The sequence below is a fragment of the Vitis riparia genome, chromosome 7 (genome assembly GCF_004353265.1).
Source record: "Vitis riparia cultivar Riparia Gloire de Montpellier isolate 1030 chromosome 7, EGFV_Vit.rip_1.0, whole genome shotgun sequence".
Lineage (NCBI taxonomy): Eukaryota > Viridiplantae > Streptophyta > Magnoliopsida > Vitales > Vitaceae > Vitis > Vitis riparia.
In genome coordinates this window covers 10,217,491-10,348,784 of record NC_048437.1, presented here as the reverse complement: position 1 = coordinate 10,348,784, position 131,294 = coordinate 10,217,491, and the positions used below count along the sequence as shown (strand labels likewise).

Here is a 131,294-nt window from a genome sequence, read left to right as displayed (position 1 = left end):
ATATCTTTACAACTTCTTCCCAACTGCAGGCCAAGCTCTTCATCAACTTTCTCCTAATGCTCTCCAGATCAGATGCATCCGCATCACTTGTAGAAGCCATTGTCCCCTCTGTTAGAAGTATAGGATGCAACGCTCTATATATGATCAGAAACTAGTTCCAATATATTCCAACTCATGACAAATTGAAGTTATAAGTCAACAGGAAGACATAATTGAATAACAACACTCACCTACAACGCTAAAGCAGCCCCCGTCGTTTATCTGCACTTGCGCTCAGTACCCCCACCACCGGTGGCCGGAAACTCCAAATCCTCAAGAGTCGATCCATTCCTCTTCATTCGCTTCCACCATTTCCTATATTTAAGGTAGCATTTGTGACACCCCGAACCTTAAGGCCAGGGGTACGTCCTTCATTTCACATTTCACATTTCAAATCCCAAAGTCCTACATACAATGACCTTTAAGTAACAAATCCAAAACTAAAAAAAAAAAATCTCAAACGCTTCGATGCATATTCTAGAAATCATAATTGAAATTTAGTCTTAAGTAAATAATTAAATTTAAAACAGTTTTTAATAAAAGCACACTTACTTGATCTCTCATCACACATTCACTTGTACCATAAAAGGGGAATAATAGAGAAGAGTGAGTTACACAGCTTAATAAGGAAAAATGATTCAATAAAAAGGATTGAGCATGGTACAAAATTGAAATTTTTATTATTTCAAATTTTAAAATTTTTTAAAGTGACTTTTAAAAATATAAAGTAAATATACTTTTTGTACAAAATATTTTATTTTTATATATAAAATTTTTATTTTAAAAATAAAAAATTAGTAAGTGTATCCAAATTGAAACTATTTATTTCTTCTTTTGTTCTATATTTAAAATAAAAAAGGAAAAGAAAAAGTATCGAGCAAACACTAATTATGGGAGGGTTTGGTGAGCACAGGTGTGGTCCCCATTTTTCATCCTAATTAAAATGAGCTTAATGTATGCTATTCTCACGTTGACAAGCATCTACACCTAACTACAAAATTAAGTATAAAATTGACACCTTCAAACTAGTTTCCAGAAATTTGAAAACAAGTTTTTGGCTGGAATGAGGATAAAAGTCAATCCATAATTACCATAAGTCAATGATCATTATTATTATTATTTTTTTTTTCTCCTGGTCCCTTCAAATAAATATTTATATCCTGCCCTTTGTCAACTTATTTTCTAACCATCGGTTGCCAATACCCAACTTTGTAATATAAGGAACATGCATGGGAGATCCCATTCCCACCTTTGGGAATGATTTTTCTTTTAGCATATTTAATTCTAGCCAACATCTTCTAGATCATCAAAGTAATAAATAAAAGACAAAAAAAAAAAAAGGGAGAATTATGTAAATATGTTCCCTTATGAAAAAAAAAAAAAAGAAGAAAACAAAACCCACAAATAGCCAATTTAGGGAAAGTATGGTTTGACAAAAAAAAATCCCCCTTTCATGCGTCATAACAGTGCCCCTCTCATTGTGCTCGAAAATGCCCTTAAGTCAATTAAAGGTGGGCTGCTAAGACAAGCTCATAAGTACACTTAATTGGATCCACATACGTAGTGTCATATCACTCACCACCACTTCACCATTACATTAAACATGCATGTCATTGAAGATAATAACATATTTTTTTTATCTAAAAATAATAATATCGGTAATTAAAAAGTATCACTATAAATAGAAGAATGTACTAGTCTATTTATCATTCATCACTGCTTTAATCTATATCACATATGTCACTAAAGATAGTAACATTGTTTTTACCTAAAAGTAACAACATCAGTAACTAAAAGTATTATTATAGATAGCAAGATGTACTAACTTATTAAGTTTTCTATTGCATGTCATTGTTATGACTTTGACAAAGATTATTAAATAATATGCAAAAAAAAATAATAATAATAATGTACTTTTTAAAGACATTATTTGTTAAAATAAAAACAATTTTAATGGTTTAAATTTTTAATTAAAAAATGTATTTTTTTACATATTTAATAAATAAAATTAGTTTTTCTTTTTCTTTTCCTTTTTTTAAATGTAATATGACGTGAATTGTGAATTTATATTAAAAAAAAATTAATACAAACACTTTTAAAATTTTAATTTTATCTACCTTAAAATATTGCTTTTAAAATTAAATGTTCTTAAAAATGATCAATTACTATTTTTTTTTAATGAAATTAAAGATGAGTTAATATTTTTTAATATTATATTTCTGTTTTTATTTTGAAGAAAACAAAAAAATTAGTTTCAACACATGGGAATGGTGTTTTTTTTTTTTTTTTTTTTTAATTTAGGTTTAATATTTTATAAAAATTTTAAAATAAAAATATAAAAAATGAAATCCATGATATAAAAATTATAAATATAATAAATATAAAAATATTATGAATGCCAAATAAAATAAAATATTATTGTAGACCCCTTTTGAAGTGAGGGGGGCCGGGGAGTTTTTTTTTTTTTTTGTTTTTTTCCCTTTACTTCTCCTTTTCACCGACATTTGTGGAAGAGGAGGGGGGGACCTCCATGCACGAGACAAGCCGCACATGCAACTGGCCGAAGGCAAGGCTGCCCATGAAGGTGGTTAGGGTCTCCCATACTTACTGATGAGGGAATAGGAGAGTAGGTTGGAAGGAGATATTTTTTTTTGGCCCGGGGGGGGGAGGGGGGATTCTTTTTTCTGAGGGAGTTTTGGCTGGAGAGAGTTTTGAGGGAGGTTACTAGAGAGGAAGATAGATTTGCAGGCAAAGGAAACGCTCTCAGGTATGATTTCCTGGACTTTTTTATTTTCTTTTATGTTATTGCATTTTTTATTATTATTATTATTTCTGGTTATTGTTTGTTTGGCTTGGATATGAGATTTTTGCTGGAAGCTTTGCATTTGTTAGTGTTGTCCTCGGGTCTATTTTGACGCCACCACTTGGTTTTCAAGCTCAACGGTGCTTGTTTTGGATTGTTCACTTTTTTTTATGCATCATTCTCTGTCCCGATTCCCTTTCTCTCACTCCTTGGAGCTTGTCGCAACTAATGTATCTCTGGAGTTTTTCGTTTTGGGCTGCCCTGCTTGAGAAACTTCAAGATGCTCCCATATTTGAAGACCATATATGTATGCCGCCTTTCATCTTGAAGGTCTCTCTCTCTCTCTCTCTCTCTCTCTACACCACATGCCTTTCAAACCCACCAATCACACCCATTTTCCATACCCACTAAGCCCATTTGCCATGCATGACCATGCATGGCCATGTTACGCCCGCCATGCCCATTTCCTACTCGTGCCCATCGTCCATACCGCACCATCTCATCACCTCTCCACATGCCATGCATGGCCATACTAATCCTCACATCTCATTTCTCTCTCTATATCTTCATACTCCCGCATGTTCATCTCTCCATTTCATGATTCATGTCCCCATTCTCATGTAAACCTGGCCATCATTCCTATACCCATAACACTCATCTTCATTCCCATGCAAATGTTCACCACACCACATCCATCTCCAACCCTCCACCCTTCATACCCATTTTCTCACCACCCCACCCATCCTAACCATCCATGCATATGGTTTCTTTAAATATCTACATACCCATCACCACCATTTCTCTCTCTAAACCTTCACATGCCCCCCACCACCTTTTCTCTCTCTACCTCCTACCACTCATCCCACTACCCATAGCCCTCATCTTCATTCCCATGCAAATGTTCACCACACCACATCCATCTCCAACCCTCCACCCTCCATACCCGTTTTCTCATCACCCCACCCATCCTAACCATCCATGCATATGGTCTCTTTAAATATCCACATACCCATCACCACTATTTCTCTCTCTAAACCTTCACGTACCCATTACTACCTTTTCTCTCTCTACACTACGCCATGCATCCATTCCACTCTCCATGCTCTCTCATGCATGCCCATTACTCACATACCCGAAAAAACCGTGTCTCTCCCTATACGTGAGGCATCTTTAGTGCACTCTCCATCAACATAAGAGGGCCTCCAGGGAGTGGGGTTGAAGGAAGGATCCGGTTAGAGTGGTGGGATGTGAGGGAGTTTGGAGCCTTTTAGGCTTGGCCATAGGTGAAGGTTTAAGCCCAAGCCCAGGTTTGTGATAGAAATGTGTTTTGGGCTTGCCCATATTGGCCTTGAACTTGGGCTTAAGTTGGAGCCTAGGCACAAGCTTTGATGGTGATGGTGCCTTGGGCTTAAGTTGGAGCCCAGGCCTAAGCTCTTGGTGACGGGTTTGGGCTTGAGTTGGAGCCCAACCCAAGCATGTTGATGAAGGGCCCCATGCCCCCTATGCTAGCCACCCTCATTGGCCCATGCCCACATCAATTTAGCCCATTAGGTTGCCCAAATCCTAAATAATTCTCTTAAAAATCTCTAATATCCATAATTAATTAATTCAATCATTCCCTTTTATTTGTTATCTTATTCTATTTCTACCAATTTATTTAACTCAACTTGGAGACGATTAAAGGACAAATTATTAAGGTTGGATATCCTTTCAAAACACAAGATAATTTATATTTCACCTTCCCATCTTTAAATTATGTCTAAATCACCATATATGAAAAACTTTTGTATAAATTAATTTATATCGGACTCAAAGAATTTTCTACATTCTAAACTTTAAATCCCATTTTCAAAACTTAGGTCTTTAAGTAATTTTTCAAAAGTCTCATGTCTTAATTTAATTCTTCAAATATTCATTTAAATCTTATTTTCATCAATTAGAATCTTAATCCCGTATTTATCTAGTTATTTAAAGTCTAATCCTTCAAAAATTCCATATTTTAATTTAATTTTTCAATCCTAAAAAAATTCTACAATTCGTTTAAATTTCATTTTCATCCATTAGAATCATCATCCCATATTTATTTAAAGTCCAATCTTTCAAAAATCTCAATTTAACTTTCAACCTTAGAAATTCTATTATTCGCCTAAATGTTATTTTCGTTAACTAGAATTCTTATCCCCTATCTTTTTATTCATTTAAGGTCCAACTCTTCAAAAATTCAACGTCCTAACTTAATTTTCAATCTTAAAATTCCATTGCTCCTTTTCTATTCGTTTAAAATATTGTTTCCGTTAAGTAGCATTATTATTCCATATTATCTGTTTATTCTAATCGTTAAAGTTTAATTCATCAGAATCCGACTTTCAAATCTAATTTCCAATATCAAAAACTCCACCGTCCATATATCGTCGTTTAATGATTATTCTCGTTATTCATGTCATCCCATCCACTTACTTATTCAGTTATTCATATACCAAAAATCTCATCTCTAAATAAATTCTTAAGTTTTCAATCTCTAAATTCACATCTTCAAATCTCTAAAATTCCATCTTTCACAATTATTTACCTACACTTTATTTTTTCACCATCGTTATTTCATTCCTTTACTTATTCACTCATCCACTTATCCCCTCATTTAAAATCCCGAACTCTCAAATCATTTTCAAGTTCCCAACCTCATTCAAATTTAATTTCTAAAAATTATCATTCTCACATTTAATTCCTGAAAGTCCGATCTTCAAATAAACTCTAAAATCCCAATTTTCTTTAAATAACCTTCGAGACTCCAATTTTTCAAATGAATTTCAAAAATCCGATTTTCTCTCGAATAGCTTTAATTCCATTCTGGTCTTCAAACAATCTTCTGCTCCTCTTGATTTTAATAAGCATGAACAAATTTTCCGTAATTCCGAATAATGGAATTTATGGGATTAATTCATGTAAAATAAACGGGTTTTGGTGGGGACCCAACATAAGTGAATTTATAATTGATTGATTGTTTAATTGAGTTAATTAACATGCATGATTGATGTTATTATGCTCTATGACATGCTCGAAATTATTTCTTAATTGTGCATTAACCTCACTTTTTGATAAGCTTATTGTGGCTTGTCGCCCAAGTACGTATCTATTCCCATTCTAGTCTTTCTATATACATGTTTTGATTCTCATATGTGCATGATAGTTCCGGGTATTCATTGTTTTCCTCATCAATTGCCACATCAGCTCCATTTTATTAGTAGGGGCCTGTTTCTAGGGACTTAGAGGGGTGCTATGGTCTTTACCGTACCTTCCCAACAAGTAACCTAACCCCCGATCCCGATCCGGTTTTTCACAGACCACCTTTTTCAAAAATAAGGAGTCACACTTAGGGGTTTTCTTTCTTATTTTGTTTACCCTTTAAAAATAAAACAAAAATAAGTGGCAACTCCAAGTCATTTTCTTAACCAATAAAAATCATTTTTCGAAATAAAAATCGAGCTCGCCATCGAGTGGAAGCGCATGAGCTAAAATGCGGGTCCACAATTATATATATATTTGAAATCAAAATTATTTAAAACATTAATATTTGTTTGTTTGTTTATTAGATTATTAATTATAATAGGTGAGTATTTTTTTATTAAAAACCAATTTATTTTAATGTATTAATTACACATGATGTTAAAATAAAAATTTAATAAAGAAAATGAAATAAATAATGAATAAATGAATTGAATTTTTAAAAAATATAGTTAGGTTTTTTTTTTTAAATTAAGCAAATTCTTAAAAATAGGGAAAAAAAAGATGAGAATTATTTTATAAATTTAATTAAAATCAAAGTATTAAAAAAGAGCAAAATTTAATTTATTTAATTATAATATAAAAATTAATTTGGTGAGAATGTGAGAATGGAACGATTGTGAGTGGGGAGGGGAAAAAGAAAATGAAAAAAAAAAAAAAAAAGGTGGTGGAAGCCCAAAAATTTGGGCTAATCAAGTAGGGAAAAAAAGGTCAAAAAGAAAGGAGAAAAAAAATAGCTTTAATTGGTTGAAGGGCATTTTCGGGCACAATGGAAAGGGCATTATTACACTGCATGAAAGGGGGATTTGTTTGGATCAGATTGTACTTTCCCTGAAATGGCTAATTTTGGGTTCTCTTTTCTTCTTTTATTTCATGATGTAACACAATTACATAATTCTCTCAAAAAAAAAAAAAAAAAAAAAAAACTTTGTTATGAATTCAATGTTAGGTATTTTGGTAATTGTAAGCCTACGTATTAACATTGTACATTAAGTTATGATCAATTAAGTTAATTATGGGCCTTTAAAGTATCTTTGCATATATAGATTGTATGGGTTTTGCAATATGTGGAGACAAATTTTATTTTATTTATCAATGATAGGTCAATAAATAAAATAAAATAATAAAGAGTATAAATAGGGTTATGGTCTCAATCTAAATGAGGAAATAAAAAAATTGTTTATTATTTACATTCCATCAGTGAGTGATTTGAGGCTACAATACTCATTCAGACATGGAAGACAAGACTCGAGTATATAATCTCAATGGATTCAGGTAGATATTATTATCATATTGATTTAGTATGAGATTCTAGCGTATTTATTATTTAGATGATGATTAGTTTCTATAATCATTTTGTATGATTTATGATTCTCCAACACTAATTTCCAATGGAGGATAAAGAAGTTGAAGTCAAGTTTGTTATCTAGCTCTTACAAAGAAGACATAATTAATTTTATGTTGGACTAGATTTATCATCTAACAAGTGAAATCCCTCTTACCTTAGGAAGGTTAGGTCAAATTCGTGCATTGACTTTGTCTTACAACTGCTTAATTGGGCTTGATCCAACTAGAAAGCCTAGAACTCTCTTACAATAATTTAAGTGGAGAAATTCCTTCAGCACGGGTTGATATGCACTTTTTGGCAGTATTCACTATGGCTTACAATAACTTGTCAAGTTGAGTTGCAGAGAAAGCACAATTCTCTACATCTGATAAGAAGAGCTATGGTGGGAATCCTTTTCTTTGTGGGTTATTGTTAAAGAGAATATGTAACCTTGTTGTAGTGTTGCCACATTCGCCATTAACGCCATCAGATGAAAGTGAAATAAAATGGTATGATGTGGATCCTGTCATTTTTTATGCTAGTTTTATTGCATTCTACATAATAATCCTATTAGGATTTGGTATTGTTATATACATTAACCCCTATTGTCGTCAAAAGATGGTTCAATTCATGCTACCATTTTGCAGTGTTGTCAAAGGTATCAACTTGTTTGAGTAGCAAATGTGTTGTTTGGCCAATGAGTTCTATCTTTATGACGACTAGATATTGAATTGAAATTTGAGTCATGGAGCTTCCTTCTGATCACCTGTTTTATTTTTATTGTTATTATTATTATTAGTTCTCTTTATGTTTCATGGCATTCTAACCTTTTTTTTGTCACTAATCTAATAGAAATGAAGGTTACTTTGTATTATGACATTCAAAATTAGATAAAAACATTAATGGTCATTATTGATTTAGAAGTGATTGTGCCCCAAAACTTTGACGTACTTTGTTCTTATTTGATGCTTAAGAAAAAAAAGTATTATATCTATCTCTAATTTTCATTTTAGTTTGAACCTTAGGGCATGTTTACTAGCTTTATCAAATCGAAATCATAGGAAAGGGAACCAGAGAAGGGAAGGGAAGGAAAGAGAAATTAATCAAAATCGTGAATCCTATTGAAATGTTTACTTACGGTATGGGAAGCAAAATCAAAATGAAATTGGTTATCTTTGAAGTGTTTACCAATCATGGAGGAAATGAAATGAAATATGCACTTTTACCATTTTGCCCTCTCTATTTATTTAGACAATATTCAATAAATGGAGCAAGAAAACTCACTATTTGTATAGTTTACATTTACAAGGTAGTAATAACCTAACAAAGAAATTTAATTGCATTATTTTAGAATATAAATAAATACTTCATAATACAATATATGGGTTTATCGATATCTAGTACATTCATCTTAATGTATACCTCATCTAATGCTCCTAAACAATGTTATAATAGAAGAAAAAAAAGTGAATAATTATTATTTTTTATATACAAATTAAAACCTAAATAAATAAATAAAACAAAAAACAAAGCAAAAGTATACCTTGAGCCACTTCCATCTTTCATTAATGCGATATTTTAATATTAACTTGGATTTTCATTTATTTAAATGATATCCTATAAATGGAGTAAGGAACTCCTCTCTATTTTTATAGTTTGCATTTATAAGATAGTAATAACCTCAAAAAGAAATTTAAATGCATTATTTTATAATATATATAAATAATTCATAGTATGATATATGAGTTTATCGGTATTTGGTACATGCATTCTAACGTATCCAAAAAAAAAATAATCTTTGTGTTGCACATATTCAAACACATCAACCAAGCCCTTGCAATCTATACTCAACTCAAAAGAAATGGTCATTCTCAAGATCCCTTCATAGTCTATAAGCTCCTTCACTCTTATTACTATTATATTTAAATTTAAATTTATAATTTTCAGATTTATGTTATTTTAATTATATATGATTCTATATTAATTTTTATTATTATTTAATTTTTTAGGTATAAGAAATCACGTTCTCCACTTCTATTCTATTATCATGTATTAAATAAATTGAGTAGTTTTACATAGAAAAGAACTCTTGAGTTAAACGAGAAGGAGAATTCTATTGTAATCTTCATTTTTTATTTTAGAGAATAATGATTGATACTTGGGTCCTAAAATTAAATATTTTTTAATAATTTGACTATAGACTATGTTTGGTTTTCAAAAAATTTAAGGGAAAATATTGGGAAAAGAAAATATAAAAGAAAAATAAAAGAAAATAAAAAATGAAAAAATATAAAAAATAAATTAAAAATCAATAAATTATTTTTATTTGCTATTTCAAACTTATTTTACTTATTTTAATTTATTGATATAAAGATTAAATAATTTAAAAAGATATAAGTTTTTAACTAGTTTTAATTATATTTAATTTTTTTAATATTTTTTATAGGAGAATCAAAGATAAGAAAATCATTTTTTTTATATATATATTTTTTTTCTTTCTATAGTATTTTTCGAGAACCAAACACAACCTAAATGAAAAAAACGCAAATCAACTTTACGGAGAAGAAGGCTTAATTTCTCTTTAGAGAGTGTATCCTTGTGACTTGAAGAAGCTTTTTCTCATCCTTATCTTTTTCTCGTCAATATAACCTTTTGATTTATTATTAATCTGTCAGATTTTTATTAAAATAGGAAAACGGGTATATGTTAACTTTTCCTTTACGAATCCTAATTTGACATTGTATCTACCAGTTCAACTGCCACGCCATTCTCTAGGCTTCTAGGATTTTTCAATACAGTCACAACCAGTGTCTATCTCTACACTGCTCTAATTGATGGCTTTGCTTCATCAGGAAGCCATCTTTGTGGCATTCGGCTCTATTCCAGAATGTTCCATGAGTCAATTCTGCCTGATAATTACTCAATGGCCTCCATTTTGAAAGCATGTGGATCCCAATCGGCTTTAAGGGAGGGGAAAGAGATCCACAGCCGGCTCAGGCTATGAAGCTGGGCTCCAGCTCAAACCGTTTGGTAAAGTTGAGGATGATGGAGTTTTACGGAAAATGAGGGGAATCGGGGGATGCACGTTGGATGTTTGATGAAATGCCTGAAGATGTTATCGCGTCCACCGTGCTGATCTCCTCTTTATAGTGATCAGGGACTGGTTGAGGGAGGTGGTACTGTTTTTGGTCTGGTAGGGAGGAAGGATACGGCTTGTTGGACAGCAATGATTGATGGGTGTTTATGAGAAACGGAGAGATGAATAGAGCTTTGGAGGCCTTTACAGGAATGCAAGGGGAGAATGGGAGGCTTAACGAAGTCACCATTGTTTGCGTGTTATCAATCAATTTGATAAGAATCTGTACTCCAGGAGGAAGATTACAGTCATATATAAATTTGAAAGACACAAAACAACTGAAAAATTACATCATCATCAGATCTGGCCATCACCATGGCATAAGGTCCTCCTTGCGCCCAGAGGCAAAGCAATCTACAGATACTCCTTGTATATACGCTCAGGCACCTTACGAAATGTAGCCTTCATAAGATCAATAAATAATGGAAAGTGCTTGAGAACAAAGTATGCCATTACCAAGCCGGTGAGTGCATATACCGGAATTGCAGCATATTTTAATTGATGCTTAAGCATCAAGAAGTTCCCAGAGCAGAAACAGGTCAACATGGCCGCTATGGATATGAAGAGAGAGGTTAAACCAAGCAAAAATTTCGTCGGCAAGTTTCTAGTAAAATCTTGGTTTTGGTCCTTGGAGACGAAAATGGCGAGGAATATTAGCAAGGAGATCATTGAACAGCTAAGAGCAAGTAGGGATGACATTGTAAAAATACTGAAAGCCAGATGGTGTAGAAGTATTGGTACCCCAGTTTCTTGGTTTACTCCACCAGGCACAGAGGCTGATGAGGCAAAGGCAACAGTTGCTATGAGTGCTGCAATGAAAGAACAGGAATTGGATGTGCTATTTAGCCATCGTTTGCTTTCATCTTCAAGATTTTCATGTTCTCCTTGGAAGATCTCATCTGGAGTACATTCATCCCGATTTTTTTTAATATCAAATCGCACGGAATTCTGCACGTACTGCATTGAACCAAGTGCATAATTTAAGTTATTATTCATCAATTGACAGTCATTTCTTGAAAGCTAATTTAAAGCTTGGCTTGAGTTTTGCATACCTGGTACCACTTGACTTCCCACTGCATTTGCAACATGCTGGTGGGGATATGCTGGCGGTGGTGGTAACCTGCTAGCTTTCCAGCTAGGTGTAATGCAGTATTTCTGTGGTTATCAACAGCACGAAATGCAATTTCTCTATCAAGAAGATGCTTTCTGTTGAGTAAGAAGTCATATATATGTGATTGCCTATTCTCTACTGCCATCAGCACTATGTTCTTCCAATTTTCTCTGTGGGTGTCATAAATGGCCATAGGAAACAGTTCCAGGATTTTCGTTACCATTTCCATGATACCATTCTTTGATGCAACTAGTATTGGCGTCTCCAAAGCTGCAAAGAAAACAAAATTCATTCTTCTACTACAAGAGAAAGCCCAATTGACCGATAGACTGATAGCAATAGTCAAAATCTGAAGAATTTGATTTGTGATTACTCTGCACCAGATCTGCCTCTCCTCAATATCAGCTAAAGATATTGGAGATGGTGATCAGTTACCTTGTCTCCACATCTTTCTATATATATATATATATATATATATATATATATCCCAGGAAGTTTATTTGTAATGAACAGGGTTGACATAGAGGCTACCTCCTCCCATTCGGAAGTATCCATACTCTGAAATACAACAATCATGATGACGTCGGCTTGGCTCATCATATTTGGGATTCATTTTATATGTATGCCTCTCAGCATGTTCAAGTAGTTTGTTCATGATCTGAAGAGACCACACATGCATCTCCTTTTTCTCTTTTAGCTTCTTTATCTGACTTGAACCTAAACATGTATCCACAAAGAAACAAGAACATACTTTGAACCTATATTGTTTTGGAAATTAATACAAGAGAAATTTGGGATGGTGATTAATATGGTGTTATACCTGGCAGCACGGAGATGATAACCAGCAGTACTTGGGATACAAGAAGCTTGATGAACCTCAGGCATCTGCCATATTTTGAGGGGAATGGTATGTGTCCTTGAGCTCCAATATTGCTTGAATTATGACCTATACAAAGTTGTAGGAATCAGTGTTTCCTTGAAGTTGCTTTTAAGATTGCTTTAGCCTAAATCAAGTAGATCCAACACTCACCAAGAAGTTCAATTCCTTGCCCTTCTTCAGGATTCTCTTGATCCAAGTGCTTTTTAGATTTTCCTGCATTTTTTTCCACTAGTTACTTGGGGTACAGATTGGTCACAGCACACATGAGCAAGAAAGCACTGAAAGAGGGATCGATTGACATCTCTTATGCTGAATTATGACCCTATTTGTTACTGTCTCATAGTATTAACTACCTTGACAATGAATTATGACCATATTTGTTACTGTCTCATACTAATTAACTACCTTGACAATGAATTATGGTTGCAGCATTAAGAAAGTGATCAGGAAGCCACAAAAAGAAAAAAATTCTTCTAAATGATTCAGTCCCACCTGGTAATTTAATCATCTTCTGTAGTTCTTGAAAGATGTTCTTCTTTGCTTTGGGAGCCCCTGGGACGAGCTCTTCAACAAAAATACCTTCCAATTTGATTAACAAGGGCAACTGTCAGAAATTTATGGCCTTGATGGAGATATAAGATACAAGATAACAAATGATGCACGCGCTGGATTCAATTCAGCCCCAAGTTTTTCGATTGGTAGGGAGAATCTTACAATGATACATGATTTTGTTGAGCAAGCTGAAATGAATTCCGCTTCTGAATGCAGTAGGCTTCTCAGCTAGGACATGCAGAGGGGAGATTCCTTCACGGTCAAAAGAGTCCATGAGATCTTCCTCCTTTTGAATAATTTGAAACGCCAAATCTGTCCGTCCACCACAGACCATGATTTAGCCTAATATTATAATTAAGAAATAAAACATGTAGACTGAAGAACAGCACCCTAATATTGCTTACCCATGTGTCCTCCTTCAATGGCAAGATGGAGAACGCTTTTACCATCGTCGTTCTTACAGTAGCCAGTGGCTGTGTTGCCTTCACACATACCGTACAACAAGAGGAAAGCCTCTTTCTTGCCATAGCGAACTGCCCTTAAAAGGGGCGTATCACCCTCTCGGTTGCGGCGACCCAACAGTTCTTTACACTCATCAGTGATGCATGTGCACATGGAAATGCTTCCCAGTGAGGCTGCCAAATGGAGAGGATTGTTCCCATCTCCATTCTCTATAGATAGAACATCCCGTAGATGCCCATTCTTAGCAATCGATTTCACTAGTTGTTCTACTGTGTCTTCTTGGTCACATGAAACTGCTATATGCAATGCTGTGTTCCCCGATTGGCTGATCTTGATCTTGTGAGCTCTTTGTTCTCGCTCGTATATCTTTACAACTTCTTCCCAACTGCTGGCCAGGCTCTTCGCTAACTCAATCTTAAGACTAGCCTCCAGATCAGAAACCATTGTTTCTTAATTAAATATAGATATTAAACCTGCAGGATCCAACTACATCTCTATGATTATAAACTAGTTCCAATTTATTTCACCTCTTGACAAATTGAAATTACAGGTCAACAGGAAGGCATAATTGAATAACAACACTCACCTACAAGGCTAAAGCAGCCCCGTCCCTTATCTGCAGTTGCCGCTCAGCACGACCCACCACCGTGGCCGTAAAACTCCAAATCTTCAAGAGTCAACCCCTTCTGCTTCCTGGTCTTCCACCGTCTCCTATCTTTGAGTCATCACTAATAATGACTGCACCGACTATCAACGCGCTTAGGAGGAAAAGTCACGAACAAAAGGCCAAGATAAAAGATGAAAAGTAGGATAAACGGAAAAGTTAGGAACAATAAAATATATTTATTTTTTTTATTAGTAGATTATTTGTAGAAAAATTGAGTGAAAAAAAAAAATTAATAATGATGTAGTTCTTGTTTTTTATGGTTAGAATTAGAAAATATTTATAACTTATATATAGTATATATAAATTTTTATTGGCATAAATTAGAAAAAATAAAGTTTATCCCTTTAATTTTTTCCTCATAATACATGTATTTTTATTATTATTTTTCCTCTCACTTTATACCTATTTGGCTCATTATTGATTTTTGAATTACAATTTGGAGATCATTACAAGATTATTTCGGTCCCAATACAATTATTAAAGGTCTTTTAAGATTAGATTTTTAGAGTTCATTTTCAAGGATTTTAGGGTTTTTGACAGTGTGACTTAGGATGAGGACATGTGACCTCATCCTATTCTTCCTTTTTATATTTTAAAGCTATTTTCGGACCCTTTGTGAGCAGCTTCCTTTTGCCACCTGGAGAGGGCACTTTTCTACATACTAGTAGTAGGCTACAGGGGGATAACCAGCTTTAGTGAGTAGTTTTTTGGTTGTTATAATGGAAATAGAGAGTGGATAAGCAGTTGTAGAGAACTAGTCTTAGAGGGACCGGAGAAGAAGAAGAAAAAAAAAAAAAAAAGACACGCGAAGAGAGTTGTGGGTTGTAGAGGTTGGTTAGAGTGTAGTGAGGTAGGAAGTATGGGGATCCTTCTGGGTTAAGAAGGCTTTAGAACAGTGAGGCAGAGGGTGGGAGGATTCGAGGTTTTAGGGAGAGGCTTACATAGGAAGAAAAGTTCACGGAGAAAGGATTTTTAAAATAAGGTTTTGTTTTAGGGAAAAGGGATTCTCTGGCTGGGCAAGAACTGTGAAGTTGCTTTAAGGGGATTTTCATTTTTTTGCTGGTTTTCCCTGAAAAAAGGAGCATTGAGAAGCTGAGCAATCTTTGCTTTAAAGGAACTCGCAGGTAAGTTTACTGTGTATCTCTTGTTCATCTTCACTACCACTATTCATTCATCTTCTCCTCTTGCTGTTTGGGGTTTTGTTTGCTTGTTTGGTTATGGATAACAGAAGCTACACATGAGTTTTGTTGATTTCTAGCTTGTTCATATACTCATTGTTATTGTTTCATTCACTATTCTTTTTAGTATTATTTAACTCAGTGAAGCTCTGTTTCATTTTGACTTATTTAAATATATTGATTGTCTTTTTCTTATTTGAATCTGCTAGTACTCTTCCCACCAGTCCAAACCCATTGAAAGAGCATCAGACGTGGCTTTTCTTGGTTCATATATTGTTTGTTTGCTTTTTTCTAGTTCTCCTCTGTTTTGGTCTTTGTTATTTATCTTTAGTTTTTTTATGCACTTGATTTAGGGAAGTGGATTGATGAATTAATCAGTGAGAGGTGTTGACACGAGGTCAACTGAGGTCAGATCCTCCTTGTGTTGTGCCTCTCAAAGCTTCTACCCAACAACGGGGAACTAGGTAAGCTTCTTCTCTACATAAAGGATGCTCGGACAGGTGGTCTGGGCACGCCCCTTCGAAGGTTAAGTTAGACACAGGTATGTCAGACCCTTTCAAGGAGAGAATAAATAGGCCAACTTAAGCTTGCGTACCTGGGTTATGCTTCATGAGGGTTTTTTATAGTGCTCAAGAGAAAGCCACTGTAGTGATGAATAGGTACTTTGACCTTCTCTATAATGATGGTTGCTCTGCAGGGGACAAGACAATCATTACAGTTTTAGGCGGCTAGCAAGTGCCGTCAAAAATTGTATCATGATGTAGTTGCCCATCATTTCAACTTGTTGGAGGTATGAGGCAATGTGTGATAATCCATTTATATGGTGATTCATGCCTACTTGGTGTCTCAGCTGATTTGTGTCCAACTGGTGCTCCTTGATGGCGGGAGTAATCAACAAAATTTTTAACCTATAACACCATGAACTAGGGTAGCAAATAAAAAGCTACTATAGTATAGTGGCTCTAGGATCGTTCCACTGGGAAGGGTACTCAAGTTGAAAATGATACCAATTCAAAGTGAATTAGTGTTGTTTCATTTCAAGATTAGCTTAAGAAATAAAACACAAACTTTGGTTGGAAAAGGGTTAAGCTTAAGTTAACAACACGGCAAGTGATGAAAATTACTAAAGAAGAAAACATTCCTTGGAGATTCAAGTTTACAGGGGAGGTTCCTCATGCAATAGCATAGCTCCGGTCAGTTGGTTCATTTCCTCACATTAGAGAATTAACATAAAGTCAATTCTCTAACAGGTGCTGCACAAATGCATCCCTCAATTGGATTTCAGCTTTAATTCTCTCACTGATGCAACTTGCAATGGTTCAAGCCTCTCACTTAGCCTTTACCATTCAAGGTGATCTTTAACCTTGGATCACCCGTCAAAAGCTCGCAAGAGGTAACTAATGGATGTCTCTTAAGAGTCCAAAAGCTTACCAAGTGTTGGCTATTCTAGAAAATCCTACCTTCAAGTCACCTACCAGAGGCTCGCAAGGGGTAAACTAGTGCATCTCCATGGTTAGAGATCACTTGCCTTACCAAGTGTTGGCCCAGGTGACTCCAAGGCGTTTTAAGTTAACTAAAAACATTAGAAACCATTCACGGGACACACTCTCTCTTCATTCATAGCTGAAACCACAAAGCTTCTGATTCTTGCACTTGGAACCTTTCCCGGCAACCTTAACTCCAAGGAACTAAAAGGTTTAGCTACTCATTCTCTGGGGAAAACTCCTCAGAGAGTGCATAACTTAGTAAATAAAAAACACAATCAAAGTGAGAAGGTAAAGTAGAGCTCAAGCTCTGTGTATTTTTCCTTTGAAACTTTTACAAAAGGTTCATCACCCTCAGAACAGGCTCCTCGGGCTCTATTTAAACTAAAATTACAATTACAGCTATTACATGGATATTTTAGCCAAATTCCTAACTTAAAAGCTAAGGAATCCTATAATTGGAGGGATACAAGGAGAATTTGGGCTTTTAGGCAACAAAAATCTAATGAAAAATATCTCCAAGTGTCGGTTACAAATATCGGGAAGCACTAAGGACCATTTCGTAGGTAAAAGATGAGGTCTGCGAAATTTCGCAGGTGCATAAGAAGGGCTGCGAAATTTCTTTGCAGCAAAAGGCTGATTCAACACCTCTGCGAAGTTGACTTCCATCTTGTGGTGTTTGGCTTCCATCGCGGCGTGAAGTTTTAGGGGAAATCCATAGCACTGTACAAAAGTGTTGCGAAATATCTCGCAACAAAAGGCTGATTCCGCAGCACTTTTCTGAATCCTTCCTTCAGCTCGGAGCAGTCATCTTCCAAAGGCTGTAACTTCCTCATTTCAACTCCAAATTGCACACGGTTTGAAGCATTGGATTGTTGACTTCCTTAGCTTTCAAATGACATATAGCATACATAATTTGGACTTCAGGAAGTGCTCCAAAAGTGGCTGCAGTGACTGTCATCAAGAATGCTTCATGGCTGGATTCTCTTTGCTTCCCCTTGCATTCCAGACTTACTTATGGCAAAAGTGCTTCAAAGCTTTGATTCTTCATGCCTCTAAGCTTCCCATTGTTTGCCAAGGATTCCATATAACTCTCCTCAATCTCATAATGCTTTGGTGATCAAAATACTAACAAAAACACCAAAACTTACACAATTTGATTAGAATTGATTGCAAGGAGCCTTAACATGCTAATTGGGTTAAAAGACACTAACTACTACTCAAAAGTGTTTAAAAGGATTAATTAAAAACTATCAAATAGCACTTTTTGAGTAGTAATCATATGGAAGTAAGGATTGGGGAAGATCCCATCAACCACTTCCATGTCAAATGGAAATGATTACACGTAGCAAGAAGGACTTGAAGGCTGGCTGGAAGATGTTGCTCGGTTAGGGAGTCTGGTGTCATTTGCCACGTGCCTATGTGGTCCAGCTGGAAGGTTCTGAATACTGTGGCAATTATCTGGGCAGTATTGAAGGGAATGACACATGGACTGACATGTGGACTAACACGTGGAGGGGGGGATCCCCACAATGCCTCCTTTAACCCGTGTACCTATGTCCGAATAGAGGTGGACGAGTTATATGTCTCTTCAAATCACCCCACCGTTTATGGGACACATGTCGTTTGGGGGATTCAATGAGGGTCTCTTTCATTGAGGTCACTGTCAGGCAACGTGTCACTTTGGGGTGTGCTTCCAGGCGGTTTGCCTTTTAGGATCCTTAGGGTTTTGGTCTCCTATAAATAGGAGACTCCAAGCCTTCTGGGTTACCTTTTTTGGATATTTCTTGCTTTGGAGCTCTTTCTCTCCTTGCAATCATCTGCATTTCCGCTGCCGCAACTCCGATCTCCACTCACCCCTTCTTGCGGTCTTATTGTTCCCAATCCCGCTTCAGGCGAGCCTCGTTGCTACTAGCTGACGCCTTTTCTAGATAGTGGTAAGCCCACTTTTCTTTTGTATTGGTTTCTTTTTTCTCACTGTTCATTTGTTTGTTGTTTGGGGTTGTTTTCGGAGTTTGTGATTTGTTTAAGTGCGAAATGGACGTTGTGAGGTCCAGAGTGTAGGGTTTTAGTGTTTTTCTTAGAGAATGTCGTTGTCATTGGGGAGAAAGATTGATGACACTTGCTAGAGTTAGGGTTTTTTTGTGTCTTTCTCTTTCTGTTTTTTTTTTTTAGTGGTCCCTCAAATGGTACACATAAGCATTTTCTTATGCAATTGTTGTTGTGGTATGACCGGGGGGAATCTTTGGTTAAGGCTTGCTTTGCAGGCTGGGCTAGGTAACTTGGTTAAATGTGGGCTTTAGACCTGCGTAGGCTAATTGCTGTATATCTTAGGCACTGCCTATTAGCAGAGGGGTCGGGTGACTGTTTCTAATGATCAGCGTTGTGCCATGCAGGTCTCACGCAATCCCGTGCTTTAGTATGTCAGTAAGAGGGGACATTGCTTCTACTAGCACGATTGGTAGAGGCTAGAAAGGTGGTCGAAAATGTGCTGGTGTCGAACGTACCAGGACGGAGCGCCCAACCGAACTTTTGTTTGAACAAGAGTTCTAGGAAAACTTTCGCATTCCAAACGACATTTTCATACTTTTGGTAGACAATGATCCTACACTTATTGAGAAGCAGTCTCACAATGCCATCTACTTCACCAAAGAACAGTTTAATGTCGGGCTTTGCTTCTCCCTGCCTTAATCTTCAAGTAGTTTCTTCACTATACCAAGATTCCTCCAACCTTCATTCATCCGAACGTTGTTAGGGTGCTGATGGGGTGCAACATCTTAGACATGTTTTTTCATCTGGATCTCTCCCTATTAGAGGTTCTTTTTGTTTACACAATCAAGAGAGCCGAAAATGAATATTCATCATGTCCGCTCACATCCCATCTCTCCAGTTGGTGACGAGGCTTCCAGATTCCAACAAAGGCGGGCCAGGGGGCACATCCTCGTTTTGGGTCCTTGGGCTGGCTTACTCGAGAGTCCGGACCGAGAATTTCACCCGCACCGCTCATTGCAAATTCCTGGTAGAATAGGTTGTAGTTTCCTCTGCTTGTTGCTTATAACTCACTGACTGCAGACTTGTCATTGACATTTTTGTTTTGCATGGTGTAGACAAGAAGAGAAGAGGTTGGCTTGTAAAATGGGTAGAGAAAGCCTCCTATGATCGTCTCAATAAGTTGTTTGTGATATCTGCAAACAAGCGAAACTATCAGACCCTTTTGACAGATCGGAATCTGCTGTCAGTGGTCCGGTAGCCTTGATTGTACATCCTCTGTATCCTTCCTCTTCCACTCCCGAAGGTCCTAGTGCCTGGCGAGCACCACGTGCTGAAGGACCTCCCTTTCTATGAGGTCGCACATGTTGTAGACCCAAAGGCACGCCAAGTCCGGCTAGACCAAAGAGAGAAAAAACGTGAGAAGAAGATGCTAAGGCAAGCTCCATACGGAAATCGTCCGACCACCCGTTCCACTGTCTGTCCCACGACCAAGAAGAAGAAACCGGCCACTCAACCCACTAAGCAGGTGTCGGCTCCGCCACTAGCATCTCTGTTTGCCTCAGCTCCTTCTTCATCTTCTTCTATGGCCATCACTGAGCAGGATTCAGCGGTTGACACGCCTTCCATGGGAATGAAGCTAGAGATGGAGATTGAACCTATAATGCTCCGCATCATCTATGAGGTAGAGGAAGAGGAAGACATGGTGGCAAACTTAAGAGCAAGCTTTAAGGAGAGGCAACACAAGCGCCTCTCCGAGTCTATCGCAGTCGCTCCTCCTTACGCCAAGAAATCTTGTATGGAGGTACCCCGCTCGGAGCCCATTCTGAACATTCCACCGATGCTAAAGCCTTAGGCTGATGCTACAAGGACCAATCGTGTGCTGGCCGCGAGGCCTCCCGTTGGAAAAAATGTCAGTTCAGAGCGAGGCATGGCCTCTATTGGTCCAGCTCCACTCAAGTGACGACCCTATTGAGTGCGAGACCTCTATTCCTCCACGTGCTCAGGCACCTCACACTTTCAACGGGGAGGAGATGACTGAACTACTGAAGCAGGTCCCTTACTTTACTGAGACTAAGGCTCTTGTGACCCACATGGGAGACTTTTTTTCGGCCACCAAACGGGTCACGGTGGATCTAAACGGTGATCCCCTCATTTCCTTTGTAGCCCGACTTTCATTCAGCACCCCAGAATCCGTCGTCTCCGTATCCAGCCTATGCAAGATTATACAACTCCTGAAATGGTGGAAGTGGTAAGTCTTACCCCTCTTTAGTTTATGGTTTCTTAGCCCTTGATCACTTGACACCTTTCTTACTGTTGTTTCAAGTAGTAGTCGACTCCCGCAATTTGGTGTAGCAACTTGCTCTACTCTTCAAGCAATTGAAGGTTGCTGAGGCTATGAGAGCGATCATTACGAACGATAGTGAAGAACTCCGCTCCAATCTAAAACTAGCAGAAAGCGAGCTTGTTGCTACTCGAAAGGCTGTTGACGAGGTAGTCGAGTCATTGAGTATGACAGAAGGGGAGAGAGAGGCGACCAATGTTGAGGCATGTCAATTGAGAAAGGGAAGACGGTTGAGGCCAAGTGCAAGGAAACCAAACAGGAGGATGAGCGACTAAGAAATGAGGTGGAATAACTCCAGGTGGGGTTTGCTACTCAAAAGGAGAAACTGGAGGGCGAGTACCAGAAGCAAGTAGATAACATGTTTTTCTTCGGCTACCGATGCTGCATGAAGAAACATGGCATCACTTAGGATACCCTCAACTATCCTTCAGATGACGAGGAGACAACAACCAGCGATCCTACTTGGGAAGGCGGAGACACAGCTACAATCAGCCCTTCTGGTGGGCAGACATGATATATTTGTACTCTTCCTTTAATTTTCCTGGCCAAAGATGGCCTTGTACTAAACAGTTTAATTTTTAATACATACTTGTTTTTTTCTATTTTTCCCGTATATTTCACTTTTCACAAGCCGAACTTACTGATCGTATTGTTTCAAGTTGGATATATTCCAGAGGTGAAGCAAGGACACTACATTTAGTGTTTGCAGATGGTATGCCCTAGAGTCCCTAACCTTAGTCACTACATAGGGTCCTTCCCAGTTTGCCTGGAGTTTCTCAACCCCTCTTTCAGCCGTGTTCTCAAAGACTCTTCTAAGGACTAAGGTTTTGGTTCTGAAAACGCATGGTCGGGCCTCTTTATTGTAATGGGTAATAGCTCTCTGTTGATAAGATGTCATCTGGATGGTCACGTTCCCTTTCACCTCGTCTGCCCAGTCTAAGTGTTTTTCAAGTTCTTGATTTTCATTCATTTGGCCTTGGATGACTATTTTGGTTATGGGCATGCCTATCTCAGTTGGAATGATTGCTTCCATCCCATAGGCAAGGGCAAAATGAGTGGTTCTAGTAGGCCAGCTGGGGGTTGTTCGGTATGCCCATAGAACCCCGAGTAGCTCGTCTACCCACTTTCCTTTGGCCTCTTCCAACCTTTTCTTTAGTGTAGTGAGTAGGGTTTTGTTTGTTGCTTATGCTTGTCCATTACTCTAGGGATAACGGGATGTGGAATATAGATTCTTGATCTTTACCTTCGAACAGAAGGTGCTCAAGGCAATGCTATCAAATTGTGGCCCATTATCTACTACAATTGATAGTGGGATCCCAAACTGGCAAACAATGTTTTTCCATAGGAATTTGGAGACGTCTTTATCTTTGATGCTCACATAGGCTTCTGCTTCTACCCACTTGCTGAAGTAGTCAGTGACTACGAGCAGAAATTTCTTTTATGCGGCTGCAACATGTAAGGAGCCGACTATATCCATCTCTTATAATGCGAACGACCAAGGACCCATGATTGGATTGAGGACTTCATATGGTATTCAAGGAATAAGAGCGTACTTCTGGCACTAGTCACACTTTCTAACATAGTTTTCAGCGTCTTGCCTCATAGTGGGCCAATAGTACCTCTGCATGTGAGTGCGATGTGCTAAGGTACATTCGCTTGCATGATTGTCGCATATGCCCTCGTGGAGCTCGGCTAGGATGTATTGTGTTTTTGGATCACTCAAACACTTTGAGGTACAACCCCTCAAAAGATCGCTTATAGAGGTTGTCTCCAATTAGAGTGAAGCGGAAGGCCTACACCCAGATCTTGTGCGCCTGTTTTTCATCTCCGACTAGTTCCCCTATCCGAAGGTATTTCCCAATTTCGTGTGTCCAGTCAATGTTCGTCTCAACAATACTATATACGGATGCTGTCACGATTAAGGATGTGGCCCGGAAGTAGATGGACAGTAGCACTGCCTTCTTTATAGGGAGAGTTGCAACCATTTCGGCCAGTGCATCAGCCTTTGAGTTCTCTATCTGGAGTACTCTCTCTACTGCCCATTCGCCTAGTTTTGCTAAGTTATCTTGTACTAGCTCAGGATAGCAAGCCATGCGCTCGTCCTTGGCTTCATATTCTTTCTGGATTTGCTCGGTGACTAGTTGAGAATCACTGCATATTTTCAATTTAACTATTGCCAAAGTAAGGGCAAGGTCCAATCTGGCCAAGATTGGCTCATACTCAACTTCATTGTTAGAGTCAAGAAAGCCGAGTCGAATAGCTTGTTCTAGCAGCTCCTCGGTTGGTGACTATAAAATTAGGCCTACCCTTGAACTGGAGACTCTGGATGCTCCATTCACGTGAAGTACCCACCACTCTTTCTCAAAGGAGTCTGTTATGAGGGATAGTTTTTTAGAAAGTTCAACTATATAGCCAGCCATGACTTGTCCCTTCAATGTCAGTCTAGGCTAATATTTGATTTCGTATTCACTCAACTCTATGGCCCACCTTAGCATTCTCCCTGATAGATATGGTTTATGTAAAATGCTTATGAGCGATTGAATCATGAGTACAGTCACTTAGTGGGCTTGAAAGCATAGGTGGGGCTTATGGGCGGCACTTTTCAAGGCCAAGGTCGTCTACTCCATTTTGGAGTACTAGGTTTTTACATCGACCATTGCTTTACTTACGTAGTAGACGGGCCTCTATTCTTTTTTTTTTTATGTGACGAAACAGAACAACACTGACCGCATAGTCAAACACAGCTAAATACATGTAGACTTGTTCACCAGGTTGATGGCTACTCAGAATGGGTGGCTGGGCAAGATAGCATTTGACTTCATCAAATGCTCATTCACATTCATCCGTCTAACCGGTCACGTTTGGCCCTTTTAGTGTGAGGAAGAAAGACTTTAACTTATCTGTGAAACGGGCTATGAAACGTCTCAATGCAACTAGGCGACCCGTGAGGCATTGCAACTCTTTCTTGCTATCCAGAGCAGGTGTCTCAAGGATGACTTTTATTTGATCCAGATTGACTTCAATTCCCCTTTGTATTACCATAAACTCTGGAAATTTACCTGTGTTGACACCAAATACGCACTTAGCCGAGTTAAGCTTCATGTTGTACACCCTCATCAAGAGGAATGTTTCCACCAAGTGTTGGGCGTGTTCGCTCTGGGTTTTGCTTTTTACCACAATATCATCGATATAGACTTATACGGTTCGACCGATCAGAGGTTTGAAGATCTTTGTCATCAGCCTTTGATAAGTGGCTCCAGCATTCTTGAGCTCAAATGGCATGACCTTCTAGCAGTAAAGTCTGCACGGTGTTACGAAGGTTGTCTTCTCTTCGTCTGGTTGGAACATGGGGATTTAGTGATATTCGGATAATGCATCTATGAAGGAGAGCATTTCGTGTCCGACAGTGGAGTCAACTATCCAATCTAGTTAGAGCAACAGAAAGCTATTCTTTGGGCAAACGTCATTTAGATTGGTGTAATCAACACAGACTTGCCATTTTCCTCATTTCTTTGGAACAACCACCACGTTCGCCAACCCATCCAGATACTCGACTTCCCTGATAAACCCAATTTTCAGCAATTTGTCCACCTCGGACTAGATGATCCTTTACCTGTCTGGGTGGAAACGTCGAACTTTCTGGCAGACGAGTCGTGAGGAAGGTATGATGTTGAGCCGATGTGAGACTATAGACGGATGGACTTGGGGCATGTTAGAGTGAGTCCATGCGAAAACGTCTTTATAATGTTGAAGCATGTTTTCGAGTACTTTTAACTCATCTGGTACAAGGAGGAAGCTGGCATAAGTAACACGATCACTACTGTCTAAAAAATGCAAAGGTTGGAATGGGTCAATTGTAGAATGATTTTTTTCCACTGGGTTCTATAATTTCTATTGTTCATCGATATTCAATGGTTCCGGGGGTGGCTTACTACTACTTGGAAGTCCGGGCTCAAGCGCCACTTGATAGCACTAGCATGCGACCAGATGATTGCCAAAAAGGTCGATTTATCCGTCCTCGGTGAGGTGGCTCACCATCTTATGATACATAGAGGGAATGACCTTCATGCTGTGAAGTCAAACGCGTCCCATGATGGCATTGAAAGGGGATAAATCTTCTACTACTAAGAATCACATGTTCTAGGTGACTGGACCAGCCTGTATGGCCAATACGACATCTCCTAAGGAAGTTTTCGAGGCTCCATTGAATCTAGATAGTATCCGCCCAGGGTTCTCCAGGGCAGACGGTAGGAGTCCTATTTGTCTGTAAGCCAACATCTGCAAGAGATCAACTAAATTGCCCGGATCGATCAAAACTCTTCTTACATCAAACCCACTTATCCCTAGTGTTAGGATTATGGCGTTTTTGTGTGGCTGTAGGACCTGGTTAGGGTTTATTGGAGAGAAAGTGATTATCTCGTCCACTGGGCGTGCACCCCACCCAACAAGCTATGTTGGATGGAGCTGACCTGCTTCCTAATGGAGGCCACTCGGAGCAATCTTTGTCTTTTCTATTTGGAATTATATTTCTCATCAACGGGGCCTCCGTGAATGTAGTTGATGACAACTCTAGGAGTTGCTGAAGTTGTGGGGGCTTGGGTGGCCAAATCCCAAGTCGTTTCCCTTTGTCCTTTGGATGTGCGCACGTATTGTTTCAGGTGCCCAGCCCTAATTAGCCTTTCAACTAAGTAGTGGAGACTTCTACATTGTTCCATGGTCTGGCCATGATCTTTGCGATAAACACACTTTCGACTCCTATCCCATTTCGCCAAATCTGTCTTAATTGGCTCCAGCCATCTAAAATCGGACAGATCACGAATCATGGGGAGGAGTTTGTCGTATGAGATATTGAGGAGGGTTAGGCCAACTTGGCTTGGTTGCTGTCGGTCATCCCGCCCCTTTCCGACTTGCCTCAGTTGGTTTGAGGGCTTAGAACTTCCGACATGGTCGATTCGAGTGGGTCGATTGGTGACCAGGACCTATTGTGTAGTCTTGTAGACGTCGTCTTCAAGCATGGAGTACTTGTTTGCTCGTTTGAACAGATCATCCATTGTTGTTGACAACTTCTTAGTAAGAGACTTGAAGAATGGTGTGCCCGGATATATGTTTCTTTAAAGATTTGTAGGATGACATCCATGCTACAAGACTCCACTTGGAGCACGACATGTCCAAACCATTTCACAAACTCTCTCTAGGATTCATTTTCTTGCATTTTAATATTTTGTAGAGTACTTATGTTCTGCTTGTGGCATGCTAAGCACGGGTAGTGTCCCACAAAGGCTTCCGACAGATCCTGAAACTTGTTCACGGAGTTCTTTGAGAGGCAGTGGAACCACAAGAGAGCTTGGTCGTGTAGGCTGGCTGGAAAAACCTTGCATAACAACGCGTCATTCCCTATGTCAAGGGTCATGAGCTGCCTGTAGTGCATGATATGGTCAAACGGATCACTTGTTCCGTCGTATGTCATGAATTTCAGCACCATGAACCCCTTGAGGGCTCGTAGTTGATGATGTGAGGGCTAAAAGGCGTGAAGAGTGTGTTGTCCAGCGTGTTGTCCAGTCTTTGGTTGATAGAGCCGGGTGGACCTCTATCTACGAGAACTCCTATTTGTTGTCATACTAGGAGATGGAAAGGCCACTTCAGCATGATAGCTGCAGTTAAGGGACCAGGATAGAGCTCCTAGGCTGTTGCTACATGTGGTATTTCCTCTATACCAGGTGCCTGGGGTCCTAGCCGGGCCCACATCTCGTCAAATAGTTGCGACCTCCTGTTGCACTTCCTTTTTGTTGACACATGGGTAGAGTCAGAACTTTCGTCTAACAACGCTTGACAAGTTGGTGGAAACTTTTCATTATATCGTGTCTCTTGACTGCCAGATGGGAACTTTGCTTTCCTGGGGAAGGACACCTTGTCATTTTGTTTGGAATTTTTTCGTTGGCTTTTAAGTTATCGGTTGTGAGAGGGGCTTCATGATGATACTTAGGTGCACAACACATGATTATCTTCTTTAAGTCTCCTTGTTTCGCTAAGCAAAGATTGCACTTGTCACTTATTCTCTTGTCAGCGTCTTTCCATGTTTTCATGCCAATTGAAGTAACCTTCATTACCCATGGCTGATGATCGGCTCCTTGAAGGCGTTGACATCCTTAAACGTTCCCATAGACAACGCCCATGTTAATGCGAGGTCAATTAAGTTCAGATCCGCCTTGTGTTGTGCCTCTCAAAGCTTCTACCCAACAACGAGGAACTGGGTAAGCTTCTTCCCTACACAAAGGATGTTCGAATAGGTGGTCTAAGCACGCCCCTTCAAAGGTTAAGTTAGACACAAGTAAGTCAGACCTTTTCAATGAGAGAATGAATAGGTCAGCTTAAGCATGCGTACCTGGGTTATGCTTTAGGAAGGCTTTTTATAATGCTCAAGAGAAAGCCACTGTAGTGTTGAATCGGCACTTGGACCTTCTTTATAATGATGGTTGTTGCCCTGCAGGGAGTAGGGAAATCATTATAATTTTAGGCGACTAGCAGGTGCCATCAAAAATTGTATCATGATGTAGTTGCCCGTCATTTCAACTTGCTAGAGGTATGGGGCAGTGTGTGATAATCCATTTACATGGACATAAGAATTGAGGAAGATCTCATCAGCCACTTTCATGTCAAATGGAAATGATTACACGTAGCAAGAGGGACTTGAAGGCTGGCTGAAAGACATTGCCCGCTTAGGGAGCCTAGTGCCATTTGTCACATGCCTGTGTGGTCCAGTTAGAAGGCTCTGGACACTATGACAATTATCCAAGCAGTACTGAAGGGAATGACATGTGAATTGACACATGGAGGGGAGTCCCCACAAGAAGGATGGTCTTGGGTTTGTTCTTGGGGAATGCACTAGCATATATGTATGCACAATGTGGAAAATGTGAGGTTGTTAACACTTCATCCATTTGCTTTCCTGGGGACACAAATGTTGGTCTAGTAGCTAAGATATTAGGATGAGTCTCTCTTCGACCACTATTAAAATTGCTTCAATTGTATCTCCTGGAACTGTGCCCTATGCTGGAATCCATTCAAAAGTGCCTTTGGCCAAAGCTGTGCAAGCTGGATCAGTGGACACTGTACGAGCTATGTTATCAGTTGATTGCATTTTGAAAGATTCTCAAGGATGACACAACATTGGATGCAACTGACATTGACAAAGGTGGAACATTAGATTATGGGGAATTCCTTACTACTATTGGGCACTTGAATAAGTTAGTGAAGAAGTTGATTCAATGAGCTTGACTACTGAGACTACTAATGGTGCTACCAAGAAATTCATTTGTGATGGAAATTCTGACATAATGCCCAACAATTGCCTGGATGGTGATTTTTGTAGAAAATGATTATGTTTCAAGATAGGACTTGGAAACCAATCAACTGGAGAGATCTCTTTGGACCTTTTCAATTGCAAGAAGACATTATCTCTGGATCTAAGTGCAAACACGCTTATGGGTTCAATTCCAATATCTATATCACAGTTGAAATTAACTGATAATCTAGTACTATCCTATAACTGTTTCCCCTGGTCTAATTCTTAAAGAGATTTGCTCTGGATTTCAAAAAGACAACAAGCTTGCTAGTGGCATCATGAGATTTCAAATGTGGTGATCTTATCCTTGGCTATGGGGCTCCGCTTACTATGCTAGCACAGTTGAACTAGCGTGCAAAGCTATATATGCTCAGGAATGCTACTTGTGCACTTTCAAATTTCTACAAGGGCAAGCTACAACTTCCTTTTGATCAGACAAAGCCTGCTTTTTCTGGAAGAGCAATCATCATACATGGTTTCATGTAACCATTCTTACTTAGATGACAAGTCAAATATCAGTGGAAGTGGTGCATGATCCCTCCAACATATCAATTCATACAATTTCTAGTGTGGGAAGATTTGTTGGCAGGAATCATAGTCCTAAACAGTTGTTATTGCATCTCCAAGAACCCCACTGCTTGAAATTCTTGTGGCCAAAGATTCCGATGAAAAGCGCCACGAGAACTTTTCCAAAAACTTTCATGAAAGTTGCACCTGTTTCGTTGAATATGCAGAAATTGATTATTTGAGGGGTCTTACAGAAAATCTCAGGTTGGTCAGTAGGCATCTATTGGTATGGGAGATTGTGCCCTGTATCTATATGATAAGATGCTTTAGCTTGCTTTAAGTCATCAATTTTCATCAGACATGGAGAAGGAATTCAGAATTATTCGTACTAGTTCAGATCGTCCTCATAGGGGTTTACACAAATGAAAGTTGATGCTAGGGAATGTCCGTCTATAGCTTTGTTGTGCCAAGTTTGAGTTCTTTGTCCACAACCCATTTCCTTAATTGGAAATATACAGAACCCCATCAACTAGAGAAGAAATTCTTCGGGAAGATTGTTGAAGTAGACAAAGAAGTACCTCTTTCAAAAAGCAACAGCACAGGGAATTCAATTTGGAATAGGCCTAATCATGCCACTTTCACTACAGCGTTAGCGGCTTGTGCCCATCCCTGGATGGTCAACAGAGCTAGGAATGTATTTAATGAGATGTTTCTAAAATAAGGCATTCAGCTCTCTCGTGAACATTATGTTTGCATGGTAGGAGTTCTGAGTTGGAATGATCTCTGAAGCAACAGAATTCATTTCTAAAATGTCAATTGAACCAAATGCCAAAATCTAGGGTGCACTGCTCAATGGGGTTTCAGTTTCTGGTGATGCCGAACTTGGGAAGTTTGTTTGTGATCATTTGTTCAAGATGGAGCCTGAAAACACAGATAATAATGTCATTATGGCAAATTTATACTAACGACCTGATTATGGAAGAATTGTGGAGATTCTGCACAACAGATTGTTGAGATTTGATAAAAAGAATTGGAAAGCCTCTTATAATTCCCTGAACCTGCTTAGAGTATTTGCTGACTCATGGACCAGAGAGTGTTGCACACGAGTTTCAGAGCGAGAAAGATGTAAAGGAGAAATGTGGAAGACAATCATGTGATCATTAATCGCGTCCAACTTATTGATGAATCTTGGTAAGTTAGAGGAAAGAGAAGCTGTTTGGGATATTTGTGAAACCAACAATCAGATTCGAATTCAAGGTGTTGATGGATCGGAAGAATATTTTCAAAGTTCCTCTATTAGCAATATTTTTGGAACAGAGTAGGACCCACTAGCAGAAAAGGCAGTTTGAAGATAGGATTGAACATTAGTGATGGTATCATGCAAAGAGAGCGGTAACAGGGAAATACCTCAGAAGTTCATGGCCTTGGTGACAAAGTGTCTGATACGCAAATAGAACACACTCTTATCCCATTGAAATCGGCCTACACGGATCAGGAATCAGTTGGAATCTTCTTGGAGCTGTTTTAAAGGCCAAATCTGAAAGCTTTCATAACTAGTGGTGGTTTGATCCTTCCTCAGTAGATAAGCAACACAAGGACAGTAGTCACAACTGCCATCATAGCAGTAATTGATGAAACTTCAGCCGAATGGAGAACTCATTGTTGATGTTGTTCAGAAAGAGAGGCCGAAATGGATATTCCTAACTCATTGTTGATCTCCACTCTATTAGTTCTGATGCTCTTGATGACGCACTCAAGTATGTTTTGGCAGAGGCAGAAAAGATTAAGAACATGGCTAGTTGCGAGGATGGTGTTCAAGTGGATTGTTTTAATGTAAAATCCGGTGCAAACTATTAGAATGAACTAGTGACTGCAGTTTATGCATAGCTGCTATGTTGGAACTTGCTCGGGAGATTTCTTAAGGGGCTCATGGATTCAAGAATGTTGTTATATTTTTATTTAGTACTGGTGAAAAGGTTCCCCAAAAGGTTTCAAGCTGCTTTCACAACTTGAAATGCTTGACTTGCATGGGAGTATGCTCAATGTTCATGTGGATGAAGAATTCTCGCAATTTTCAAGTGCCATTCATGTTAACTTTAGTGGGAATATGCTAGTGAATTCTGGTAGGTGGAAACAATTTTTTTTTTTTAATCCAGTATTTCTCCAACTGTTACACATAAATCTTAGTCATAACCGGTTTATGGGATCACTTGTACTTGCTCTCCCAGTTGCCACCGCAAGTACCTTTTTTACCAGGGGAGTTTTTCGAAGCTTCACCTACTGTAGGGGATTTTAGTGATCAATCATTGTTAGAATCCAGTAGTTCTATTGTTGTTCATGGAGGAGATTCTTTGGGGCACTTTCAAGCTAGCAAATCTGGGCATCTAGATGGCGTGGTGCCTTCATTACGGTGAAAACAGTGAGTTCATTAATCGAGTTCCTTATTTTTCTGCATATGGTTGGCCAGGAAGATGTTCCTGGTATTGATGCTTCATCTTTGGAGAGCAGTTTAAACTCACCTCATCTCCATCACATCATCAGAAAACCAAAAAGGCCTCATAGACACATATAGATGATGCAATCTCATTAGTGAGCCCAGGTGATAACACTTGGCATGCTGACTTGATTCAGTAGAATAATGACTTGTTCTTGCACGACGAAAGGTCAGTCTTTGTGAGAGATTATTTCATAGAATATGACGACTCCTTGATATTTAGATGTGGTGGAAATTGGCATATCACAGTGCAAGCTTTTGATTGAAGTTCATGAGAAAAAGAAGCTACATCTCATGCTAAATGCAGCCAAGTCCTAGGAAATCAGCCCATGTCTTCAAGGAGAAGCAAGCCTACTGGCATACAGTAAGAACCAACAGTAAGTTCCTAGTATAGAAAGCCCACAACTGAGAATTGATTCTGCACAATTTCCATAATAGAACTATGATGAACTCTAGTATGTATCCCAAAATCACTCGGAACAACTCATTGAGAAATTGAGCGGAAAGAGCTTTAGTCAAGATATTAGCAACTTGGTCTTCAGATGGAAGAAATCGAACATTAACAGTTTCCTGCAAGACTTGTTCACGAATAAAATGACAATCAATTTCCACATGTTTAGCCCAAGAATGAAGAACAGGATTTGCAGCCAAATAAGTAGTGTTGAGATTATCACAGTAAAGAAATAGGGGACTGAAACAGGGGAACAAAGAGTTCTTTAAGTAGGGATTAGATCCAAGTGAGTTCAGCCGCTACGTTGGCCAAGCCCTTATACTCAGATTCGGTATTAGAGTGAGAAACCACCTTTTGTTTAGAAGTTGACCAAGAGACCAGATTACCACCAAAAAATATACAGTAGCCACTGGTGCTACGTCTATCATCAGGGCAAGATGCCCAACAATGAACCTTTGAGATAATGAAGAACACACTTCACAACTTGAAGATGAGTAGAGATTGGAGCATGCATAAATTGGCAAAGCTTATTAACAGTATAAGCAATGTCTGGTCTAGTAATTGTGCAATACTAAAAGGCGCCCACAAGACTCTGATACAAGGTGGGACCTTCTAATCTAGTACTATCAGCTATGGAGAGAACAAGGACCAACAACCATTGGGAAAACCATGGACTTTGATTTAGACAAACCAGCACGATGAAGATCATAGATATATCTAGCTTGACTTAAATGCAAAGAAGATCCAGAATTGAATACCTCTATTCCATGAAAAAAGTTGAGAGGACCAAGATCCTTGAGAGTAAAACAAGAGTTTAAGGAGGATATAAGTTGTTCAATGAGCAAGAAATTTGATCCAGTGACAATAATATCACAGACATAAACCAAGACAACAAGCATGGCAAAATTATTACAGTAAACAAACATTGACGTATCTACTTGAGAAATGGAAAAACCCCATTTCACTAAGACATAACTAATTTTGGTGAACCAAGCCTGTGGAGCTTGCTTCAAACCATACAATGCCTTGGTAAGTTTGCAAACAAAGTTGGGCTTAAAAGGATCCACAAAACCTGGGGGTTGTGTCATAAAAACTTGCTCAGATAAATCACCATTAAGAAAGGCATTATGAACATCAAGTTGTCTGATAGACTAGTTTTTACTTAATTCCAAAGAGAAAACCACACGAATAGTAGTAGGTGTAGTAGGTTTAACCACAAGACTGAAGGTTTCAAAGTAATCAAAACTGGGAGTGTGATGAAATCCTTTTGCCACCAAATGTGCCTTGTAACGTTCAATAGTTCCATCAGGTTTAAACTTCAATTTATAAACCCAACGACTTCCAATAATATTCTGATTAGATAGAGGAGGAACCGGGACTCATGTTTCATTCTTCATAAGAGCTTCAAATTCAAGATGCACAGTTTGCTGCCATTCAAGAACTTTAGCAACTTCCTTGAAGGAATTCGATTCACAAGGTGGAGGAAAAATAGTCTTAGTAGGGGACAGAAATATCTTAGGTTTGAAAATGTCATTTTTGGCACGCATTGTCATGGAATGACAAGGAGTAGGAACATGAGAGAAAAGAGGTTGAGTTGTTGGAATAGGTGCAACATCAAAAGAGAAAATTGACACACTAGCATCAGAGACTGGAACCAACTGTGAATGTGGACTAGATAAGGGAGACAAAAGGGAAGATATTGGAAAGGACGATACTGCTAAGGGAATGACACAATGAGGGGGAGGGGGGGGGGGAACATAACAAGAAGGTTGAACTGTAGAAGGCTTAGCAAACAGGAAATCTAGTTCATCAAAAATAACATGTCATGATATATGTATTTTACTAGTGGACATGTTTAAACTAAGATATCCTTTATGCTTAGAACTATAGCCAATAAAGGTGCATTTAATGGATCGATATGCAAATTTATGACGATTAAAAGGACGTAGAAAAAAATAACAAGTGCAACCATAGACACGAAGAAAAGAATAATTTGCTAAACAATGGTCAAGAGTTTTATATGGAGAAGAAAAGTTCAGCACAGAGGAAGGAAGCCCATTAATCAAATATAAGGTAGATTGGAAGGCGAAGAAGCATGAGCAAGCAATGAAAGACCTACTTCAACCACATGTCTATGTTTTCTCTCCACACAACCATTTTGTTGAGAAGTAGACAAACAAGATACTTTATGCAGAATCCCAAATTTACATAAAGTATTAGTAAAGGCTTGAAACTCCCCTCCGCAATCAGTTTGAAGCACTCTAACTTTAGTATCAAATTGAGTCTCAATCATCACTTTAGATTGCAAAAAAAAAAAGATAATTTGATCTTTCGAAGCTAGTAGATACAACCAAGAAAATCTTGTATGGTCATCAATAAAGAGTACAAAGTATCTTGCACCATTAGCACCAACAATAGGGGCAAGACCCCATAGATCAGAATGTACAAGAGCAAAAGGCTGAGAGACTCTGGATTCAAACAAAGTAAAAGGCAAGCGATGGCTCTTTGCCATTTGACAAGGTTCACAAACACTTGTCCAATGTTCTGGGGACAAGCTACAAGCACTCATAACTTTATTGATTATTTTATGTGCAGGATGACCTAACCTGAAATTCCATAAAACCGCCTTATTTGGAAGTTGTAATGTCGATGACATACATGGGACCTCAGTTGCCAGGCTTGTTCTTCCAATAAGTTTATTACCATCAGAATCTTGATATCTCCTATATAATTTTTCATGTACGTGAATATGACTCTATCTTCATTTTTATCCTCAATCAATCTTATCATTTTCGATCAACATCTTATGGAGCCCTTCTTGGGCAAATATTTTTCTATGGAAAAATAGAGCATTTTGTCAAAGTCTTTGCAAATGTTTTTCAGACAATCTTGTGGTTGTTCAAGAATCCTTTCATGCATTATGTTAAGTATCAAGGAAAATCCATACTGGCTTCAAAAGGGGCGCCTCTTTTGATGAATAAATGGAAATATTACCTTATCAACTTATAGCAATGTCATTTTTACGTGTGGTCTCAACCAGTAAGGATCCATATAAACCAATTATCCAAGCATTCCCTCGACTTTCTAGGCTATCTTTCAAGTGTGCGACTAAATCCTTCAGTGGTACAGAGTTCTATCTTTATGACCACTGGATAATCACTTCAAATTTGAATAATTGTGTTTCCTTCTCACCTATTTTATTAGTTAATATTATTATTAGTTCTTTTATTTTTCGTGGCTTTCTAACGTTTTTTTCTTCTTTTCACCAAGCTAATAGAAATGAAGGTTACTTTGTATTATGACATTCAAAATTAGATAAAAACATTAGTGATTATTATTGATGTAGAATTGATTGTACGTGCTCCAAAACTTTGATGTCCTTTATTTCTGTTTGATGTTAAAAGATAAATAAAGTCTCATAACTATCTCTAATCTTCGTTCTAATTTGATCTTTAGAGCATGTTTACTAGTTCTATATAAATAAAGTCATAGGAAAGAGAACCAGATAAGGAAAGAAAATAGACGATAATCAAAATCATGAATTCTTTTAAAGTGTTTACTTATAATATATAGGAAACAAATCAGAATGAAGTTGGTTACCTTTCAAGTGTTTCCTAATCATGGAGGAAATGGAATGAAATGTACACTTCTATCATTTTTTCCCCTCTATTTATTTAACTATATCCCATAAATGAGTAAGGAATTTCTCATTATTTGCATAGTTCATATCTACAAGGTAGTAATAACCTAACAAAGAAATTTAATCATATTATTTTATAATACAAATAAATACTTCATAATACAATATATATATATATATATATATATATATATATATATATATATATATATATATATGCGTTTAGTATCTAGTACATTCTTCATAATGAATGTCTCATCTAACGCTCCTAGACAATGTTATAACAAAAAAAAAAGTGAATAATTGTTAATTGTTTATATACAAATTAAAACCTAATTAAATAACTAAAACAAAACAAAACAAAAGTATACTTTAAGACTTTTCATCAATGTAATCTTTTAGCATTAATTTGGGTTCCATTTATTTAAATGATATCCTATAAATGGAGCAAGGAACCCTCTTTATTTGTATAGTTTGCATTTATGAGATAGTAATAACCTAAATAAATAAATAAATGCATTGTTTTATAATATAGATAAATACTTCAAAGTATGATACATGCGCTTATTGATATTTGGTACATTCATCCTAATACATCCAAAACAAATAATCTCTCCATCGCACAAATCCGAACACATCAACCAAGTCTTCCTAATCCATACTCAACTCCTTATAAATGGTTATTCTCATGACCCCTTCATAGTCTTTGAGTTGCTTCGCTCTTATTACAATTATATTTAAATTAATATTTATAATTGTCATATATTATTTTAATTATATATGATCTCATCTCATTTTTTATTATTTATTATTTATTTTAGTATGAAAGAATCATGTTCTCCACTTTTCTTTTATTATTATGTATTAAATAAATTAAGTAGTGTTACATAAAATAAAAAAAATAAAATAAAAAAGAACGTTTGAGTTAAATGAGACAATACATTTTCATTTTTTATATTCTAAAATTATTGTATCCCGGGATAAAGAGTGCTAACCAACTTTGTGGAGAGGACGTACTTTCTCTTAAGAAAGTACATCCTTGTGACTCGATCAAGCTTTTTTTTAAGGGAGAATTGTGTTTTGGGCCCAGCTGGGCCCAAAAATTAAGAGAAGGTCCATCTAACTGACCTAATTAATGATAAGGATATCAGATGTTAACAGACGAAAATGCCCTTTACATTTCCAACTCAAATGGTTGTAAATTAATGGGTTTCACAGCTGGTAAACTTGAAATGTCATGTCACCAGAGTGAAAATTCTGAATCTTCCTACCCTTTTCTCTCCCTCTGTAAACAACATACGCACAAATGATGCCGACCTTAACTGTCCCCCAATCACTTTCTTCAACAGCTGAGGATTGTGAGCATTTCAGAAAAGCTTTTGTAGGTATTTTATCAATGATCATTCCCAAATCCAAATGATGGGGGTCTGAATTATTTTGCTGAATTATTTGTTGTGTTATGGCCTTCGGATGGATCGCCGTGGACGCCATGATCGTTCTCTCCCAGGCTAGGTTCTGCATCAGCTACCTCATCTTCATTGCCAACAGTCTGGCGTACGTTTCCAACAGCTCGCCCTCGATTCCGATTCTGGGTTTAACTCCCAAATCGCTCTACATCTGGGGTTGCTTTCCGTTTCAACTAGGGTTGAATTCGATTCCCACGCTGACTCACTTAGCTCCCTTGAGTATTTTCGCGGATGTGGTCGAGATCGGAGCCATGGGCGTGGTTATGGTGGAAGATGTATTGATTTTTCTTAAGCAAAGGCCTGCTCTGCGGGCTTTTGGGGGTTTCTCTGTTTTCTTCTATGGTCTGGGCGTTGCTGTCTACGCCTTTGAAGGAATCAGCATGGTCTTGCCATTAGAATCAGAGGCTAAAGACAAAGACAAATTCGGAAAAGTTCTCGCCCTGTCCATGGCCTTCATTTCTGTGATGTACGGAGGGTTCGGCGCTTTGGGCTACTTCGCACTCGGGGAAGAAACCAAAGACATTATCACCACCAATCTGGGACAAGGTCCGCTGAGCATCATGGTTCAGTTGGGTCTCTGTGTGAACCTCTTCTTCACTTTTCCTCTCATGATGAACCCCATCTATGAAGTGATGGAGAGGTAGTTCCGTGATGGCGCCTACTGCCTCTGGCTGAGATGGGTGGCGGTGCTGGGGGTGATCCTAGTGGCTCTGATGGTCCCCAATTTCATAAACTTCTTATCTCTAGTGGGCAGCAGTGTGTGCTGTGTTCTGGCCTTTGTGTTGCCCTCTTTGTTTCATCTGATAGTCTTCAAGGATCAGCTGAGGAAAGGCATGGCCTTGGATGTGGCCATTCTGGTTCTTGGACTGGTTTTTGGAGTCTCTGGAACCTGGTCTTCTCTTTCGGAAATCGTCTTACCTAGTGCCTGATCACACCCATCATGAGTAATACCACAATCAGTACTTGCAATACTGGAAATTATAATATTTTGTGATCAAAATATGAGATTTGGCTTGTTTTTCTATCCATGTTTGGCTCTGAAGAATTGCTTGGATGAGAAAATGGTGAGTACTCTAAAAGTGATCCAAAGTTAGAAGCATTTTGGTCTTCTTCAGAGTTTCCTTGTAAATTATAGACAATTGTTAGGCCTGGTGCCACATGTGATGTTTAAAAAGCTGTTCACTAGTTGAATGGAACCCATCTTTAGGCATTCTTTTTACTGAATAAAATATATGTTTGAATAATAATTTGCCATGCTTAACATATAATCTTATTTTGAATTCTAGCTGGAAAGTTGGAATTAACTTCGAATAGCTTCACATTAATGGACAGATTGTTATTTTTTAATTTGCTTGTATTGTTACAAAAGTATAGGGAACAAATTGAGACTTTAGTTTTTCCTTATTTTATTAACCAAAAGATTGCAAACATGATTAACCTATGCATGAGTAGACATTCAGTAGTGATTGTATGGAATTTATGTCTGTGTACAAGACATTTACACTAAGTGTACAAGGTACTTGTGCTTAATGTACAAGGGTGTACAAATGTACCTATGTTGAAGTATTTGCAATGTTTTAAAATCATTTCCATTTTGAAAGGATGAGGAACATTCCCTCACACACATTCCTTGATCACGCACTCATCCCGTTCAATTTTATTACTTCATATATGTTGATTGGATGACCAACCACAATAATGATGAATAGGAACCTATATTGGGTTTCACTTCCCCCTTTTCCCTTCCCCATTTTCCCTTAGGCATCACATTGGAACATGGTAGCTCACCCATATGCACGCTTTTAGTTTTAGGTATGTCAAATTTTTGCCATTGTATAAGACATTTACACTAAGTGTACAATGCAAATGTGCTAACTGTACAAGTGTGTACAATGCTACCTATGTTGAAGGATTTCAAATGGTTTTGAATAAATTGCTTGCTCATTTTATTTTTCTAAGGGTGACATTCCTCATAGACATTCCTCATTTCCATTTCTACACATTCATTGGATGAGATAGCGCGCTTATGATGACTAAGAACCTCGATCTGGTGTCATTTTTCCCCTTTTCAGTGAGCCATGACATTGGAACGTGGTTAACCTGGCCATATGCACTAGTTCTGTTGTATCTAGGTGGAATTTCTGCAACTGTACAAGGCATTTAAACTAAGTGTACAAGGCCAATGTACTAAAAGTACAAGGGTGTACAAGGGTTTCTATCTTACTTTTTCCAATTGTGGGGAACAATCCTCAAACATGTTGCTTGATAACACTCATTGCATGCATTTTATTTGATGTCTACCATGTTAATTCATTCTATTAGCTTCCCTAGTAATGATGAATATGAATCGAAATTAGGGTAGACATTTTTCTCATTTTCCCTAGTCCATGGTAATGGAAACATTGGTTACCCACCCATATTCACTTGAAAATATGTACCTATTAGGGATTTGGTGACTGGACAAGGCATTTACACTAAGTGTACAAAGCAAATGTGCTAATTGTACAAGTGTGTACAAGGGTGCCTATCTTGAAGGATTTGAAATGCTTTTGAAAAAATTGTTTGCTCATTTATTTTTTCTAAGGGGGACATTCCTCATTTCCCATCATACACATTCATTGGATGAGATAGCGTGCTTATGATGAATAGGAACCTCGATTTGGTGTCATTTTTCCCCAACTCGGTGAGCCATGACATTGGAACGTGGTTAACCCAGCCATATGCACTAGTTATGTTGTATCTAGGTTGAATTTCTGCAACTGTACAAGGCATTTACACTAAGTGTACAAGGCCAATGTACTAAAAGTACAAGGGTGTACAAGGGTGTCTATCTTACTTTTTCCAAACGTGGGGAACAATCCTCACACATGTTGCTTGATAACACACGCACTGCATGCAATTTAATTGATGTCTACCATGTTCATTCATCCTATTAGCTTCCCTAGTAATGATGAATATGAACCGAAATTAGGGTAAACTTTTGTGTCATTTTCTCTAGTCCATGGTAATGGAAACATTGGTTACTCACCCATATTCACTTGAAAATATGTACCTATTAGGGATTTGGTAACTGGACAAGGCATTTACACTAAGTGTACAAAACAAATATGCTAACTATACAAGTGTGTACAAGAGTGCCTATCTTGAAGGATTTGAAATGCTTTTGAAAAAATTGCTTGCTCATTTATTTTTTCTAAGGGGGACATTCCTCATTTCCCATCATACACATTCATTGGATGAGATAGCGCGCTTATGATGAATAGGAACCTCGATTCGGTGTCATTTTTCCCCAACTCGGTGAGCCATGACATTGGAACGTGGTTAACCCAGCCATATGCACTAGTTATGTTGTATCTAGGTTGAATTTCTGCAACTGTACAAGGCATTTACACTAAGTGTACAAGGCCAATGTACTAAAAGTACAAGGGTGTACAAGGGTGTCTATCTTACTTTTTCCAAACGTGGGGAACAATCCTCACACATGTTGCTTGGTAACACACGCACTGCATGCAATTTAATTGATGTCTACCATGTTCATTCATCCTATTAACTTCCCTAGTAATGATGAATATGAATCGAAATTAGGGTAAACATTTTTGTCATTTTCCCTAGTCCATGGTAATGGAAACATTGGTTACCCACCCATATTCACTTGAAAATATATACCTATTAAGGATTTGGTGACTGGACAAGGCATTTACACTAAGTGTACAAAGCAAATGTGCTAATTGTACAAGTGTGTACAAGGGTGCCTATCTTGAAGGATTTGAAATGCTTTTGAAAAAATTGCTTGCTCATTTATTTTTTCTAAGGGGGACATTCCTCATTTCCCTTCGTACACATTCATTGGATGAGATAGCGCGCTTATGATGAATAGGAACCTCGATTTGGTGTCATTTTTCCCCAACTCGGTGAGCCATGACATTGGAACGTGGTTAACACAGCCATATGCACTAGTTATGTTGTATCTAGGTTGAATTTCTGCAACTGTACAAGGCATTTACACTAAGTGTACAAGGCCAATGTACTAAAAGTACAAGGGTGTACAAGGGTGTCTATCTTACTTTTTCCAAACGTGAGGAACAACAACAGCCAACATACGAACCCAGAGGACTATACAAAATTCATTGTGCTGAAACTTATGGAAGAACTCACAAAACATCATTATGGGGTTGAGCTGCTTCAGTTCAGGAATCCCGGCAAGAGAGACATCTTGCTTTGTATGACAAACACGTGCTTCAATAATTGTAACAGTTGTAAATTAGGAATTATAGAGGTAACCTGCCTGTAATCTAACGAGAATTGACTTGATAGATTAGCTTTTTAACCAAGTACTTAGTGATGAAAATGTGTTTTGTGTTTGAACGGTGTCATTCCCATTAGTCCAAAATTTTGGGATGATGATCGCCATTTTTCGATGTGCCGAATGATTACTTTTAAGGTGTGGAGCTACTGCATTCTGAGAATGGTTAATAATAATTTTTAAAATCATACATAATAACTTCCAAAATAAAGACTAATAATTTTCAAGTGATTATGGATTATTCTTGAGTTTCCCTTTTCTCTTGTCTGAACTTGCTAGTTCCCAATACTAAAGTAGGAGTCCATTGATAATTTAAACACAAATATTGACTATAAGTCTCTGAAAAACCTTATTATTATAATCAATCAAGCCAATATCCACCCAACTAATCCAAGAGTAAAGTGGGTTCTTATTACCAAGCCATGAGCAATTTTGCCCACAAAAAAAACCTAGGACAAAAAAGGGAAAAAGCCACACGAAAAAATGTTATATATATATATATGAAGAAAAAAAAAATCTCAAACCACATGGCATCCACATGATTGAGAAACACCAAATTGTGCGACATGCAAGAAAAGCTAGAGAGGTAGATGTCTAAGGTGAAGAGAAGTGACGAAAATGTACAACAAACATGAAGGATGGTTTAATTCAAGTCAATCAGAACCCAGTTGACCCAACTAAGGAAGAGTATGATGCATTCTCATCACTGGCTGCTGGCCTCTTCTCATCATCCCTGTTTGATGCTCCATTCCCAATTTTGGGAAGTAACCCTATTTCTAGACCAGCCATATCATGCAACTCTAATCGTCGTTGTTTTGCTTCTTCTATATCACCTTCCCAGCAAGTTTCGGAAATAATTTCAAGCGCTTTCTCCATCTTATCCTCTGTCACAAGCTCTCCATTTTGTAGGAGGACAAGGTAAACTTGTTCAGCAGAAGCCTTCCGGATCTAAGGGAGATAGCAAAAAACCAATCCATTAACAAGGGACAGTTTATTATATAATTGAGAGGCAAAATTTTTAGGGTTTAAAATTCAGTAAAAGTGATAATATTTTGTGTGCACCACATACCTTGGGATATCTATGGCCCAGGAAAGTGAGAAGATGAGAAAAGGCTCGGGTGTTGACGGATTCTAGAACGGAAGCAATATACCCAAGTATTGCAATGCCAGCATATAACTTGGAGATATCCTTTGTCGCCTTCAATTCCACTGCTAGAGAATCCAAAACACCAGCATAGAAGATTGAAGTATGGCCCTAGAAATTGAGATATCTTAAAAATGTGTTGACACCAAAGAATTAAAACTATTGACATAAAATTCCATAAAGGAATCAGGATCATGCAAAAACCAATATTAGCTTAATCTGTCTGATTACAAGAATTTAGTCGGATAGAAAATTTTATTAACAATTCCATAATTGCATGAAGGGTTCATTGTTGTCCTAGAACATCTAACTGTCCTGTCATTTTCACCTTGTTTCTATTGTTTGGTCTTGGTATGGATTGAGGTAGAACAGAAAATACACTAACCAAGTCCAGGGAATGCATTGAACCAACATGGGAAGTCAAAACAAATATAAAGTTCTCTTGAATGAAATGATAAATTGTCCACTAACATTTCCTGACAAGGGACACCATTTATCTGGCATGCTTTCACATCTCAAGAAATTGAGACTTCTGAATTCAATATTCTAGGGAAACATGAATTTATGAACCAGTCTATATGTCAGCACAAAAACTGAGCTGATAAGATCTAGAAAAGAAAAAAATAATGCAATTGATCAAAAAACTACTTTGATTAAATTAGTAATTCTTTTGCATCAGTAAGCCAGATTTCAATTTAATGGCTTGAAAGGTCAGGATTGTCTGTGTATTCTAGAAAAATGCATAGAATTGGAGAAACTCTTCTGGTTGGATGAAATGATAGATCCTATTACAAAAAAAATTAAATTTTAATATTTTAATAAATGCCTCTACAATAAGCATGCTTTCATACAGTTAACAATGGTGTACCAATAGAATCAAACAGAAATCTTCAAATTGATAGCAATGAACAAAAAATTGAATGGGAAAAAAATTGAAACATTCTATCATCTGTGAATTAGCATAGCAATAAAAGAAGAGTGTCAACTAACCTCCATGGTCAATAATATCTTTTTGCTGAAAAGAATCTCAATGGTCTGAAATACAGAGGTAATTTCATTAAAAATAATTCATCTGAAAGAAGATAGGGCTTAAATCTGAGAAAAAAGTATCTATAAAAGAGTGGAAGTAGAGGTGTAAACATGCAAAGGGAATCATGGAAACCCATATAAATGCACAATATGCAACAGCAAAGTATAGGCTATTGAAATGCAAAAGATGCAATAAATACGAAAACAGAAAGAATCTAAAAGCTGAAGATATATCTTTCAAAAGCACATGGGAAGGACATGTTTTTGTCTAGGGATGAACCATTGCAGAGTCTAGGACCACAAGATATAGCATTCCACTTGGTTTAATTTCTCATCAATCACCTTTTTCTTTCATTAGTTTCAATTCTCAATTTTCGTTAAGAAATCTAAATAGCGGAGAATGGCAACCCTATACAAGAAACAGCATAGTGGTGATTAAAAAGTGCCTTCTGCATTAGGTGAAATATGGAAGTAACCTATGCCCCAATGGGTAAGGAGAGAACAACGCATAGACCCAACCATAGCTAGAATATGGATGTCTAGAGATGAGCATTAATATATTCTTAAGGCTTCGTTTAAAGCATTATGATTTGTAACAGGAGTTCCTTTGTGGTGATGGGTAATAGATTCAAAACCAACAAACTCACTGGCAGAGGAACATTGATAAGCATTGGAAATATGTCTAACTGCAGAATCGAACCCATAGTGCTAGTTGTTCCAAATGAAAACACAAACTACTAAAAACATAAGCTGTGAAAGCAATATATAGCAAGAAAGTGAACTATAAACAGTCCCCACCAGAATGCCAGCAAAATGATCCTAAAAATGTAGGTATATACTGACTTTATTTCTGGTTAATTTTACTATGATAATGTATTGGTCTAGTTACTATAATGGTATAGTGGGGGTTCAGTAGATCTGGATTCTATCAATGCATGCATGCACAAAACAACAGAACAGAACTTACTTCCAGGGATCATCCCCAACAAGAAGTACATCATTCTCATAATCCACATACACCATTTTCCAACCTGAGCCTTTCTCGTCGTTGAGCACACCTTCAACTCTAAACATGCATTCAATTGCCTAGCATAATTCTTCATAATTATTAAAACTTGCAACATCAATTGACCTCCCAACTAATCCCATTTTTTGAACCTGCCATAGCAAAAAATGCCATCAAAACCAGAACTCCCTGTTTTCTAATAAAAAAATCCACCAAAAAAGAATGTCCTTATTGAATGATGCAAGGTAGAAACTTATGATAAAAAACAGTTCGTTGGCAAACATAGAAACGTTAATGTGTAGCGAAATGGAGTTTGCAATGACATTAGGGTAGTAACAATATGTTAAAACTAAACTGGGCACACACTGGATCAAGGAGACATGTAGGAGTGTTGTTGACTTGTTTCAATATACTTCAGGTGGTAATGATGGGCATGCCTCAATCTTTTTTATGAAAAAGAGACAATGTAGTCATTTAAAGATATACAAATTGTTAGTTAAAAAAAAATTTGTATCAGCAGGAATAATACATGGTACTGTAAAACATACCACAAGGTGAGTCTACCACAAACCAGTACGCATGTGGCACACATATAGAGACCAGGAATCAATAATAAGTTAATGTCTATATGGAAATGAGCTCTCAAATACTACTCTATCATGAGACATTGCATCTATGAATTTACTTGACACATTGTTCTTAACATAAAAATTTTCATGTTTTAAAGAAAAAACAAAATTTGTCGATGCTAAATATACTGATCACTTCCAATCATGCAAGAAAAGATTTAACCTTAGATACTAAGTCACACCAAAGCTTATGGGGATTCCAATCCATTTATATGGAGCCAGTATTGTGGCTCTACAATGATTGGTCAATGGTTATTTAGCCGATGATTCCTATACAATATCCTAAATTAAAAAGACCTATAGGAGAAACAAATTAGAACAAGTGATCTAGAGTTATTCAGTATTGGGGCAGATTTAGTCAAGCGCCACCCAAAAACCATGCTTGCACTTTTAACCGACAAAATAATTTATTATAGGATAAAATAAGGAGAGTTGATTTCTAAAGTAAGATTGATAAGTTACCTTCTCATTTACCAATTCAGTGATGGTTATGCAAGAAAATGGATGGATTCTTACAGATGGAGAAAGTAAATATCACCTTTGCGTCATATTTCTGAAGTTGCATTATCTCTGGCACCATGTACAGTGGTGAACCACACAATGTTTCTGCAAGACCTCTAGGTTGTAGAGATCTGCCAAAAAAGAATTGGAACATATAAACTTATTGAAAGGACCTTAACTATATAACCCATTTAGCTGTACTAGAAACTAGAAACGTTAAACAAAAGCATTTTTAAAATGAAAGAGAACAGGTTTCATTTCAATGAATATTTACACCCTTTGAAATCAGGAGACTCATGAGAAAGTCCAATTTGTTGAATCATTTTGGACTACAAATAGAGGAAAAACTTGTTAAAACTTTGCCATGTAATGTTAATATCACAACTTGGTTTTGCTAAAAGTCAGACCATCAAGTGTTCTCTAAAAAGAAAAATAAACAAAAAAAAATCAAAAGAAAAGGAATGTATTAAAAGAAAGAATCTTATAGGCTTGCTCAAAAAGATTTGAAAAGTAATCATCATCAAAACCCATATACAAAATGTAAAAGATAATATGAATTTTACCTTGCAAATCCAAAATCAGCAATCTTCAGTACTGAATTGTTGTCATTTGTGGAGAGAAGAAGATTTTGTTCCAAGTAATACATATGCCAAATGGAATTAGATCTTATGCAATGCCTCTTTTGCATAGGATGTACAACATAAAGAATACCCGTCACCAATCTCATACACAAGATGTTAAAAACAGAATACGGGAAAAAGAAAAAGAAAACCTAATTGCTGCATACCTACATAATCAGAACATCAAACTTGAATTCTGGTTTCACAAAAACTTGGATGCATAATCAGAACATCAAACTTGGATAACTCACTGGTTTTTGTTCTCTATCTTTCAGAACTGTTGGAAAATGAATGTTGCATGTCCTCTGGTTTTCCTCTTTCCTTGCCAGAGCTGCCTTCAGAGTACCAATCTGAAATAATAGGTCAAAGTTTTCAGAATAATAAATAAGAATTGAGAAGAATGATAAATAATGAGAGCATTGAGAACTTGTTCTTTCAGCTTTTTCACATCTGCACTATCCTTGTTTACACGAGCAGCACCAAGTTCTACTGTGGCAAATCGCTCTGCAAATTTAACTGTGCTAATTGTTTCTCCATCAGCATCCAGTTCAGGGCTAATGTGAACAAACATTAGTGTCTTACTTTGCCCCCCTAAAGAGAATTACAATCCAAAAGCCATATTATAATTTAAAAAATAAAATTAAAGAAAACAGTATCAATTTTGAGGTTCATACTCTGAAAATACATTAGTTTATTCTTACCAAGTGAGTCTTGAAGAAGTTTTGTTACTTAACTATTCCTGTAAAGGACATGTGGACTCTTTTGGGCAAGGGCAGAGATGACATCCCCTAGAACAGAGAGAGATCTATTAATATGTTGTGCCTCCTTTAGTCTATCTCCATTGACCTCAGATTTGTTTACTCTCTCACTGTCGGCCTAATCAACAAGATGCATACAGCCACGAAGAATAGTTCCTGACATCAAGTCTCTTCCTGATTCATTCTAATAATATTTAATTCTCCCTATTTACTTACAATGCAATGACAATCAACTTAAGTCAAAAAACAATCAAACTCCGACTAATCCCATAATCCCAGTGTTCATTTCCGCAAATGGCACCAAAAAAAAAAAAAATTAAAAAAACTACATTTGTCCACCATAAATTACATACAAATGTGCTAACTTTATACAGTCTTATCACAAATAATCCCCCACGTTTTATTAAGCTTTGACCTATACTTACACTAGATAGAAAACAAATTCTCATTTTCACTCAAACCCTTAGACAATTTCTGTTGGTACTACTATATCAGACATGCCTACAAACTTATTCAAAGAGAATGGAGATATTTAAATATTAATTATAAAGCGTTGCTTTGCAAAATAATATGAAGAGATAATAGCCTAAAAAATGTAACAAATACATAATTCTCTTCTAAACTATCATGTCCTACTTTAGATGATTCATACAAAACCATAAGCAATAGTTTAACACATTTAAGGTTTAAGGGTTAAAAAAACTAATAGATAAAAAGAGATAAATCTGTTACTTGTGCCTACATCTCAAGCCAAGGCACCATAAGAAAACTTTAGGGTTTTTAGGTTTTCCATTTCCCCTTTCCATTTTTCCTCTCCTGGTTTTCTAGCAACCAATTAAACAATTATAAATTATTTTCAAGTATATATGACAATTTTTCACAAATATTTTTTTGAATTTAAAATATACAAATAGCATGAAAAAAAAATCTAAAAAAAATTACAAAAATAAAATCAGATCGATTAAGCCATGAATCATGAGTTGCAGGTAAAGTGCATTTTCTGTATTCTCAAGGCTTAAAGAAAAAATTATGGTTCAAAATTTTTCCTTCTTTTTCTCATTATTTTCTCAGCATCCGAATAATAGTAGCAAACCAAGAAGTCAATTATTGAATGGGAATAGTAACTTGAACTCCGGAGATCAAGTTGAACACAGTTTAGAGATTTTGACTAAGAAAATTTAGGTTGAGATTTAGGCAATCTACTAACCTCAAATATGCAATAAGAGAGACCCAACTGAAATCCATACCTTATTCAAATTTTTGAGAGAGACGAATGCGAGAAAAAATGAAAGAGCCGCAGAGATTGAGATGCAAGCGATGGAGGTGCTCGGGAGGAAGAGAAGAAAACGGCTTCTAGGCTTGAAATGCTGAAAAGAGACCAAAATTAGGGCAAAATTCCAAAAAGCCGTAGAGATTGAGATGCAAGCGATGGGGAAACTCGGGCGGAAGAGAAAAAATGGCTTCTAGGCAGAGAAGAAAACGGCTTCTAGGCAAAGAAGAAAATCGCTTCTAGGCAGAGAAGAAAACGTCTTCTAGGCAGAGAAGAAAACGACTTCTAGGCAAAGAAGAAAATGGCTTATAGGCTTGAAATGCTGAAGAGAGCAAAATTAGGGCAAAATTCCAAAGAGCCGCAGAGATTGAGATGCAAGTGATGGAGGAACTCGGGATGAAGAGAAGAAAACGACTTATAGGCTTGAAATCTGAAGAGACACCAAAATTAGGGCAAAATTCCAACCTGGATTTTTTTGTTTATTATTTTTTTTTTCATAATCAGCAAAGGTTATTTTTGGAATTAATAAAAGTGCATATCCTTCTTTTTAATTTTGACACTTCCTATGGGTTTTCAGCTTAAATAGGTCGGTTAGATGGACCTTCTCTTAATTTTTGGGCACAGTTGGGCCCAAAACACAATTCTCCCTTTTTTTAATCCTTATCTATTTCTCTTTAATATAATCTTTATTTATTATTATTGTCTGAAAATTTAGAATTGGAATTTGGGTACATGTGAATAACTTTTCCTTTAATAATGTTAATTTGATATTTTCTCTACCAGACCCAAATGCTACGCCATTCACTGGACTCTGGGCCTAGAGGACTTTTCAATGGTCACAACCCAACTGTCTATCCCTATACTCGTGTCATTGATGGCTTTGCTTCATCAGGAAGCCATCTTTGTGGCATTTGGCTAATAATTACTTAATGGCCTCCATTTTGAAAGCACGTGGATCCACAGACGGGCTATGAAGCTGGGCTCCAGCTCAAACGTTTTGTGAAGTTGAGGATGGAGTTATACGGAAAATGAGGGGAATCGGGGATGCACGTCGGATGTTTGATGAAATGCCTGAAGACGTTATCGCGTTCACCGTGATGATCTCCTCTTATAGTGATCAGGGACTGGTTGAGGAAGCTGGTGCTGTTTTTAGTCGGGTCAGATATGGTTTTTGGACAGCAATAATTGATGGGTATATGAGACATGGAGAGATGAATAGAGTTTTGGAGGAGTTTAGTGGAATATATATATATATTTGAAAGACACAAAACAACTGAAAAATTACATCATCAGATCTGGCCATCATCACCATGGCATAAGGTCCTCCTTGAGCCCAGACCAAAGCAATCTACAGATACTCCTTGTATATACGCTCAGGCACCTTACGAAATGTAGCCTTCAGAAGATCAATAAATAATGGAAAGTGCTTGAGAACAAAGTACGCCATTAGCAGGCCGGTGAGTGCATATACCAGAATTGCAGCATATTTTAGTTGGCCCTTAAGCATCAAGAAGTTTCCCGAGCAGAAACAGGTCAACATGGCTACCATGGATATAAAGAGAGATGTTAAACCAAATAAAAAATTCCTTGGCAAGTTCGTAGTAAAATCCTTGTCTTGGTCCTTGGAGATGAAAATGGCGAGGAATATTAGCAAGGAGATCACTGAACAGCAAAGAGCAACTAGCGATGCCATTGCAAAAATACTGAAAGCCGGATGGTTTTCAAAAACTGGTTCCCCAGTGTCTTGCTTTACCCCTCCAGGTACAGAGGCTGATGAGGCAAAGGCAACGGTTGCTATAAGTGCTGCAATGAAAGAGCAGGAATTGGAGGTGCTATTTAGCCATTGTTTGCTTTCGTCTTCAAGTTTTTGATGTTCTATTTGGAAGATCTCATCTGGGGTACGTCTGTCCCTATTTTTTTGAACAACAAAATGTGGTGGCAAGGAATTCTGCACATACTGCAATGAACCAAGTGCATACTTTTAAGTTATTATTCATCCGTTTGAGTAATTTCTCATAAGCTAATTTAAATCTTAGCTTGAGTTTTGCATACCTGGTACCACTTGACTTCCCACTGCATTTGCAACATGCTGGTGGGGATATGCTGGAGGTGGCGGTCACCTGCTAGCTGTCCAGCTAGATGCAATGCATTGTTCCAGTCATGATCAACAGCGTGAAATGAAACTTCTCTATCAAGAAGAAGACTACTGTTGAGTAAGAAGTCATATATATGTGATTGCCTATTCTCTACTGCCTTCAGCACTATGTTCGAATTGTTGTCGGTGTCATAAATGGCCATAGGAAACAGTTGCAGGATTTTCTCTACCATTTCCACGATACCATTCCTTGATGCAACTAGTATTGGTGTCATCCCCCAAGCTACAAAGATAAGAAAACTCATTCTTCAACTACAAGAGAAAGCCCAATGGACCAATCATCTAATAACAGTGGTTAAAATTTCAAGAATTTGAGTTGTGATTGCTCTGCACCAGATCCGCCTCTCCTTAATATCAGTTAAAGATATTGGAGAAAGTGGTTGGTTACCTTGTCTCCACAGCTTTATATATATATATATATACACCAAGAAGTTTATCTGTAATGAACAGGGTTGACATAGAGGTTACCTCCTTGTCCCCTTTCAAAGTATCTATACTCTGAATGAACGCTGTAATTATATGGGTCTGCCTTATCATTTTTGGGACTCATTTCATATGTACACCTTGCAGCACGTTCAAGTAGTTTGTTCAGGATCTGAAGAGACCATACGTGCATCTCTTTTTTCTCTTTTAGCTTTCTTATCTGGCTTGAACCTAAACATGTATCCACAAAGAAACAAGAATGTACATTGAACCTCTAATGTTTTGGAAATTAATAGTGGAGAAACTTGGGATAATGATTAATATGGTGTTATACCTGGCATTACTGATATGATAACCAGCAGTACTTGGGATACAAGAAGCTTGATGAACCTCAGGCATCTGCCATATTTTGAGGGGAATGGTTTGTGTCCTTGAGCTCCAATATTGCTTGAATTATGACCTATACAAAGGTGTAGGAATCAGGGTTTCCTTGAAGTTTCTTTTAAGAGTGCTTTAGCTTAAATCAAGTAGATCCCACACTCACCATGATGTTCAATTCCTTGCCCTTCTTCAGGATTCTCTGGATCCAAGTGCTTTTTAGATTTTCCTGCATTTTTTTCCACCAGTTACTTGAGGTATAAGCTTGGTCACAGCACACATGAGCAAGAATATACTAAAAGAGGGATTGAGATCTCCCATGCTAAAATGCTTCTATTCCTTTTGCAAGTGAACCATATTAATTTGTTACTGTCTCATACTGATTAACTACCGTAACAACGAATTATGGTTGCAACATCAAGAAAGAGGTCAGTGGCTACAAGAATGTTTTCTTCCAAATGATTAAGCTATCAATCCCTGCTCCCACCTGGTAACTTAATCAGCTTCCATAGCTCTTGAAAGAAGTTCTTCTTTGCTTTGGAAGTCCCTGCAGGGATGAGTTCTTCAACAGAAATACCTTCCAATTTGATTAACAAGGGGAACTGTCAGAAATTTATGGCCTTGATGGAGATATCAGATACAAGATAACAAATGATGCATGCCCTAGATTCAATTCAGCCCCATGCATCAATCTCTGTTTGATACTTGCAAATATTTTGGTTTGGTTTGGAGAATCTTACAGTGATAAATGATTTTGTTGAACCAGCCGAGATGAATTCCGCTTCTGAATGCAGTAGGCTTCTCAGCTAGGACATCCAGAGGGGACTTTCCGGCATGCAGAGGGAAGATTCCACGACGGTGAACAGAATCCATGAGATCTTCCTGCTTACAAATAATTTGGAACGCCAAATCTGTCCACCATGCACAACCATGAATTAACCAAATTTAATGTCTTCTTTGAAGGCACCCAACCAAAGAGAGTACGCGCCTAATAGAGGTTCATTATAACTGACTACTTTCATGCCTATGATTTATATTATGATTAAGAAATAGAACTTGTAAACTGAAGAACGGCACTCTAATATTGCTTACCCATGCGTCCGCTTTCAATGGCAAGATGGAGAATGGTTTCACCATATTCGTTCCGGAAGTAGCCATGGGCTGTGTTGCCTTCACACATATCATACAACCAGAGGAAAACATCTTTTTTGCCATAGCGAACTGCCCTTAAAAGGGGCGTATCACTCTCTCGGTTGCGGCGACCCAACAGTTCTTTACACTCATCAGTGATGCATCTGCACATGGAAATGCTTCCCAGTGAGGCCCCCAGATGGAGAGGATTGTTCTGATCTTTATTCCCTATAGATAGAACATCCAAGGGGTTACCATTCTTTGCAATCGACTTCACTAGTCGTTCTACTATGTCTTCTCGCCCACTTGAAACTGCTATATGCAATGCTGTGTTCTTTGGTGAGCCGATCTGGACCTTGTGAGCTCTTGGATCTTGCTCGTATATCTTTACAACTTCTTCCCAACTGCTGGCCAAGCTCTTCATCAACTTTCGCCTAATGCTCTCCAGATCAGATGCATCCGCATCACTTGTAGAAGCCATTGTCCCCTCTGTTAGAAGTATAGGATGCAACGCTCTATATTTGGTCAGAAACTAGTTCCAATATATTCCAACTCATGACAAATTGAAGTTACAAGTCAACAGGGAGACATAATTGAATAACAACACTCACCCACAACGCTAAAGCAGCCCCGTCGTTTATCTGCACTTGCGCTCAGTGCCCCCATGCAACTTCCATTCAATTTCTATACTCCTTTTCAGCCTAAGCAGTGTCTTTCTACTCGGGCGGACCCAGCGCATGTTGCCACTTTATTTGTAAATTCTTTGTTTGAATCTTCTCGATCCTGTTTTCAGCATATGAACGTACATGTGTTACTGGATTATTTGCTCCAGAGTCAAGTTTGGCTGCTTGATGGATGCCCTTTTTCTGTTCCATTAGGCTATGTTTGTTCCCGGAAAATACAAGATAAAGAAAATTGGGAGGAAAAATGAAAGGAAAGAAAAAACTAAAGAAACCTCAATCCCAAACAACCTATAACATCTCAGATTTCTTTTTCAAATAAAAATTAAAAAATTATCTTTTTGAGAGAAATACATGTGAGGATAGAACCCTTAAAAGACAAATAATATATTCTCTTATATCTAATAACTTTATTTTATTTTAAATTCCGGATAACATAATTGTTTTGATTTTGATTTGATTGGTATTTTATAAAGCATGGGTACCTATCATGTTTGCATTTGTTATTATGATTGTAGAATCCACACCCACTAAAAGAAGGGCCCTTGTACCTATGAAAAAATCAAAGAAAAAAAGAAGAAAAATAAACATAATATGAGTTGTGATTTCATATCTATGACAATTTTATCTACATTGCACTCGTGTGATAACAATCTATCCGCGACCCCAAACACCCCACAACAATATACCTCAAATTTCTTTCCCAAATAAAAATAATAATAACTAACCATCCATAACCTCTTCCTCCCTCCTCGTGAAATCAAAGTTTATATTATTGATTACTTCAAATAATAAAATAAAATATGAAAAATACTCTATTTTCATTGTTTATAGAAACAGCATTAAATCGTGTTTTATTTTAATTGATTTATATACATTAAAACTAAATTTCTTGTGAAATAAAATATAATTATTCAATAAAATTACAATTCTAAATAAACTTTATTTAGTTGATTTAGAATAACTATTTTTTATTTTTTATTTTTATTTTAAAGGGTCACTACTAATACCATATTTCATATTTGGTTACTCAAAAGTTTTAAATAAAAAAAAAAAATTTAAGTTATGTTTAATTTCAAAAAGTACTAAAAAAAAGTGTTAAAGAAAGTAGTTTTCTTATATTTGGTTTTATTGTGTAGAAGAAAATTAAATATAATTAAAATTTGTTAAAATTTTATATATTTTAAAATCATTTAATCTTTATATAGTAGAGATAAATAAGTACGATGAATTTAAAGTAGCATATAAAAATAATTTATTAAATTTACACATATTTTATATTTTCGTTAATTTTTTTCTTTCCTTCTATTTTTTTCTCTCAATTTTCTTTCCTTCGCATTTTCTCTCAATTTTTTTAACTAAACATAAGAATTTTTTTCATCAAGGAGATATTTTAAAAGATTATTTCTAAAATATGATACTTTTCAAATCCACATTGCACTCCTCTGTGGACAATAATCTACCCCCAATTCCAAACAACCCACAATATGACATCTCAAATTTCTTTCCCTAATAAAAAATAAATAATAATAATAATAATAAAAGTATCTTTTGGAAGAAACACATGCCAGGATAGATTAAAAGACAAATAATATATTCTTTGATATCTAGTAGTTTTTTTTTTTTTTTTAATTTTGAATAACACAATTGTTTTGATTTTGATTTGGTTGGTTTTTTTATAAAGCATGGGTGCCTATCATGTTTGCATTTAACCCATACCCACTAAAAGAGGATTCTCTTTATTAATGAGAGAAAGCAATTGCACCAGTGAAAAACACAAAGGAAAAGATAAGGAAAATAAACATGGTGTGAGTTGTGATGAGGATAGAAGTGGCTAATATGCATCCATAGCTAGATTTTTTGTAAAAGTTCAAAACATTAGTACTTTTCAAATCTACAACAATTTCATCCACATTGTATTCCTCGACAAAAATCTATAGTACTTTTTAAGCCTACGACAATTTTATCTATATTGCACTCTCATGTGGATAAAAATCTATCCCCAAACCCACACACCCACAACAATATCTCTCAAATTTCTTTATCAAATAAAATATAAAAGTAATTAAATAAAAAATAAAAAAACTAACCATTATCATCTTTTCCTCCCTCCCCCTAATCTAGGTAGGACTCCTGCTTCAAGGTCCAACAACTCGGACCTGAACGGCCTCTTGGTTTTGGTGGCCACTGCAACAACCATTAGAAGAAGCTCAATTCATTATCATCGTCTTCCTTCTCTTTTTTATCAATGTTTTGTACCACTTCCAAAGACTAAAAGTAATCTTTGTTGATCTATATTTTTATTTTCTCCATAAAACTCATTCCACTTTTGCCATAACTCTCCAATTTTTTTTCCCATATAATACCCATTAAAATTTCCACTTTGACCAACTAGGTTATGTCGATATTCACTTACAGTGCTTTCCCTGTACAACCCATTTTAATTTTGTTGCAAGTCTTCATAACTTTGCCTATGATACCCACTAAAATTTCTATTATGGCTAAATAGGTTTTTCTTAAATTAATTTCTGAATCATTGTAAAGATGTGTTTTCAAGACACTATTTCTATTATCATGCAAATTGTTGGTTCAAGACACGACTTCGATTCCTTCTTTTTTTTTTCCCCTTTTTTTTATATATTTTTAAATTATTTTGTATTTACATTTATTTATTTCTTTTTCATGTATTTTCTCTTTTTATTGTTTTTCTATCTTTATTGAAGTTAGTATTATTATTTCTATTATTATTTTCGATTTTAATGTAGTTCAATGAAGTTTTCAATATTTTACATTGAAATGTGTCTTGAAGACGCAATATTAGTAAAATACACCAAAATCATGTCTTCAAGTCACACCTTTAGTAAAATGTAATAAAAATCTTCTTGACTTTACCATCAAATGCGAGGATTGCTATGCAGGCCATAGGAGATGTTACCCTAGCATTAGAGAATAATAGTCATCTAGAATTCAAGAATTGTCTATATGTACGTACCAAAGTCTAGGAAGAACCTTGTTTCGGTTTCTAGTTTAAATAACTGCAAGTATTTAGTTTATTTTAATAAAAAAGTTTCTATTAGAAAGAGTGATTCATTTATATGCTCAAGCTCATTGGTTGACATTCTCTTTTATTTTATTCCTATATCTATCCTACAATGTGTGAAAATTATCAAGTCTCATTAAACAAAAAAAAAAAAAAAAATACCAACCACTAATCAAACATACTTATGGCATCTATGCCTAGGTCATATAAACTAAATAGGATCCAAAGACTGATTAAGTCTAAAACATTGTGCTCATTGGTTCTAGAAGACCTTCTAATATGCAAATCATGTATAGAAGGTAAAATAACCAAGATGTCCTTTATAACTAAATGAGTTAAAGTCAAAGAATGTTTGAAGTTAGTGCATATGAATGCTTGTGGGCCCTTTAATATTCATGCACATGGAGGATAAGAGTATTTTATCACATTTACAAATGATTACTCTAGTTATGGTTATATTTACCTTATGTATTGGAAATTCGATGCCATAGATAAATTCAACAAATTTAAGGTAGAATTGGAAAACCAATTAGGTAAACGCCTTACTTTAGTTCAATCTAATAGAGACAAAGAGCACATGTCAAGTGAATTTGATTCTTTCCTAAAAGAGCATGATACTATATCCCAATTAAGCGCCCCTGGAATTCCACAACAAAATGGAATGGTGGAAATAAAATATCAAACTCTTATGGATTTATGAGATCTATGATGAGTTTTTCAACACTTCCTACATCCTTTTGGAAATATGTCTTAGATACTACAAGATATTTTCTTAACCTAGTATTGGGAACCTTGGATTACTTCATTCACATGTCTAGGATCTCATAAGGTGCATGCATTTATCCTTAAGCATCTTTAAATCTATCACAATGGAATAAAATGGCGATAAAAACCATTACTAACTATAGATCTAGAGATATGAACCCCACACCTGGATCTGGATGTTCCCATATCAATTTCTTACTGTAAAGAACATGTTTGAATAGTCTGGAGGTCTTGTACACCCAATATATTCTATTTGATGACTCAAACCACATCTTGGCACTCCAAAGTGTGGGCTTTGGAATGGTGGAAACCTTGGCTCTCTCTCTCTCTCTCTCTTTCTCTCTAGAGGAGGAAAATGACTAACCAAAGTCATTAGGAAACTCTAACCCATAAGGTTAGGTTACTAGGCGTAAGTGACTTGAGCTCATCAAAGCTTAGGTCACTTAATTTAGCTCAAAACAAGTCTTAATTGATTAATTAACCACATAGTGCGATCTAATTAATCAACTAGGCTAATCTAGAAACCTTGTTCATTATCCCCTATGCAATCTTACATAATTACCAAAATGTCCTTATGCATAAAAATGAACTTAGTGTCAATCCAACCCCCATAAACCATGTCATCATGACATATGAGCTCAAAGTAAGGACCATTGGGACTCATAGGAGTACTAGCTCCCTTATAATCTAATTTTGAAGTTGATTCAACATTCCACAAAAGAGAATCAATTGTACTTTAGTACTCTATATAAATAACAACAAGACAAAGCTCAAATCTATGACCTACTATCCACTGCATGTAAACTCCTCATGAACTAGTGTTTGTAATCTAATAAGGTGGTACTATTACCTATCAAGATTACCTCTTAAATTATTGAGTTATAGATTCCACTTATTACGTAATTAACTAGAATACTCCAAGAAGCATATGTCAAATTCCACTAAATGAATTGTTGTGGCCACAAATTTCGTGATCACATGTCCTTTGGATCACTTAAGGGGATACACTGTCTCAACCCCATGAGATATTTGATACCTTTATTGAGAATACTTGTTGTCACTAGCCTCCATCAATAGTAACCTAATCCATATGGATATATGACCACTTTAAGGTCTCACCCATAGGTCAAAGCCTCCTATTGATTTTGATACAGACTTAATATCATCTCAAGGTTGAGAGTCTATGTAGTATAGTAGTTTGACGAATCATGACAATTGATAGTTTTGCGTCATGATTCACCATAGGTCCTATCCAATGTGTATCATTTACACAAGTGCACTCACCATGGGAAACTCATCCTAATAACCAAAACAAGTTATCCCTCCAATTAGGAGGCAGTGCACTACAGTCTCTATTGGATTGCTCAAATTTATGAACCTACTGTGGACAACTTATCTAATTACAAGGAATCCATGACTTGTATCTTATGTGCAACTCCTAATGCACCCAAGTCATATACAATGTAAAGACATGAGTTGAATGCTCAAAATTCATGTCAATACGCCAAAATGATAGCAAAGGGACAATTAAGTCTAACTTTGTTGCATTATGTCCTGCTTTTAGGGGCTCAATTCTAACAACCTCTCACTAGCCACAAAAGCAAACTGGGCACCATAGAAAGATTTTGCTCTACAACCATATCATCTCATTGTACTATCTCACAATAAAGTAACACTTCCTCATTATGTGTTTCCTCTTATAATGTTACTTCTATTCTTTAGACCATGCCATTGTCCTATTGTTATTACATAACAGGATCTTAAACGATATAGCTAAGGGAGTTACCCATAAGCTAAAAGACTTCCTTTGTTACTATAGAAGTAACAAAAAACACTTAGAGCATACATATACCTAGAGGTAGACCTGTGAGAGTCCTCATTAGACTGAAAGTCCAATTTCCATAAATGAAAACAGTACCAACTCTTTGTAAAGACTTATAAACATATAGGTCATAATGCTTACAAGGTATAATGCATGGAATTAGGATAGATAAAACTAAACTGAAACTTTATTAATAAATAAAAAATCCAAAAGTTTATTACATCATGTCATGTTTTTAAGGACTCTATCCTAACAATGTCATGACTCATTGCAGGTCATATATAATGTGTAACCATACACACTAATGCACTCACCATAGGAAACACATCCTAATGACCAAGATCAATCATTCCTCCAATTAGGAGGTAGTACATTACAACCTCTAATAAGTTGTCTAGGCCCACAAACTAGCTATGAATAAGTCATCTACTTACAAGGAACTGATTCATGCCTAATTGGTGTCTCAGCTGATTCGTGTCCAGTTGGTGCTCCTTGATTGAGGGAGTAATCAACAAAATTTATAACCTATTACACCATATACTAGGGTAGCAAAGACAAAGCTACTATAGCATAGTGGCTCTAGGATCGTTCACTGGGATGGGTTTTCACTTTACAAATGATATTAATTCAAAGCTGAATTGGTGTCTTTTCATTTCAAGGTTAGCTTTAAAAGAAAACATAATCTTTGGTGGAAAAAGTTGGTTTTAAGCTAACCAAAAATAATAACTACTTTTACTTACAAAGAAAAGTGTTTCTTGGAGTTTCAGATCACTAGGCTCAGATTCCTCATACAAAAAGGGAGTTCCGATCACTTGTTTCTTTTCCTCGTATTAGAGAATTAACATATAGTTCCTTCTCCAACCGGTGTTATACAGATGCTTCCCTTTAATGAGTTCAAACACTAAATCTCTCTCACTGATGCACCTTGCAATGGCTCATACCTCTCACCTAGCACTTGCCATTCAAGGTGATCTTTAACCTTGGATTACCCATCAAAAGCTCGCAAGAGATAACTAATGGATGTCTCCTTAGAGTCCAAAAGCTTACCAAGTGTTGGCAATTCTAGAAAATCCTACCTTCAAGTCACCTCCCAGAGGCTCGCAAGGGGTAAACTAGTGAATCTCCATGGACGGAGATCACTTGCCTTACCAAGTGTTGGCCCAGGTGATTTAAAGGCATTTTAAGTTAACTAAAAAGATAAAAACCATTAATGGGTCACACTTTCTCTTCATTAAAAACTAAAACAACAAAACTTCCAATTTATGCGTTTGGAAACTTACCCGGTTTTCCTCACTCCAAGATACGAAGAGCCTAGCCTCTCATCATCTGAGGAAAAATCCTCAGAATTTGATTGGCTAGAAAGAAAACTAACGAGAAAACAAATATATATATATGAAAAGCAGAGCAAGTGCTCTGTATTTTACTTCCTTTCAAATTTGTACAAAGGATGCGTCGTAACCACCTCTCAAGAACAAGCTCCCGAGAGATATATATATAAAGAAAATTTACAAAACAAAATATCTGAGGTTATTCACCCCTTTTCCAAACTTAATAACTAAGGAATCCTATAATTGGTGGGTTACAAGGAGAGTTTGGGGATTTAATCAACAAAAATCTAATGAAAAATATCTCACAGTGTCGGTTACAAATATCGGGAAGCACTAAGGACCATTTCGCAGGTGAAAACGAGGTCTGCGAGATTTCGCAGATGTATAAAAAGGGCTGCGAAATTACTTCGCAACAAACGGCTGATTTCGCACCGCTGTAAAGTGATCTTTCAGTTTGCGGTGGTCGCCTTCCAACTTGCCGTGAAACTTCAGGAGGAATTCCATAACACTGTGCAAAATGGCTGCGAAATCATTTCGCAACAAAAGGGTGATTTCGCAGCCGAGCAAAATTCTTCCTTCAGCTTGATGCAGTTGTCTTCCAAAGGCTGTAACTTCCTCATTTCAGCTCCAAATCATACACGGTTTGAAGCATTGGATTCTTGACTTCCTGAGATTTGAAATGGTATATAGCATGTAGAAAATGGACTTCGGGAAGTGCTCCAAAAGTGCAAAGGAAGACTGCAGCTACTGTCCTCTGTTTTCCTCTTTGTTTTTCTCCTCTTTGCTTCTCTCCTTGCATTCCGGATTTGCTTATGGCAAAGGACTTAAAAGCTTTGGTTTTTCATGTTTCTAAGCTTTCCATTGCTTTGCCATGGATTCCAAATAACTCTCCTCAATCTCGGATTGCTTTGGTGATCAAAAAGCTATCAAAACACCAAAACTTAACACAATTTGATTAGAATTGATTGTAAGGGTCCTTAACATGTTAATTGGGTTAAAAGGCAATAACTACTACTCAAAAGTGTTTAAAAGAGTTAATTACAAGCTATGAAATAGCACTTTTTGAGTAGTAATCAGGAACCCATGACTTTGATCTTCCATGCAGCTCCTTATGCACCCAAGTCATGTACAATACAAGAAATGTAGGTCAGAATGTTTATAATGTATAATACATGGAATGAAGATAGATAAAAGTAAACTGAAAATTTATTAATAAATAATAAATTCCAAAATTTTATTACATCATGTCATGCTTTTAAGGGTTTTATCCTAACAATCTCCCAGTAGCCCACAAAGCATCATGCCTTTAAAGCATACTAGCTAGACATCTGGCAACTATGTTATCCTTGTGACCATCAAAGACTCTTTTTGTCAATGTGTTGGTGAATGGGTTTGTCAAGTTATCAATAGAAGATATCTTCTCAACCATTATATCACCTCTATAAACTATATTAAGAATCAAGTAGTACTTCTTCCTAATGTGTTTACCTTTCTAGTGCTTTCTTGGTTCTTTCAACTATGCCATAGCCTCACTATTGTTACAAAACAATATCATGGATTGTACAACCAAAGGCACGACCCCAAGTCTAATAAAGAACTTTCTAAGCCAAACAACTTTCTTTGTTGCTTTAGAAATTACAACGTATTTAGCTTCCATAGTGAAATCAAGAATACAAGATTGTTTCACACTTTTTTAACTAACAGTCGCACCATCAAAAGTAAAACCAAAACTGGAGGTAGACCAATAAGAATCCTTATCAGACTAGAAGTCTAAGTCTATCTACCAACTAGGTACTAACTTGTATCTCTAGAACAAAAACATATAATCTTTTGTTCTCCTAAGATACTTAAGTATATGTTTAACAGTTGTTTAGTGTTTTAGGTTTGGATTTGACTAATATCTACTCACCATACCTATTACAAAGAAAACATCCAACCTAGTACATTGTATCACATACAATACTAGTTCTCTCAAAATCTAATTCTGAAGTTGACTCAACATCCCACTATAGAGAGTTAATTGTACTCCAATACCCTATGTATATTACAACGAGACACCAAGTGTTTGGGTTTGTGACCTGTTATCCACTATATAACATCTCCTTATGAACTAGTCATTCTTAGTCTAACAAGGTGAAAGTTATCAACCTTTCAAGACTACCTTTATAATTCTTAAGTTATAGAACCTGTTATTATGTGATCAAATAATATGCTCTAGCTTACTAAGAGTATATGTCAAATTCCAATACTAAAGGAATTACTAAAAGCCTACATATTTCATTATCACACTTCCTTAGGATCACCTAAGGGGACACACTGTCTCAAAGTCTACAAGATATCATGGTGTCTCTATTGAGAGTACCCATTGCTACCAACTTCCATCGGTAGTGACCTAATCCATATGAAACATATGATCACTTTAGGATCTCACCCATTGGTCAAAGTCACTGCTAACTTTTACACAAACACAATATTCTCTCAAAGTTGAGAAACAATACAATATAGCAGTTTAGTGAAGTCATGACTACCCAATAGTCTTATGTCATGACTCACCTTAGGTCATGTCCAATGTGTAACCATACACACTAGTGTACTCACCATAGGAACCTCATCTCGATGGTCAAAACCAATAATCCCCCAATTAGGAGGTACTGCACTACAACCTGAAATGAATTGCCTAAGTCCATAAACCAATTGTGAATAAATCATCTACTTGCAAGAAACTCATAACTTAGATCTTTCATGCAACTTCTAATGCATCTAATTTATATATAATTAAAGAGATGTTAAACCAAAATGCTCATAAAATATAATGAATGAAATAAGAATAAACAAAATGAAGCTCGAATATCATTAAATGAATAACGAATTTCAAATCTGTTACATCATGTCATGCTTTTAAAGGTTCCATCCTAATGATCTTCCATTAGCCCTCAAAGCATTATTCTCTTAAAGCACACTAGATACTCAATTGAAACCTATGTTATCCTTGTGACCATCAAAGACTTTCCCGATCAATGTCATGGTTAAGGAATCTACCAAGTTGTCTACAGAAGATATTTTCTATGGGCGTGTATGCTTAGATAACCACTTAATACATATGGAATTATAAAGGAAACCATAAACAAAAATAAATAAATTTAATAATTATTCTCAATTTGTTATATCATGTTATGTTTTCCAAGGCTCTATCCTAATAACAAGGTAGCAAGAATCCAATTGACATGCATGTTGACCAAAGTAGTGATAATAGAGAAACGAAAGCTATGCATAGCTTTAGTAGGTCAAGGACGGGAATAGGTTGTTTGAATGCACCATAATCATTAATCATTAAAGGAGAATATTTACTTGTGCTCTAATCTTCAAGTGAGAGATTGTTGGATGAATCTTGAATCAATCTTATTACACTTCATACAGGATGTCAGGGATTAAGCTACCCAGTCAACTCGCAAGGGTTGAAGGGTGAACACCCCATGGAACTTTTTTATTTTTTTATTGATGAGTTTGACCTTATTATATATGTAACCCACATATGATTTAGGATTTTTTTTTAGAGAGAGATAAAAATCAAAGTGTGGTCGTAATTGAGAGTAGAGTGAGAGTCTTCACCATTGTAACCCTTCTCTTTTGTTTAATTAGTGGATTCTGGAGTGTTAGCGCAATTCGTGCACATAAAGATCACATTGATTATTGAACCACATTAAAAATCTATTTTTTCTTTATTTCTACTTGTGTGTGTGTGTGTATGTGGTTTGGTTAACACAAATTATTTTTAAAAACTATTAGAATCATTAATGAATTAACTGCATTAAGTTTCACATGATTTTATGTCTTTTTCCCTAGTTAAAAAGATTCAACGAAATAGTGTTATGTGTAGAGGAGAAATTAATATTATCGTTTTGGACTAGTTAGTTTTAGTCCAGTTTTTTAACTTTAAATTATTTTTAGAAATTATTAAGCTAGTTAATGAAATCAATGCATTAAATCTTACTTGATTTGGAGCCCTTTCCCTAATGAGAAAATTCAAGAAAATTAGTAAATTCATTAAATTCTAAGTTTTTGCTCAATCAATGGAGTAGTGTATGTTTGAGCATGAGGTGTTATATGTTTAAATAAAAGTTAATACATGCATAAGCAAAGAGTAGTATAGACTTACATGTGTTTATTTGTATTCAACTTCTAATTGATTTTTTCGAAATCTTTTAAAATTTTTGCTAAGGAAACAAACTCTAAGACTTGATATGTTAGATTCTTTTATAAGTTTATTAATTTTTAAAAATAATTTGGAATGTAAAAAATAAGTCAATAGATACCATAATTTCTTGGATCAAAATTAAAGGATATGAAAAAATATATATTTTATAGCGTGGAAGATTTTGTAAAGTAACAAATTTCAAAAAGAAAAAGAGGGTACATTTAGCAAGGAACAAAAATGGGTTTATATGATGGATAATAAGGGTAATTTTTGGAGTTACTGTTTTTGGCCATTTGGATGATTTTGGTTTTGGGCTTTTGGTGCATAATAGCTCAAAGTTGGGGGACCATTTTTTATTTTTTATTTTTCCAAATTTCTGCCTAAAAACATAATTTTCCGTTAATAAAAGCCTTTGTCCTCTCTTCTTCTTCACTAAACCTTGGTTCTCAGCAGCAACAAAGGTAGGCGAAGGGCAGGGGCAATGGCTTCTACAGATGTTGCGGATGCAGAAGCAGGGGCTAGGGCTTCTTCACGTGTTGAGGATGCAAAAAAAAAAGGAGAGGATTAAGAGAGACTTGACTGAAGGCATCACCGGAAGTTGGGAAAGTGTAGTAAAGATATACGAGGAGCATCCAGAAGCTCACACGATGAAGATCGGTAAATTAAAGAACACTGCATTGCATATAGCGGTGGAAAGCCGGCGAGGAGACACAGTTGAACAGCTAGTCGAACAGATTACTAAGAGTACTACGGAAAAGCCTGAGGATGTTCTCTCTAAAGAAAATGAAAGAGGGAATACTCCCCTCCATTTGGCAGCTTCATTGGGAAACATTGAGATGTGCAAATGCATCACCGGTGAGTATAAACAACTGTTGCGTCAACGCAACAAGGAGTCTGAAACGCCTCTTTTCTTGGCAGTTCGCCATGGTAAGAAAGACGCTTTCCTTTGGCTCTATAAAGAGTTCGAGGACCACACAGAAGCGCATGAGTGCTGTGGAATCGAGGGTGGAGGCACTGTTCTGCACTGCGCCATTGAAGGAGGATATATGGGTAAGCATTGAACTCTTAATTATACAAGTTTTAGAAAACAAAATTTAAAAAATGGTAAAACCAGCTAAGCGATGTTTCCAGGATTAGTAGAAGATTTTAGGATATAATTTAGAAACTGTTTTGGGATATGATTTGACTCCTCAGTCATCACTACCAAACAAGGTTTAGTTATATCCAGTACGTGTTTCTTAAAACACGTCATACAGTATGAAACAGGCCTAATGTATTGTTTTTCTCCCACAGATCTCGCATTTCAAATCATTCAAATGGATGAAAATCCGGAACTCAACGGCAACCATCTCATGGACTACTTAGACAATGAAAAGTCTCCACTACATCTCCTAGCTGAGAAACCTACTGCATTTAGAAGCGGGATTCATCTCGGCTTGTTCAAGAAAATCATTTATAATTGTAAGTCTTTCCCAGCCAAAAACTACTTCCAAGTTCATGTGACCTTGAAAAAAAGCTCCGTACAACAACTTTGCTCTTATGATTAATATATATATATATATATATATATATTAAAAATACAATATTAAAATAAAATTATCCTAAATAAATTATTTTTAATTATCTTATTTTTATATTTGATTTAATTGTAAAAAAATATAAATCCTTCTTGATAATCTTCTTAATAAATTTTTCCTTTTACCTTTTGTATAATAATTAAATACAAGAAAATAGAAATGTATAAATAAAATTATACATTTAATTTTTTATATCCTTGAATACATCCAAATTAAATAGCTCTTTATTTTAGTATTAAACGTGTTTTCAAGTTTTACATATGATTGTTGACTGTTAGAAATTATATTCAGCATATGTATGTTTTCTTTATTAAAGTATCTTCAATATGCATATTATTATTATCTGTTTTTATCATTTATTGAAGTTTGTCTTAATATTGATTAATTTTCATCACAATCGATCAATAATTTTTTGTCTAGATTTTTGTCCAATATTTTCATAAATTAAATCCAACTCCTAATACTTTCATAACTTCTCATATTTTAATCTTTGCTTGCAACTAATTGCTGTGACAACTTAAGCTTTAATATTGTGTTATTGCAATACCATATAAATGAAAACTATGTAAAGGTGCTATAATATAAAGATAATTTTCTGCATAATTCTTTGATTAAATAACCAATTCAGTATGACATAGAGAACTTGGAAGAATGAGGAGAGGGATATAATTCCTAAATTTTGAAATGATATGATATTCTCATTCTCCTAAGATTTACACATTGAGCCATAATTTTGTTTAGTTAGTACATGCTTATCTCAATTCTTTCATCACATTTTTTTCTTCGTGAAATATTTATGAAGATATTTCTAACTTTTCTTATTGTTTGAGTAGACTTTCTTCACGTCTACCTTATTATCAAAATTAATAAATATCAAATCGGAATTTAGGACACTTTCCAATCCTTGTATCACTCATAAAACGCTTATGACAATTACCATTTAGCAACTCATCTTTGGAAGCAGCCAGAGCATGAGGCTGAATGAATGTAGTGCATGCATGCATGTACCATTTGTTAGCCAATAAGGCGACAAGGTTCTGAAAATTTCCCATTGTTAATTTGCAAGGTATATTTGTTGAAGAGCTCATCTCAGAGACTTCACTCGAGAGCCCCCAACATCCAAAGAACTATCAAACCTGTATCAACTTCTTTCAAAAGCCATGGCAGATGATTAAACTACCAGGTGGGTGCTAGGATTAATAACTTAAAAGAAAACCTTTTATAGCCACGCTGCATAAACATGAATGGCATCATCCACTGATTGATTTATTCATAGTAAATGAGACAGCAATCAAATGGTTTGCATGTCTGCTTAATTATGAGATCTCAGACTCTTATACTCATCTTTGCTCATGAATGTTGTGACCAAGCTATATATAGTTTACAGTTTCAGTAACTAGTGGAAATGTACAGGAAAAAACAAGAAGCACTCAGATGCAGAAAATCCTACAGAAGGACAAGGTATTAATGAAGATCATGCTGAGTATAGGTTCTACTTGATTCAAGCTAATTAAAGTCTTAGAAGCAACTTCAATAAAATACTGATTTCTATAAGTTTGTATATATCAACGATCCCCCTCATATTTCTGTCCATGGTTGGGGTTCATCGAGCTTATTATATCCAAAGCAATATTGCTAGTCATACGCTTAAGAATTCCAGGTATTAATTATAAACCTATAGATGATTTTATTGAAGGGAATTAAGTCGAATTCCCAACGAGAAACAAAAAATAGAGAAAACACACACCAAAGAAAAACAATCACATGCACAAGACAGTATTTACGTGGTTCGGCAATTTACCTACGTCCACGGAGTTGAAGGGATATCACTATTATCAGGGAGACCTTCGACTACAATATTTTCTCTCTATATAAAACACGGCAACCACACCACACTAAAAAACCCTAATTACAAAAGGCGGTTCCACAATTGGCTAAACGGGCTCAAAAGATTTTTCCCTAGGGCACTGCCTCCGGACCCCCAAGAGGCTTGTCCATGAGCGCTCTGGCTTGGGCCTATCGGCCCAAGCCTTCGCTCCATGGACTAAGCCTCAGTAAATCTCCTATTAAAAAACCACACAATATTATTCGGGTCGGGTCGTCAAACCAAATCAAACAAAACTAGACTCCACAAAGCCTGACACTTATCATCCCAAATTCCTATTTTATTAATCTTCAAAATAGTATAGATTCTAATCATGTTTTTGATTGTTTGTCGATATATGTAAGGATCAAGTGAGATAAGGAAGGTCAAAGAGAAAAAGGAGATGCACATCCGGTCTCGTCATATCATGGACAAACTACTTAAACGTGCTAAAAGCTATTACGAGCAAGAAGAGAAGAGCAATAAGTGGCTTTCACAGTACTATGAAGACGAGATAACAAATAGTTTTTGTCTTTCAAAGTATGAGTACTTCAGAAGAGGCCACGGTATCCCCTTTCTATTTTTAAATCTGACTTAAATTCGCCTTAAGTTGGAATAGAATTAAATGCATATATTTAAGTTTAAATAATACCTCTATTTTTATTTAACTTAATTATTTTAAATGTATTAGTTTTTGTATACGAAAACATTTATAAATTAGTAATTACATATGTTTGTCCTTGTAAAATAAAAAAATTAAAAAATAAAAAGTTGTTATTTTTATTCTTATTTTATAGAATTATGGTCATAGTAGGTCCTTAAATAGAACTTGACATAGGTTATTTGAGAGTTAAGACATGTCAGTTGAACACATAATACGAGGATCTACAACTCAAGGATAGTAGAGGTAGTCTTGAAAAGCTAATAGCTTTCACCTTGTTAGACTATGGACACCAATTCATAGGGAGATTGAATGTCATGGATAGCAAGTTATGGACCCGAGCACATAATGTCTCATTATTATTTACATAGGCTATTGAACTTCAGTTGATTCTTTGTAGTGGGATGTTAAATCAACATTAGAATTGGATTCTGAGGAAGCCAATACTACTATGGGTCCAATGGTCCCCGCTCTAAGCTCATATACCTTGTTTGCACGGGTTGTGAGGGTCGGATTGGCTCTAGTTTCACTTTTGTGCATAAGAGCGTTTAGATAATTATGCAAGGTTGCACATGGGTAATTGAACAAGGTCTTTGGATTAGGTTCATTGATTAATTAGTAGGTCATGTTGGGTTAATTAATCAATTAGAGCCCAATTTGGGCTAGATTAAGTGACATTAGCCCATGTGGGCTTAAGTCACTTAAGCCCGGTTATGCACCTTATAAATACCCCCTAGGGGTTGGGGTTTCCATCACTTTCTATCTTCCACCATCCAGAGAGAAAAAAAGTCATAGCCTCCACCCTTTTTTCCTCCCCATCGGAAGTGTGCCAAATAATATACCAAAATTTTGTTAGGATATGCTTTGTTATCTTAAAAATGTACCTAAATTAATAGAGGGTCTACCTATATCATTCCGACGTCAATTGAGGTTAGTAACCATTGAACATGCATGACTAAGTAACGAAAAATGGATAATCGGCATCAAAAGAGAATTATCAAACTTAGATATGAATGCATAGTGGTGAAATGCAATGGACATAAATAACTATTTACCACTTGTACTCTTGCTCAAATTTTCCAATTAAAATGATCAATGTATTCAAATGGATGAAATAAGTGTTTCGTTGCTTAATATTAGACATGCTTTTGCGGGTGCCACTTCTTTTTGTCATTAGCCACTCACCTTTTAATAAAATTATACAAAATATTATCGAATTTTTATCATCAAAAAGATATGACCTAACAAAACTCATTATTACCAAGCCTGTTATAGTCTCTATAGCCTTCTATAATCAAGCCTCAGATGCCTAATAATTTGATGGTTTCTTCAAAGGTAACATTCAGTGAGCTATAATAATATAATTTTTGTATTTTTGTGTTAACATATCTTATACAATCACTCATTTCAATGACAAAATCAAAAGAAAAAAAAATTATCACGAAGTCTTTATGATATAAGATTGTATTCATGTGTTAATAATTTTATGTCTTTTTTAATTATTTAGTCAATAACATAATCAAAAGTGAAAAAAGTTTTATCAAAAACACACTATATACAAAAATTTAGTTATAAAATTTGAAAAAAAAAATGTATTTTTTGAGAAAAGCGCATGTTGAGACAGAACCCATAAAAGCATGACATCTAGTGTATTTTTTTTACAGCAAGTACTAATTTTATTTTTTTTATTCTGGACAACAAAAAATTGTTTTGAAAATAGTTACAAAGAAAGCTTAAAATATTAATTTGGTTCATTTTTATAAACCATGGGTCGCTATGATGCGTCCATTTGTAATTATGATTGTGGAACCCATAGCCAGTGAAAGAGGGCTCTCTTTATTAATAAAAGAAAGCAATTATACCATTAAAAAAACCAAAGGAAAATATGAGAGAAATAAATATGATGTAAGCTGTGAAGGGGATGTGGTGGCCAATTGGCATCAGTGGCTAGATTTCAGATAAACCAATAATTATTTTCAGAGATTATTTCTAAAATATAGTACTTTTCAAAATAATTCAAAATCTATGGCAATTTCATCAACAATGCGTTCCTATGTGGAAAAAAATCTACCCCTAAACCCGAGTAGTGTACTTTTTTTAATATAATATACCAAAATGTTATTAGGATACACTTTGTTATCTTAAAAACGTACCTAAATTAAAAGAGGTTCTACCTATTTCATTTTGATGTCAATTGAGGTTAGTAACCATTGAAAATGTATGACTAAGGAACAAAAATTGGATAATTGGCATCAAAAGAGAGTTATCAACCTTATATATATGCATGCATAGTGGTGAAATGTAGTGGACATAAATAAGTATTTGCCACTTGTACTCTTGTTCAAAATTTCCAACTAAAATGATGATCAATGTATTCAAATTTATGAAATAAGTGTTTCATTGCTTAATATTAGACATGCTTTCGTAGGTGTCATTTCTTTTTGTCATTAGCAACTCATCTTTTAATAAAATTGTACAAAATATTATCAAATTTTTATCATCAAGGAGATATGACCTAGCAAAACTCATTATTTCCAAGCCTGTTGTAGTCTCTGTAGTCTTCTATAATCAAGTCTAAGATGCCTAATAATTTGATGGCTTCTTCAAAAGTAACATTCAGTTAGCTATAATAATATAATTTTTCTATTTTTTTTATCAACATATCTTATAGAATCGCCCAATTTAATGACAAAATCAAAAGAACAAAATAATTATCATGAAGTTTTTATGATATAAATTTTTATTCAAGTGTTAATATTTTTATGTCTTTTTTAATTATTAATTCAAAAAAATATAATCAAAAGTGAAAAATGTTTTATCAAAAACACATTATATACAAAAATTTCATTATAAAATTTGAAAAAAAAAATGTATTTTTGATAGAAGCACATGTTGAGAGAAAACCATTAAAAGCATGACATCTAGTCTTTTTTCTTTTTATATAGCAAGAAATAATTTTTTTTATTGTGGAAAACAAAAAATTGTTTCAAAAATAGTTATCAAAGAAAGCTTACGATATTGCTTTGATTGATTTTTATAAAGCATGGGTAGTTATGATATGTCCATTTGCAATTATGATTGTGGAACCCATAACCACATAAAGAGGACTCCCTTTATTAATGAAAGAAAGCAATTGTACCATGAAAAAAAAAAATGAGAGAAATAAATACAATGTGAGTTGTGAAGGGATGTGGTGACCAATTGGCATCAATGGCTAGATTTCGGATAAAACAATAATTATTTTAAGAGATTATTGAAAATACACTACTTCTAAAAATAATTCCAAATCTATTACAATTTCATCTACAATGCATTCCTATGCGGAAAAAAAATCTTACCTAAACCCGAAAGTGTACTCTTTTCCAATACAATATACCAAAATTTTGTTAGAATACACTTTGTTATCTTAAAAATGTACCTAAATTATTATAGGGTCTACCTATTCATTCTAACATCAATTGAGGTTAGTAGCGATTGAACATGCATAAATAGCGAAAAATGGATAATTGGCATCAAAAGAGAGTTACAAACCTTAGATAAGCATGCATGGTAGTGAAATGCAGTGGATGTAAAGAAGTATTTGCCATTTGTACTCTTGTTCAAAATTTGAAAGTAAAATGATCAATGTATTCAAATGGTTGAAATAAATGTTTCATTGCATAATATTAAACATGCTTTCGTGGGTGGCACTTCTTTTTGTCATTAGCCACTCATCTTTTAATAAAATTATACAAAATATTATCTAATTTTTGTCATCAAGGAGATATAACCTAACAAAACTCGTTATTACCATGCCTGTTGTAGTCTCTATAGTCTTCTAGAATCAAGTCTCATATGCCTAATAATTTGATGGCATCTTCAAAGGTAATATTCACTGAGCCATAATAATATAATTTTTTAATTTTTTAAACAATCACTCATTTTCATTATAAAATCAAAAGAAAAAAATATATATACCACCAAATTTTTGTTCAATAACATAATCAAAAGTGAAAAATGTTTTATCAAAAACACATTATATATAAAAATTTAGCCATAAAATTTAACCAAAAAAAAAATGTATTTTTTTAGAACAGCACATGTTGGGAGAGAACCCTTAAAAGATGACATCTAGTATATATCTCTTACATCTAGTACTAGTTTTGTTTATTCTGGACAACCAAAAATTGTTTCGAAAATAGTTACCAAATAAGATATTGATTTGATTGATTTTTATAAAACATGGGTAGCTATGATGTGTCCATTTGTAATTATGATTGTGGAGCCCATAACCACATAAAGAGGCCTTCCTTTATTAATGAAAGAAAGAAATTGTACCACTAAAAAAATGAGAGAAATAAATTACGAAGGGGATGTGGTGGCCAATTGGCATCAATAGCTAGATTTCGGATAAAACGATAATTATTTTAAGAGATTATTTCGAAAATACAATACTTCTGCAAATAATTCCAAATCTATGGCAATTTCATCTACAATGTGTTCCTATGCGGAAAAAAAAAATCTACCCTTAAACCCAAAAAGTGCACTCTTTTCCAATATAATATACCAAAATTTTGTTAGGATACGTTTTGTTATCTTAAAAATGTATCTAAATTATTAGAGCGTCTACCTATTTCATTCTAACATCAAATAAGGTTAGTAACCATTGAACATGCATAACTAAGTAACAAAAAAAGGGATAAACCGCGTCAAAAGAGAGTTATCAAACATAGATATGCATGCATAGTGGTGAAATGTAGTGGGTGTAAATAAGTATTTACCACATGTACTCTTATTCAAAATTTCCAAGTAAAATGATCAATTTATTCAAATGGATGAAATAAGCGTTTTGGTTCTTAATATTAGACATGCTTTTGCATGTGCCACTTTTTTTTGTCATTAGCCACTCATCTTTTAATAAAATTATACAAAATATTATCGAATTTTTGTCATCAAGGAGATATGACCTAACAAAACTCATTATTACCACGCCTGTTGTAGTCTCTATAGTCTTCTAGAATCAAGTCTCATATGCCTAATAATTTGATGGCATCTTCAAAGGTAACATTCAATGAGCTATAATAATATAATTTTTGTATTTTTGTGTTAACATATCTTATACAATCACTCATTTTCTTGACAAAATCAAAAGAAAAAAAAATATATATATATATATATATATATATATATATATATATATATATCACCAAATTTTTATTCATGTGTTAATAATTTTATCTCTTTTCTAGTTATTTATTCAATAACATAATGAAAAGTGAAAAATCTTTTATCAAAAACACATTATATATAAAAAAAAAAAAAAAAAAATTAGCCATAAAATTTAACCAAAAAAAAAGTATTTTTTTAGAACAGCACTTGTTGGGAGAGAACCCTTAAAAGCATAATATCTAGTCCTATTTTTGTTTATTCTGGACAACAAAAAATTGTTACCAAAGATAGCTTAAGATATTGATTTGATTGATTTTTATAAAGCATGGGTAGCTATGATGTCTCCATTTGTAATTATGATTGTGGAACCATAACCACATAAGGAGGGCACCTTTATTAATGAAAGAAAGCAATTGTACCATTAAAAAAAAATGAGAGAAATAAATACAATGTGAGTTGTGAAGGGGATGTGGTGGCCAATTGGCATCAATGGCTAGATTTCAGATAAAACGATAATTATTTTAAGAGATTATTTCAAAAATATAGTACTTCTAAAAATAATTCCAAATCTATTCTATTTTCATCTACAATGCATTCCTATGCGGAAAAAAAAAAAAATCTACCCCTAAACCCGAAAAGTGTACTCCTTTTCAATATAATATACCAAAATTTTGTTATGATACACTTTGTTGTCTTAAAAATGTACCTAAATTATTATAGGGTCTACCTATTTCATTCTAACATCGATTGAGGTTAGTAGCCATTGAACATGTATAAGTAGTGAAAAATGGATAATTGGCATCAAAAGAGAGTTACCAACCTTAGATATGCATGCATAATAGTGAAATACAGTACTGGACATAAATAAGTATTTGCCATTTGTACTCTTATTCAAAATTTGCAAGTAAAATGATCAATGTATTCAAATGGCCGAAATAAGCATTGCATTATTTAATATTAAACATGCTTTCGTAGGTGCCACTTCTTTTTGTCATTAGCCACTCATCTTTTAATAAAAACTCATTATGATATAAATTTTTATTCATGTGTTAATAATTTTATAACTTTTTTAATTATTTATTCAATAACATAATCAAAAGTGAAAAATGTTTTATCAAAAATACATTATATATAAAAATTCAGGCATAAAATTTGAAAAAAAAAAATGTATTTTTTGAGAACAACACATGTTGGGAGAGAACCCTTAAAAGCATTACATCTAGTGTATATCTCTTACATCTAATACTTTTTTTTTTTTATTCTAGACAACAAAAAATTATTTTGAAAATAGTTACCAATGAAAGATTGAGATATTGATTTAATTGATTTCTATAAAGCATGGGTGGCTATGATGCTTCCATTTTTAATTATGATTTTGGAACCCATAACCACTGAAAGAGGGCCCCTTTATTAATGAAAGAAAAGCAATTGGACCATTAAAAAAAAAAACAAAGGAAAATATGAGAGAAATAAATATAATGTGAAAAATGAAGGGGATGTGGTGGCCAACAGGTATCAGTGGCTAGATTTTGGATAAAACAATATTTTTTTTAAGAGATTATTTCTAAAATACAATACTTTTCAAAATAATTCAAATGTATGTCAATTCAATCTACAATGCGTTCCTATGCGGAAAAAAATCTTTCCCTAAACCCAAACAATGTACTCTTTTCCAATATAATATACCAAATTTTGTTATGATATGTTTATTATCTTAAAAATGTACCTAAATTAATAGAGGGTCTTTCTATTTCATTCTAACGTCAATTGAGGTTAGTAACCATTGAACATACATGACTAAGTAACGAAAAATGGATAATTGGCATCAAAAGAGAGTTATCAAACTTAAATGCATGCATAGTGGTGAAATGCAGTGAATATAAATACGTATTTGCCACTGGTACTCTTATTCAAAATTTCCAAAGAAAAAGATCAATGTATTCAAATGGCTTAAATAAGCGTTTCGTTGCTTAATATTAGGCATGCTTTCGCATGTGCCACTTCTTTTTGTCATTAGCCACTCATATTTTAATTAAATTATACAAAATATTATCGAATTTTTATAATCAAGGAGATATGACCTAACAAAACTTATTATTACCAAACCTGTTGTAGTCTCTATAGTCTTCTATAATCAAGTCTCACATGTCAAATAATTTGATAGTTTCTTCAAATGTAACATTCAGTGAGCTATAATAATATAAGTTTTGTATTTCTGTGTTAACATATCTTATACAATCACTCATTTCAATGAAAAAATCAAAAGAAAAAAGAAATTATCACGAAGGTTTTATGATATAAGATTTTATTCATGTGTTAATAATTTTATCTCTTTTTTAATTATTTATTCAATAATGTAATCCAAAGTGAAAAATGTTTTATCAAAAACACATTATATACAAAAATTTAGTTATAAAATTTGAAAAAAAGAATGTATTTTTTGAGAAAAGCGCATGTTGAGACAAAACCCATAAAAGCATGACATCTAGTGCATTTTTTTAACATTTAGTAATGATTTTTATTTTTATTTTTTTGGACGACAAGGAATTGTTTCGAAAATAGTTGCCAAAGAAAGCTTAAGATATTGATTTGATTGTTTTTTATAAAGCTTGGGTGTTTATCATGCTTGTATTTTTAATTATGATTGTGTAACCATACCCATTATAAGTGGGCTCCATTTCTTAATGAGATAAAGCAATTGTACCATTGAAAAAAACAAATGACAAGATGAGAGAAATAAATATAATGTGAGTTGTGAAGGGGATGTGGTGCCCAGTAGGCATCGGTGGCTAGATTTTAGATAAAATTATGATTATTTTAAGAGATTATTTCTAAAATACGCTACTTTATAAAATAATTATAAATCTATGGCAAGTTCATCTGCAGTGCATCCCTATGTGGAAAAAAATCTACCCCTAACCTCGAATAGTGTACCCTTTTCCCATATAATATACCAAAATTTTGTTAGAATAGGCTTTGTTATCCTTAAAAATGTACCTAAATTAATAAAAGGTCCACCTATTTCATTCTGACGTCAATTGAGGTTAGTAACCATTGAACATCCGTAACTAAGTAATGAAAATGAATAATTGGCATCAAAAGAAAGTTATCAATCTTAGATATGCATGCATAGTGATGAAATGCAGTGGATGTAAATAAGTATTTGTCACTTGTACTCCTATTCAAAATTTCCAAGTAAAATGATCAATATATTCAAATGGTTGGAATAAGTGTTTCGTTGCCTTAAAATTGACATGCTTATAGGTGTCACTTCTTTTTGTCATTAGCCACTCATCTTTTAATAAAATTATACAAAATATTGTCAAATTTTTATCATCAAGGAGGTATGACCTACCCAAACTCATTATTACAAAGCCTATTGTAGTCTTTGTAGTCTTTTGGAATCAAGTCTCAGTTGCCTAATAATTTGATGGTTTCTTCAAAAGTAACATTCAATAAGCTATAATAATATAATTTTTGTATTTTTATGTTAACACATCTCATAGAATCACTCATTTTGATGACAAAATCAAAAGAAAAAAAAAGTTATCACGAAGTTTTTATGATATAAATTTTTTTCATGTGTTAATAATTTTATCTTCTTTTAAATTATTTATTCAATAACATAATCAAACGTAAAAAATGTCTTATCAAAAATACATTATATACAAAAATTTAATAATAAAATTTGAAAAAAAAATGTAATTTTTGAGAGAAGCACATATTGTGATAGAACCCTTAAAAACATGATATCTGATGTATTTTTTTACATCTAGAAATTTTATTATATTTTTTTTACAACAAAAAATTATTTCAAAAATAGTTGCCAAAGAAATCTTATGATATTGATTTGATTATTTTTTTACAAAGCATAGGTGTCTGTCATGCTTGCATTTTTAATTATGATTGTGGAACCCATTGAAAGTGGGCTCCATTAATTAATGAGATAAAGCAATTGTACCATTGAAAAAAAAAAACAAAGGAAAAGATGAGAGAATTAAATATAATGTGAGCGCCCCATGATTGTCCATATTAGTTCCATATCCTCCATGGATTACATAGATTGATAAAATTGTAAACTTTTACATTCAAAAAGCAAAACCTATACTTCTTTCGAATTGAAGATTACAACAATATATGAAAAATGACATTTTTAAACAAGAATAAAAGTTTTATACTTTCTTTAACGAGGCTTACAACCCATCTAGAGTAAAATGAATATAGAACCACAATCACAATATATAATCATCATATTAAAGATAAGAATCTCCCATGCACATAATTTATCCCTAGAGCCATAAGATAAATAAAATACTCTCAAAACTAAGATCAGCACATTCTAGAGAGGTTCTAACATGCAATTTCTAACCTATGGCTTGGATACCATTTGTAGAAAATCCTAAATTTTTATGTTCCCTATCCTAGGATCAGGTTAGGAGTTGAAAAACTTTCCTAGGCCTTTAGATCCTAAGCAATAGAAGTAAAGCATGCATTTTAAAACAAAATGGACCTAGATTAAAAGCTATAGAAAACATTACCTTGATTTGGATGTTTCCAAATCAAATTTGTGTAGTGAAAAATCTGAGTGAAGTCATAAATTGTCTCATAGACCCACGATCTTCTGTCATGATGACTCAACCTTGCTCTTGGTGTTAGGAAACCCTAGATTACTTTTTTCTCATGCCCTAGATCATTAAAGTTCATGTAAATCTATCCTAAACTCTCTAAATCTATCACACAACAAAAACATGGCATTTAAAACCCATAAAAGATATCATGGATCCAAGAAAGTTGTCATACCTATGATCCGGATGTTCCTGGATTGATTCCTATCAATGTAAAAAGCTTCAAAGATGTAGAAGATCTGGTAAATGTAGAAATCTTCCATTCGATGACTCATCCTTAAGTCTAAGCATTGAGATGGTGGAGATCTCAAGGTTAGAGGCTAAGGTTCTCTCTCTAGACTTTAAGGAGAGAAAGGCAAATTTGAACTTAAGAAACCCTAGCTCCTAAGAAGGGTATTTATAGGTTTCCTATTAAGCTGAAGTGACTTAAGCCTACCATGGGGGTCACTTAATCAAGCCCAAAAAGGTTATTAATTGATTAATTAGCCCAATAGGGTTCCAATTAATCAATGAACCTGGTACAAAGATACCATTCACTCTCCCTTGTGCAACCTTATGCAATTATCAAAACGCTTTTATGCACATAAGTGAATTAAAAACCCATCTAATCCTTCTTAGTTATGTCATCAAGGAATATGAGATCGAGCGAGGACCACTAGACTCATAGGACAATATTGGCTCCCTTAAAATCCAATTACGAAATTGACTCAACATCCCAATATAGAGAGTCAATTGCACTCTAATACCCTATGTATATTACAATGAGACACCAAGTGTTTAGGTTTGTGACATATTATCCATTGTATATTGTCTCCTCATGAATTAGTTATCCATAGTCTAACAAGGCGAAAGCTCTTAGTCTTTCAAGACTACCTTTACAGTTCTTAGGTTATAGAACTTCCTATTATGTGATCAAATGACATACTTTTTAGGATTGAGCCCATAAAAGCAAAACAATATGTAACAAAGTTAGACTTAACTATTCTCTTGCTATCCCTTTGGTGTATTGACATTGATTTAAGCATTCAGCTCATATCTCTTACATTGTACATGACTTAGGTGCATTAGGAGTTGCACAGAAGATACAAGTTATGGGTTCCTTGTAAGTTGATAAGTTGTCCACAGTTGGTTCATGGATTTGGGCAATTCAGTAGAGACGATAGTACACCACCTCCTAATTGAAGGTATGGCTTGTCTTGATCATCGGAATGGATTTCCCATGGTGAGTGTACCAGTGTATGTGATGCACATTAGACAAGATCTACAGTGAATCATGACACAAGGCGATCAATTGTCATGATTCACCAATCTACTATACTGTCTAGACTCTCAACCTTAAAAGGATATTGAGCTTGTGCCAAAATCAATAGGAGGTTTTGACCTATGAGTGAGACCCTAAAGTGGTCATATATCCCTATGGATTGGGTTATTGTTAATGAAGGCTGGTGGCAATAGGATTTCTCAATAAAGGCACCATGATATCTCATGGGATTGAGACAGTGTGTCCCATTGGGTGATCCAAAGGACATGTGATCATGAAATCTATGGTCACAATAATTCCTTTAATGGAATTTGTCATATGCTCCTTGTAGCTAGAGTATGTCATTTGATCACATAATAAGTGGGATCTACAACTCAAGGATTTGAGAGGTAATCTTGATAGGTGATAGCACTACCTTGTTATCTTACATACACCATTTCATAGGGAGTTTACTTGTAGTGGATAATAGATCATGGACCTGAGCACTTGGTGTCTCATTGTAATATACATAGGGTATTAGAGTGCAGTTGACTCTCTGTAATAGGATGTTGAGTCAATTTCAAAATTTGATTGAGGGAACCAATACTCTTATGGGTCTCAATGGTCCCCACTCTGAGCTCATATTCCTTGTTGCCACGGCTTATGAGGGTTGGATGGGTTTTTAGTTCACTTTTCTGCATAAGAGTGTTTTGGTAATTATGCAAGGTTGCACAGTGATAAGTAAGTGATATCTTTGGGTTGGGCTAATTGATTAATTAGGCCTTGTATGGTTAATTAATCAATTAGCTACCTTTTGGGACTAGATTAAGTCACCCAAGCCCATCATGAGCTTAAGTCACTTAAACCTAGTAGGAAGCCTATAAATACCCTTTTATGGGTTAGGGCTCCTAAGTCTTGTTATTCTCCCTTTCAGTCCAAAGAGAAAACCCTAGCCTCTACCCTTTAGATCTTCACCATCTTAGAGCCTAAACACAAGGAAGAGTCATCAGGCGGAAAATCATGGTGTTTACGAGATCTATTACGACTTTAGAGTTATCTACATCAATTGGAATTGATCCGAGAACATCCGGATCAAAGGTATGTGGTTTTATTCTCTAGATCTATGGTTTCTATGGTATCCTTATTGTTTTTTAATATTTGTTTATTTGTTGTTGATTACTACTCAAAAAGTACTCTTCTATAGCTTGAAACTAACTGTTTTAAAGACTTTTGAGTAGTAGTTAATACATTTCAACTCAATTGGCACATTAAGGAACCTAGCAAAGGTTACTAATCAGTTTTTGGCAAGTTTTGGTATTTTTGGTAGCTATTTGATCATTGAAACAAGCCAAGAATGAGGAAGAAGTTGGTGAAATCCATGGCAATGCAAGTTAAAGCTCAAATGCATGAAGAATCCAAGCTTTGGACCACTTCATAGCCCTTTGCCAAGCTAATTAGAGATGCAAGGAGGAAAGCCAGAGGAAGAAATCCAACAACAAGCAGTTTCGCATGGCTGTGCGAAATTTTGTTAGATTTTTATCTTCAGATATTTTGTGTAATTTCTTAATTTCTCCTTGTAACCAACCTAGATATTTTCTTTTTTATCTTTTTATTTATCTTTTAGGTAGCAAATATATAAGGAGAGAGATATGTGTGATATTAGGATGGATGTTTTTCATTAAAAACACTTGTAAATTCTCGTACTAAGAAATATACAAAGCTTTTGCTCTGTCTTTCCTTCTCATTTTTGTTTTCACTTTTCTTGCTAGCCAAACAACCTCTGAGGATGATTTCTCAGGGGATGAGTGGCTAGGTTTTACGTTTCTTGGAGTGATGGAAGTTAGGTGAAGGACCTGAATGCAAAGGTGGAAGTTGTCCTTGCTTTAAATGACAGTAGTTGTTAACCATCAATGGTTTTTTATTTCAAGGTTTAGCTTTAAATCTCTTAAAATCACCTTGAATGGCCAATACTTGGTAAGCTTTTCGGATTCCATGGATGCTTATTGCTAGATCCATGGATGTCTATTAGTTATCATTTACGAGTCATTGGAAGGTGGTTCAAGGTGAGAGTCTTTAGTGTTTGAAGCCATTAATGGGAAGCAACTATCATTTTCCATGAAACCTTTGGATCAAATCTTAATTGCTAAATATAAAACCGGTTTGGGAGATAACCATCCTTTATGTTATTATCCCCAACGTGAGGAGAAGATCCGGAATCTCCCCTTTTGCCTAAGGAACCCGTTCCTAGTGACCTACAGCTCCAAGAGACCTTTTCTTTATAGTTAATTTCACTTATTGTTTTTGCTTAACTTAAAATCAATCTTTACAACCACAATTCCATGTTCTTTTAAAGCTAACTTTCATAAGAAAAAGCACAATGTTATTTCCTTCAGTTAAGTCAATTATACAATGAAAACTCATCCTTGTGAACGATCCTAGAGCCACTATACTATGTTAGCTATGCTACCCTAGTGTGAGGTGATTTAGGTTTTATAAATTTTGTTGATAACACCCGTCTGAGCCAGAATCAAATGGCATGACTGCAATGGGGACGAATCAGTTGCGATAGATTTAAAGAGCTTAGAATAGATTTGCATGCACCTTACGCAATCTAAGGCATGGGAATCTAGTAATCCAAAGTTCCCAAAAATACTCTAGCTCACTAAAAGCATATATCAAATTCCAATACTAAAGGAATTACTACGAGCTCATAGATTTCATGATCACACTTTCTTAGAATCACCTAAGGGAACACACTATCTTAAAGTCTACAAGATATCAAGGTGTCTCTATAGAGAATACCTATTGCTACCGATTTCCATCAATAGTAACTTAATTCATATGAAATATATGATCACTTTAGGATCTTACCCATTGATCAAAGTCATTGCTAACTTCTACACAAACTCAATATTCTCTCGAGATTGAGAGACAATACAATATAGCAGCTTAATAAAGTCATGACTACCTAATAGCCTTATATCATGACTCATCATAGGTCTTGTCTAATTTGTAACCATACACACTAGTACATTCGGCATAGAAACCTCATCCCGATGGTTAAGACCAGCTATCCCCCCAATTAGGAGATACTGCACTACAACCTTAAATGGATTACCGAAGTCCACAAACCAGTTGTGAACAAATTATCTATTTGCAAGGCACTAATAACTTGGATCTTTCATGTAACTCCTAATACATCTAAGTCATATATAATGCAAAAGATATTAGGCCAAAATCCTCATAAAATATAATACATGAAATAAGGATAAACAAAATGAAGTTGGAATATCATTAAATGAATAATGAATTTCAAACCTATTACATCATGTTGTGCTTTTAAAGACTCCATCCTAACAATCTCTTACTAGCCCTCAAAGTGTTATGCTCTTAAAGCATACTAGATACTCATCTAAAACCTATCTTATCCTTGTGACCATCAAAGACTCTCCCCGTCAATAGAAGATATCTTTTATGCACATGTATGCTTAGATAACCACTTAATCCATATAGGATTATAAAGGAACCAGAAAAAATAAATAAATAAATTTATTAATGATTCTCAATCTATTACGTCATGTTATGCTTTTCAAGGCTCTATCCCAACAACAAGGTAGAAAGAATCCAATTGACATGTTGACCAAAGCAGTGATAATAGAGAAACTAGAGCTATGTGTAGCTTCAGTAGGTCAAGGACAGGGATAGGTTGTTTGAGTGTATCATAATCATTAATCATTAAAGGAGAATGTTTATTTATGCTTCAGTCTTCAAGTGAGAGATTGTTGGATGAATCTTGAATCAATCTTGTTACACTTCATAGGGAATACTAGGGGTTGAGCTACCCAATCAGCTCATAAAGGTTTAAGGGTGAACACGTCGTGGAACCTCTTTTTCTTCTTTTTTTTTTTCTTTTTTTGAATGACAAGTTTGACCTTATTATATATGTAACCCACTTATGATTTAGGGTTTCTTTTCAGGGAGATAAAAATCAAAGTGCAATCATAATTGAGAGGAGAGTGAGAGTCTTCACCATTGTAACATTTCTCTTTCATTTGATTAGTTGATTATCGAGTGTTGGTGCAATTCATGGATGTAAGGATCTCATTGATCATCGAACTACATTAAAAATCTCTTATCTTTTCTTTATTTCTACTTGTGTGTGTGTGGTTTGGTTAACACAAATTATTTTAAAAAACTATTAGAATCATTAATGAATCAAACACATTAAGTCTCACATGATTTTATATTTTTTTTCCCCCTAGTTAAAAAAAATAGAAGAAATAGTGTTATGCGTGGAGGAGAAATTAATATTATCATTTTGGACTAGCTATAATCCAATTTTTTTAATTTTAAATTATTTTTAAAAATTATTAAGCTAGTTAATGAATTCAATGCATTAAATCTTGCTTGATTTGGAGACCTTTCCCTAATGAGAAAATTCAAGAAAATTAGTGAATTCATTAAATTTTAAGTTTTTGCTCAATCAATGGAGTAGTATATGTTTGAGCATGAGGTGTTATATGTTTAAATAAAAGTTAATATATACATAAGCAAAGAGTAGTATAGACTTACATGTGTTTATTTGTATTCAACTTCTAATTGATTTTTTCGAAATCTTTTAAAATTTTTGCTAAGGAAACAAACTATGAGACTTGATATGTTAGATTCTTTTATAAGTTTATTAATTTTTAAAAATAATTTGGAATGTAAAAAATAAGTCAATAAATGCCATAATTTCTTGGGTCAAAATTAAAGGATATAAAAATATATATTTTATAGCGTGGAAAATTTTGTAAAGTAACAAATTTCAAAAAGAAAAAGAGTGGGTACATTTAGCAAGGAACATAAATGGGTTTATAAAATGGATAATAAGGAAAAAATTTAGAGTTACTGGTTTTTGGCCATTTGGATGATTTTGGTTTTGGGCTTTTGGTGCATAATAGCTCAAAGTTGGGGGACCATTTTTATTTTTATTTTTTTTTTTCCAAATTTCTGCCTAAAAACATAATTTTCCGTTAATAAAAGCCTTTGTCCTCTCTCTTCTTCTTCACTAAACCTTGGTTCTCAGCAGCAACAAAGGTAGGCGAAGGGCAGGGGCAATGGCTTCTACAGATGTTGCGGATGCAGAAGCAGGGCTAGGGCTTCTTCACGTGTTGCGGATGCAAAAAAAAAAAGGAGAGGATTAAGAGAGACTTGACTGAAGGCATCACCGGAAGTTGGGAAAGTGTAGTAAAGATATACGAGGAGCATCCGGAAGCTCACACGATGAAGATCGGTAAATTAAAGAACACTGCATTGCATATAGCGGTGGAAAGCCGGCGAGGAGACACAGTTGAACAGCTAGTCGAACAGATTACTAAGAGTACTACGGAAAAGCCTGAGGATGTTCTCTCTAAAAAAATGAAAGAGGGAATACTCCCCTCCATTTGGCAGCTTCATTGGGAAACATTGAGATGTGCAAATGCATCACCGGTGAGTATAAACAACTGTTGCGTAAACGCAACAAAGAGTCTGAAACGCCTCTTTTCTTGGCAGTTCGCCATGGTAAGAAAGACGCTTTCCTTTGGCTCTATAAAGAGTTCGAGGACGACACAGAAGCGCATGAGTGCTGTGGAATCCAGGGTGGAGGCACTGTTCTGCACTGCGCCATTGAAGGAGGATATATGGGTAAGCATTGAACTCTTAATTATACAAGTTTTAGAAAACAAAATTTTAAAAATGGTAAAACCAGCTAAGCGATGTTTCCAGGATTAGTAGAAGATTTTAGGATATAATTTAGAAACTGTTTTGGGATATGATTTGACTCCTCAGTCATCACTACCAAACAAGGTTTAGTTATATCCAGTGTTTCTTAAAACACGTCATACAGTACGAAACAGGCCTAATGTATTGTTTTTCTCCCACAGATCTCGCATTTCAAATCATTCAAATGGATGAAAATCCGAATCTCAAGGGCAAGCATCTCATGGACTACTTAGACGATGGAAAGTCTCCACTACATCTCCTAGCTGAGAAACCTACTGCATTTAGAAGCGGGATTCATCTCGGCTTGTTCAAGAAAATCATTTATAATTGTAAGTCTTTCCCAGTCAAAAACTACTTCCAAGTTCATGTGACCTTGAAAAAAAAGCCCCGGACAACAACTTTACTCTTATGATTAATATATATATATTAAAAATACAATATTAAAATAAAATTATACTAAATAAATTATTTTTAATTATCTTATTTTTACATTTGATTTAATTGTTAAACATATAAATCCTTCTTGATAATCTTCTTAATAAATTTTCCCTTTTACCTTTTGTATAATAATTAAATACAAGAAAATATAAATATATAAATAAAATTAAAAATATTTTAAATAAAAAAATAATTATATATATCATAATTTTTTTATATCCTTGAATACATCCAAATTAAATAGCTCTTTATTTTAGTATTAAACGTGTTTTCGTTGAATGTTAGAAATTATATTCAGCATATGTATGTTTTCTTTATTAAAATATCTTCAATATGCATATTATTACCTGTTTTTATCATTTGTTGGAGTTTGTCTTAATATTGATTAATTTTCATCACAATGGATCAATAATTTTGTCTAGATTTTTGTCTAATATTTTCAATATTTTCATAAATTAAATCCAACTCCTAATACTTTCATAACTTCTCATATTTTAATCTTTGCTTGCAACTAATTACTGTGACAACTTAAGCTTTAATATTGTGTTCGTGCAATACCATATAAATGAAAACTATGTAAAGATGCTATAATATAAAGATAATTTTATGCATAATTCTTTGATTAAATAACCAATTCACTATGACATAGAGAACTTGGAAGAATGAGGAGAGGGATATAATTCCTATATTTTGAAACGATATGATATTCTCATGCTCCTAACATTTACACATTGAGTCATAATTTTGTTTAGTTAGTATCCCACACTCTTCCTTACATCATGTATTACATGCTTACCTCAATTTTTTCATCACATTTTTTTCTTCATGAAATATTTATAAAGATATTTCTAACTTTTCTTATTGTTTGAGTATACATTTTTCATCATATCTACCTTACTATCAAAATTAATAAATATCAAATCGGAATTTAGGACACTTTCCAATCCTTAAATCAGTCATAAAACACTTACGACAATTACCATTTAGCAACTCATCTTTGGAAGCAGCCAGAGCATGAGGCTGAATGAATGTAGTGCATGCATGCATGTACCATTTGTTAGTCAATAAGGCCACAAATTTCTGAAAATTTCCCATTGTTAATTTGCAAGGTATATTTGTTGAAGAGCTCATCCCAGAGACTTCACACGAGAGCCCCCAACATCCAAAGAACTATCAAAACTGTATCAACTTCTTTCAAAAGCCATGGCAGATGATTAAACTACCAGGTGGGTACTAGGATTAATAACTTAAAATAAAGCCACGCTGCATAAACATGAATGGCATCATCCACTGATTGATTTATTCATAGTAAATGAGACAGCAATCAAATGGTTTGCGTGTCTGCTTAATTATGAGATCTCAAACTCTTATACTCATCCTTGCTCATGAATGTTGTGACCAAGCTATATATGGTTTACAGTTTCAGTAACTAGTGGAAATGTACAGGAAAAAACAAGAAGCACTCAGATACAGAAAATCCTACAGAAGGACAAGGTATTAATGAAGATCATGCTGAGTATAGGTTCTACTTGATTCAAGCTAATTAAATTCATAGAAGCAACTTCAATAAAATACTGATTTCTATAAGTTTGTATAGATCAACGATCTCCCTCAAATTTCTGCCCATGGTTGAGGTCCATCAAGCTTATTATATCCAAAGCAATATGCTGGTCATGCGCTTAAGAATTCCAGGTATTAATTATAACCCATAGATGATCTTATCATCCCAAATTCCTATTTTATTAATCTTCAAAACAGTATAGATTCTAATCATGTTTTTTATTGTTTGTCGATATATGTAAGGATCAAGTGAGATGAGGAAGCTAAAAGAGAAAAAGGAGATGCACATCCGGTCTCGTCAGATCATGGAAAGACTACTTGAACGTGCTAAAAGCCATCACGAGCAAGAAGAGCAGAGCAATGATAGGCTTGTACAGTTCGATGAGGACGAGGCAAAGAATTATGGTTTGTGTCATTCAGAGCATGAGTACTTCAGAAGAGGCCGCGGTATCCCCTTTCTATTTTTAAATCTGACTTAAATTCGCCTTAAGTTGGAATAGAATTAAATGCATATATTTAAGTTTAAATAATATCTCTATTTTTATTTAACTTAATTATTTTAAATGTATTAGTTTTTATATACGAAAACATTTATAAATCAGTAATTACATATGTTTGTCCTCATAAAATAAAAAAATAAAAAATAAAAAAGTTATTATTTTTATTCTTATTTTATAGAATTAAAATGTTTGAAAACTAACCATTTGATATAGAAAAGATGTTAATAGGAAGATTTTTCCAAATATCTCAAGCTCTCAAAATTTATTATAATAACCAAAAACTTAAAAAAAAAAAAAACAGTAATTTAACATTATTAATGTTGATATGCAATCATATTTGTGAGTTTTTAGCTAAATTGGTAATTCTGGACAAAATTCCTAAATGTTTCCTAACTCATTTTCCAATCCTCTTTGAACTACTTGACTTATGAAGATCAGAAGATTCGATTTGCTAAGAGACCAAGGTAAGCAATTGAATATGTGGTTGAACGAATTTGAATCAACCCCATTTTCAAAGTGTTGATTGTTTTGAATCATTTTAAAAGAATTAGGGAAGCTGGGAGAAATAATGTTTGCAAAAAGTTTTAAGTTACCTTATTTCTGGATCAATCCAAGTGTAGGGGAAAATCGATCCAAATAACTTCTTTTTTAGATCAGTTTTCAGTCATTAGATTAATGGTTTCTTTTCCCTTTTAAATACAAATTTCTCTCATTTCTAGGTAGAGAGACTGCAACAGTCGTTCTTGTGTTCCTCATTCTCTTCTCTCTTTAAGGTTGTTTGCTTTCCAAGAAATTTTCATTCAAGTTTTCAAGCAAATTTTTTTAATGGATTTTCTTGAGAAAGAAATAGGTTGCTTCTTCATTCATTTATCTCTTAATTTCGAATTTAGTTGGGTTTGTGTAAAAACACATTTTCTTCTTATGTGGATTCAAAAAGAGGCCAAGATCGCGCTTAGTGTGAATTACATGTGGCTCCAAAAGAAGAAAAGTGAGAAATTGAAAGTGAAAGGTACTAGTCAAGTGGTCCGAGAATGATTGATAGGTTTGAGTTAATTAAAACCTTATATTCAGTTTTTATTCTTCATAATGGACGTTTTCAATTGGTTGTAGGCCTGTGGTTTTTAAACTCTTTGGAGGTTTTCCACATAAATTCTAGTGTTGTCTCATTGTCTCTCATTCTCCTATTCATTTCATTTTCAGCTTCTAGCTATCTTTGAAATTTTGGACATCTAATACTTGGTTGAATGTTGAGATGAAACAAATATGAGATGCCTTTGGATGATTTAATGTTTTTTCTGAATATTGTTCTTAGGTATATTTGATATATTATACACTTTCTTTTAATCAAAATTTGATTTAAGGAATTGTGTTAGGGAGTATTGGAACATATGCTTGTGACTTGCATTTTAATCTTGTTAGGGAGTGTTGTTGCATTCACATTTGCATGTCATCTCTACTTCGTGTTTGAAAGTGTTTGCAAAGAGAAGGAAAATTTCTAAAAATCTTAATGTTAGATAACTTGTGTTGGGAGACCTTTTAAATTGGTCAATAACACCTATTCAACCCCTGTAGGTGTGTTGTATCATTGCAATTCACCTTTCAATATTCTCTACAATGTGCTTTTCTATTGCAGTTCGGCTGGGTCCCTCGATGCCAATACTGATTGCAGCAAGTAATGGCATTGTGGAAATGGTAGAGAAAACCCTGCAAGTTTTTCCCATGACCATTCATGACAGGGACTGCTATTGGAAGAACATAGTGCTGTTGGCAGTGGAGAACAGGCAGTCGCATCTATATGACTTCTTGCTCAAGAGTTCTCATCTTCTTGATAAAGACCTTGCACTTCATGCAGTGGATGGAAATTGGAATAGCGCATTGCATCTAGCTGCCAAGTTAAAAGATTATGAAAGCTGGCTTATCCCCTCCAGCACGTTGCAAATGCATTGGGAAGTCAAATGGTATGAGGTATGCAAAATTGATTTCTTAATTTGTTGTTTGAATTTTTCTCATGGTGTTACATTTGAGCTATTAATTGTAAATACAGTAACTTGGGGTTATGTACTTGGGATTATTGCAGTATGTGAAGAAATCCTTGCGACCGAATGTCTCTGCCAGTCCTAATAAGAGTCAAAAGACCCCTGACCAGATATTCACAGAAACACATAAAGAACTCTTAGAAAAAAGCAAAGAATGGCTCAACAGCACATGCAATTCCTGCTCTTTCATTGCAGCTCTAATAGCAACTGTCGCCTTTGCTTCATCAGCCACCGTACCAGGCGGAGTCGACCAAGACACTGGCAAACCAATTTTCCAACACCATTTGGCTTTCAGATTTTTTGCAATTTCATCCCTAGTTGCACTTTGCTCTTCCTTCATCTCACTGCTCGTATTTTTCTCCCTTCTCACCTCCAAGTGCCAATATAAAGATTTTAGTAAGAACGTGCCTAGGAACCTCTTATTTGGCTTAACCTCTCTCTTTATATCCATGGCGGCCATGTTGATATGTTTCATCTCAGGGCATCTCTTGATGCTTGACAATCAACTGAAATATTATGCTGCGGTTCCGGTGTATGCAGTCACCTTCTTGGTTATAACATTCATTTCCCTTCAGAAGTTTCCATCATTCTTTGCTCTTGTAAGGGCTAAATTTCATAACGTGCCTGAGCGTATTTACAAGGAGGATCCTTTGTAGGAATTTCATTTTTCCCCTTGTCTGAGCTCAAAGAGGACCTTATGCCATGGTGATGGCCAGACCTGATATTGATGTAATGTTTTAGTTGTTTTGTGTCTTTTAATATATATGATTGTCATCTTCCTCGTGGGACAACTAGAAATTTCTCAGAGCTTGAAAGGAACTACAAAGCATTTTATTTCACCAATAATCTCCTCAAGAGCAAGCCTGTTCTCGAAATGTCTGCTCTCAGTAATTTTAGCAATGAGCTCAATCATTTGTGTTAGTTATGGCATACTCTTAGGTGCTATTTGTTTTTGAACTTTTTGCTTAAAGCAACTTACTTTTAGATTTCAAAGCATTTATTTTTTTTTTTTTTTTTCTTTTTATTATTTGATTATCTATTTCTTAAATTTTTTTACTAAACAAAAATATCAAATATTTTGCTTTTTCTGAATGCTCAAAGTAACCTATTGATTTTTCTTTACTTTTTAGTGCTTAATAAAAATGAAATATTAAAAAAAACAAACAACTAAATATTTAGTACTATTAAACATTATTTAGTTTCTAGTTCTATTTAGAATTAAGTCAAAAAAACAAACACTACCTTAAATTCTTACTAACCTCAAATGATGGTACATGTTCAACTGAAATTAGGCTATAGCACATAGGAAGCTTCTCACCACATGGCTAGAGCCCACTAGGGCAAACTTGAATTTAGTAAATTTCCAAAAATTAGATTTGTCTTAATTTTTAATAAAATTCAATTAGAATATTTTTATTTTTATTATTTGAATGATAGATTTAGCTTATATGTGTAAGTAATTCAAACCTAGAAGGTTTCTATATTTTTATTAATATGGGTTTCCTAATTTAATATTTGTGAGGTTTATAAATAAAAGTTTAGGTATTAGTTGAAATAGAATCGAAGGTACAATGGATTCCTCTTGATTTTCTCTCATTAATTGTCTCTTTGTATATAATTGCTTGTTATGTGTTTAACCCTATTACTCCAACAAACTAATATAAGAGCCATAAGAAACAAAAAATTGATAAGTGGGATGTTTTTATTTCAAATTCCTAAACACAACAAAGACTACTATAACAGTTGGAATATGAAAATAAAGGCTTTGTTTGGTTTGTAGAATACATGGACGATTACAAGGAGCCACGACATGAGATCAATATATATATCCTCAAATAGTAAGGATTTTTTAAAAGATACAAGATAAAAAAAGACAAGTAAACTCTTACCCTTATCAATCAAGCAATAATATATTAAGCACCTTTAAGAAGTTAATTAATTTCAAGTACAACTACTGCATACGAAAGATGATTTGATAAGGTATGAAAAGTTTATCTTCAAAGTAATGGAGGAAAATTTTAAAGTATGAATATGAAAGAATTGGAATCGAGCTTAGATTATTTTTCAAGTATCGATGATTGTGAATATATTAAAAAAATGATGAAACTAGAAAAATACGTCAATCTTTATATTCAAAGCTTAATTATACTTTGTGGCCTTTGAAGAGTTAAATTATTTGAATTCTATTAGAACCAATCATCTTATGACTCATTACAAGTCCATGAAAGAAGATTGAAATGAAAGAATCGTGAAAAATTAGAAAAAGTTTTCAAAGTACAAAGATTGCATTAAAGAAAAAGAAAAAAAATATTAGCAATGAAAGAAGCCAAAATAACGATACTGTAGGCATGGTCAAGGCCATTTAAATAGAGAAAAATATGATTTCAATTTATTAAACGATGAAGCATCAAATCAAAATTCATATTCCTCACAACATCATGGAAGAAGGCATAAGGTAAAACCAAAAAAGAATGTATGATAAATCTTAAATTCAATGTTGTTATATCAAAATCTTGGGCATTATACATATAAACTATTTAAGTGATACTAACAATGTGGAAAAGAAAACCAATTATGTTGGAAAGAAAAATGAATAAGAACTTACTTTATTATTAACACATAAACGAGACATTAAGGAGAAAAATGTTTGGTATCTTAACGTCGGAGTAAGAAATCTGATAAAATAAAGGCTAAACTTAAATGAGAAAAACACCCAAGAGTAGGGTGAATTGTGTTTTTCAAAAACTTTGTCAACACAACAAATTCAAGCATAATAGAAATAAAAAATAAAGAGATAGAGTTAAAGAAACCAAACTCAGATTTTATAGTGGTTTGACACTTCCTTGATTACGTCCACTCTCCTCAATCTCCTAACCGAGTGAGGGTTCTACAACTTGAAACTTCAATCAAGCTTTCAATCTCTTTTACACTTGGATTCTTGTTCCAATGGGCTCTTATACAATCTCTTCAAGATTCAACTCACTTAAAGGATTTAACACTCAATTTTTACAAGAATGAATCCCTCAACCTATCTCAATGATGGCTCAAATACAAATCAAAGTTAGGATGAAACACAAAGGTGCACTAAAGGATATGCAAGTGTAGATTTAATGCACCAAGAAAGAAATGAGAGCTTTTAAGGCAAGAACAAGAGGGTAGACAATTGAATGCAAGTGTTTTCTATATCATAAATGAAGTGGAGCTCTCAATTTATAGGTTTCTAACCTCAGGAGCCAAGAAAAACAAAAAGCAGTCTCAACCGGTCGAGTTGGGGGTTGACCGATTCACTAGCCGTTGAAGTATTTAATGCTTTGGCAGGTTACCGTTGCTTCGACCGGACCTTGACTGGAGGTCGAACGGGAAGGAGGATACCTCAACCGGGGAAAGGAAAGGTACTGGATGAGAAAGAGTGTTTTTAGGACTCCTCGACCGGTTCCCTGGTTAGTTGAGTCGGTTGGCCAATGTCTCAATCGGTTCAACCTTTTGGCCCTGAAAACATATCTTTTTTAATTCTTTTCTTTTCTACCACTTAGGGAAGGTCTTTAGTAAATTAATATGCCAATTTTGAAACATTTTGCCTAAGGTACATTTGATAAAACTCGAGTTTTAATGAAATTGTAACTTTAAAGAATAAACCGAGTTTTCCAAAGATGCATGAAAAGATATGTCAAGCCTAAGTGCACCCATGAATTCATTTTACATTTGTTTCTTATGATTAAAAGTCTTCCAAATTACTTGATCTTGTATCCATTAGGTCATTTGGTGAATTTTCAAATTAATACCTGAGATTCTTTACAAATCAAAACAATTACTAACTAACAATGGTTCGTTATCATCAAAACTTGATTAAGAGAACCCTTAGGCTAACAAAATCATATGTATCAAACTAACCAAAGTTAAACAATTTTGATTCGTTTATTCAAATTTACAATAAAAAAATATAATGTTTGGCTTCATAAAGGGTATCTGTATGTTTGGCCCTGCTATTTCATAAGACGTTATAGAACATTGTGTTCATATGAAATGAATGATTATAATCTCCCTAATCAAATAGAGGGAAAAATTTTAATGTTATATATGAATGGATTCTTCTTAACCTTCTAAACACAATTAAAAAACATGAGGATCCCTTTGAGCCCATAGTAAACAATAATTACACGGTTAGAATCAGCTCGTTACAAATGTGGTGATATAATTGGTGCCTATATAGATATGAACCTAACTATCGATGTTATGATGGAAATTGTCGTTGCTAACTTTTCAAGCAAATCGGGAAGCATCTCAACTATGCTAGTTGATAAGTCTACGTTCTCTGTAGTTGATGGATTGGAAGATGTAAGAGGATGTTAGTCTTGTACCCTCAATGTAATTGTTTGAATACCCTAGATTAATTTAATCCAAACCATAGGCTAAAAGGGTGCATGCTTTTGATCTTTCTAAGAATCTAGATCTAAGCATAATGGAAACAATCTTAATCAAAGACTTAGATATAGAGATTTAAAAACAATCCTTTGATCTAAATGTTCCCAAACCAATTTCAATTGGCAAGTGGATCTCAAAAAACTAAAGATCTTTCCGCCCAATATCTCTCTCCTAGAATTTTGAATTAAGACTTTTCTCCCTAGGACTCTACTAGAAAAAGAATAACGATTGTTGTTTTGATGACTTTAAAAAAAAAAAAAAAAAACCTATTATTATCTTTAATTAATAGAATAAATAATAACTTTATAAATTAAATATCTATTTTATGAAGGAGAAAATAATTCTTTTAAATAGTCATCTTTATAAAGTGAAGATGATTCTTTGAAAAAATCATTTCTCCTCTCAAACCTTCCCCCTTCATGAAGACATGCTCTTAAACCTCCTTAGATCAAACCCGTAGTGATGACCTTATCCCTTGACTTCAATGAGCTTATGCTGAAAGAAATAGGTGATCAATACCTTTTTTTTTATATACATTTTCAATAGTTTTTTTTTCTTTAGATTTTATTTTTATTCATCAGTTTCCATTTTTGGTTTCTGATAACATGTAGGCTCGATATTTAATTAGTTTTCTATATTTCAAGGTTAGGTTTTTGGTTGTTGGGAAAATAACGGGAATGATTATTCTCTCTATTTTATATATTTTTATTTCAGTGTTTGGTTGTAGAGAAAATGGAGGAATATTTTTTATTCTTCAATTCCAAATTTTCACCTTCTGATGTTTTGATTCAATGTATCATTACTATGCTGTCATATCTCATTTGATCATTGTAGCTTGAGTTTTTTAATTTCCACCTTTTCCTCCTCAATTTTCATATCATAGAGTCTTGGCTATTTCTCAGGTTTTTATGAAATTTCTATTATGGCCTAGTCAGAAAAAGTACTGAAAAATCCCACAATAAAATGTTAAAATTGTCACTGAATAATAAAATTCTCTCAATCTAATATACTTCTCTAATAATATTATTGGACTGGAATTTGAAACTTCCTTTTAAAAATAAACACTAGTTCAACTGCTAATATTTAAATATTATTAATATAAATAATTTTCTTTTAGGTTAAACCCACTGACATGATTACATTGAACAATACATATTTTTCCTAATCCAAGCATCTATAATAGAAAAAAATACAAACAAACAAAGGCAAGTAAAAAAATTAAAAAATAATTTAAATTATGTTTTGTAGAATTAAATATATAGGCTATATTTTTTATTCCAACAAAATTTAAAGGAAAATACAAAGAAAAAAAATATAAAAAAAAACCATAAGGAAAAAAAATTAAAAATTGGTAAATTATTTTATTTATTATTTCAAACTTATTTTATTTATTTTAACCCATCAACATAAAAATTAAATAATTTAAAAATATATAAATTTTTAACTAATTTTAATTATTATTTTTTTTTTAGATTTTTTATACGATAACCAAACATGAAAATATCATTTTTCTTTATATTTTTATTTCTTTTGTTATTATTTTTCGAAACCAAACACAATCATAATAAAAATATAATATACATATATGAGATTAACTAAGCTAGAAAATTATAAAAAAGCTGGCAAAAAAAAATATTTTCAAGATTAAACAAAACTCTCAAGATTACTATTTCAGATCCTTGAAGTCAAATATCATTGCTCCTGTTTCTTGCATTATCATGATCAATAAAAACAAAAAACACAAAAAACAAAAATTCTCTCTTCCATTATTTTAGAAAACAAAAAACATTGGATTAGAGCTTTCACTCCTTCACCAAATGAACGGGAACTTTGTAAAGGAACCACGACAATCCTTCTGCAACTGCAAGTGAATTGAAAAAGACAAATGGAAGATAAAGGTACCACAATCCTTCTACAACTGCAAGTGAATTGAAAAAGACGAATGGGAGATTTTTCAATATGAAAATAATAAGACTATTGTAAAAGTACAAAACCCTTTTTTCTTTTTAGTGTATGAATTTTTTTTTATTAGTTGACATTTTTCAATATGGTATAAAAAATAAATTTTCCATACCTAATTTACTCTAAATTTAAATTATCAAAATTTCTTTTTAAGTAATTTTTATTTTTATTTTTGAAAAATCAAAATATGATAACAATGTGAGTTGGGTAGAAGTCACCCACATCTTATTTATTTAAATCTATTCATATCCGATCCCAAAGAAAAATTTAAATAAGTATACAATTTTCATATGTCATTCTATTTAATTTTTAATTTTTTCAAAATTTGAAAAAACACATTAAAATTTTTTTATATATTGTGGGTAAACTGGGTAACGTATAGAGATACAAACTTGGTTTTAAAAAAGGGAGAATTATCTTTTGGGGTAGATGGGTCCCCAAATTAACAAAAGGTCCATATAACTCTTCAAATTGAGTTGAAGGATATGAAATAGTAACGGACAAATATACCCTTTAAGAACACATATAAAATATTTTATAAAATTAAGTTAAATAATTTTTTTTGAATATTTTTTTTTTTTCAGAAATACTAAATTAAATAAAAGTAGTTTTCAAAAATATTAAATTAAATAATTTTTTTTCAAAAATATTAAATTAAATAATTTTTTTTCAAAACTATTAAATTAAATTAAAGTATTTTAAAAAATATTAAATTAAATAAATTTATTTTTAAAAAATATTAAATTAAAATAAAATTATTTTAAAAAAATATTAAATTAAATAAAAATATTTTAAAAAAATATTAAATTATATAAAAGTATTTTTAAAAATATTAAATTAAGTCAAAATATTAAATTAAATAAAAGTATTTTTCAAAAATATTAATTTTTTTTCTTAAAATCAACAAAGGGCATTTTTGGAAATACTAAAGAATGATATCTTTAACTCAATTTTCATACTTTCATTGGGTCTTGAGCTCAATTTAAAAAGTTACATGGACCTTTTGTTAATTTGAGGGTCATCTACCCCCAAAACATAATTCTCCCTTTAAAAAACTCTATATGTACTGCATTAAAACAGCTTATAACCTTTTTGTAACGTGTAAAAAATCTTTTCATATATTAACTTCTTACTGTTTTATACATTCACTTTTCTTATTTCATTCTTACCTTCCATGTCTCTCTTCCTGTTTAAAAAAATGAATTTCCTTTCATAAAGTGGAAAACAACCTTTTAGATGCTACTTCCTACCTCTATTATTTTATATTAACTTTTTGTTCCCAATGTACCGATCTTATTGCCTTCTGCTAAGCCGTATCTCTCCCTTTTTGTGCAATAGAATCTGTTTCTGCAACAGAAATCTGTTTTTATCCCAACAAGTGGCGGGGTCTTCATCTTCCATACCCTCATTCTCTTCATTCTTACTTATTAAAGGTAAGAACTAACAACCTTTAGGGTGTCTTCCGTAACGCCTCTTGAATATGTTAAAATACCTAGAAAATAAGGGAAAAGAAGTGGAATTAAGGTTTTGATTTCTTTGTTTTGTGATAATTTCTAAGGAACCAAATGAGGGTTTCAACATTGATAGGTTTGCATTAAATGCTCAAACTATTCTTGGTTTGAAACTTACTATTATATTTATTTGCTGTGATTTGTTTTTATTTTTGAATTAAAAATAAATTTTTAATTTTCTCCTATATCTCAAGTCTATTCATATTCTTTTAAGACTACTCTTTTTATATGATTTGATGTTACCAAAGAAAATTTTAATGTTATTATTATTTTCATTTCCATCTTTATTAATGAAAAAGAAAATAAAAATGGTGTTGATTTAGCTATCACAAAACTTTCGTCCAACAATATCATCTATCAAGAAATTTTTACCCATAGAATACTTCAAAGAAAACCATACAAAAATCAAATTTTGTAAGTGTCGTTTGGATGTTTAACCTTCAAAAAAAAATTTATCAACAGAGTTGGATGTGGAAAATTATATATGGAAAAACTAAGAAGAATTATATATAGAAAAACTAAGGAGTCTTCTTAAAAAAAATGAATAGAAGATAAGCAAATCAACAAAAAGGGAGATTATTTTGTTTTGTGAATTGATATTTTTTTTCATCTACTTTTAATGATATTTTCAGGTTTTTTATTTTTATTTTATCATGGAGTTTTTTTTTTAATGGATATAGATAAGTAGATAACATGTTTTGAGAAGGAATATTGGAATGACATAATGTGGTATACAGAATTATTATTGACTAAGAATGGAGAAAGCAACCTGTGGACCATGTATTTCGGCTCATGCGTTTCCCATTTGATGGCGAGCTCGATTTTTGTTTTGAAAAAATGATTTTTATTGATTATTTGAAAATGACCTGGAGTTTTAAAGGGTAAACAAAATAAGAAAGAAAAACCCTAAGTGTGACTCCTTATTTTGGAAAAGGTGGTCTGCGAAAAACCGGATCGAGTTCGGGAGTCAGGTTAATCATCGGAAAGGTACGGTAAAGACCGTAACACCCCTCTAAGCCCCTAAAGTCGGGTTTCTACTAATAAAATGAAGCAATTGTGGCATCTAATAAAAATCAATGAATACCCGAATTGATCATGCACATATGGGAATCAGTACATGTATATAGAGTGACCAAAGTGAGAATAGGTGCGTACCTGGGCAACGAGCCGTTATGCGCTATCAAGAAGTGAGGTTAGTACACAATTAAGGAATATTTTCGAGCATGCTATAGAGCAGAATAACATCAATCATGCATGACAATTAAATCAACCAATCAATCAATCAATCAATTATACAGTTACTTATGTAGGGCCCCCACCAAAGCCCTATTTACTTTAGTATGAATTAATTTCATAAATTTCATTAGTCGGAATTACGAAACTTAATCTTTGCCTATTTTAAAACATTTTAAAAATAGAGAAGGTGTGAAAATGGCTTGCCAGAAAGAAAGTGGCAACCAATTTTTATTAAAGAACGGATTTTTGGAACCTAAACATTATAAGGATGAAAAGTGGAAGAATTGAAATTATTTTTAAAGAAAAACTGAACTCCGGACAAAATAATTTGAGGAACGGGATTAGGGAAAATTATTTTCAAAATTAAAGAATAAAATAAAAAAATAGGAGGACCATAGGATCCAAATGTTGCATGCCAAAAGGTGGCCATGCAACTGGAAGCATGTGGGGGTGAGTCCAGGTGGAGTGATGAGGGCAGGTGCGATAGCTTGCCCTTGTGAGTTTAATTTCCGTGTGTGAAGTACACAGCATCAGCTTCCATATCTCCATGGCGCCATCTCATCTAGCATCTGCTGCATATAGGTTAGACATCACTATATATTTCCCAATATTCCCAGATTCGATCTCAAAGAAATGATCAGCCACTACTCTTCCTAATTCAACCTCGTGGTGAGTCCTATAACACCTTCCATTTGTCTCAAAAATAAAAAATAAAAATCCACCAGATTTCAACATTGAAGCAACCCCCATTGCAGAGATGAAGAAGAATATCTATGCCATCCACACCAGCATCTAATGCAAGTCTTGGTTCATGCCACCCCACTTCAGGTTGTAGACCAGAAATATGATCGCTCAGAATATATGGTGGACTGCTCACAAGATCTGAAAGTTTTCCTTCAACATTCGTCAAAGGTTCAAACCAAAATCACTGCCGTATCTCAATTATATCCTGCAAGCGGTACCTCTGCACATTAAAGGAAGCAGCAGTAGCGGCAACAGGGCTCAAATCCATGGCAATGAGGCTTGTTCCTCACATATTTATTGATGTCATCGATATCCGGACGCATTGCAGCAATCATAGCTTCACGGGCTTTGAAACACGTTATCCCATCAAATTCTACACACATCATTACAATGGCTGGTATCCACGTCCATTGGAGTCCATGTATATATGAAGCTTCATCTCCGGCATCTCGCGGACCTTGTACTATAACATGAAAACCATTTTCTCTGAATCGCTAGCTTACATGCACCCTCAGCATGTAGTTTTCTGGCACCAATTTAAACACAAAAAGTGGAAAGAATGCCTGTACCTGAGCCAACATCCACTACAACTTTGCCAACAATAGGACTCAAAGGCTGCGTAGTTACTGCCTTATATGCTACAGTACTCCCGTTTCTACTCGCTTCATAGCAGAAGCATGAACCCAGGTAATGTTGCGACTAACAGCAGATTTCTCCGAATCATGGTGCACAGACGAGAACCTCATACAGATTGGTGGAAACAAAAAATCTGAACCAAGGTATTTTACAACTAACTACACAGGGGCAGAAAAATACAGAGGAGAGAATGGCTAAAAACAGAGTAAAAAAAAATGAAAAAAAAAAGACTCCAGAGGTTATTAGGCAAAGCCTCGTTTCATGAGTAATGAACGAGCTCAAAGACCGGTGGGACAAACTGGAAGTCTACAATATAACCATCATATATCAAACTCAAAAAAACAACCCAGCCATTTATAGGGAAGAATCAAGAGTATGAGAGGGGGGCAAAACAGAGCAAATATAATGCAAGCTTAAGCACAACAAATCCAACCATCAACGCTCAAGATCAGCAATAACAAGGAAAGAAACACCGAGAAATCTAAAGCAGAAGTGTCTGTAGTGGTCATACCTTTACCTTCTTCTCCTTCAAGCTCTCTGTTCTCTCTGGAAAACTCTCACTCTCTGGTTCTTTCTCTCTCAAGTCTCGCCCTCTCTCCCTTAGCAGCCTGCTCACTGCAAAATCAGCACCCTCTCTCCAGGAACATGCTCTGTTTCTCCCTCCGTAGCAGCCTAAGCTCAAGGAATACTCTCTAGAAAAAATCTCCTCCTCCCTCTAAAGCTCCCCGCTCCTCTGCAGCTGGCCAAAAATAAATGATCTGAAAGATGTAAATGATTGGGATAGAGAGATGGACCTTTGTGTTAGTGTTATACTGCGACCGCTCCCTACACAGGGAAGGGGTTGCAATGGTAACTCAAGTCAACCTCAAGTCACTGAAAAAGCCAGAAGCAAAGCCCAAGCCAAGCTCCTTATTGGATAAATTACTCAGTGGGAGAACACCTAATCTAAATTCAATTAATATAACATTCAAGCCTTAAAAAATATTTTGATAAAAATTATCTTTTTAGTCATATTTCCATAATTTATATTTTTCCAAACCCAAAACCATTCAATTTATGAAAACTAAAACAAAAACAATAAATATTATGAAAAAGTAACATGTTATTGATGTGCAATATTGTTTTCTTGTGATTTGTTTTCATTTTTGAATTAAATATCTTTTTTTCTTGAATTTACATTTTAATTATATTCATATTTATTTTTTATAAATCGAATAACTTCTTCGTACACAAATATTAATAATCAAACAGGCTAAGTAGACAAAGGAATTATAGTGTTTTCTTTTAAGGTATTAAAAAAACTTATTGATTTTCTATTATTATTTCATCTTTCTTCTTTCTCAATGTCAACGAACTTATTTATATTTATATTAGTATAGGATTAAGGTATCGTTTATTTTTTTATTGAATAGAAAATATCAAAATATTTAACTTTTTCTATTTAATTTAAAGTAATTTATTGATATCATTCAATATAATTAAAATGAATCTATTAATAATAAGTTCACTTTAATTATATTAAAACGATATCAAAATTTTACTTTTAACTTAATAGAAAACATCATCTAAAGTAACGTACGTAACATTGCTTACATGATGATAATAAGTCTAATGTATTGTTTTTTATCATATGATTAAATGCGTAAACTCAAAGTCTACGACATCACTTACATGTACCGTCTACGTAACATCCACCATCCGTTCATCACACGTGACGTACTATTAGTTGTTAAAAAAATGGTTCAAATTGTGATCTTGTGTAAATAGTAAATACAAAAAGAATCCAGATGGCTTGATGATTGGGGACCACCGTAAGCGCATGCACCCGCGCCATAGAGAAGAACGGTAGCAAACAAAACCATGCCGAACAAAATCAGGATTCCCCTGGTGCCTCTGTTTGGTAAGTGGGAAAAACCCTAAGAAAGTGCCGAGAAAATTTTCCATGAATGGGTGACAATTACGGAGCAACGATTGCAGATTGCGTTGACAGCAAGAGCATCGAGACTTCAAACAGAGAAATGCTCGATTTGTACGACGACGAAGACGACGATGAAAATGACAGAGAATTCATCGTAAACGAACTGGACGGTACTGTGGATCCGTACGTAGGAATGGAGTTCGAATCGGAAGAGGCTGCGATGGTGTACTACGATGCCTACGCTAAGCGCGTGGGCTTCATCATCCGAGTCGGAAATTGCCACAGATCGGGGCGTGATGGATCGGTTATCAGCCGTAGGTTTCTCTGCAACAAGGAGGGGTTTAGGGTTAGCAATAAGAAGATGAAGAGGCTTGAAGTAAGGAAGCCGAGGGAGATTACTAGGGAGGGTTGTAGGGCAATGATCATGGTGAGGAAGGACAAGTCTGGGAAATGGATTGTAACGAAACTCGAAACGGAGCATTGTCATCCTTTAGGAATTCCCACCGGAAAAGGTCGCCGTGGCTCTGTTCAGGCGCGGCCGCAGGTCAGTTTGCTGCTCTATTCTGTTTTCAGTGCGGTTTAGTTTAGTATTTTCCAGTCATGAAAATTTCTCAAAGTCCAATTGATGGAGCTTGCGCTTGGGAATAGTATGAGAAATAAGAAAGACACTGTCTTTCCTTAGAACTGGTTGATTTTCTTGGAGAAAATAGCTGGGCCAAGAACAATATGTAAGAAAAGAAGAAAGCAATCAGAAGAGACACCACCTTTCCTTACTACTTGTTGATTTTCCGAGGAAAACACCAAGCACAAGAACAATAGGTGAGAAAGGAAGAATGTAGAGTCTGAATCATCCAGGGAAATTTTGGAAGAAAAAAATTACTAATTCTATTAATGAATGATAATAAGGATATCCAAACCCTAGTTATAAACAGGTATCCATAGGGCTTTCATTACCAAACTAGATCTATTTGACCTTAATTGGCTTATATTACACCAGAAATACATTAATGGGAAACATAAAAAGTATGGAAACTGTTGAAAAAGAAACCTCTACAAATGGATGTGGATTCCCAAAGTTGCCAAAGCTCATGGTTGTATCTTCAATTGTCTGACAATCTGCTTTAATCCTGTTCTCCTCGCTGCAGATTATCCATTCAAATAGTACTATAGAACGAGGGTTTAGTTAATTTTTGTCCTAATTGAAAGAACAATTGAACAAATTAAATTTGACAGAACAAAAATTTGTGAATTCATGGTTGGTTACTTGACATGTCCATGTATGATTTGTCTGTGGGTAGACATGGCTCCTCCTCTTTAGTTTTCTGCTAATAGAAATAGATCAATTGAATCATATGTCATTGTTCTCTTGTCTCTTTTTGTGTTTAAGACTTATTTCCAATGAGAGATGTACTTCCATTAGCACACTTGCCCTTTGTTGTTAGATGACTTCTTTTGTTAGAATGCATTTGTTCACATATATTCCATTATACCCATGATATTACAAGTAGGCTTAAAGCCCCCATAGAAACACTTTGATGCTCTTTGCAACCACCTCCATTATTTGCCCAAACAACATCATGTATTGAAAATCATTTTAGATTTAAATGTAATTTCCTAAAATTTTATAATAATTACCATATATGAGTATCTAAAATTTTGTAATCAATATATCATATATGATTTAAACTTTTTGAGATTGTAATCAATATATTCTGTTTGTCCTTTTATTTTGAGGCAACCTCAGGTTTGGGGGTTAACTTGGAGAAAAGTGAGGTTATCCAGTCAGGATGGGGAACAATATGGAAGGTTTAGCTTAGTGCTTAACTTTAGTTGGGGGCTCTTGAGCAACTCCTTACAAAGCAGATTGATCTAGCTATTAGAAGGTTTAAATGAGCCTAGCTAGTTAGAAGATACAATACTTATCAAAAAGGGGGTGGAGATACTTCGATTAGAGAAAATTAACTAAGAAAACCCATTTAGTAAACTGGTAGATGGTCTGCTGGCTAAAAGAAGGTGGAGAGCTGGGTATTAGAAATTTTGGGGTAATTAAGAGGGCTCTTCTGGGTAAATGGCTTTGGAGTTTTGCAGTTGAGGACAGTTGCTGGAGAAGAATAGTGCTTAATAAGTATGGGAAGGAGTGAGAGGGTGGTGATCTGAGGTGGTGAGGAAGTTCCTTCATCACTACAGGGAAGAGGCAGAAGGAAAGATGTGAAGTGCAGCCCTGATGAGCTTTGCTCAGGGGCTGCAGGAAAAGTGCAATTGAAGAAGTTGAAAGGCCTAGAAATCTCAAGCTGGAAGTTTATGTAAATGATTTTATGTCATGTTTGCATCCATTTGATGTTAATGGCTTAATATGTTTAAACCAAAGTTTCAGGCATTTATGTTTCAGACATTTACCCTGGTATAATAGCAGTTCAACACAGTATGTATGAGGTTGCAGTATCCTGTTTTCTTTAACCGTTGGAGTAGTTCTGTGCATTTCAGATATTGTTTAGTATATGATCAAGCTGCTGGTCAGATTGGCATGTTCCATATCTTTATTATTTTGCAACCTGCTTATCTGAAGCTGATTTTCTTCACTTCATTGATTATGATTGTGATCCCGTCTAAGCTTGGTGAGCCCAGTACGCTATGTTTATTTTGTCTCAATTCTTGTGCACATTGCTCTTTTCATTTTTGTTCCTCACCTTGCCATATTCAAGGTCTGATGCTTTTGGTGAGTATGAAGATAGACATATAAGGTACTTCCAGTAGCTCACCTGCTACCCTTGTGTTTGACATAGAAGAATGATTGCCATAGCCATCACTTTTTCCAGTGAATTTCATATTATGGTTCTTCCCCTTTTTTTGGCATGCAATCTTTTTCACAGAAACAAACTGAGTTTGATTTCCAAAATGAAGAAAATGAGCTTGGTTATGTGTCCTGGCACCTCCAAAATCATGCGCTACTTCAATAGAGTAGTGAGAGATATCTGAAAATTTCCTAGTATTTAATGCTTTCTCCCAAGTGGCAAATTTAGCCTTCAATATTTTCTGACTTCTGGAATTTCCTACAAAACTATATATATTGTATTTGTAATTTGTCATCTCCTGTGTAGGATGAGAAGGATAAGAAAATCCGGGAGCTATCCTCAGAGCTTCATCGTGCAAATCAACAGTTGGCAGAGTGCCGGGAGCAACTGGAAATGGTTTTAAAAGATATAGAACGGCACACAAACCACCTAACAAAAAGTGTTCAAGACATAGTTGAGAATGTAAAAGAAGTTGAAGCCGAGGATGAAGAACAGTTATATGATTGTTAGACTTAGCATTTCATTAAAAGAAGTTCAACCGAGGATGGAGGACAGAGTTACACCATTTTCAGCCATAGCACGTACGCTTCTATGCATTTTCTACCCATTCATTCCTTTCCTAACTTATCGCACTATTTAACCACCCGTTTGGTCATTAGCTAGAACTAGATAGCATCATAAATCAATTTGGATTTTCTTCTTGTACAGTGCTAAATACCTAGCTTTTTCTTCTTCTTTTTTTTCCCTTTTTCTTGTTAAGGTTAGTTCATGCTCCATTTGGTTAATTGTAGATGCTCTCTCCATCTAGTGGATGGTCAGATGGATTGTAGAGTTTATAGATCTTAGAAATCTTTCTTGTGACATTTGCAAGCTTGTTCATGAGCTATTAGATCATCTGAACTACATTCAAAGAGCTGCTTCCATTTTGTCACAGTTAGTTTTCACTTTTCCCAAATGATATGCTTGATTTAAGGTGTGATTTGGGTTCATGAACACTGAGAAATGACTCGCAAAACCTGAACGACTCTCAGTTTGTATTCTGTATGTTCTTAGTGAATTTTATTCTTCAACTTGAGTAGTGTGATGTTCAAACAGCGGTTCGCATAAACAGTTACTGATTTGGGCAATATCAGGTTTTTTGTAAAGGACACAAGAGAGGCTTCAACTAGGGTAGGAAGAGGTTAACCTGCATTACTTGTATATGAACCCTTTTTTCTTCTACTGTTTGAATGAACACTAGTGTGAGTTTTGAAATCCTAGAAGGATAGGGAAGGACTAAGGTAAGATCAGCTTTTGCTTGGAGGATTTTCATATGGCATTTGTTGTTTTTGTATAGAATAAATTTGAGTTTGGGGAATGGTTCAATGGTAGTGCCCCATAGAAATGAATAAGAGGTCGGACGTTTGAGCCTCTTCCGGTATTTAAGTGTAGGATAAGTAACGGGTTCATTTCATGGATTGTTGGGATAAATGCCCCTGTGAGGCTTGGGTTCCCCGTGTATATATATATATCAAGAATGGTAGTCGCATTCAACAAGGTTTTGTAAAAACTGCGCGCCGGAGCCGCCGCCTCTTCGCGTCGATGAGGACCCCACTAGATTCCAAATCTCCTACTATGAATCTTGCAATTTTTTTTTTTTTTCCTTTTTTAATTCAAACTATTCCTATATTTAGTCCTTACGATATGCCTTTGTTTTCTATTAAATATATAATAATATTTATAACATATTATTTGATTTCTGAAATTAACAGAAATTGAAATAAAATTATTTTTAAAATAAAATTTTAATATTTAATATTAAAAAATAAATCTCTCATATATTAGTATTATTTAAAAAATCTCTTTATAACTTATTTTTTAATAAATATTTTTATTCCTTTATTAACAATATTAATAATTAATAATTAAAATTATACATTTCCAAATCAAAGATTTAATTTTTTTTACTTGTGACTAACATAAAAAAAGATTAAAATTAAAATTAAAAAAAAGATAAAACTTAACAAATAGAGTATATGATGTCAAAATTAGGTAGAATTTATTATTTTTATTTTTATAATTTTAATAATATATCAAATATATATTTATTATGTCGTTGGTTTAATTGTGGTTCAATTGTTGATTTGACTAGTCAATCATGAATCGGTAACTTTTTTAGTTTAATGAACGGTCCGATTTGAAAAACATTGATTGTATTTTTTATTAGGTAATTTTTATTATAGTGTGTTTGGTACAAGGGAATGAGAAGTAGGAATAGGCGGGTTGAACTAGTTGATGACTAATCCGAGTTCAACCAAAATTAAAAAACAATCAACTCAAGTTCAACTTCATCCTACCTCTAACCCAATATAATCAATCCAAACTCAATTTAACATCATTTTGCTAAACTCAGATTGAATTCGGACTAGTCGAGTTAAATTTGAGTTGGTCAAGTTCAATTCAGATTGTTTGGGTTAATTGGATTGCATGATTCAAAATCCATTCATATTAGTGGAGTTAAACTCCAATTAATCAAGTCAATTAGATTGCATTATTCAAAATCTATCAATAATGTTTTATTTTTTTAAGTTTTTCTTTATATATTTATATTAAAATTTAAATAGTAAATAAGATAAAATTTTAAAATATTAATAAAAAAAAGTAAAATAAACTTATGTATTTAAAAAAAATAAAAATATATAATATAATATAATTATAATTTGATTTTTTTTTTAAACTTCAAAAAAATATTATCATACATGATAACAATAATTATTATAAAAACATTAAATAAAAAAATATATTAAAGATATTTGTTCAAATTCACTCAAACATCAAAAGAGAGGAAAAAAACACTAAAAGACGAAACCATAATCTATCTATCACACAAGTTGCATTTGCTTAAGCTTAACATGTGTCCAAAATCATCATCAATTTGAAGGATTAAAACTTCACAAAGGAAAAATGGAAGCGAAAGTCGGAGCATTAATCAATTTCCTCACCCATTTTTCAAATCAAATCACCACAAAAGTAGAAGATTAACCCACCACTTCCTTAAAAGCATAAAATATCCCACCCCAAAAGCAAAGCAACTCAAAAGCATCTCTTTCCCCTCTCCCTATTGCCCTCTTAAAACCCCACAACCAATTCCAAACCATCAGCTCGCTTCCCAAAAAGCAACTGCAATATTCCCTATTTCAATTCTTTCTCAATCCCATCTTTACAAGTAACGCTCATCAAATACCTCAAGCAACCCAACTCCATCTCATGGAAGGCGAACTGTATCTCCTTTCTCTCTCCTCTGATTCTCTCTTCGAAGTTTTCTTGTTTCATTAATTTTTATTCATTCAATTTTTTATTTTTCAGATGTGAGCCATATGCAAAAGAATATGATGGCAGAAGAATTGCTTCCTCTTCTTCTTCATCTTGTCCACCCTCCACCACCAGCGTTCACGTCACCGCCCTCGACGGCCTTGTCAATGTAAACTCACTTTTCACCATTGCAGTCTTCGTCGGTCTATCCTTGACCACGCCCAACCAGCACAGCCTCGAGAACCGCGCTGTCTGCGACGCCGGGATCGACGTGGCCAGGCGGCTGCTGGTGTTTGAGGTTGTGTCCTTCAGCTTCTTCCTCTTCTCCTCCTTGATTGCTCAGGGCTTGAAGCTCGCCATCAATCTCCTCAACAGCAAGGATGTGGACGACGCCTTTAGGGCTCATATCAATCTCAAAGTCCTGAGGTTTGGGATGTTGGGGTCCGCCGTGGGATCCGTGCTCGGGTGCTTGTTCTTGATGCTCTCGATGGTGAATGTGATCGAGATTCGGCTCGGATTGCTGAGCTGCGGAAGCAGATCTGCGGTTCACGCGGTGGCGGCTCTCCTCGTACTGGTTTCTAGTGCTCTGGTTGTTTACATTTCCACCGCTGTCTATGCCTTTATGCACTGATGCATTGCATACAACTCTCACCAGCTTTTGCTTGATGATTATCCATAATTGCATTATTACTTTGTTTGCAAAATGAATAGCATTAAACTCATAATTTTATTCACCATATGTATGTATATCAACTACTCTTTCTAGTTCAATTTTCCGGGAAAACATAATGTGTGATGTTTGGATGTGTGTTATTTTTCTCTTGTTGTGTCAAATTCGCCTTAATTTAAGGCCATTGGGTTTAGGGCATTTTTGCGATTTGGCTTTACTTGGTTTGGCTGGAAATTTGAAATCTGCTGCATCTAAGTGCATTTGGATGAAATCTACCTTATTTTAGATGTTTTCTGGGCTTTATCAATATGAGGGAAGAATATTCGAGTCCAAACCGGCTTGGAAGCTGTTTTAAAAAATAGTTTTCTTAGAACGGAAAAGAATTTGGCAACACAAAAAAACACCTTTACTAAGCTTTCGACTGAAAACATTTTTTTTATATAGTTTGGTTTAGAAAGGAGTTCTTTTTTAAGAACAAATTTGAATTATTTTCAAGGGTTCTTGTTAGAGTAAGTTGAAAAACAATTTAGAACTAGAATTGTTTTGAGAACTATTGTAAAAATACTGTTTGGATCATCATGATTTGGGGATTGATGGTCTGGTGTGTGCTATGGAACTCAATTTGGCTTACTTTTGGATATTTATTAACTTACGGAACTGGATTGAATTTTGTGGAATCAATGTTAAGAGAATTAGTTTAAGCAATAGTTTTACTCCTACCTTGTGCTATGGCAGCCTGGCAGGTGAAGAATGTGTAGTTTATAGGGTAATTCTTGTTCTTGTTCACCGAACTGACATTGTGTTATCATACATTATCAAGAAGATATCAGGCTACTATGAAATTTTTGCTAAATTGATTTGGTTGAAATATGCCACAATGGTGATATGTGTTGTCCTAAAACAATCTGATTCTGAAACTTCTCTATTAATTTATATGCTGGTTTAACAGTTTATACACTGTTGGAAGTCTCTGTGAAGTTTTCCAATAATCACAGCTCTGGCTAGACCACTTCTAGTACCATTGCCGAGTGTTACAAGCTGTTGTTGAGCTCATATACAATCACCCTGAATGGTGACTTGTTGGGAAGATCTAGTATCGATCAAATTATAGGCTTGAAATCCAAAAGTAATGAGTTAATTTCTTTTGGGTTGTCCAACAACAATTCATTTCTGTTTCTTTTCTTTTTCTTCTTCTCTTGCTAGCCTTTTGGTGGGGTTATAAACTTCGTTGTGCACTTGGCTGCGCCTTTTGCGCTTTCTAATATATTCTCTCATTTACCTATCAAAAAAGAATAAAAAAATCATTTTTGTTGCCAAGCGAGATTAACCCATATGCAACATCATTTTCTTGTCTTGTTGTGATCTTTGTTTGCCTGTGGCGTTATTGTCTTTTTTCTCTTTTCTTTTTCCAGTCATTTACTTCATTTTGAGTCTAGTTAACTTGTTTTGCTTGAAACATGGCTGAAGTATTTGTTTGTGGTATGTTGGTGATAGTTACTTGGAAGAAGAGAATTGATATGGGTTTAGTTTTTAGACAATGTGTTGTCTGTTAATTTTTTGTTCTGATTGATGCTTTTGGGGCAGACTTGCTTGAAGTTTTCTGCAGGAATAGACTCATTTATCACATTACCATTCTATCAACCTCCTAGACCAGAAACAAGGGTTCCCACACGCTCATTCAACCCCCAAAAACCGAAAAACTCTCCTCATCAAAAGCCGAAAACAAGAGTAACACAGAACCAACTCATTCCTGAACACAGAACAAAGCATTGAAGTTTCTTCGATGTCATCCCATTCCCAGAAGCACTATAGAAAGAATCCCATTCTCCCTTACTCTTATCCTTTCACTTGTTTGAAGTTGGCATCCCAATCTTTCCGTTGCCACTTGAAAAGATCTCGTTCCTTTCTCGAGTGTTATCCAATCACGAAGTGCCACATGGTCAAGGGTCCCGATACTTGTAATTTGGGAATGATTTCATTTCTTTGTATGTGCCTGTTTTCAACAATCTAGAATCAGCCATCCAATTAGAAATCGCAACATCGTAAAAAAGGTTTGATTGTTTTAAACCTTCGGGAATATTCCAATTACTTTGTACGGAGTTTTAATTCCATCTTTGGTCTCACTTTTTGTTTTATGTCTCAGACCTCATTTAAGAATTAAGACTGAATTTGTATGAGTGTGTGAATGCCAACACTGAATTTTGGTCTCACTTTTTGTTTTATGTCTCACTTTCTTTTTTCTTAAAAATGTTTTAATGCCAACAATGAAGAAAGTGTTGAAAAAAAAAATGTGCACATCTCGTTTTTGCAATAGAATTAAATGATTTTAGGAAGTATTTTTAATATTTTTAATATTTGAAATTTTTTATCATTTAAATGTTATAAATATTAGAAACGCTTTTTAGGTTCACTCCAAAACGCAGTCTAAATTATGTAAAGAAAATAAAAATAGAAAAAGTATAAATAAAATTATGAGTTATTTCATTGAAAAAGAAACTTCAAAATTCATTTTTCTAATAATTAAAATTTTTTCCTTCAAATATAAGCAACTTCCTTTCTAAGCTTACTTTTAAGGTTGAAGTAACTTCCTTTCTAAGCTTACTTTTAAGGTTTGAAATGGTAAGAGTATAAATCGAGATATTTGGATAAAAAAACTCTAAATACTTAAATACCATTTGGGACAATATTACCCTTCTTTATTTTCTCATAAAATGACATTTCCCTTTCATTCCTCTCCCATTAGAAAATGACAATTTATTTCTTTAAAAAGAAACTTCCAAAGTCATTTTCTCCGTAATATACAATCAATTTTCCTATAAATTTATGTTGGATTTCATTACCATTCAACAACTAAAAACAAATTCAGTTGCATTTTCCTAACAAACTTTTCTGATTTGATCTTTTCTCGCTGGGGAAACCGAAAAAACTATCAAAAATATCATCAAACTCAACACAAAGTCTTCTCCCTGAAATCATGGAATGCATAGGGAAAAAAGAAGATTCTCATATTCCTAAACCATCAGTTCTCTTTTTTCCTTCTATACTCTTGAGATGATCTGAAAACCATGCCTAAAAGTCTACAACACCTCAATGAAGTCGAGCCATCCTTTTCCTTTTTTTTTTTCTTTATACAAAATACAGGGAAATTGAACTCGACTACAAGAAAAATTTACAGTCTGGAGGGAAAACAATGGACACACCAATGCAATTGTACAAGGGGAGTAGAAACTGAACAATCTCATGGGGACTATTTTGACTGTGAATGGACTATCTTCTTTGATTCGATTTCTCTCACGCTCTGAACTATGCCGTCGATGTTTCTTGACAAGTGATTGGAGTGCTCCTCCATGTCTCTCAAGACCATGTCAAGCTGTTCTTGAAAAGCTGCACATCGCTTTCTCTCACGCTGTAATTCGGCGGTCAACTCTCGAATCTTTATGTCTTTTTCATCCTGGAAAAGCAACCCCAGAAGGAAGTTTATTAAATATTAGAAAGGTAATGACCGAAGAATGCAAACAAAAATTTTTCAATGCTCTAGGAATATAGACAGAACCTATTATGAATGATATTAACAATTGAAAAAAGTGATCATTTGTGTCAGCTACTCATCGGTTTCAGATTATCTCCACCTCTTAAAATACTTTTCCTGCCTCAATTTTCATCTCATGATGGACATTAGCAAAGTGGCATCACTAAACCAAAACAGCATGACATTTTTAAAACTACTCATCACCCTTCTTATCTATTGTGGGGATGAGGAAGAGAGAGAGAGAGATAATAGTGCCATCTGCATATAGAAAATCAGACACAAACTCTCTTTTCCTATCCCTTCCTCATAGCTGAAAACCTTCTATCATCCCTCCCAATTTGGCCCTGTTAATAAATCTACTAAATCCTCCAAATAAAGATGAACAAATAGGGGCTCCTCCTTAAACCTCACGCCCTGTTGAAGTAGCCAGTTTCAAGCCAAGACCCAACTCCATTTTTCAACAGAAACCTTTATTCATTAAGAGACAGATAATTGAGCTCCAGCTGACACTATCTTACAGCTTTTAACATCCAGAGTACAAAGAAGACCAAGAAAATTGCTCCTTCAACCTAGAATCCACATATAGCCTAAGGGGCCACATCTAAATTTGCTGTCCATTCACCAAACCATTTGGGAGCAAGGCGGTCAAGTTCTTAAATGACAACTCCACTACTTGAGGATGAAGCTTACGAAAACTCACCAGGCCACAAATATTCAAGCTCTCTCCATTCTTCTTAAGCAATAGGGTTAAAAAAGGTGGAATTCAAACTTCTCTTTCACTCCCCATCTCATAGACTGCTCTAAACGCCATCATCAAATCCTCCCACACCAAACTCTAACAGGTCTTGAAAATAAAAATAAATAAGCTAAGTGAAGGCATCCAGATGCAGCATCTTATAGCATGTTAGAGAAATCACCACCTCCTCTCCAACAAATATGGCTTCTCCAACTCCTCCTCTCATCCTCCCCAAGCACATCAAAACCCAACCTGTTAAAACCTGGCCTCCATCTCTGCTCCTCAGAAAACCACCTCTCCTAGAACCCCATACTTCCACCCCTAATATCTTCCTTCCTAGATATCAATGTCCCATTAATTATCAACATTCCAATATGATTGAAATGAGGATGATACTTGGCAACCCTCCAAAAAACTTCATGTTCTCATCCCCTTCCTTGAGCCATCCAGCACATAAGTTTTTTTCTTTAATTGAGTCCTCTCTCTCATCCTTCAAACCCTTTTGGCTTAAAACCCATAAAGCATCCCAAAGTCAAACTATCCCACTCTCTCCTTCTCATCCAAAGCAGTGATTCCCATTCTCAACTCTCCAGCTCTTCCTTGTCCCACCTCTGTAGCTACCACATGTTTTTTTTTAAAGTAACTTCCACAATTTTTAGCAGGAAAAAAAAAAAAAACCAAAAAGGCTAAGAGAATGCTTCCCACCATCCTTCCACTTGAACGGAGCTATTACAACCAAAGGAATCCTTCCACAACTTTGTCTTGCACAAAGAAATGGATTGCACTAAAATATCCACCAAAGCACAATAGATGATCCTAATTAACATGGATCCTTGCTAAACTCCCCTTGAAATCCACTGGTAGCACCATTCTCATTCTTCATCCATTCTCTGATTCCACATTCATGGAAAGTCCCCTTTTAATACCCCCTAGCCCCATAAAAAGCCTAGTCATGACTCCTCGCTTCCCATAAAGCACTAACAACCTTCTTTTAACTTACATCGTCCACCTCAGTTTCCTAAAGACAAACCACCTCTCATCTCAAGTCCCTTAAAAAATGTTCAACCTCCAAGATCTAAGAGGTTAATTTGATCTCACTTCAGCCTTAAACATAGGACGTATCTTTGAGTAGGAGGCCAACTCCCATGGATGTAACTGGCAACTTGGGTATTTCTAGTGTAAAGTGCCTTTAAGCTTTTTGGTTTTATTGCCTTTTTCTGCCTTGTATGGCTTCTTTTAGCACAGTCTGAGTATAGTCCTCCTTATGCATATGGGTTTCACCTGTACTGTCACATTTGATATATTTTTTCTTCATCTAACAAAGAAATAAAAAGAATTGGCCATTTTCCTTACTGGCTTTTGTTGTTCCTAGATAGCTCTTTGAATTTCTTGAGAACTAGAAAGCAAGGCATTGGATTCCATTCAAGAGTTGGACCATAAATTTTACACCAGGAAACATTGCCACCATTGCCGCTAAAATTATTTAGCAACCACTTCATGGAGATAATAGGAATACTGTCTAATCACTGGAATCCAGCACTCAGCAAGCAAGCTAGGCCTACTGACCTTAACAGTTATTTTGTTTGTCATTAGTTTTTTTTTTTTTCCCCTCAATGATATGCTCTCATTTCTTTATCTATTTTTCGGTTGAAAAACTAACATTCTACAATCCATCACGATTGACAGGAAACATTACACATGAAAAGCTAGTAAATATACAACCAAATTAATATAAAAATGTGTCAATGCCTTATGCTATCTGAGAATCGATGCGTTTATATAGGAGAAAAAAAAAATGAAGGCTCCAGAAACATGGTAGACAATCTAACTATAAAAATTAACTCAAACAAATATGTAATGCATAGAATTTAATGAAAAATAATGATATGTACATAAAGGCAGGCACAAATACACAAAATAGAATTATAGTGCAATGAGAACAAGATATTTGAAGTCTATCAACTGGTTATCAGATCAATAGATGGATGGGTCTTCCATCCTAAAATCATAATTCTATGCCTCTTACACAGAATTTTGAGAAACCTCGTGTTCGATACAATCACAATGCTATTGCGATGAAACCTCAAGGTATAAAGAAAATTTATATGGTTGTCTCTAGAACAACTTCTTATGTCATCTCCAGAATAATTTCAAATATAAGGAAAGAAAAATTGACCAAGATTTCAAATATAAAGAAACAATATCCATGATATATTCATCATCCAAAAATTGTTTTCATTCTCTAAACACAAAATTCTTATCAATGTTTTATACTATAAAATTTAAAATTCGTTGTACTGGTAAAATATTGTTGCATGTCTCTCAGTGTGTGTCTAGCATGGACAATTCTCATTTTGGTTGATTAGAAAACGATATCTATAGATAAAAGAAGAGAAAGATGGGGCATCCTTTGAGGAAGTAATGCAGGAGAAAGCTGGAAACCTAGAGGGAAGTAAAAGTGCCAAAGGATTAAAAACCCTCCTCCCCCTTCCAACACCCAATAAAAGAAGCCACTTTTGCTCCATCCCCATGTTGTCAAAAATATTGAATATAGAATCCATTTCAAGTCACAGTGAGATCCTTTAACAGTCTAAGTTGGTAAGGGAGATTCAGTTGTTGCAGAAGGGTATTCAAGGGTTCAAAATAGCAACAAGATAAAGCTAATCCACGAAGGCTTCAACTTAAGAGCAGGTCACCAAGGAGGTATATGAAAAAAAAAATGTCTCTTTATCAACATAAATCTCTTCCATTCTAAGTAGGACAAACATCATCTTTCTTTTCTTTCACTTGGTCCCGGAATAAATAAAAATTTTAATATGTTTCAGGATCCATGGACTACAATAAGGATTACTGAAAACCAGTTGTATGAGGGTGCTATCAAGGTTAAGTATTAGAACAAGAACTATACAAGACATTGTCAACTAAAGCCAAATACCCCCAAAAAAACAAAGGTTATGTTTGGTTCCTAGAGTACTAAGGAAAAAAAATGTTAAGAAAAATTGTTTTCTCATATTTAGTTGTACTATAAAAAATACAAAAGAAAATAAAAAATAATTAAAATTAGTAAAAAACTTTTACATTTTAAAATTATTTAATCTTTATATAGAAGATTTAAAATAAATAAAATAGTTTGAAGTAGCATACAAAAATAATTTATTGATTTTAAATCTTTTTTTTTTTCTTCATTTTTTCATTCCTTCTACTTTTCCTCTCTATTTTCTTCTCTCACATTTTTCCTCAAATTTTCCAGAAACCAAACATAACCTAAAGGTTTTGCGAACTATAGGAATCATAGTTTCAGTGAACTGAGAAGCAAGCACATGTCTGATTCATGTTAGACCAACAAAACTTATCCCTTCTTTTGGCCATTCAGAATATTGGTGGAATGATGGTTGTGGTTAAAATATCAGTTTATGTCCGTCTATGAGATTAGTACCATTTAACTCAATATTGGTGATACAACTCAAGTTTGGGTGAAATGCAAAGAAAAACGTGATTAAGCTATAAAATAAGTAAAAACAAAGCATATGTTACATATTCTGCTTTGTGCTGGCATGCCACGCATGCTGTATATGTGGCACTTATCCATGTGCCGGTTTGTAGATTTTTGCAGGACACATAGCATACAATAAACATAATGTGGCCCAAATAGCTATATAATTGTGTCCTTGTTGTGACCATTTCCTGCTTTGGTGTTGGTATACGTGGCACTTGTCCATGTGCAAGTTTGAAGATTTTCACAAGACACACACACACACAAACATGTCTATACTTGGTTTGCCTCAACCAAAAAAAAAAAAAGCAATGACAGGTCAAGTTACCAATTTTCATTTTCTTCAGTTGCTTGAAACAAAAATCATAAGGCATGCTCATCTCATCTGCTTGCTTCATCAAATGAATGCATTGCCATTACCATGGACTCAGAAGAAAAAATAGGGTAAGCTACAGACAAATTAACCAACAGAAAACAGTAATACACAAAGCCAATTAAAAGCCACAGGCTTTTACAAGGTTCTCAAGATCTCGACTGGAAGCTATGTAAAAGAAAATGGGTAATCTATCTGGCTTTAAATGGAAAAGAATTGAAAAAAAAAAAGTGAGATGTGGATGTAATTCTTAAAGGATTAGCTGCAGCAGAAGACAGGGGCAAGAAGCAAGGGGAAGATGGCCAAAATGCCAGTCCAAAGGAATTTAACTTTATTCCTCACTATGTGAGAAGTGTGCATTGTATAAATCGTATACCAGTGATTAAGAATGTGTGGCTTAGCTTGACTTCATATTCCTCTTACACAAGATAGCTTCAAAACTTTGATTTGCCAACTTTGCAGAGTTATAGTTACTGTTGAATATAATGTATTTATAGTATATAACCTTTCCTTGTTAATATAGGATACATGTATGGTAGTTAGGACTCCTAGCCTTGTATATATATATATTTCTCAATTGTAAGTAGATCATTACATTAATGAGAATTAAGGTTTTTCTTCTTTTTCTCTCTCTCAACATGGTATCAGAGCCAAGGAAGAAAACCTAATTCTTTCTTGTTTCCCGTGTCATCAACTCCGGGAAACCTTCCGGTGACCGTGTTTCATTCCGGTCACCTTCCCCATCTTCCAATACTTTCCGGTCATTCGGATCGTCGACAGAAACTACTCACCGCCGGCGAATTTTCCGGCGAATTTTCCGGCGAGCTTTTCCGGCGACTTTTCCGGCGACGTATTTTTCCGACACCGACTATACCAGAAGGAGCGCCTGGAGGAGATCTACAACTTTTGTGAAGGCACCGGCACCAAAATCCCATCCACGCGCCGTCCACGCGCAAATTTCCGGTCGGCGACTGAATCTCACGCGCCGGCGCGTGAGGGCGCGTGAGGCCTTTTCCGGCGACGCGCCTCCTCCTCCAGCTTCGCCTGACGCCGACCAGCCTCCCTACCTCCCTGGTTCTCCCATCCGAGCCCTGCACATACCTCTTTTGGGGATTTTTGTCTCCGTCGGCCTTCCAAACAGCCTTTCCGGCGAAGCTCCGACTACTTTTTCTCCACTCCAATCCCTGCACGTGCCTTGGGAAGTGTTCTTCTACCTTTCTGGTGGTACCACGCCGCGATCTGAGGCCGTCTCCCTTTTTCGGTGGTGCCACGCCGCAATCTGAAGCCGTATTAGGGCTCTCTTCGATCCAAACATACTTCATTCTTCAGATAAGTAGATATGACTACTAAAAATTCCATTTTTTCCGCTGTTATATCTGGATCTCCTATGATTACTTCGGAGAAATTGGTTGGCAGTGACAATTATCTTTCCTGGTCTGCGTCTGTTGAACTTTGGTTTATGGGTCAAGGATATGAGGATCACTTGATTACACAGGAGGCAGATATCCCTGAGGTTGACCGAGTACAGTGGAGGAAGATAGATGCACAGTTATGTAGTGTATTATGGCAATCGGTTGATCCCAAGATTCTTCTTCATCTTCGGGCCTACAAAACTTGTTTTAAATTTTGGACTCAGGCCAAAGGATTATATACGAATGATATCCAGCGTCTTTATAAGGTGGCTTCTGCAATTGTCCATCTCAGCCAACAGGACTTGGATCTATCTACTTATATTGGCCAGATTGCCTCTCTTAAGGAGGAGTTCTTGACTGTGATGCCTCTTACTCCTGATGTTGGGGCTCAACAAACACAGCTTGACAAGTTCTTCATGGTTCTTACTCTTATTGGCCTCCGTCCGGATCTTGAGCCTGTCCGCGATCAGATTCTTGGTAGTTCATCAGTTCCGTCCTTGGATGATGTGTTTGCTCGCCTCCTCCGTATCTCCTCCACTCAGACTTTGCCATTTGATAGCACTTCAGATTCTTCTGTGTTAGTTTCTCAAACTAACTCTCGAGGAGGCCGTAGTGGTACCCGAGGTAGAGGTCAACGTCCTCATTGCACCTATTGCAATAAACTTGGCCACACTCGCGATCGTTGCTATCAGTTACATGGACGACCTCCTCGCACTGCCCATGTGGCCCAGTCCTCTGATTCTCCGCTGCCTCAAGCTCCGAGCTCTTCCGCATCTCAGGCTTCTGTTGCCTCTGTTGCCCAGCCTGGTAATGCCTCTGCCTGCCTTACCCACACATCTTCTCTTGGACCCTGGATTCTAGATTCTGGAGCTTCTGATCACTTATCTGGTAATAAGGATCTTTTCTCCTCTATTACTACTACCTCTGCTTTACCTAATGTTACCTTAGCTAATGGTTCTCAAACTGTGGCTAAAGGTATTGGTTTGGCCCTTCCTCTGCCTTCTCTACCTCTCACTTCTGTCCTTTATACTCCTGAATGTCCTTTTAATCTTATTTCCATCAGCAAAATCACTCGTACTCTTAATTGCTCTATTACCTTTTCTGATAAATTTGTGACCTTGCAGGACCGGAGTACGGGGAAGACGATTGGCATAGGACGTGAGTCTCAAGGCCTCTATCACCTCACCTCGGATTCATCTCCTGCAGTTTGCATTTCCACTGATGCTCCTCTCCTCATTCACAATCGTCTGGGCCACCCTAGTCTCTCCAAGTTCCAGAAGATGGTCCCTCGTTTTTCCACTTTATCGTCGCTTCCGTGTGAGTCATGTCAGCTTGGGAAACATACTCGTGTCTCATTCCCAAAGCGTTTGAATAATCGGGCAAAGTCTCCTTTTGAGCTTGTCCACACTGATGTTTGGGGTCCTTGTCGGACTGCGTCTACTTTAGGATTTCAGTATTTTGTCACTTTCATTGATGATTATTCTCGATGTACTTGGTTATTTTTAATGAAAAATCGAGCTGAGTTATTCTCTATTTTCCAGAAATTTTATGCTGAAATCCAAACCCAGTTCAATGTTTCTATTCGTGTGTTACGCAGTGACAATGCCAGGGAATATTTTTCAGCCCCATTTACTTCGTTTATGTCTCATCATGGGATTCTTCATCAGTCTTCTTGTGCTCATACTCCTCAACAAAATGGGGTAGCTGAACGCAAGAATCGACATCTTGTTGAGACAGCTCGTACTCTCCTCCTCCATAGCAATGTTCCTTTTCGTTTTTGGGGGGACGCTGTTCTTACCGCTTGTTATTTGATTAATCGTATGCCCTCCTCTGTCTTACATGATCAGATTCCTCACTCCCTTCTCTTCCCTGACCAACCACTTTATTTCCTTCCTCCTCGTGTCTTTGGTTGTACTTGCTTTGTTCATATTCTCACTCCTGGACAGGACAAGCTTTCCGCCAAAGCCATGAAGTGTCTCTTCTTGGGATACTCTAGACTTCAGAAGGGTTATCGTTGTTATTCCCTTGAGACTCATCGATACTTTATCTCCGCTGATGTCACCTTCTTTGAGGACTCACCATTCTTTTCCACCACTTCTGAGTCTCTTCCTGTTTCTGAAGTCTTGCCTATTCCCATTGTCTCCCCACCTGATGCTATGCCTCCTCGGCCACTTCAGGTTTATCATCGTCGCCCTCGTGTCGTTGCTCCTCTCCCTTTTGCTGAGGCACCTGCTGACTCACTTCCTATCCCTTCGGCTTCACCTACCCCGGCTCTGCCTTCTCCTAATGACTTACCCATTGCTGTTCGGAAAGGTACTCGCTCTACTCGTAATCCTCATCCTATTTACAATTTTTTGAGTTATCATCGATTATCTTCACCCTATTCTGCTTTTGTTTCTGCTATATCCTCTGTTTCTCTTCCAAAGAGCACCCATGAAGCTCTTTCCCATCCAGGCTGGCGACAGGCAATGGTGGATGAAATGGCTGCTCTGCACTCTAATGGCACTTGGGATCTTGTTGTTTTACCCTCGGGTAAATCTACCGTTGGTTGTCGTTGGGTTTACGCAGTTAAGGTTGGTCCTGATGGTCAGGTTGATCGCCTTAAGGCCCGCTTAGTTGCTAAAGGCTATACTCAGGTTTATGGTTCTGATTATGGTGACACATTCTCTCCGGTTGCCAAGATTGCTTCTGTTCGTCTGCTTCTCTCCATGGCTGCCATGTGTTCTTGGCCTCTTTATCAATTGGATATTAAAAATGCCTTCCTTCATGGTGATCTTGCCGAGGAAGTTTATATGGAGCAACCTCCTGGTTTTGTTGCTCAGGGGGAGTCTGGTTTAGTATGCAGGTTACGCCGTTCTCTATATGGCTTGAAACAATCTCCTCGAGCATGGTTTAGCCGTTTTAGTTCTGTTGTTCAAGAGTTTGGCATGCTTCGCAGTACAGCAGACCATTCAGTTTTCTATCATCATAACTCTTTGGGGCAGTGTATTTATCTGGTTGTTTATGTGGACGACATCGTCATTACAGGCAGTGATCAGGATGGTATTCAGAAACTAAAGCAACACCTTTTTACCCACTTTCAGACCAAAGACTTGGGGAAACTCAAGTATTTCTTGGGAATTGAGATAGCTCAATCCAGTTCTGCTGTGGTCCTTTCCCAAAGGAAGTATGCTTTAGACATCCTGGAAGAAACTGGTATGTTAGACTGTAAACCGGTAGACACACCTATGGATCCGAATGTCAAACTTGTACCAGGACAGGGGGAGCCTTTAGGAGACCCCGGGAGATATCGACGGCTCGTAGGTAAATTGAACTATCTCACCATTACTCGTCCAGACATTTCTTTTCCTGTGAGTGTTGTTAGTCAATTCCTACAGTCACCATGTGATAGCCATTGGGATGCTGTAATCCGCATTCTTCGATATATCAAAAGTACACCAGGCCAAGGTGTGTTGTACGAGAACAGAGGTCATACTCAGGTTGTTGGTTACACAGATGCAGATTGGGCTGGCTCACCCACAGATAGACGTTCCACTTCAGGGTACTGTGTTTTTATTGGAGGTAATCTAATATCTTGGAAGAGTAAGAAACAAGATGTAGTGGCCAGATCTAGCGCTGAAGCCGAGTATCGAGCTATGGCTTTGGCAACATGTGAACTCATATGGTTGAGACATCTTCTTCTAGAGTTGAGATTTGGAAAGGATGAACAGATGAAACTCATATGTGATAACCAGGCCGCATTACATATTGCATCCAATCCAGTCTTTCATGAAAGGACCAAACATATTGAAGTTGACTGTCATTTCATTAGAGAGAAGATCGCATCAGGATGTGTTGCTACAAGTTTTGTTAATTCAAATGATCAACTAGCTGACATCTTCACTAAATCTCTCAGAGGTCCTAGGATTAAATATATTTGTAACAAGCTTGGTGCATATGACGTATATGCTCCAGCTTGAGGGGGAGTGTTGAATATAATGTATTTATAGTATATAACCTTTCCTTGTTAATATAGGATACATGTATGGTAGTTAGGACTCCTAGCCTTGTATATATATATATTTCTCAATTGTAAGTAGATCATTACATTAATGAGAATTAAGGTTTTTCTTCTTTTTCTCTCTCTCAACAGTTACCTTCATTTTTTTGCTTTTTCTAGGAAACGAAAACCAGTTCTAGAATGAAGGTAGTGATTTTATTGGAAGTCAAAGCCAGAGAAGTTGCCATAATCCACTCAAGCAGGTTAACCAAATCATCATTGTGAATATTAAGCAAAGAAGGATTTGTTCACATTTGAAATAGCAGAAACATGAATTGACTAGCATGACACCGCAAGAGGAAAAATATAGACCATAGCAGTGACCAATGCCCAATTGGGCCAACAAACAAGAGAGAGTAACATTTCAAAGCATACACAAATGCAGTAACATTGTGCAATAAAGTCAATTACCAACTAATACACATAGCAGCCATTAGGTTGTGGACTTAATGAAGGAATGCACAATATTTCTGCATAGGCAAAAGTAGGAAAACAAGAGAAAAACATATTACACATCTGAAAGTTAGTAAAAAACCAGAAACAGTAGAGATGATAAATCCAAATTAATTATTAAAAAAAAAAAAAAAAGATGTAGACAACACCAATTCTTTAAGAGGAAGCTAATTATTTTCAAATTTATGTTCAAGTTAAGGGTCCTGACCGGTGTCTGAGATAGAAGCACAGTTCGACGACTGTTGGCAGGTGTGGCTACCAGCTGGTGATTATGCTCCTTCACAAATCTTGTGACAACCCATTTTCCTGTCTTCTCTTTCTTCACCACTATCATTGCTTTACACCCTTCCCTTGTAATTGCTCTGGGCTTCCTATTTTCACTCCTTCTGGGCCTCAACTTCCGGAAACCCTCTTTATTACATACAAGACGACGCCAAACAACCTTCCCATCACGCATTGATCGGCGGAATGCATCCACACGCATGATGAAGCCCAAATGTGTGGCATATGTATCATAGAACACCTTGGCAGCCTCTTCAGATTCAAACTCCATGCCTACATGAGGCTCCATCTCAGAATTTCCTTCATGTGCAACTAACTCTTTTCCATTAGAACTCTCTATCATTTCCCCATCCTCACCATCACTAAGGTGTTCATCCACTGCGATAAAACCATTTCACACCGATTAAAAGAATCCACAACCCAACAAAGTAAAACACCAAATCTCTTCTCACAAAAATCAAGGGCATGTTTGGCAATAATTCCAAAAATAATTCTCAGAAAACAGTTTTTGAAAACAATTCTTAAAAAAAGTTCTCAATTGTTTTCATGAACAGAATTTTGTTTGAAAATTCAAATATAAAAAACAGTTTTCTAGACTTATTCTTCATGAAGAGGTTGCACTTACCTATAATATAGAAGTTGCCAAATCATTTTCCATATTTTCAAATGCTGTTCAAAGCACCATACAAAAAAGAATAAACCTGAAATTTATTCTGAAAAAGCAACTTGTTTTCAGAAAAAAATCTGAAGAATTCTATCAAAAGTCTGCCAATCGCGTTTTCTATAATAGAAAAAATGTTTTATGTCTTCGATAACAGTTACCAAACAGGCCTAAGTTTCTTTGACCCCAACCCATCACCAAATCAATTTTTCATTCTAAATGCTAGTTTACTTCGACAGAAAATCCTTTCCCACAAAATTCCCCCCAATAAAGAAAAAGGGATCTGTTCTCCTAAAATCTAACCAGACAGTAGAGATAATATTAATATTTTCACATCTACAAACCGACCCAGAGCTTGTTTGATCGCTAGGAAAGCATAGAACAAGAAGCGAAAACTTGGGATTTTAGAGCTTTTTTTTTTTTTTTTAAACATAATTTGACCCAGTTCTCTGTTTGGGGTCCATGAAAGCACAGAACAAGAAATAAAACCTTGGGATCCTAAAAGATGTCAAAATTGAAGCTTCTTTTTCATTTTTATTTCCTCCAGTTTCTCCGCAGCCAAACCTGGCAGAACGCTACCCAATTGCTCGAATCAGTAATATAAATTTGTGTTTTATTTCTTGTAACAAAATGAGAGCGACAAAACGAGTTCTGGAGTTGACCCGAAGCTGTGTTTGGTTGCCGTCAAAGCACAGCAAGAAAAAAAAAAAAAAACAAACAAAACAAAACTTGGGATCTTAAAACATTCAAAAATTGGAGTTCCTTATTTTCCCACTGTTTCCCGGCGCCCAAACATAACAAAACCCACCCAATTGTCAACATCAGTAGATATAAATTTCTGGGTTTTCTCCCTAGCAGATAAAAATTAATGGGTTTTTCATTTCTCCCCAGAAATGAAATTAGAATGACAGTACCAGGGATTGAAACTTGAAACTCATGATAGAGTTGAAAGATATGAAATAATAATTAATTTCTTTAGCTTAAAGATTGATGAAAAAAAAATCTTCAAATTAACAGAAGAAAGAATTAAGGAAATGAAAAACTCACTTTGATTCGAGAGATCCAAATCCCAGAACCTAGAAGAATTGAAAGATCCAAATTCCAAAAACTTGAGTAGAGTGGTTGAGCTGCCACTGAGTCAAGAGGGAAAGAGAGGTTTTGAGTCCAAAAAGATGAGAGAGGAGGGTGAGAAAACAAAGGCAATGGCTTGTAGAGAGGAGGTGGACACATCTATTGTATGCATTAGATTGAGGGCCACCATTCTGTGGGCCAGTCCACACAGAATGGTAAAGAGAAAAATTAGGAACTTAGGATTGGTTTCCAAAGCCCTTTTCTTTTTTCTTTTTTTTTTTCTTTTTTTTAAATAGTTCCAAAAAAGTTATTAAAAATGATTTTTGAGTTATTTTCAGAAATAAAATTTCATTTGAGATTCTAACTATAATATAAAAAAAAAAATTAAATTTATAATTATTTTTAAAATTATCCTTAGAATTTTTTTAATTATTTTTTAAAATAATCTTTCAAACATTTAAAGACACATTAAAGTTGTTCTAAAAATATATTGTGTTCTTTGGATTATTTTTACTAACAAAATTATCAAACATTTTTCTAAATTAAAAATAAATAAATAATAAAGAATAAAAAATTGCTTCTACAATTTTAGAATAAAAAAATAATTTGAAACAAAGCGTTTGGTATATATTCAGTTAGAATTAGAAAAAAATAATAATTAAAATAATAGTTAGAAACAATTATGATCATGTTTGAAACGGTTCTTTAAAATTCTTTTCTAATTTAGAAAAATTAGAAAATAGTTTTTAAATTTGAAAAACATATTTGACAAACTTGTAACAAAAAATAAGTTTTTTTTTAAGAATTTATTCTAAAAATATATTATTTTTTTAGAACAAATTTAAGATATTTTCAATTTTTTTTTTATAAAGCACTAAGGAAGAATTGAAAATATAAAAAATACTTTAAAATTTTTCATAATATAGATAATTGTATAATACTTTCATAAAAGGAAAAAAAAAAGCATATTTTTACATAATAATCACAAAACAAGAATTCTCTAAAATTATTTCAAGTTTTATGCACTCACCAATCATAAAAAATAATAAGAGATGATCAAATATAATACTTATATCATTAAACAATAATACTTAAATGATCAGATATAATACATTCGACGATTCATTAAATGTTAATTATTTTTAAATAATTATTTGAAATTTATATTTTATAAATTTGAATTCCTATTTTATGATTTTTTATTTTTTTTTTCGTATAAGTGTATGAAAAGAGAAGTGTGCGTGAAAGAAAAAAACATGAATTTTTCTACCTTTTCAAAATCATAGAATTGTATTAAAAACTAGCAAATGTTGCTTTTAATGTTTAAGCCCAATACTGTTTTGATGAAACTGATAATGTTATTAATTCCCACTTCAAATTTTCATTGGTTTCACCAAAGCCCAAATATTTTAGTTCTTACATGATTGTTATTTAATACCTCACATTCAGTGGTATTTATTCATACATCTGTTTTCTATATGATATTTAATATCCAACATGTTCTATGTTGTATGATGACATACTTCATCAATAAATGAATTAAATTCATCTAAAAAAATACAAAATTCATTATATTATATGGGGTTTGAATTTTTTTTTTCTATTTTTTTTAAATAAAAATTCTTATATAATAGTACTCTTCTACAAATATTTAAAATTTTAGAAAGTTTAAATTTTTATTCCTATGATTTTAAATATTTTAAAAAGTGTTTTTAATTATATAAGGTATGTATCTATCGATTTTGACTCAAAGTTGACATCATTATGTTGTCATGGATATTAAAACAAGAACTTCCAAAAATTTTTGTTTTGTTTTTTTTTTTTTTTTTTTGGATCATCATAGAATCTAAAAAATAAACTTGAAGACTCATTTTCTTTTCTATCACCATAGATGGATATAAAAAAAATGAAATTTTTACAATAATAAAAATTCCTATACTTTTATAACGGAGCTTACAACCCATCTATTAAAATGAAAATATTTTTACAATCAAGTAAATATCTTATTATAATTATAACCATTATGTGGACATTCATTCATCTTTGGGCCATGGAATGAAAAAAATATCCTCCAAAATAGAGTTAATAACCTAAAACATATTTAACATGTTGGAACCTACCTTAGGGTTCTTATACCAGTTGTTAGGAATCCTAGATTATTCCATTTATATGTCTTATATCTCATAGGGTACATACATCTATTCCTAGGCATCTTTAAATTTACCGCAGTGAAATAAAATGATAATAAAAATTATTATTAACTATAGATTTAGATATATGAACTTCATACTTAGATCTAAATGTTCTCAATTCAATTTCTTACGGTGAAGAACATGTTTGAATAGTTTGGAGGTTTCGTATACTCAAAATCTTTTATCTGATAACTTAAACCACGATCTTGATACTTCAAGGTGTGGACTTTGAAAATGTGAAAACCTTGGTTATCTCTCTCTAGAGGTGGAAGACAACTAACTAAAGTCATTTTTTTATCAATTTTTTTTTTACGGGTACGTGACGCCCAGGCAAGCATGTCCTCAGTCTAATGGCCTCAAGCACAACTTGCATTCAAAGACTCAATGATTCACGGGATTCTGCAATTCACACTAACTAAAGTCATTAAGAAACCTTAATCCTTTAAGAGGATATGGTTGTTTACTAGGCTCAAGGATGAAAATATCGGTAATCACGGATATATCGGTAATTTGATTTTACGGATATATCGGATATATCGGAGATATTTTTGGATATATCGGAGATATATCGGTGGATATTATTGGTAGGCTTAAAATTGTTAAAAACTCATGGAAATGCAAGAAAAACCTCATAATAATATAATTAGAAGTATAATAAACATTTTAAAGTTATTTTATTGAAAATTTTGATATATGTATAACATGATTTATCATATTTGATAATAATATCGTATACATCGATAAAAATATGAATTTTATAAGTGTACATTTATTATTAAATTACACCTAATATTATGATATTTGATTATAATATGTCTAATTTTAAAATATATATTAGTATTAAAATATGATCCATTTAATTCAATTGTATCAAACAATATAAAATGAATAATGATATATATATAATTTTTTAATATTTAATTAATTATTAATGATATTAAAAACATTATGAAGAAAATTATATAATTTTTATATTTTTGGTAATTAATTAAAAGACTTTGCATTTAATTATAAAATAATTATAATTAATTTGCTCTTTAAAATATTCTTATATTTTCTTTATATAATGAATTTAAGTATATATATAGTTGTTGCATTTTATATATCAAAAGAGGGCTTAGCCCAGGTGGTAAGTGGGTGAACTCCAAACCTTTTGGTTTGGGGTTCAAATCCCCTCGGCAGCACAAATGGAGAGGTCCTGTAGCTACTGTAGCGGCGTTGACCGGCCGACTTATCTCCTCGCTGTGTCGTGTCGTGTCGGCGGGCGGCGACACGCGATATATCGGCGATATTTCGCTGATTTTTACCGATTTTTTCCTCCCTGACTAGGCTTAGGTGACTTGAGTCCATTAAGATTTTGGTCATTTAATTTAGACCAAAACAAGTTTTAATTGATTAATTAACCATATATGGTAATTTAATTAATCAATTAGCCTGATCCAGAAACCTTATTCATTATCATATGTACAATCTTATATAATTACCAAAACGCCCTTATATACAATAATGAACCTATAACCAATTCAACCCTCATAAACTGTACCATCATGATATATAACCTCATAATGAGGACCACTAAGACTCATAGGAGTACTGATTCCCTCATAATCTAATTATAAAGTTGATTCAATATTCCACTAAAGAGAATTAATTGCATTCCAATACTCTATGTAAATAATAATAAAATAAAGTTCAAATCAAGGTAGTGTTATTACCTATCAAGATTATCTCTCAAATTCTTAAGTTACAAATCTCACTTATTATGTAAATAATTGACATACTATAACTTCAATGAACATTTATCAAATTCTACTAAAGGAATTATTGTGACTATAGATTTCATGATCACATGTTCTTTGGATCACCTAAGGGAACATACTATTTCAATCTCTTAAGATATCATGGTGTCTTCATTAAGAATATTTTGTTGTCATCAACCTCCATCAACAATGACTCAATCCATAGGAATGTATAACTACTTTAAAATCTCACTCATAGGTCAAACTTTCATATTGATTTTGACATAAGTTTAATAATCTCTCAAGGTTGAGAGTTTATATAGTATAGTAACTTAGTGAATTACAATAATTGATAGTATTGTGTCTTGATTCATTGTAAGTCATGTCCTGATTCATTATAGGCAAATATGAAAATATCAATAATCACAGATATATTAGTATTTTGATTTTACGGATATATTAGATATATCGAAGATATATCGGTGGATATTTTGAAACAAAATATTGGTAAATCTAAAATTGATCAAAACTTATAAAAAAATAAAATAAAACTCTTAGAAATGAAATTATAAATATAATAGACATTTTAATGTTGTTTTGTTGAATAAATTAATATATATAATATTGTACGTGTCAATAAAAAATATAAATTTGAAAGTTTACATTGATTATTGTTAGGAATTTGAGGCTAATCCAACTTATGGTAAATCACCTTAGAGGGGGGGGTGAATAGGGTGATGGTCTCTTTTTCACAAATTTAAACTATGCAAAAATAAGAGATAATTATATGTAAATATATAATAAACAAAATAAACACAATTGCATATAATTTAAAAGAGTTAGGGAAGAGAGAGTGCAAACACGAGACTTTATAGTGGTTCGGCACTTCCTTGCCTACGTCCACTCTCCTCAACCTCCTAACCGAGTGAAGGTTCCACTATCTTGAAGCTTCAACCAAGTTTTCAATCTCTTTACAATTGGATTATGGTTCCAATTCACCCTCTTGGACTTTTGGCTCCAAGCACCCTTTACACTTCTCAAGAGTTATCCCACTCTTGAACAACCTCTCAAGTGATACCTCACACTTGAGAAACTTCCTTTCAAAGATTTACAAATAAAATGATCTCTCAAAAATCCTAGCACAAGAACTTTAAGCTCAAATGATATAAGAGAAACTAGGATTGGATGGTGCACTAAAGATATGCAAGTTTTGGAATAATGGTACACTAAAAAATAATCTTCCAAGGCTCAAATATAATCAAGAATGATTTAGGAAGGTTTAGCTCATTAAACAATGAAGTTTGGAGCCTTTTTATAGAAGAAAAAAGTCATACTAGCCGTTGGGGGTTCGACCGGTCGAGTTAGGGGTGGACCGGTTGACTAGCTGTTAGGAAAAGTGACCGTTGGGCCTCAACCGGACCTCAACCGGTTGAGGTTCAACCTTGACCGAGAAGAGAAGGCCACTGGGAGAGAGATAAACTTTTTGGCCTCCCTCAACCGGTCCTCAACCGGTTGAACCGGTTGAACCGGTTGAGCCATATTTTTGGCTCAACATTCAACCTTTTTCAACTTAAAACCTTTTAACATAAGTTTGAAAATCATTTAACATAAGGTTTTAGTTGAAAACATGAAATCATCCAATTCTTAAGATATTTAAAACAATATTACTCTTGAATGATTTTGGTGCATAAATAAATAATGAAATGCATGAAAGTCCTAGTGCACCAACAACCTTACAAAGAGATCCTAAGAAGCTTTGGTTTTGAAAAACTCTTCTCTTTGAGGTGGTCTTCTTCTTCATGATTTCTCCTTGACTTGATTTGTCTTTGGATTGCCACTTTGGAAGTTGTCTTGCCTAATCACACTTGAAATATGATCATTAGTTTTAAACCTTATTTTGTTATCATCAAAATCAAGATTAACCAAACCTTGGTTTCACAATTATTAAATTATATCAAATATTATTTGATGATAGTATTTTAATATTTGATTATAATATGTTTAATTTTAAAATATATTTAATATTAAAATTATGATACATTATAAAATAAATGATGATAAATGTATAATTTTTTAATATTTAATTAATATATTAATAATATTAAAAACACTATAAAGAAAATTATGATATATTTTTACTAATCAATTAAATGAAAATTTTTAATTTAATTATAAAATAGTTATAATTAATTTGTTTTTTAAAGTGTTTTTTTAAATATTTTGTTTATATCCTAAATTTTGATATATATTTGCTTGGTACACATTATATAACAAAGTGTGAGCTTGCCCCAATGGCAACGGTGGTGCAAGCTTAATTTTGAGCTTTGACCCGATATATCCATGGGATATATTGTTTTGAGGCCCGCCGACACATGATATTTTAATCACTGATAATAGATTATGTCTC

General features: G+C 34.8%; 7 protein-coding genes, 1 long non-coding RNA gene and 1 pseudogene across 15 annotated transcripts; 4 read left to right on the top strand and 5 right to left on the bottom strand.

The window, feature by feature from the left end:
* Positions 1–10,761: 10,761 nt before the first annotated feature.
* LOC117918442 lies at positions 10,762–14,326 on the bottom strand. Of its 2 annotated transcripts, none has more exons than XM_034835112.1 (9): positions 14,179–14,326; positions 13,535–14,078; positions 13,293–13,442; positions 13,071–13,157; positions 12,729–12,791; positions 12,519–12,644; positions 12,230–12,415; positions 11,640–11,968; positions 10,762–11,544 (listed from the first exon to the last, which is right to left on the bottom strand). In XM_034835112.1, exons 2-9 carry the CDS (start codon positions 14,034–14,036, stop codon positions 10,942–10,944), a joined length of 2,046 nt encoding a protein of 681 aa, XP_034691003.1. In that variant the 5' UTR covers positions 14,037–14,078; positions 14,179–14,326; the 3' UTR covers positions 10,762–10,941. The 2 variants fall into 2 exon arrangements, with proteins under 2 accessions (XP_034691003.1, XP_034691002.1); XM_034835111.1 differs by having other exon boundaries at positions 13,535–14,065.
* A 22,821-nt stretch (positions 14,327–37,147) lies between these two features.
* Positions 37,148–38,083, top strand: LOC117918028 (annotated as a pseudogene).
* A 3,783-nt stretch (positions 38,084–41,866) lies between these two features.
* LOC117919089 (tubulin-folding cofactor D-like) lies at positions 41,867–46,778 on the bottom strand. 5 transcript variants are annotated; one of them, XM_034836142.1, is made up of 7 exons: positions 46,638–46,778; positions 46,330–46,445; positions 45,804–45,897; positions 44,598–44,788; positions 43,592–43,636; positions 42,527–42,712; positions 41,867–42,405 (listed from the first exon to the last, which is right to left on the bottom strand). In XM_034836142.1, exons 5-7 carry the CDS (start codon positions 43,595–43,597, stop codon positions 42,115–42,117), a joined length of 483 nt encoding a protein of 160 aa, XP_034692033.1. In that variant the 5' UTR covers positions 43,598–43,636; positions 44,598–44,788; positions 45,804–45,897; positions 46,330–46,445; positions 46,638–46,778; the 3' UTR covers positions 41,867–42,114. The 5 variants fall into 5 exon arrangements, with proteins under 5 accessions (XP_034692033.1, XP_034692035.1, XP_034692032.1 ...); XM_034836144.1 differs by having other exon boundaries at positions 46,330–46,360; XM_034836141.1 differs by having other exon boundaries at positions 45,728–45,897; positions 46,330–46,778.
* A 43-nt stretch (positions 46,779–46,821) lies between these two features.
* On the bottom strand, positions 46,822–48,830 carry LOC117919440. Its single transcript, XR_004652064.1, has 3 exons — positions 48,392–48,830; positions 47,088–47,262; positions 46,822–46,977 (listed from the first exon to the last, which is right to left on the bottom strand). It is a non-coding gene; the product is annotated as an uncharacterized LOC117919440 (long non-coding RNA).
* Positions 48,831–49,679: 849 nt separating this feature from the next.
* On the bottom strand, positions 49,680–52,507 carry LOC117917962. 2 transcript variants are annotated; one of them, XM_034834454.1, is made up of 9 exons: positions 52,463–52,507; positions 52,111–52,281; positions 51,858–51,947; positions 51,537–51,599; positions 51,327–51,452; positions 51,038–51,223; positions 50,467–50,792; positions 50,168–50,371; positions 49,680–49,956 (listed from the first exon to the last, which is right to left on the bottom strand). In XM_034834454.1, the coding sequence occupies exons 1-9, from the start codon at positions 52,464–52,466 to the stop codon at positions 49,948–49,950; spliced, it is 1,179 nt and encodes a 392-aa protein (XP_034690345.1). In that variant the 5' UTR covers positions 52,467–52,507; the 3' UTR covers positions 49,680–49,947. The 2 variants fall into 2 exon arrangements, with proteins under 2 accessions (XP_034690345.1, XP_034690346.1); XM_034834455.1 differs by lacking the exon at positions 50,168–50,371.
* Positions 52,508–67,349: 14,842 nt separating this feature from the next.
* Positions 67,350–90,564, top strand: LOC117919198 (ankyrin repeat-containing protein ITN1-like). The gene is made up of 5 exons (XM_034836324.1): positions 67,350–67,369; positions 87,227–87,321; positions 87,433–87,636; positions 89,323–89,654; positions 89,767–90,564. Exons 2-5 carry the CDS (start codon positions 87,255–87,257, stop codon positions 90,379–90,381), a joined length of 1,218 nt encoding a protein of 405 aa, XP_034692215.1. The 5' UTR covers positions 67,350–67,369; positions 87,227–87,254; the 3' UTR covers positions 90,382–90,564.
* Positions 90,565–102,096: 11,532 nt separating this feature from the next.
* On the top strand, positions 102,097–105,936 carry LOC117919434 (protein FAR1-RELATED SEQUENCE 5-like). The gene is made up of 2 exons (XM_034836640.1): positions 102,097–102,698; positions 105,253–105,936. Exons 1-2 carry the CDS (start codon positions 102,183–102,185, stop codon positions 105,454–105,456), a joined length of 720 nt encoding a protein of 239 aa, XP_034692531.1. The 5' UTR covers positions 102,097–102,182; the 3' UTR covers positions 105,457–105,936.
* Positions 105,937–108,010: 2,074 nt separating this feature from the next.
* LOC117917588 lies at positions 108,011–109,050 on the top strand. Its single transcript, XM_034833912.1, has 2 exons — positions 108,011–108,206; positions 108,292–109,050. Exons 1-2 carry the CDS (start codon positions 108,193–108,195, stop codon positions 108,866–108,868), a joined length of 591 nt encoding a protein of 196 aa, XP_034689803.1. The 5' UTR covers positions 108,011–108,192; the 3' UTR covers positions 108,869–109,050.
* Positions 109,051–111,715: 2,665 nt separating this feature from the next.
* Positions 111,716–125,090, bottom strand: LOC117917222 (protein FAR1-RELATED SEQUENCE 5). 2 transcript variants are annotated; one of them, XM_034833422.1, is made up of 3 exons: positions 124,933–125,090; positions 123,151–123,602; positions 111,716–112,358 (listed from the first exon to the last, which is right to left on the bottom strand). In XM_034833422.1, coding segments are annotated over exons 1-3 (657 nt in total). In that variant the 5' UTR covers positions 124,934–125,090; the 3' UTR covers positions 111,716–112,154. The 2 variants fall into 2 exon arrangements, with proteins under 2 accessions (XP_034689313.1, XP_034689314.1); XM_034833423.1 differs by lacking the exon at positions 124,933–125,090 and adding an exon at positions 124,375–124,552.
* Positions 125,091–131,294: the final 6,204 nt, after the last annotated feature.

Excerpts from the sequence above, each read along its gene's own strand:
- LOC117919198 (XM_034836324.1), top strand. The coding sequence starts at position 87,255 with ATGGTTGAGGTCCATCAAGCTTATTATATCCAAAGCAATATGCTGGTC. Across the intron at positions 87,322-87,432 it reads CATGCGCTTAAGAATTCCAG|GATCAAGTGAGATGAGGAAG; the intron begins GTATTAATTATA and ends GATATATGTAAG. Across the intron at positions 89,655-89,766 it reads GGGAAGTCAAATGGTATGAG|TATGTGAAGAAATCCTTGCG; the intron begins GTATGCAAAATT and ends GGATTATTGCAG.
- LOC117918442 (XM_034835112.1), bottom strand. The coding sequence starts at position 14,036 with ATGGTTTCTGATCTGGAGGCTAGTCTTAAGATTGAGTTAGCGAAGAGC. Across the intron at positions 12,792-13,070 it reads GAAGATGATTAAATTACCAG|GAAAATCTAAAAAGCACTTG; the intron begins GTGGGACTGAAT and ends AAAAAAATGCAG. Across the intron at positions 12,416-12,518 it reads TATCATCTCCGTGCTGCCAG|GTTCAAGTCAGATAAAGAAG; the intron begins GTATAACACCAT and ends ATACATGTTTAG.
- LOC117919434 (XM_034836640.1), top strand. The coding sequence starts at position 102,183 with ATGGGTGACAATTACGGAGCAACGATTGCAGATTGCGTTGACAGCAAG. Across the intron at positions 102,699-105,252 it reads CTGTTCAGGCGCGGCCGCAG|GATGAGAAGGATAAGAAAAT; the intron begins GTCAGTTTGCTG and ends TCTCCTGTGTAG.
- LOC117917222 (XM_034833422.1), bottom strand. Across the intron at positions 112,359-123,150 it reads TGCTTCTATCTCAGACACCG|GATGAAAAAGACATAAAGAT; the intron begins GTCAGGACCCTT and ends TTGCTTTTCCAG.
- LOC117919089 (XM_034836141.1), bottom strand. Across the intron at positions 42,406-42,526 it reads TGGGCCATAGATATCCCAAG|ATCCGGAAGGCTTCTGCTGA; the intron begins GTATGTGGTGCA and ends TATCTCCCTTAG.
- LOC117917962 (XM_034834454.1), bottom strand. Across the intron at positions 51,948-52,110 it reads CAACAAAATCATTTATCACT|GTATTTCTGTTGAAGAACTC; the intron begins GTAAGATTCTCC and ends TCAAATTGGAAG. Across the intron at positions 50,372-50,466 it reads GGGAAGTCAAGTGGTACCAG|TATGTGCAGAATTCCTTGCC; the intron begins GTATGCAAAACT and ends GGTTCATTGCAG.